The following is a 144,179-nucleotide window of genomic DNA, read 5'->3' as shown; positions in this document are numbered from 1 at the left end:
TTTCATGAAAATGACCTTGTATTTATCATCCTTAGCTGGAGTGCACCTCAAAATGAAAATGACCAAAGTTTTAATGGAAGAATAAACAAAAAAACCATTACTTCTAAACACTATGTTGTCAACCCAAATTAGTGTGCACCTCAACCTAGTGTGCACCTCAATATTAATTAGAAGGCATCACTAATCTAAAAAATCACTTGGTTACAAGCTCCATTATCATTGCCCACTTTTTCCTTCCCACAATAAACCCAAATTTGCTCTCTTGCTCACAGAAAATGATAATGTAGACCAATTCACTAAGGTACTACATGAATAAAGCTTACTCATGGAATTGAGAGTGTTGTAGTTTTTCATAAAACTTGAGAGCTAAACATGAAAGAAAGACAAGTCCTGAATGAGAATCCTAGATGTAAGATTGTGGTTTTCAGCTTTGATGTTTAACATGTATGTGAACAATGAAGGATTAGATAAATTTTTATTATAGTTTGATATTATATTACTTCCACTTAGATCATAAGGGCTTTATGAGTGGAGCATACATTGGAATTTGATGTTTTACTACTGCTATATATCTTGTCTTATTAGTGAAACATATGTTGGAATTTGATGTGAGTGTTGCTGCAATATATCTTATTTAAGATTGACATCCATTTAATACTTTTTTGCTTGATTCTCATAATCATCTGTCACTCTTAATAAACTATGGCTGAAAACAATAGTAAATTTTCCTAAGTACAATTGGAATTTTTTTTTTCTTGGATAAATACAATTGGAATTTGTCGTTAATTCTCACTTTATCTGGTTTTAATCTTGATAACTACCATTTTAGTATAAAGTTGTGTTATTTTAAGCTTCTCTAGTAAAGGATAGTTGCTAATTTGGGTTGGGTGATTTGGCTTCTATACTTTTGTTTTTTTGTTTTTTGGCTGCAAGTAAATGTGATATGCAGGCACTTGGGTATTTGTTTTTGCTTTTTTTAACAGAATGAATTGTTCCTCCCACATTGACTTCTTGTAATAGCATTAGATCAGTATTAAGTTATGTCAAAGCATGCCATTGTTAGAATAGTAGAGCATCAATTTATGTTTTAACATTTTGTTTGTTTTTATTTAGATATATGTTTATGGAAAATATTTTTAATATGTACTTTTACATTGAATAGGCATGGGTTAGCCCAATGCAAATAGTGGACAATATGAGAAGTCAAAGTTCCACAATGGCTTCAAATCAATCTTATGGAGTGGGGTTGTCAAATTTTGTTGACTTGAAAATAGATGTGGATCCAAATAACAAAATGGTTTTTTAGTTTTGTACTAGTAATTTTATCACTTTGGTTTGTAAACTTTGGATAGTTTGGTTTGTAAACTATGGTTTCATTTGACTTTGGATAATTTGATTTCTTATCTTTGCTTGATTGTGTTGATAATGAGTAGAAGCAGGTTTTTGCTTTGTTTCCTTCTAACTCCGGATGGCATTTGCTTTTTTCCTTGTAACTCTATTTTCTTATTTATCACTTGGATTAAATCATCAGGTACATTGGATGGAATCTTGAATTATTAAGAGCATTATTGATTGTGTTAAGATTAATTTGTTTAATCTCATTGTTCCATGTTGTTTTCATCAGTAATGGCGATATGACTTTATGGTTATTTGCCCCAAAATAGTCCTCATTTGTTAGTCATTGCTCTGCTAAGGTGTTGCCATTCTAAATGGTTGTTGAACCTTGTATTGTTGAGATATTGAAACTGTTTCCATTTTAATGGTCTTTTTTCTTTTTTTTTTTTTTGGTGAATCCATTTTAATGGTCAATGATGTCTGATTCTCAGTTGGGGAAGACAAATACATGTCTTGAAATCTTGGTGTTTTTGCTGCCTTCATACAAAAAATATGCCCATGTTTACTATACATTGATATATCCTTTCTAAAATTTTCTAACTTACCACACACACCCAAAAATCTGAAAAAGCAAAACAAGTAATGGCCTTGAAATATAAATTCGAACTATTGATTCCAGATGTCCTCAAGAATAGATGTAGGTGGTGGGAACATAAAGCAAAGGAGAAGACAAAAGTTGCATCAACCCACTTTAGATCAAGCCAATAGCACACCAAAAAAAAAAAAAAGTAGGACAACAAACTCCATTCAACAAAACAAACCCTATTCTAAATTTTCACAATATTAACCAAAACACAATCCAATCAATAAATTCTCTCAATGCCAGCCAAAACACAATCAATTACATAATTAATAGACACAAAATGTATTACAAAATGCAATACAGTTGCTGATGGGCATGGCCCAGAAGGGCCAACCCATGGTTGCTATGGGTTCCTCAAACAATTATTTGATTAGTTGTCATCATAGAGCCCAGTAGAACAGGCCCAACATCAAGCCTAATAGAGAATCCAAAATAGTCAAGCCCAAGCACCAGCTAGACATGTGTCAAGCAGGAGTCCAGCCACATGGAAGACAAAGATTTTGCAAAGTTATTGAACCCATGCGCTAAGCATTAAATGAGACTACCACGGTATTAAATGCGATAAGACCTCGCACTCTAAAGCACGCTGAAATGGCCATGGCCGATGGCAAATAGGTGGTAAACTTTCGGCCAATGGGACAACATGAATGGACAAGAAAATGATTAACAAGAGATATAAAGAAGCTTCTAAGGAATGTTCCAAGGTAAAATACTCTCTCTCTCCCTCTCCCTCTCTCTCTCTCTCTCTCTCTCTCTCTCTCTCTCTCCATTTCTCTACGCTTAAATTTCTCTAAGTTCTTACACTCACCATCTTTTTCATGTAATTGGACCATCGGATGGTCCATAGGAAGGAACCATCTTCATTTCAGAATGTTCCTACTGGACTTGTTGCATGTGTGATCATGAAGACAGATAAAAGCCAACCCATGGAGTGCTTGGATTAGTCTGACCCATACCCTGTCGACCAGACTGCATTATCAATTGGCGCCATCTGTGGGAATCTATTATGGTTAACAATTGTGTTCATTGTTACCAGAAACGATTCCATCTTCACCCACCTTCTACGTCGGATTGAATAGTTACAACACGATCCATGGCTTTATAACATAATATCAAAAACTCTCAAGTTGAACCCTCCAATCCAAACAACCCACCTCCATACTTCGCAAAGATCACTAACAGCATCAACTGCTTGACTCAATAGAACCAAACCCTGATTAACGCTTTACTCTAGCGTGATCTACCTGTTCCTTCTCCTTCACCCCCACTAAACATTCCTTCAAACCAAGAACAAGCCCACCATCTTCACCCCTTCCAACCACATGTGTCCCAAGGGTTGCTTCTCCCACCCTTCCCCCCGCAAGCTCAACCATCAAATCTTGAAGGTCTACATGCCCCTCTTCAGGGCTCGCAGCTTAACCAGGAAGAGCCTCTACTTTTCCACAATCACCATCCACAACATTAAGCCGCCGTCTATAAAGAAGAAGCCAGTAGTGTTCAACCCCCACCTCGTGCGATAGGAGATAACATTCCTATTTGGGATGAAGAAATGTGGGCCATGAAACTTCAGCTTCAGGAGGTTATGTAGAATATGCAAAACAAACCTTCCTCTACCGTCAACTCCCTTTTTGCTGCCTCCATCAAAGACAAACCTTTATCCCCCAAATTCAAGATGTTGTCAATTGACACCTTTGACGGTACCACTAACCCTGTTGATCATTTAAAGGCTTACAAACCGCTCATGATCCTCTACGTTTTCCCTGACGAGATCACGCGTCATGCCTTTCCAGTCATGCTGAAGGGATCAGCACTACTATGGTTTAGCCAGCCTAAGCCTAACTTTGTAACTTCTTTTGATCAGCTAAGTGAGTCCTTTTTGAGCTATTTCATTGGCGCACAACGTCAACAACACCCGGCGACCCAGCTGCTGAACATTTGACAAAGAGAAGGGGAGTCTTTACGCAACTTTGTCACTCGTTTCAACACAGAAGCTTAACAAGTTGAGGAGAATGATGACAAGGCCATTTTGACAACCTTTATTGCTAATTTACACCCGTCTAATTTCCTTTTCTCCCTCTCCAAAAACCCCTCATCCACCATGGCTACCCTCCTCGCCAAATCCCAGAAGTACATGAACGCTGAAGATTTTTTGATAACTCACCAAGATTCTACATCTATGCCCCCACAATCCAAAAAAAAAAAAGAAAAGAACTCGAGCCTAGACACTGCCAATACACTCATCGACCCCTTCAATATTCTGACCCACCTCTACGCTTCGACCGATCGGCCCCTTCCCGTCCATCCTGTCGTTTCGAGCGGCATACCCCTCTCAACTCACCCATGGAGCAAGTCCTGAACCAAATCCAACATGACTATAACCTAAAATGGCCCCAAACTTTAAAATCCCCCACCATCCAACGAAACCAATCCAAATACTATCGCTTCCACCGTGACCATGGTCACAACATCGAAGAGTGCATCAATCTTAAAGATCAGGTTAAGGAACTAATCTGTCAAGGGTGTTTAAACCACTTCACCACAACTTGACCGCACCAAAGGGCCATAGTCGATCCCCTAAGACGGAAAGACAGACGTAATCCCCCAAGGCAAGCCGACTAGCCTACGCGGAATGACAGTAGAGCCCAACAACAACCCCGAGCTCAATGAGGACCTGCACTCCCACTAGAAGAAATCAAGGTCATTGTATGAGGACTCGTGTGCGGCGGATCATCTCGGTTTGCACAGCAAGCCGAGCTCTAAAGGATTAGACAAGGGTCAGACAAAGAAGTGACGACGGTCGACCGACCCTAAAAGCTGCCCAAACAGTGGTCGGAACCAAACACCTTCACAGATGCAGACAGCACAAGAGTCTGATACCCTCATAACGACCCTCTAATCATTTCCTCTCTGCTCTCAAACTACAAAGTCAGGCATGTACTCATCCACAATGGCAACTTATCAGATATTATCTTCCTCAATACCTTCAAGCAGCTCAAGATTTGGGAAGAAAAGTTGTCGCCCTTGCAAACCCCCTTAGTTAGTTTCACAGGTGACCGGGTGACCTCTATAGGATCCATTGATCTTCCAAACTTTTGTCATTAAAACTTGAACTTGACATCTATAATATGATGATAACAAATCAAATGTAGAAGTAAATATGCTATTATAACCATACAAGAACTGAAATGACATGGCTCTTTTCCTTCTTTTGTTTTTTTTTCTACAAATTTAAGATCTAAGGTATTGAAATTTGATAATTCTATAGTTAACGAGAACACATTGATAGATTTGAATAATTCTTAAGAAAATGGATGATTGAATCAAGAGTAAACAGAAGCTTAACAAAATTTCTTGCAATGGTAAGGCTCAAAAGAATTGGATGTGGTGTCATATGACATATGAATTCAAACATCACAAACAGGCAAACCAAAGAGAAGTATATTGCAAACATATGATGAGAGAGATACTGATATGATAGATTATCACTGTCTTGAATTGATATATGGTAGGAAATAAAAATCACCATTGTACACTAGTAAAACAAGGTGAGAAATCAAACGACACAAAAAAATGTGAGAAATACCCAGTGGTTTGTGAGAAAAACTACTAAAACAATGTTAGGTAAGAGATTAGACCCTTCACAGCTACCGAATTACACATAAAAACCCCAATCAAAACAGTAAAGACAATAGCAATAATACCCAAAGAATCCAACAAATTGAAACACAAATAGATCATAAGAAAGCAAAAGAAAGCATTTTTTAGAACTAGAAGAACATATCAAAAGCCCCAATTTTTTGTATAGAAACTGAAACACAAAAAGGTCATAAGAAAGCAAAGGAAAGCTCTTTTCAGAAAGAACAATGTGTACAAAAATTGTTCAGAAATTGAAGGCAAACCCTAACCCTAGTTTTTTTTTCTAAAACCCAAACCCTATTTCAATTTTTTCCCCAAAACCCAAACCCAAACTGAAATTGAAGAAATTGTAAAGAATAATCCGTAATCAATTTTTTCCCCAAAACCCAAACCCTAGGTTATCGTTATTGTACAGAAATCTGATAGCAAAACCGAAACCAAAATCAGAAATTCAAGGCAAAACCCATATAAAACTTCGCAATATCAGATCTTACCTCTTGCTCCGGTGAGTGAGGATGAAGACCAAATTCAAAGAGAGAAGAAGAGGGCCTATAATGAGTATGACGACGAGGCATTGCGCTACATCTTGCTCCAGCGAGTGAGGAGACAAAGCTGGTAAGGAAGAGGGAAGAGGGAAGAGGGAAGAGAGAAGAGAGAGGGTTTGCCTTTGAAATAGGAATGGCAACGGGGCGGGGTGGGGCCGAGGATCACCTTCCCCATCCCAGATCCCCAATGGTCAAATTTCCCCCGGCCCCAGGCCCGATCCCCGACGGCGAACGTATCACCGCCCCCACCCCTGACCCCCGACGGGGATCGGGTTTCCCCGACCCCGAACATTCCCCAGCTAAAAAAAATAAAAAAATGAGATCAGCGTCTGGACCAACGGTGGAAACAGATCTATAATCATCCAAGTAAACAGATTCAAACAACAGATCTATAATCATCATCATCCATTAAACAGATTCAAACAACAGATCTATAATCATCAACATCATCCAGTAAACAGATTCAAACAACAGATCTGTAGATCGGAGTCTGGACCAGCGGTGGTAGTGGTGTAGATCGGAGTTTGGACCAGCGGTGGTAGTGGTATAGATCGGAGTCTGGACCAACGATCAGCGGCTGAAGACGAGAGCTGAGAGAGCAAACGAGGTGTGAGAGAGAATGGTGGTGGTGTCACCGTGTCGGTGACTGAGAGTGAGAGAGAGGAGTCGGTGACTGTGTCGCCGTGTCAGTGAGAATGACGCCGTGTCGGTGAGAGTGAGAGAGAGAAGAACGAGCGAGACGAGAGAGTGAGAGAGAGAATGAGAGTTGAGAGAGTGAGTCAGTGAGAGTGTTGAGATCTAAGAGAGTTGAGATCAAAAGTACAACTAATATTTATATAATATTTGTATAATACAAAATATAATACAATTAATAATACTTATATAATACAAAGAGATACAGAGGCGTGGATGAATCGGGGAAATTCCGGGGCGGGGCCGGGCCGGGGCCGACGAGCCTATCCCCGTCCCCGGCCCGAAATTGATCGGGGAGTGATTTTTTAATACCATCCCCGTCCCCGCGGGGATATTTTTCGGGGAAAAACCACTTATTTCGGGGTCGGGGGATCGGGTCCCCATCGGGCCGGGTTTAAATTGCCATCCTTACTTTGAAGAGATGAGGTGGAGAGGGTTTTGGCATTTCCAAAATAGAGGAAAGAGGGAGGAGTGAAAGGGATGTTTGAGGAGATAGATAGATAGATAGAGAGAGAGAGAGAGATGGGTTGGACGAGTGGGCAATTTTTTAGACTGAAGCTCTCCACCTCACTTAGGCTAATTCGGGTGCCAACTATTGTGTGGATAAAACATTATTGCAAAAGGTCATAGGACAAAAAATAAATAAAAAATAAAAAATAAAAAAATTAGGTGTAAAGTACATAACTGTAAAGTATATCATGCCCTTTCTATTCAAAGCACCTACCATTATTGTCATGATAATTTTATAAATGTTATTGACACATCAATTTAGTTGTTTTTTTTTATAATAAAATTTCAATTGACAAATCACTTTCCAAGAAGATTATCACAAATTTGAAAACTAAACAAAAATATAATGATATTACTCATATATGTTAGAACTCAAAATCCATACTATTCAAACACTTAACAATATTGGAACATTTTGTTTACTTAGAAAAAAACAAAAAAGGCCTCAATACCGTGCCGATTAGTGCCACAGTAAGCACAGCAAACACCTCTCCTCCATTTCGATAAACCCATATTTTTGTCTTTAGATTTTTGCTCAAAATTAGTTGGTATGCTAGAGATTAAATTGAAGTGTGAGTCCATGTATAAGATAAATTTGAATATTGATGTAGGTCAAAACGTACCACATTGAGGCCGCTAAAGTTACACTTATGGTCTTCGAATTTTGTTTATTTGACAAAGATGATGTGTTTTGTGCACTTGTTTAGATTTGACAAGCAACACACAAATTCAGGCAAAAAGTGGCTCAAAAGTAAATTCTCCACGCAAGTAGTGAAAATTCTCGGCCTACCACCTCACCACACGTACGTCCCACCACTGCTCGAGCGGAAATCTTGAGCACTCAAGCGGCCCACCTAGGGACACGTCATTCTGCTGAGAATAAAAAGAAGAAAAAGAGGTTGCTCTAGGATACCGAAATATTTCAGAAGAGAGAAAGGGCTAGGGTTTGGAAATGAGGATTCTCAAGAACATCTTTCATGGGGGTTTCTTCTTCTTTTACCTCTTCACACTCCTCCATGAGTGGCTAGGCTTTTATTTCTAGGGTTTTAATGAAAGCCTAACCAAGTAAATAGGGTTTTCTGTTTAATTTTTGGTTATCTAATGGTTTGAACAAGTTGTATTGTATTCAAGAAGTTTTAAATATATTTTCCATTATTTATTTCAAGTATTCTACTTTTTATGATTATTGAATGATTTCCATGCAATGCTTTTCTGTGCTTTCATATTCAAGGTATGAGACGAGCCATACTTCAAGGGACGAGTAGTATTGCTACCTTAGTTTAGAGTGAACGACTCGTGCTACTTGAGATGGCTTGTGCCTATACATTGAACGTGATAATTCTCTTGATCAATGCTTCAGACTTGTAGTTGCGAAGTATTATTTAGCTCAAGCTGTAACATAATTGGTTTTCAAATTGAGACCTTATTTATGTAACTAGTGGTGAGTTCATTACCCTAGGTTTTTTCCAAAATCAGTAACTTCATTTTACTTTTAATTACTAGTTTAGTCGCTTAGTTATTTTAATTATCATTAATTTATGAACAATCATCTCTTTGATCAAAATTAATTTAAGAATTTAACAATTAAATTAGTTTAATTTCACATTTGTCCTTGTGAGTCGATACCTGGACTTACTGTTATTCTAAGGAATTTGGTACAGTTTAGTGTTTCATTTTTGTGTAAAACGACCCATCAAATTTTGGTGCCGTTACTGGGGACTTCTAGTGAAATTAATTAATTTAAAGTTATATGCTTACTTTAATTTTTAGTTTAGGATTTTATGTTTTCGTGTTGCTAAGTGTGTAGAGTTTTTGCAAGTGGAGTTATCACCGAAGTGCAAGTGGACCGCAACCGAGCTTTGAAAATAAATAAATAAAAACAACCGCAGTACTAACGTGCATAAAAAAAATAAATAAATAAAAGACAGAGCAAATACTCGTAAGCAAAGCACCAAAGTGCTAAAATAGAGAGCTCAAGTGGAGATTGGAGACAGCGGTCTACACGTCAAGCACCCGCAAGACGAGTAAAATGTTTTTATTAAACCGTTGTGAGTATTTTCTCCTTTGGTATTTTGTTTTCATAACTTAGCACACAAGAGTCGGAACTTAGTACGTGTGTGTGTGTGTGTGTGTGCACGAGCGCTGTTCTTGCCACCCTAAATTGTGGAGTTTAGACCTTGAACTAGAAAGGACTCTTAGGAACCTTAGAGCCTCTTCCTGTGTTCCTAGGCTTGAATATCCATATCCATACTTAGAACCATTAGAGATGGCGAACCAAAATTCTTTCCAAAATGGGCCCAACCGGACCCTTAAGGATTACTTCACACCCACTACATATATATCACCATCATGCATTCGGTTACCATACACCACTGCTTCTCATTATGAGATTAAATCCAGCACTATCCAAATACTCTCATCATTCCATGGACTAGGTCATGATAACCCTTACCAACATCTGCATGAATTTCTGGAAATTTTCTCTATAGTGAAGATACAAAATTTCACCAATGAGGCTCTAATGTTGTGACTATTCCCATTTTCACTGAAGGACAAAGCCAAACATTGGCTGAACTCTTTACTTGCTAATTCTATCACAACATGGGACCAATTACAGTAGAAGTTTTTAGAGAAGTACTTTCCCATATGTAAGACCAACCAGCTTAGGCGAGCCATCACCAATTTTGTTCACATTGATGGCGAGTAATTTCATGAAACATGGGAGAGACTTCGTGACCTTGTCCAACAGTGTCCCTACCACCAAGTGCCTGATTGGCAACTTGTCCAGACCTTTTATTATGGCTTAACGAAGCCTCATTGCCAAATGGTGGATTCTTCTTGTGGTGGGACATTCATGTCAAAAAATGATGTCAAGGCGTGGCAATTGTTTGAGGACCTAAGTGATAATTCCCTTCGCAGTGTCTTCACAGCCCGACAAGTCCAGCAACCTGTAGTTAGAACCCCAAAAAGAGAGGGCATTTATGAGGTGGGGCACAATAGAGTTAACTCAACAAGTAGAGGCATTGTCCCGTAAAATGGACCAATTATTAGCTTCAAGACATGCCCCTACACAGCAAGTTCAGCCTCAATTTCATGAGGCATGTGTTATTTGTGCGAGCCCTACTCATGACTTGAGTGAGTGCCCTTTGACATCCCAACTTCTAGAGTTAGTCCAAGAGCATGTAAATGCGGCTCAAGAATTCTCCAAACCGGATAATGACCCATATTTCAACACATATAACTCGGGATGGAGAAACCACCCTAATTTTTCATGGAGACCTCCTTTACAAGGCACTTCTTACAACCCTCTACCACCAAGACAGAATTTTAATAATTTTTCTAACCAATCTTGCTACCCTCACCACAACCATACCGACAACCACAACCCTCGCCTATTCGTCAAGGCAACTCAGCCTTTGATACTTAAGTGTTAGAAGTTCTTTCAAAGCTTAGGGGGTTTACACCAGTAGTTCACTCCCACACTCACTCCATTGCCAAGCTAGAGGCCCAATTAGGTCAAATGACTAATAACATGAGTAGGAGAGAGAAGGAAAAATTACCGAGTCAGACTGTGGCTAACCCTAAGGGTCAATATGGGACAAAGGGGTCAAATGGAAATGGAAAGCACCATGAACAGGTGCAAGCAGTTATTATTTTGAGAAGAGGGAAGAAGTTAAAGCCTCGGCCTATTGCGTCTGATGCAACTAGGGCTAAGAAGGGTGACCATGGTGGTAAACCCGATGAGAGCAAGGGTGACGGAGAAACACATAAGGGGGATGACTTAGTCCCTAGTACTTTACATGAGTCTAAGGCACCATATGTGCCAAAGGCACCTTTTTCCCAATGCCTTGATACACCATCCTCTTTTAATAAGAAGGCGGCATCCATGGAACAATGATAGAGGTCTTTAAACATGTTAAAATTAACCTCCCCTTATTGGAGGCGATTAAACAAATACCTTCCTATGCAAAAATTTTAAAGGACCTCTGTGCACAAAAGCGTAAATCTAGGACACACGTGTCCCAAAAGGTCATACTCACGGAGCAAGTAAGCTCTATTTTGTTGAGTGGCACACCCCCCAAGCTTAAAGACCCAGGTGCCCCAACCATTGCATGCATTATAGGGGATCATTTCATTGATAGGGCCTTGTTAAATTTAGGGGCTAGTGTCAATTTGTTGTCACACTCTATGTACCAAGAATTTGGACTTGGCGAGTTGAAGCCCACTACTGTCACACTCTAGTTGGCTGACTGGTCCCTTAAAGTGCCACGTGGCATGATTGAGGATGTGCTAGAAAAGGTTGATAGGTTTTATTTTCCTGTTAATTTTGTGATTTTAGATATGAAACCGGTAGCCAGCTCTAGGAAACAAATCCCAGTGATCTTTGGTCGACCTTTCTTGGCTATAGCTAATGTATGTATAAATTGTTGTACTAGAGTTATGGATGTTTCATTTGGGAATATGCAAGTGAAACTCAATGTTTTCCAAGCATCCTAACAACCCCCTAAAAGAGAGGAGTGCTTATTTATGGATGTTATGGGTGGGATAGTAGATGAGGCCTTGCCTTCCATTCTCGCAGAGGACCCTTTAGAGGCTTGTTTAGCTCATTTTGGGTTTAAAGATTTTGATGTTGACAGGTCAGTTGAGATTCTTTAACAACATCTGGCTGGTCACTGAGCCACCCCGTATTCTCTGTCGATCCATCCAAGTCGAACCAGTTGATGTTCACATCCCCTGAGTCCTGCTCTTCAAAGAACTGCAGATTTGCAATGTCCTCTTCCAACTTTGCTAGGTCATCTAGCCCCTGACCAGGTCCATCATCCTGAACCACGCTGATTTCTGCCCCAGCTGGCAACTCTACCCTCGGCTTGACCTGATCCGACGACACGATATAACCACTCGGGTTGTATGCTCCCTCGGTAAAGCTCCCAGATCCCTCAAGCTCTGAATCAACATTCTCATCTGCCTCCAAAATCATCCCGGTTCTGTCTTCGACAGTCACCACCACCGGTTCAGGTTGGGTTTGGGAGATGCTCAACATGCACAAGTTTGTGCTGTCTGGGATGAACACCTTGGGTAGGTGGAAGGGCGTGATGTACATGCTTGGGTCATATGGAATGGCCGCGGTTTGGATCAGGTTGATGTGCTTGGGTGGTGGAGCTTGGTAATGTGGTGAGAGTGGGTTGGTGGTGACATTTAGTTTGTCGGGAGGTGCAATCACCTTGTTGTCAATGAGATCTTGAATCTCATGACGCAGTCTGAAGTACTGGTCGATGTCGTGACCGTGCTGTTGGTGAAAGGCACAATATTTGGCTGGGTTATGGGTTGGTGGGAGGTTATTTGGTAATGGGCGCGGTTCCAGAGGCTTCAGATGCCCCTTTCTAATTAGAACCTCGAGAGCTTTGGACAAAGGCATATACAACGGGGTAAAAGTCCTCTGGCCCGGGGGTGGATATTTGGCTGTTTGTGAGCTGGTACTAGATGCACCGGTGAAAGGTGTAGTTGTAGCTATTTTTGGACTGGTGGTGGTGACCATGCCCACAACAGAAGTTCTGGCAGCTGCAACATTACTCGTGCCTACATTTGAACTGCGTATAAATGCCCTCTTGGGCTGTTCCCTGTCTTGGTCGATCAGACCCTGCTTCATAGCGTCCTCAATCTATACCCCAATCTCGTGTAAATCCGCAAAGGTAGAAAAGGGTAAGACAATCATTTTTTGCATCAGCTTGGGTTGAAGATTGTGTACAACCATCCTTATCTGATCCTTCTCCAATGGTCGAGTTATCATCATAGAGGCCTTGGCCCTCCATCGAGTGACAAAGTCAGAAAAGCCTTCTTTCGGCTCTTGCCTGGTCGCCTCAAGATCACGGGTCATGACCTCAATCTGGGTGTTGTATGAATATTGTGCGACGAAGGCCTCAGCCATGTCCTCCTAACTTCTTTTCACTGAGTCCTCCAGCTTAGCGTACCAGATGGCCGCAATACCCAACAAGGTTCGGCCGAAGAGTGAAAGTTTCTAGAGTCTTGTCAAGCTCATCGGGCGCAAAATATCTGAGAACCACCTCAGATGAACCATAGGGTCGCTCGAGCCATCAAAACGGTCTATGTGGGCATCTTGAATCTGTCCGGCAATGTTACCGCCGAATCAGTGTAACCATCATCTATATCTGGGATCAAGTTGACTCCCTGGGCCCGTTTAAACAGCTTTTCAAGCTTACTCATATTCAGAGTGGTTGGGTCCATCTTAGATTCAAATGGTGTATCTGTTGAGAAGGCCGGTGTCTTTGAAGTCTGTGGTAGAACTGGCGGCGGGACTGGCCCTGTTGGAGCGTCCGTATCTTTCTGGACGTTTGTAGTATCCCCGAGTGTTGGAACTCTAGATGGGGGCGGGGGTGGATGCGAAGCACATGCTCCGGCTTGTTGCGGTTGTTGCTGTTGCTGGAGCCTGGCAATCAATTCTGCCTGTTGAGCCACAACCTTTGCTTGGCGCGCGACAACCTCTGCCTGGCGAGCAGCATCGCGCTGTGTGGCTTGCATGGTCTCTTGGAGCTGACACATCATGTCCTCCACACTTTTCATAAAGTTCTGATCTAACTGAGCAGGTGTATCTCTCTCTGTGGTAGAAACGGAAACCTCAGCCCGACTACTCACTGGTGGGGTGGACAATGATCGCTGAACCAACGATTGCTATACCGATACGCTCTGCCTAACTGCCCTCCGTCTTATAACCGGGGGTAATGAAAAGAACACTGCTTGTCTGTCAACTAGATCCTCAGATCGATGAAGCCTTCTACCTCTAACCCAGAGTGCTTTGGGGGAAACTGCCTCTTCGGAAGCAATGATGCTATACTACCTTGCAAAAACATAAATAAAGCAAAATAAGGAAACAACAAGTAGAAAAACGGACAGCATTTCGGCTTTAAATAAACACAACACACAGTTGATAATCACAAGCTGAAAGAACTGTTCTCAAACACTGATCGCTGCCCCCAAATCACTGCCTCAAATCTGATACCCCCAAATACTGATGTCCTCAGACTAATACTCAGACTTTCAAACTGATACATGCATTCCTGTAGAGATACACTCTAAAAGCACATAGCAAGCAAGTGAGAGCCAAAACGCCCCTATGGAGGGGTAGGGTTTCCCTGCCCAATCTTGTTAGGAGCTAGGGTTTCACTACACACGCAGTGGTTTTCAAACAACCTGCAATCGGGTAAGCAACCTGTCCTAGTTTGGAATGGTCTTTATGGCTTTCGATATGCACTAGGTCGAATGGTCAAAAAGGATGCCTCGGTAAAAACCGAGGTTTGTGTTCCCATTATGACAGAGCTCGCAACCGGTCAACCTTATGGCACGCTTTTCCAAGCAAGCCTCCGGCAAACCGTTCAGGAATAATAGACGAAAAACACGGTGTCCTAGGCGCACCAATGCAAATGCAATGCAAAGAAGCACATAAGTGTAAACAAAACAACATATCATGAGTTCAAGTCACATTCTCTAAATCCCCAACAGAGTCGCCAGAAACTATAGATCGCCCAAACTCACTCCGCGTGCCCCCCTTTCAGAGAGGGTGCGGATGGTAGTTCTAGCTACTACAGTTTGGACTCCTGTCATGGTTCTGAATCTAATCTCACAAAGTGCAATGTAAGACTGATAAATCACCAAAGAGTCCAAATCCGGCAATTGGTTTTGAAAAATCAATTTTGAATCAAAAAGTGCCAAACATGGACTGCTTTGCCAGATTTTAGAGTCACCGCCTAAATATTTTGTTTTGGGAAATTTAAGAAACCCTAACTTGTGCCAAAGGCCACATGTCCGTCATCACCAAAGTTTCCTTGGCTTGGGAACTTAGGTATGAGAGGGGAAGGTCCTGAAATGAGCACCCCCACTCGCCCGATCAAAGATCGGCCTCTATTAATATGATATGTTGTTTTTGAAAACACATACGTTCTTATTCCGGTTTATTGGCTAACTTATTATGTGATGCGCACAGCATAAAAGTATAGACTCAATCGCAAGAATTGGAACAAAACATCTCATATTTGTTTTTCGAAAATGGTTTGAAAGTGCTACTCGCAAGTAGGCTAAGACGTGGATTTGCCACTCTCAAGTGGGCTTTAGAAAACAATATAATTTTGCCACTCCGCAAAGTGGGCTTAAAACGCACATTTTGATGAATTGTTCCAAGTCAAGCAATGAAGCCTTCATCCACAGGCATTCAAGCAGTTTAGCATTTAAGCAAATAGCCTCATGGCAACACTTACACTCATGCAAGTATGCTAAAGCGTAAACACTTACAGTGTACTCCAAGCCAAAACAAAAAGCTAATTAGAAATCATGCATGATCCTAGCTATGTTAAGATGCCTAATGCAACGCATGCAAAAATGTAACTAAAATAGGCTCGGCTATCTAAGATGGCATATGAATGCTACACTTGATACATGTATTCAAATAGGAATTGAAATACAATGCAGTTTGAATGATGTGCCGAGCTCGGTGCATGCAATACGAATGAATGATGCACGCATGCAAAGCATAAGTATGCTAATTGAAACATGCCCTTAAACTAACCATCAAAAGCTGGTAAATAAAAGGGAGAAAGACATGGGGTTGGAAGATATTCGCAAACTCACGCACACTTATTACAACATTGTGCCCTCTCAACGGAGGGTCCGAATGAATTTAGCTAACTAGAATTAAACTAATTATTACAAACCAACTAACTAACTATGATAAGCTAATTAATTATTACAAAACTTTGACTAATTAATCAAATTAATTAAGTTACAAAACCAACTAAATATGAAAAGCATCTAAATTAGGCTGCCACAGCTCCGCCTTGAACAATGAAGGATGTATGCTCGGTTTCTGCTCCGAAAAGCTCTCCGGTTTGCTCTTTAGAGGCTTTGTTTACAAGGTTTCTCCAAGAACTTGCTGTTGAACCTTACCAAATCATTGTTGGGGAATGCACCAGTGGCCTGCCGACCATGAATGGTGACTGTCGACCCTCCTGCCGACCAAGGATGTGCAGTGCCGACCACGGATAAAGAGGTGCCGGCCATCAATAAGGCACTGCCGGCCACTGATGTACTGAAACTCCATTCTGCAACAGAGCTCAAAAGAGAGGAAATAGAGGGTCTCCCGAGGACATGTATGTACCATACCCCTCCATATCACCTCAAAACATCAAGGGAGAGGCACCGTTGGATCCAAAACCATCAATCAAGCATCTCAATGCATGATGGCCAAAGATCAAACATGTACAAATTCAATAAATGCATGACAAACAAGACACTTCAACTATCTCCTTATCATAAGAGATCAAAGGCAATGGAGACCAAGGGAGATTGGCTCACTTCATCACTTCAAGTATGAAATGAACTAATCCACCTTGTGTTCAACACAACATCCAATTGAACACAATGCAAAGCCAGCAACATGACATACAAATAACATGCTAATCTTGGCATGAAATGCAAGACTCTAACATGCAAACACTCATGCACAACATACTAGAACACTTAAGCATTAAAATCTAGTGAAGGACACAACACTAGAATCATGCAAAGCAATGCTCGATGGACTAAACCAACACCAAATAGACCCTATGCATGCCAAAACAATGAAAAAATCCTGCTGGAAATGAAGCACCAAAAGCTACAACAACATGCTCATGCATTGGCTCGCAAGCTAGGCATTAAACACAACTCTCAAAAGCTCTCAAGGAATGAAAGAAGTAAGAACATGACATATGTATACGCTCTAAAATAACATGTTAAATGATGCCCAAACATGCAATCATCACAAACATAGCATATTACGGTGCTCAAAACTCAAGACTAGCTAAGGTTTTTGCACCATAGCCATATCAAGCAAGCCCCGAAAGACCAAGATTACTCAAAACAGTCCTAAGGCAGGCCAAAACAATGCTAGAAACATGATGAAGTGTAGCCAAAACAAGCTAGAATGGGAGGCATGAAACATGATGCATGCAAGGCCAATGAGTGGGATTACACTGCACATACCAAAACCAAGTAAGAGGTGACTCTACCAACAAAAATCAAAGTTGTAACATGGCAAAGTAACACCAAAAACATGCTGAGATGGTAGCCCCAAAGCTTAGGCAAGCATGCATACATATAGGTTTATAAGTGAAGCATAAGGCTCAACCCTAAAGCATAACAAAAGGGCGATAAATGCAAGAATATAGCAGAGGTATATGATCTAAAATAACATGCCAAATGATGCCATGCCATGCAAAAAGCTCAAATATGACATGCTAGAGGTCTCAAAGCTTAAGGCTAGCAAGGCCAATCACACTAGAGCCATACAAAGCAAGGCATGCACGACCAAAACCACTCAAATCAGACCTAAAGCATGTTAAATCAAAGCCAAAAATGTGCTGGAGCAAAGCTAACACATGCAAGAATGATGAACCAAAGCATGAAGCATGTTAGGCCAAAGAGCATGATTGCACTACAAGTACCAAAAGCAAGCAACCAATGACCAAATCAACTAAAAAAAGAGTTATGACAGGTCCAAAAAGTCACAAAAACATGCTTGGACTCAGCTTAAAAGAAGTAGAAAAGCATGCTCAAGTATGAAGCCAACAAGGCAAGGAAGCAAGACAAGAGGAGAGGGGACCACCCCCTCTCATTTTGGACCTCAAAAACACCTTTCTACCACTGAAATTCCTCTGAGTTTCAGTGGTAGAAAGGCCATGCAAAGGCCACTACAAAAGCTTCAAGGAATGGCTCCAAAGCTTAAAAAATAAGGCATACAAGGGGGTGAAACACCCCCAACTCCCACAAGGCCTCAAACAAATATTTTAAACACTTAAAAAAAAAGCTTTTTGTAGTTGAAAGTCAAGCCTAAAATAGCATGCAAAGGTGGCTAAGATGGCATACAAAGATAATCTTAAAAGGAGAATACACTCACCCTTGAAGAACAGCAGCAAAGCAGGCCTTCCTCCAAGCCAAAACCAACCTTTTGAGTCCAAACAAGACCCTCAAGTACCTCAGCAACAAAGTGATGGTGCTTTACTAGGTGTTGTAGTGCAAAAGTGAAGAGAAAATACACTTTGAGACACTATTAAGCACAATATAGAGAGAGTGTCAGAATTCCAGAGAGAGAGATATATCTTGTCTCTAAAATTCTGTCAACTTCTGGAAAGGGGGAGGAGCCTCCCCTTATATAGAGCAATGCAATGCAAAGCTTGCTTGACAAGCTTGAAATGGCCTCCATCCGTCCATACACATATGGAGGATGGCTTAATGAAAAACAGCTAGCTCAAAAGATCTTAAATAATATCTGCTGAAACAAGGTGTCCTGCCGGCCATCAGTGATGGCCGGCAGTGCCTCATTGATGGCTGGCAGGGCCAAATCCATGGTCGGCAGCCCCTTCCCCATGGCCGGCAGGTGTAGACACCCTATTTTTGACCGTCCTCAAGACTTGGACGTCATCGTTTGAACACTAGATGATCCTTTATGTTCGTGTTCATTTTGAGTTCCCGGAGGTCTCGGCCGCGCGCCTTGCCTCAAGATCTCTCAACTTGTCTGTTTTGTGATTGGCTGTGGACCAAGCACTTACGTTTTGCTTCTAAGGGAAGAGGGTGGCTTGTTGGCCATCCCTTCAACCCATCGTCCAAGGCTTGAAACCATCGGCCTTGTTTTCTTGCCATTGGCCAAAAGTGTTGGCCGATCAGCACTCTTTTTAGTCGATCGACCCTTGTGTTGGTCGATCGGCCATGTTTTCTGGCCGAACCCTATTCATTTGCTTTATGCAGATATTTTATGCCAGCTCTCACAGCTGGCATGCACAATTCACACCCTCCATACACGTGTATGGAGGGATTTGCATCTTGTTCTAGCTTCTCCAAGAAGATTTGGAATTGGATTTGTATAAGAAAAGAGCTCCTCCTCTCTTCTCAGAGGTTTTGAAAAATAGGGTTAGAGAAGTTATATCTATCTATCTCTATATTTCCCTCTATTTACATCTTTGTGTGTGTTTTTGTGCTCTAAAGGGTGTTTTGTTCTCACTATTGCACACAAACACCTAGCAATACACCATTCTTGGTTGCTGAGGTGCTAGGGAGTTGGTGTTAGGGTTCTTGAGGTGATTTTGATCAGAGAAATTTGCTGGAGTGGTGTTCTTGAAGAGGTTCTTCATGGGTGAGCAAACTTGCTTTTAAACCCCCATTCTTGCTCAAGCTTTTAGACCTACTTGCTTATTGTTTTAAGCCCAGCTCTTAACTAATAAAAGTTCTATTTTTTGGTGCTTTAAATCTTTGGTTAAGGTCTCTTTTTGGTTTGGGGTTGTTTACCCCCTCCAAGGCCTTGTTAGGCCTTGTTTTAGGCCATCCCTTTTGGCCCTTGTTCTTAGCTTTGCATGACCTTTCTACCACTGAAATCCAAAGGATTTTCAGTGGTGGAAAGGTAGTTTGGAGGTCTTAAATAGGAGAGGGTCATCCCCTCTCCTTGTTGTCTTGTATACTAGTATAAATGGCTTATATTGGTAGCATGTTTGCTTAGCTTGCTTTAGCTCCATTTCAGTAAGTATTTGGTGTTATTTTGCCATGTTTTATCTCTATCTAAGGTTGGTTTAATGGCTTCTTGCGTGCACTGTGTACTTGTCTTGTAATCCTCTCTATTGCCTTAACATGCATCTTGTGTTTAGACCATCATGCTTGCATATTTTGGCTCAACTCGAAGGAGTTTTTAGTCATGTTTTACCATGCTCCAGCTCCGTTTCATGTTGTTTTGATCATATATGCCATGCTTTGTATAGCTACCATGCAACCTAGCTTGTTAGCTTTGTGCATCTAGTCCACTAGCATGTTTTACTCGGCTCATTTCAATGATTTGGCATCATTTGTAATGTTATTTCAGTCCATGTTTCATGCTCATGCACTTGCATTTGTCATTCATTCAATGCGTTGGAGGGTTGGCCCCTTTATGCCTTAACATGAACCATTGCGTATGCCTTCATGCCTTAGCTTGCAAGCAATCATTTCAATATGTTTTTAGGGTTATTTTGCCATGATATAACTCTGATTTTTATTTCTTAACTCATTCCATGTTTGGTTTTGATAGGTGTAGTGTAACACCCCTTTTGTAGCCTTGCATGCCTCATGCTTTTGGTCCTTCGTTCTAGCTTATTTTGGCTTTGGTCCTTGCATATTTTAGGCTCATTTTGACATGATTTAGGACTATTTTGGCTTATACTTGCCATTTGCTTCATGTTTTGCATAGCCATGGTTTGAACCCCTTGGCTAGCCTTGAGCCTTGAGTCTTCTTGCATGATTTGCTTGCTTTGTTTGATTGGTTTGGTACCTTTCCTAACATAATTTCAGAGCTTATCATGTTTGTCACATGCCCATATTTATCTCCTTTTAAGTGCTCTTGAAACTTGCCCTGTTATGCCTAGGTGATAGGCCATTACATGTGCATGTTTGTATATGCTTTTGTCCATTATTTCTTAGCATTTTGGCCACTGATTTGGGCATGGCCGAGGTCCTCCCATTTTGGTTTAAGTCCATCTTCGCATATTGTTGCATGCTTGCCTTGTATGTTGTCGTATGCTTGTTGCATACTAGTTCCATTGCATGTTGTTGCATGCTAGTCCTATTACATCATGCTTACATGCTCGTTGCATGCTTGTCAAATTGCATGTTGTCACATGCTTGCTAATTAACATGTGGTTACATACTTGCCCCTTTGCATATTGTTATATGCTAGTTGCATTACATGGCATTGTTGTTAACATGCTCATGTTGCATTAGCTTTGCTTGCATACTTAGGTTGCATTGCATTGTGTGTACATTCACTTGCCTCTTGATCAAGCATGATAGAGGTTGGAGCCCCTTGTGTGTTTTTGTGCATTTCATTCCATATTGAATTGCGCACTTGGCCTCTTTGGCCATCATGCATCGAAATGCGTGATTGATGGTCCGAGGGTCGAGAGCCACACATCTTTGAGTCTTAAACATGATAAGGGGTGTGGTTACAAACATTTTCTTGCAAATGTATTGCCATGCTCTGTTTGTCCTCTGTTGCAGCAAACGGAGTAGTCAGTAGGAATAAATGGCCGATCGACCATATTCAGTGCCGATCGGCTAACAATGTCTGGCCGAGAGCCTTATTTTTGGTCGATGACCTTCATATCTTGGCCGATGGCCTCTCAGCATGACCATGAAGTGGTTCTGGAGCATCACAGAGACTTGTGTATTTTTCAGAGGTGCAAAACAGTGCAAACAGAGGCAACGTGTGGCATGACAACGGATTTCCAAGCGAAGCCGATCGAGCATGCATTTGTCCCTCTTATCGAGGACGCTTTACTATTTTTGTAGCTTAATTAATTTCTTTAATTAGTTAAAAGTTGTGTAATAATTAATTAGCTTGTTAGTTAGTTAATTAGTTGGTTTGTATTATTCTTTCGGTCCCTCCGTCGAGAGGGCCAATTGGTGTAATAAGCATGCGTGCGTGTGATGCACGTCTTCCAACCTCCATTTCTTTCTCTCTTTTACTTAACCACTTACGATGGTTAGTCTTAGGGCATATTTCATTTAGCATACCTTATGCTCGCATGCGTGCATCCATTCATCTATATTGTATGCACCAGGCTCGGCGCATCATACTAACTGCATCGTATTTCAATTCTAAATTTGAATACATGTATCAAGTATTGTATCTCACATGCCATTTTAGAATAGCCGAGCCTATTTCTAGTTGCATTTTTCATGTGTTGCATTAGCCATCTTAACATGAGCTAGGATCATTCATTTGATTACTAACAAGTTTTTGTTTTGGCTCGGAGTACACTGTAAGTGTTTATGCTTTTGCATCTTGCATGTGTGTGAGTGTTAACATGATAGCATGCTTGCCATGAGGCTAATTGCTTATGTGATATAATTGCCTGAATGCCTGTGGGTGAAGGTTGGATTACTTGAATTAGAACGATTCATTGAAATCCGTGTTTTAGCCTACTTGCGAGTAGCAAACTTCAAACCATTTCCAAACAAACGGATATGCGATGCTTTGTTCCAAATTAGGCGATCTAATCTATACTTGTGTGTTGTGCGCATCACATAGTAACTCTAGCTAATTAACAGGAATAAGAACGCATGTGTTTTCAAGAACAAGATATCATGCTTAGTACAGGCCGATCTTTGATCGAGCGAGTGGGGGTGTAGACACCCCATTTTTGACCGTCCTCAAGACTCGGTTGTGCTTGCAGGTACATCCAACAATAAGTTCGATTGCTCGTTGGGTATTCGGCTTTCGCGGCGGAACGTCATAGGTTCGAGCATTCCAGACCCTGTATCCTTTCTGCCCCATTCTTGGACCATGACTTGGTCCTTTCAGAATGTGCTTCTTAGTGCACTGTCAGCTACCTTTTGGACCTGTCGGCCCCCACTTTGTTGCTGCCGGCCATCAATGAGCCACTGTCGGCCATCCCTGAGATGGCCGGCAGCACCCCTGTCTTAGCAGGTTTCACTCAGATCTTTTGAGCCAGCTAGAATCCTTTTATCTGCCCTTCATACACGTGTCTGGAGGGATGAAGCTCTTGCCAAGCTTCTTGAAGAAGCTTTGCATTGCTTTTCTTCTATATAAGGAGAGAGCCTCTCTCCTTAGCAGAGGTTCAGCATTTTTGAGAAGGAATATATCTCTCTCTCTATATATATATATATATTGTTGTTCATTTGTGCCTTGAAGTCCATTTTCCTTGCACTTTTACACTACAACACTTAGAGATACACCACCATCTCTGGGTTGAGGTTCTTGGGAGGACTTCTTGAGCTCTGAAAGTGAGGTTTGACCCCCTGAAGTTGCTGGTTTCGAAGTTGATCTTCAAGGGTGAGTTTCTTCCTCTTTTTAGCACTTTTTGGTACCTCATTTTGGCCATCCTTGCATATTGTTTTAGGTCTTGCTTTCAACTGAAAAAATTCTTATGTTTAAGTTTTTTTGAAGTTTGTTTAAGGTCTTTTTGCTGTTGAGGGTCTTCAACCCTCTTGTTGGCTTTGTTTGGCCTTGCTTTGAGCCATGTCTTAAGGCCTCCGAGCTAGCCTTGGTTTGGCCATCTAACCACTGAAATCTAATGGATTTTCAGTGGTAGGCATGTGGTTTGGAAACCTCAAATCAGAGGGGGTGGCCCCCTCTCTTTTGGTTTTTGTTTGCTTACATTTTTGGCCTTCCAAAGGAGCATGCCTCTCTGTACTTTTGAGGCTTGGTTCAGGCCTTTTTTTGTGCCTTTTAGGACCTACCTTGGCTCTTTCCATGGCTGGTTTGGTCACCTTTTGCATGCATCTTGTATGTGTAGTGTAATCCTATTTGTAGCTCATCAAAGTAGCATGTTTGCCTAGCTTGTGTTAAGTCCATTTCAGTAGGTTTTTGGTGATGTTTTACCATGCCTTAGATCTGTTTTGGGTTGGTTTTTTCACTCCATGCATGTGCAATACACTTGTAGTGTAAATCTCATAAACTAGTTTTATATGCTTCTTGCTTTAGAATGTTATCCTAGCTTATGTTGAGTCCATTTCAGCATGTATTTGGTCATCATTTAGCATGTCATGACTCTATCTCTTGCTGGTTTGGTCGTATTTCGCATGCTCCGTATACTTGTAGAATAAATCTTACTTACTAGCTTTATATGCATGATGCTTTGACTCATCATCCTAGCATATTTTGGCTTTGCTCCAACATGATTTTGTTCTTATTTTGAGGTGTTTTAACACTGTTTTGGGCTTCCATGGCCATATCACTCATGCTTTGTATAGCTATATTGTAAATGCTTAGGCTAATCTTGGGTTTTGAAGCCCCTACCATGCCATACATGTGATGTTTGCATGCTTTGCCATCATTCTAAGTGTTATTTCAGTCCATGAAATGTGGCTATACACTTGCATTTGACATGCTTTTAATGCCTTGGAGGCTTGGCTCTTTATGTCTCAAGGATAGACTTTTGTGCATGCCATTAAGTCTAAGCCTTTGGCTCATCATATCAGTGCATTTTTTATCTTGTTATACCATGATGTAACTCTATTTTATGCTATCCAAGCCATGCCATGTTTGGTTTCAATAGGTGTAGTGCGTTGCCTCTTTTGTAGCCTTGCATGGTCCTCGTTTTTGGCCTCTTGTTCTAGCCTGTGTTGGCTAGCTTCGAGCTTGTTTTTTATCTTGTTTGGACCTACCTTGGGACTATTTTAGGTTCCCTTAGCCCTTTGGGGCTTGCCTTGCATGGCCATGGCTTAAGTCCCTTTGTTAGTTTCGAGCTTTGAGCTTTCTAACATGCTATGCTTGCATTGTTTAGTTGATTTGGCATCAATTTACATGAGATTTTAGAGCTTACCTTGTTGTCACATATCCATGCTTTTCACTCCTTAAGTGTGCTTAAGAGTTGCATCTTTATGCCTTAATTCTTGGACCTATTGGCATGCATGCTTGTCTAGCATTTTGTACCACCAATTCAGCACCTTATGGCCACTGATTTAGGCATAGTTGAGGTCTGCCCATATTGGTTTAAGACCATCCTTGCATGTTGTTGCATGCTTGTCTTGCATATTCTTGTATGCTTGCTCCATCTTTGCATGTTGTTGCATGCCATTAGCCTTGTTAGGTTGTTCATATTGCATTGCATGTTTGCTTGCTTGAGTCGCATGTTTGCTATGCTTGTGTTGCATTGTTGTTTGGATTAAGTGTTAATTTGAGTATGAGAAACGAGAAACGTTTCATACTTCAAGTGATGAGACGTGTCTCAATTCTCGGTCGCCGACGCTCTTGATTATCCATGATAGAGTTCTAGGCTTTATGTGTTTATTTGTGCATTCATTTCATATTGATTTTCACAAGTTGGATCTTTGGCCATCATGCATCGGGATGCATGATTGATGGTCGTGGATCCGACTATGCCTCTCCCTTGATGTTTTGAGATGATATGGGGTGGCATGGTGCGTACGTACCCTTGAGAGACCCTCTCTTTTCTCTATTTTGTGCTCTGCTGCAGCTTGGTGTCCCAGCACATCAGTGGCCAGCAGTGCCTTGCAAATGGCCGATACCCCTTCATTTTTGGTCGGCAGTGGCTCCCCATGGCCGGCAGGCCATTGATGCATTCCCCAGCATGTTTTTGGTAAGGTTCAGCAAGAATTCCTTGAGGACACCCTGCAGACAGAGCCTCTAAAGAGCAATAGAAGAGCTTTTCGGGGCGGCATCCGAACATGCATCCTCTCCTTCTTCAAATAGCGCTGGAGCAGCTTGTTTTTAATTGCTTACTTGTTAGTTAGCATCAATTTGTAATAATTAGTTAATTTGTTAATTAATTAAGTTTTGTAATAATTAGTTGTAGCTAGTTCTTCATTTGGTTGTGTAATAATTAATTAGCTTGTTAGTTAGTTAATTAGCCAGCATGTATTATTTATTCGAACCCTCCGTCGAGAGGGCTAATTTTGTAATAAGTGTGCGTGCGTGTGTGCATGTCTTCTAGCCTCCATTTCTTTCTCCCTTTTACTTAACCGCTTTCAATGGTTAGTTCTAGGTCATGTTTCAATTAGCATACTTATGCTCGCATGTTTGCATCCATTCATCTGTCTAACATCCTTATGCTCGCATGTTTACATCATTCATCTACATTGCATGCACCGGGCTCGGTGCATCATACTAACTGCATTGTATTTCAATTCCAAGTTGAATACATGTATCAAATGTCGCATTTTCTATGTCATATTAGAATAGCCGAGCCTATTTCTAGTTGCATTTTGCATGTGTTGCATTAGCCATCTTAACATGAACTAGGATCATGCATTGATTACTAACTAGTTTCTGTTTTGGCTCGGAGTACACTGTGAGTGTTTATACTTTAGCATATTGCATGTGTGTGAATATTGCCATGAAAGCATGCTTGCCACGAGGCTAACTACTTATGTGATATAACTGCCTGAATGCCTGTGGGTGAAGGTTGGATTACTTGAATTGGAACAATTCATTGAAATCCGTGTTTTAGCCTACTTGCGAGTAGCAAACTTCAAATCATTTCCAAAACAAACAGATATGCGATGCTTTGTTCCAAATTAGGCAATCTAGTCTATACTTGTTTTGATGTGCGCATCACATAGTAATTCTAGCTAATTAACCGGAATAAGAACACATGTGTTTTCAAAAACTAGATATCATGTTTAGTAGTGGCCGATCTTTGATCGGGCGAGCGGGGGTGCTCATAGATGACCTTCCCCAATCGTACCCAAGTTTCCAAGCCGAGGCAACTTTGGTGATGACGGACATGTGGCCTTAGGCGCGAGTCAGGATTTCTTAAATTTCTCCAAAATAAAATATTTAGGTGGCAACTCTGTATCTGGCAAAGCAGTCCATGTTTGGCACTTCTTTCTTAAAAATCAGTTTTCCAAAACGATTTGCCAGATTTAGACTCTTTGGTGATTTATCAATCTCACATCGCACATTGTGAGATCAGATTAAGAACTGTGACAATTTGAGTCCGAACTGTAGCATGAGGCCCTCGAGGGCGCGTCTACAGGGGGTGCTCATTGCATGATCTTCCCCAATCGTACCCAAGTTCTCAAGCCGAGGCAACTTTAGTGATGACGGACACATGGCCATAGGCAACGAGTTAGGGTTTCCTAAATTTTCCTAAAAATAAAATATTTAGGTGGCGATTCTGTATCTGGCAAAGCAGTCCATGTTTGGCACTTCTTTCTTAAAAATCAGTTTTCCAAAACGATTTGCCGGATTTGGACTCTTTGGTGATTTATCGGTCTTGCATTGCACTTTGCGAGATTAGATTCAGAAACGTGACATTGGGTCCGAACTGTAGTATGCTAGAGAACAAAACGAGATTCTCTCGGGAGTTCTCCAGGTGCGTCTACTGCAGGCCATCACAAACATCAATATGGAGGGACCAAGGCATGGTCCAAAAATGAGACAGAATGGAAATAGGGTTTGGAAGGATCAAACTTGGAGCATTCCGTTGCGAAAGTTGAGCACTCGACGAGCGACCAAACTTGTCATCGGATGTACCTGCAAGCACATCCAAGTCTTGAGGATGGTCAAAAATGGGGTGTCTACAGTGTGATAGCATTTAAAACACTTCAGGTGGCCCTTACTTCCACCCCAATCATAAAATCACTGGATTGGTCACTCCCATTTGAAATCATGTGTGATGCCTCAAACTATGCGATCGAGGCAGGTTTGGGCCAAAGGGTAAATAAAGTACCCTATGTTTTTTATTATGCTAGTTGTGCTCTCTCTGGTGCACAACTGAACTACACTACCACCGAGAAAGAGTTGCTAGCTGTGGTGTTTGCCTTAGATAAATTTCGACCCTATCTCCTAGGTTCCAAGGTCATAGTCTTTACTGATCACGCCACTTTGCGGTACCTATTATTAAAGAAAGTGACCAAACCTAGGTTGATTAGATGAACTTTATTGCTTCAAGAATTTGACCTAGAGATCCAAAACAAGAAAAGATCTGAGAATGTGGTGGCAGATCACCTCTCCTGAGTCCTTGTTGAGCACACCACTGACCCTTTAACGTTCCATGATTCATTCCCGGATGAACAACTTCTTGTGGTGATACAAGCGAACCCCTCGTGGTTTGCTCATATTGTGAATTACTTGGCCATGGGGCAAATTCTAAAAAATTGGTCTAAGTAAGACAAAGACCGATTCTTTTCACAAGTCAAGTATTATTTTTGGGAGGATCCGGAATTGTTTAAATATTGTCCTAATCAAGTGATCCAACGGTCTGTGCTAGTGAGTGAGGTGCATAGAATTCTTACATTTTGCCATTCTTTTGCATTCTTAAAGCCACCATGGTTTTACAAAGCGGGATTTATTAGCCTGCCATTTTTAAGGATGCTCATCAATTGTGTAGAACTTGTTTGCGTTGTCAGCAAATGGGTTCGGTGTCTCGTCATGATATGATGACCATGTCTCCTATTTTAGTGGTAGAGATTTTTGATGTATGGGGTATTGATTTAATGGGCCCTTTCCCGTCATCATTCGGGTTTGAGTACATTCTCTTAGCAATAGATTATGTTTCTAAATGGGTGAAAACTATAACTATCTGAACAAACGGCCATAACATAGTGATAAAGTTTTTGAATGAAAACATCTTTAGTCATTTTAGGTTTCCTAGGGCCATGATAAGTGATCAAGGTACACATTATTATAATCAATTCTTTTAGTCAGTAGTCAAGAATTACGCAATTACTCATAAAGTTGGCACTCCATACCACCCTCAAATTTGTGGCCAAGTAGAGGTATACAATAAGGAGGTGAAGCACATTATAAAGAAAAAGGTTAGGCCAGATAGAAAAGATTGGTCAAAATGTTTGATTCATGCTTTATGCCTACCACACTGCTTATAAGAAACCCATTGGGATGTCCCCATATGGGTGGTGTATGGCAAAGCTTGTCACCTCCCGGTTGAACTTGAGCATCAAGCGTTGTGGGCTATAAAGAAGTTTAAATTCGATATGGCCGCAGCTGGATTTAATCGGAAATTGCAACTCGATGAGTTAGAGAAGATTAGAAATTATGCATATGAGAGTTCGAAAACTTTTAAGGCTTTGAATAAGGAATTTCGTGATAAGCACATCAATCGAAAATCATTTGAGCCCGACCAAAAAGTTTGGTTCTTTAATTCGAAATTGAGACTCTTTCTAGGTAAGCTTAGATCAAGATGGGATAGCCCCTTCGTGGTCATCGAGGCATTTATTCATGGCGCCATTAAGGTGCAAGATCCACAAAATGGTCACACCTTTAAAGTGAATGGCCAAAGATTGAAACCTTATATAGAGGGGATTAGGAATGGTGATATGATTAAGTCCATTCCTTTGATGGACACATTTTATTCTGATTGAGACATAGATTTCTTATTCTCTTTTCTTTCCTTTCTATTCTGATTTTTATTCTTGTTATTCTATACATGATGTCTAGGAGTCTTTAAATCCTCTAAAGGTGTGATTCCTTTGGTGTTAGTCGTACCCAAACGACATCTGGCGGTCTGGTATAGCCACCTAATTGTGTTTGTAGTGAGTTCTTAGGAGACCAACTAAGACAGTGGAAACTAGAGTTCGATGGCAAAGCCTAGAACATAAAGGTTTGGAATTTCCAAGACTAAAGTTTGGTTTAAATACCTAGGGGTATGGAGATTGCTTCAAAACCACCCCGGCTTGAACTCTGTATGGTAGACCCATAGGTCGAGTTAACTTTAGGCGCCTCGATTCTGGATACCAAATCAACCTAGTTTGTCACTTTGTTGGAGAATAGGGAAAGTTAAAAACATGGTTAGGAAGAAAAGTAGTACTAGTGGTTTTTGCGTGAAGATTATACTTTTGTTGAGCATTTAGATGTTTTTTCAAAGTGCTATTCTTATTTTGAATGTGAAATAAAGGTACAAGTTGGACTGGGGGAGTAAATGGCTATAGCAGTGTTATTTCTTCAAAAAAACAAAAATTGGACGCACATGCGGCTCACCTGGGCTCACGAGCGGCCAGTCCCTAATGGGCTACTACTAAACAGTCGCTGGAGTGGCCAAATTCCACAACTAGAGCGGCCTAATATTCACCACACGTGCAGTCCACCACGGCGCACGAGAGGTCTATTTATTTTTATTTTTTTTAAAAGACAAAAATTGGGCATTGTGGACTCGCCTTTTTCCGCGCCTCGCCTTTCAATAAGGGTTTGAAAAGAAAGCCTCACAGTTTGGACTCCCGTGGTTCTAAATCTAGTCTCACAAGTGCAATGTAAAACTAATAATCACCAAAGAGTCCAAATCCGACAAACCTTTTTGAAAAATCGATTTTAAATCAAATAATGCCAAAATTAGACTGCTTTACCAGATACAGAGTTGCCACCTAAATATTTAATTTTTGGGAAAATTTAGGAAACCCTGACTCGTGCCAAAGGCCACGTGTCCGTCATCACCAAAGTTGCCTCGACTTGGGAACTTAGGTACGAGAGGGGAAGGTCCTGAAATGAGCACCCCCGCTCACCCGATCAAAGATCGGCCTATACTAATCATGATATGATTTTTTATAAACATTATATGTTCTTATTCCGGTTAGTGAACTAACTTTACTATGTGACACACACAAGCAAGTATAGACTAGACGCAAGACTTGGAACAATTCAACTCATGTTTGTTTTAAAAAATGGTTTCAATTTGCCACCCTCAAGTTGGCTTAAAAATGCGGATTTGCCACCAAACATAGTGGGCTTAAACATGATTTGCCACAACAAAGTGGGCTTAAAACACACATTCGTTGAATTGTTCCAATTCAAACAAGCCTTCATCCACAGGCATTCATGCAGTTTAGCATTTAAGCACATAGCCTCATGGCAAGCATGTGAATCATGGCAACATGGCAATCACACTCATGCAAGTATGCTAAAGCATAAAAACTCACCGAGTACTTCAAGCCAAAATAGAAACTAATTAGAAAAATGCATGATCCTAACTATATAAAATGTCTAATGCAACACATGCAATAATGCAATTAATAGGCTCAGCTACTAATATGGCAAGTGAATCGATTTGAACAACATGCGATTAAACACATACTCAAATAAGATATTGAAATCACAATGTAGTTTGAATGATACGCTGAGCCTTGGTGCATGCAAGACAAATGAATAGATGCAAACATGCAAGCATAAGGTATGCTAATCGAAATATGATCCCTAATCTAACCATCAAAAGCGATTAAATAAAAGGGAGAAAGACGTGGGGTTGGAAGAAATACACGCACGCACACACACTTATTACAACATTATGCACTCATGAAGGAGGGTCCAAATGAATAAGCTAACTAGCTACGCTAATTATTACAACAGTTTTAACTAACTATTCTAAGCTAGTTAAATATTACAAATCAAAGTAATTAGCTAAATACTAAGCTAATTAAGTACAAAGCAGTTAAACTAATTAATTAGCTACCACTAATTAACTAAACAAAGTAATTAAATGGCCTCAGGAAGCGAGGGATGCATGCATGCTTGGTTCCTCTACCCGAAAAGTCACCATTTTGCTGCTGCAAGCCTCTGTTTGCACATTTGAACACCAATAGTGTTGTCCACTTTCAGAACATCTCCACTTCAACTTACCAACACACTGTGCAATTTTCATTGGTGGCCGACAGGGGGCCTGTCGGCTACCAATGGTGGCCGTTCGGCTATTGGTGGTGGCCGATCGGCCACTAACGACATGAACTCCTCTTTTTGCTACAACAGAGAGCAGACAGAGCAAAACAGTGTATTCTCACAGGTTTGTGTATACTGTTTACACTCTTTATCATCAAACAAGCTAAAATGAGTGAAACTCTTGGCTCTCAAACCATAAATCAAGCAATTTCCATGCATGATGGCCAAAGAACCAAGTTTGTACAAGTTTAATGAGTGCAAAATAAAACTCAAAAAGACCACCACCCTATCATGCATGATCAAGGGTGATGGTGACCAAGGAAAATGGCACATTTCATCACTTTAAGTATGAAATGTCCCATTTTCCTCGTGTTCAAATTAACGTCCGATTCGAACACATGCAATGCAATGCAACACAACACAACACAAAAGATGCTTATCTTGCTTCTTTTACTTGTCCAATTTGTTTACTCATTTTAAATTACCGATTTATTTTTTAATCGATTAAGTCCAAAGGTGAGTGTCCTCTAATGGAAAGATGGCTCAAACCACAAGTCACTTTGATCATGAAAGAGGCATTACACTGTTGGTAATGAACCCCCTAAGGGATTAAACCATTAGGTGCAACACCTCAATTTCACACTTAGGCAAACAAGTGGTTTGAAACGACTTTTAAAGCAAACAAAAGAGTAAAGAATAGAGGGAGGTTGCAGAGATTTTAAGTGTTAAAATGGAGTGCAAAACAACACTAAAACACTAAGCTAGTGAAAGAAATAACACTACAACTATGCAATACAAGCCTCAACTGAATTAACCAGCCCAAAATAGAGCCAAAATAGGTCAAAACAGCGGCAAAAAACATGTTGTACTAAAGCTAAGGTAAGCTAGAAAAACATGCTAACTCATGAAGCTAACTAGGCATGCAAATAAGACACAACAATGGGAGGCTAACCCCTCCAATTTTGGACTTCAAAACAAAGTTTTTACCACTGAAAAACCTATGAGATTCAATGGTTAAAAGGCCCAAAAAAGTTATTTTCAAAGTGATGAAAAGATGGCACAAAAGCTTCACAAGCTAAAATACAAAAGGGGTAGACAACCCCCTAACTCAAAATAGTTCAAACCACCACTTTTAGGTCTCAAAAATAGAACTTTTTACATGCCAAAACCAGCCAAAAAATAGTATAAAAAGATGGCACAACAAGTATTGAAAACAAGTCTAGGAAAGGTAAGTTCTATACCTTTGAAGCACAGCACAAAACAGCCACAAATTCAAGCTCAAACCTCCTTCTAGAGCTCAAACAAGGTCCCACGTTATCTCAGCCCAAAGGTGAGAGTGTTTGGTTAAGGGTTGATGTGCAAAAGCTAAGAGAAAGTAGGCAAGTGTATGCAAAATAACAAGAGAGACAGAAAATTCTAGAGAGAGAGATTTTTGTTCTAAAAATACTAACCCCCCCAAAATGGGGGAGGACACCCCCTATTTATAGAAATCCACCCCTTGAGCTTAGATATATCCTGCCATCCACGTGTATGAAGATGCAGCTCAGTGTACAACAGCTGGCACAGCTGTCAATAAATATCTGGAAAAAGAGACTGGTGGCCGTCGGCCACCACTGGTAGCCAACCGGCCATATCCATGGCCGACAGGAACAACCCATGGCCGACAGGCTTGGGGGGTGGCTGACAGGTCACTAATATGTCCAGACACCAAGTTTTAGTCCAAAACAAGGTAGAGAAAGAACAAGGTTCAAAGGCTCAAAGACAGGGCATTCCACCGAGGACTTCGGGTGCTCAAAACGAACACAAACAAGCACAATCATCGCGTGCGCAAACGATGACGTCTAAGTCTTGAGGACAGTCAAAAATGGATTGTCTACATACGTACGAGCGGTCCAAGCTCAAAATCATTCTTCTTAAGCGCCGCTAGAGCAGCCCAATTTCACTGCTGGAGTAGCTCATAATTCAGCGTACATGCGGCCTTGATGAGTGCATGTACATCTAGCCGAAAAGAAAAAAAAAATTCCCAGGAGTCAAAAGCCAAACCCTAGCCTTCTTTGACCATCCTTTTCTCAGCACTTTCTCTCTCTACCTCTCACCATCTTCTTTCCTCTCTCTCTCTCTCTAAACTCCACCAACCCATCAAACCCCACCATCACCAATCCTTCTTCGTTCTACCTCTACCTAACTTTTTCTCACCACCACCTTACTATCAGAGCATCACCATCTTCTCTGACCAACGACCTTCTGGTGGTCTTTTTTTTTTTTCCTGGCTGATCTTCAATCTTCTCTTTTTCATCATTTTTCTTTATATTTTTTTTAAGGTAAATCCTTCTTTTTGTTTAGGTTTCTTAGTCCTCACTTGTACTATAATACATTGGTAGTTTAATGGTAGTTTTGAACATTGTTCATCATCATTATTAAAATAAAAAAATAAATAAAATATGGACAGCAAAGGAGATGACCACCACACGTACGGCGATATCCAGAGCACGTGCGGCCCACCCAAAAAAAAAATCAAAAAAAAAAAAAGGGCTTATGGTTGCCTATATTTTAATGTAGTTGTTAGTGGTTTCTTATTTATTAACTTTAATTTAGTTGCTTAGTTTAGTTGGTTAGTGGTTTAGTTTTTATTTTTGTTTTCGTCTTCATTTTTATTTTTTTATTTACTTTTTTTTCTTCTTTACTAACTAGTTTATTTATTTCTTTTATTTCATTTTTTTATTTCTCTGTTTTTTGTTATTTATTTATTTTTTATTTCTTTTTTTTTTGTTTCCTTTAGTTCATTACATTATTTCATCTAATTTAACTCACTTGTCTCATGGGAATTTAGTCTAAGTTAATTTAGGGTAGTATTCACACATACATACACACACACACACACAAAAGAAGAGAAATTTGAAATAAAAGAAATTCGATAATGGGACGACAATGAGAAATTGAGTGATTTGCGCATACATGTGATATTTGATGAGTTCTAATATAATATTTCCACGTTTTTTGTTGTGTTGGTTGTGTTATTTTGTGCAGTTATGGTTTCATAGTCTAGCCGACCACCCAAACGCCCTTGCAATGCCAACATAGGAAGTAGGGATATGATAACCACCATCTGGGCCGACAAACAAATTGCATCTGACACACCCATTGCATCTGACACACCCTTTGACATCGCCTTCTTCCAGCGCCACCAACCCACTACGTGGAGCATGCAACAACTTGAAGATCGAGGCCTACTGGGTGTATACAATGTCATTGAACCAGTATATCCTCGCATTGTGCGAGTATTTTATCAAAACAAGTATATCAATGACGAGGCCTCAAGAACCCTTCTTTCCATTGTTGATAGGGTTCAGTTAGCAGTCACACCAGCCTCCATTCCTGAGACTCTTAATTGTTCAATGGACACTATCTATACAGAGCAATTCCCGATGTTCACTCGGGAACTCACAAACCTGGCACTAGTGACCGAATTCTATGAAGGGCGGCAGGACGATGATAACTGCACCAATATCTGCCATGCTAACTTACCATACCGGCTCCTCTCCCTTGATGTGGTTCTCAAAAAGAATGTAATACCTCTAGGCCACAAGAAGAATCGGCGAGGGGACTTCCTCCGCGCCTTGCATCGATTCGATTTTGGGTTTTGGGTCAACATCCCTACATTGATCTTTAACCAAATGGCCCGTATATTGACTGAAGTCAAACTGTACAACACCCGAGGATGTTCTACATGGGTCCTCCTCTTCGCTAACCTCATTACAGTACTCATCAAAAGACAAGAGAATACTCACTCGATCCGAATGAGGTTCAACTGCAATCACCACCGTTCTATGCTAAAACCCAATGGCACCAAACCACTGCTCGCCTACCACCTCCACTAGTCATCCTTGATGCACCGGCCAACCCCAATGATGTTTTGACAGAGCCCGTCGCAGCACCAGCGCCACCACCACCACCATTCTACATAGCGCACGTGCAATATCAGGCTATTTTGGATAATCAAGCCGCCATTCAGCAATTCGTGGTTGACCTCCGCATGGACTATCAAGCGTGTCGGGATTACTCACAAACGACATTTGACCAAATTAATGCGCGTCAGCTCAAGTATCAACAATCAGTTGCATTTATGCAAACTTATGCATATCGGGAATTGAGCCAGCAGCACTTTGATCAGCTTAGCACTACGGTTCATGATGAGGCATTCGAGACTTGGATGCATGCCTTATTTGAGCAGTACTTTCCACCACCGTCGGGTTCTAATTAGTGAAACACAATTTATTTTCTTTGTTTATATGTCTTTATTTATTTTTATTTTTTTCCTTTTTATACTATACAGTCAAAAAAATACAATAAATAAATAAATAAATAAATTGTGTGTGTGTGTGTTTGGTTTGTCTCTCTTTTGCTGGATGTGCACCTACACTGTCTGCTAATATCCTCTCTCTCTCTCTCTCTCTCTCTCTCTCTCTCTATCTCTCTCTCTCTCTCATATTACTATCTACTTCACAGTTGCTTACATTGAGGATAATGTTGTCTTCTAGTTTGGGGGGTGAAAGTGTATTTATACTTGTCATAATTCACAATTTATGTTTGTACTTGTTGCACTTGATTGCACCACTTCACTTGATGTTAGCTTTTTGCTAGTATGGTAGTGAGAGCATATGTCAATTGGGAAACATAGTAGACTTGTATGAAATCGGTTTATTGGGTAAATACTAGCATGTGATGTCTTCACTAGGATAAACGTTTGTGTTTGTGGTATTAGTACACTTGTCATGAGTATGTCTTGATTCACATGAACACTTTATCATAGCCGTGACTTCTCTATTATAATCCCTGGTGTACATCATTAATAATTTCTAGTGTTGTAGAAAAGAATAAATAAGTAGCCTTGATTCTCAAAATAAATAAAAATTAAAAAAAACTTGACTTGTTTGAGTTCGTAACCTCTTTAACTCGAGTTATTAAGCCCGTAGGGGTGTCTTTAAACCTAGTGCCCTAAACTCGTCTGGTTTAGGAGTCATTGGCTCAATAGTTGCTACATTGATTAATTATAAAGCTTAAGGGACCTAGACATTGCACAGTTAAGAAAAAATAATGAAAATAACTTGTTCGGATCCGTAGCATTTTCAGCTCGAGTTATTAAGCCCATAGGAGTGTCTTCACACCTAGTACCCTAAAACCATCTGGTTTGGAAGTCATTGGCCGAATGCTTGTTACATGGGTTGATTAGGAAACTTAATGGATTAAGACATTATACAGTCTATAAAAAGAATAAAAAATATATATTTGAGAATCTTGGTTGCAAAAGTTTAGACTTTTTTTCTATATGTGTTGGGTGTTATTATGAGTTACACTGGGCTATTATAGTGGACATTTAACTAGTTATGGGGATTACACTTTACACCAAGGGCACTGATGATGTGTTTACTAGCATTCACAAGTACAGCGGACTTAACTTTTGTAATACTGAATTGTGGTTCTTGCTCAATGGATTCCTTTATGCTTGTCCATTGTGCCTTCAATGACTCATCATGTCTTAATATCGAACTGTAGTTGGCATATAAGTTAATTGTTAGGTGCAGTAGTGTGGTAAATTGTTGTTGGGAAGATGTGAATATGTTGATGTTTGTGGGTATCATTTCTGGAAACCCTCACAAGACTATGGGGGTGTTTGGTGAGGCTTTTTTGAGCCAACTTATGACTTCTGGTTTTTAAAAAGTTATTTTGGACTATTTGGTTAAACTTATTTCAAATACCTTCTAATTTTGGACTGTTTGGTTAAACTTATTTCAAACACCTTCTGATTCTAACAACTTATTTTAAGTCAAAAAAACTTATTCTGAGAAGCTGTTCACACCTTACTTCTGATTATCAACTTCTACTGTGGACATGTTAATTCACGGTTATACTCTTAAATTTTTTTATTTTTTTATTTTTTTAAAATAGAAAAAGACACAAATGGACTATAAAATATTATTTTTTTTATGAGAAATGTAGACAAATAGTGAATAATAAAAAATAAAAGTTAATTGAAAAAATTATTTCACAGCTTATTTAACAAACACTACTCAGCAACTTAAATCTATAATCCAACTGTTATACCAAATAGATTAACAACTTCTGATTAAGTCATAATCTATAATCTGTTAAGGTATAATCTATAATCTGTTTTAACAGCTACACCAAACAGGACCTATATTCGTCAACTTGGGGTAATCTTATGGTTTAAAGACTTGTGGCATATACTAAATGCAATCGTGATCCCTACGAAAGTGGCTTAGAGTTATTTTATTTTTCTAATTTCTTTTGTTTTGCTCAAGGACTAGCAAAATATAAGTTGGGGGATGTGATGTAGGCCGAAAGGTACCACATTGAGACTACTTAAGTTACATTTATAGTATTTGAATTTTGTTTATTTGGTGAAGATGATGGCCTTGTTTGGTTTAACTCTCAAAACACAATTTTTGAAAAAAGAAAATCCAAAATTTTGTTTGATTAGAAATTTTTTGAAAAAAAAAAAATTCAAAATCACTTTCTCTCTCGTAAACATAATCAATCATTTTTTCTCTCTCCTCACTCCTTCTCAATTACTTTTTCGCTCACATACATCTACTCAACTATAACAAAATATCAAATCATCTCAAATTTCCATACTCTAAAACTATTTCAAAAATATACAACCAAACAATTTCAAAACTCTTTCTCCAAAAAAAAAAATTGAAAATTTATCTCCTAAAATCAAACCAAATACACCCGATGTGTTTTGTGCACTTATACAGATTTGGTAAGCAACACATAAATTCAAGCAACAAGTCACACAAAAGCAAATTTCTTGTGCAAGTAGTGAAAATTCTCGACTTACCACCTCACCGCACGTGCGTCCCACCACCACTCAAGCAGAAATTGTGGGTGCTCGAGCGGTCCACCTAGGGACACGTACCCAGAATTTTGAGCTCGTTCTGCTGAGAATAAAAAGAAGAAAAAGAGTTGCTTTAGGGTTCCGAAATATTTCAGAAGATGGGAGAGGTTGGGGTTTGGAAAGAAGGGTTCTCAAGCTTTAAGAACATCTTTTAGGGGGATTTCTTCTTCTTCTACCTCTTCTCACTCCTCCATGAGTGGCTAACCTTCTATTTCTAGGGTTTTGATGAAACTCCAACCAAGTAAATAGGGTTTTTTTTATTATTATTATGTAATGGTTTGAACAAGTTGAAGTTGTATAGTATTCAAGAAGTTTTAAATATATTTTCATTATTTCTTTCAAATATTCTACTTTCTATGATTGTTGAATGCTTTCCATGCAATGGTTTTCCATGCTTTCATATTCAAAGTATGAGACAAGTAATACTACAAGGGGCAAGTTGTATTGTTATCCTAGTTTAGAGTAAACAACTCGTGCTACTTGAGATGGTTCATGCCTTTACATTGAATGCGATAATTCTCTTGATCAATGCTTCGGACTTGTAGTTACGAAGTATTGTTTGATTCGAACTACAACATAATTAGTTTTCAAATTGAGATCTTATTTATGTAACTAGTGGTGAATTCATTATCTGAGGTTTTTCTCAAAATCAGTAACTTCATCTTTATTTTAATTGCTAATTTGATCTCTTAGTTATTTTAATTACCATTAGTTTATGAACAATTGTCTCTTTGATCAAAATTAAATTAGAAATTTAACAATTAAATTAGTTTAATTTCACATTTGTCCCTGTAGATGGATAGATGGACTTACCATTATTCAAAGAAATTTGATATAGTTTAGTGTTTATTTTTAGTGTGTCAAACAACCCATCAACTATAAATTTATATTTTTGAATAAAATTTTGGATAAAAATTATGAGTTTGTAGTCCTTTCTCAAATGAAAGCACTAGTGTCTGTTTGATTTGATTTTTCATAAACTATTTTTAGATGAATTTTCATTTGTTTTTAGTGATTTTTTTAAAATATTTTAATCATTATTTTGTACTTTTAGATGCAACTAATCAAGATGCATCTTAAAAAAATAAACAAATTATTATTAAAAAAATCACTAAAAACACACGAAAATTTGAAAAAATATATATATATTTTTGCATTTTTTCCTGGTTTTCGTTTTTTTTTTTAGTGAATTTTTTTTTATGTTTTAGCTAAACTTTTTTACTTTTTAAATAAATTTAATCTTGATATATCTAAAAAAAAAAGACTAAAATATAAAAATAGTTCAGCAATGACAAACGAAAACTCATCTAAAAATAATTTTTGAAATCTGTAACCAAACAAAGCCTTACACTTTGTTTGGATCGTGAGGTCATAAAATAAAAGGAATGATTGTGGTATCTTATTTAGATGAGAAAATGAATGAAATTATTGTATTTTCTCATTGTAATGTTTGGATAAGTAAAAAACACAAAAATATGTGAGAGAGTGATATGAATGAGATTTCTTTTTCCTTCATTTATGTTTTAAAGGGCAATCTCAATATAATAGCTATTTTATAAACAATCAATTTGTTTCTTATCAAAATTTTACTATTTTTGGAAAAAAAATAAAATAAAATAGATAAAACAAGTCAATCTTCTTTATCACACTTTTCGCCAAATCACTCAATCCAAACCAAATGTTATTATAATTGATAAATTACACTAACCTCTCTTGAAGTTTATGGTAATTACAGATACCTCTCCTTAGGTTTTTAAAATGACAATTACCTCCCTTAAACGTTGTCCTATGTGAAGATGCTGTTAATTTTTTAGTTGGTTTTACCATTTTAGCCTTAGTTGATTTGTTAAATGATTAAACTAACATTTTAATGTACAAATGAATTAATGAACTCTAAAATAATTGTAGTATCAAATTTGCAAAGGCTACCAACTTTTAGTTGGTTTAGTATGCGATTCATGTATTAAAAATATTAATATTGAAAAACAGTTTTATGAAGAAAATAAACCCGTTGCTTTTCCATTTTATAAATAAAAAATATTATGTTTGTAAAAAAAAAAATGAATTTTTGTTGTGTTTATAAAACAAAATAATAATAAGTTTGGTTTTCTTATAAAATATTAGCGTCATTAATTTTGGAATGTAGTCAAGAAAACTTTTAGAATTGTAGAGTAGGTATCAATTCATTGGAATGGATGAAGGGTAAAGTGGGAATTTTCAAAAGCAATTATCAATTCCAATTCTTTGGCTTCTATTTGCCCCCCTTACTTCTTTGAACCCCACCCAGTAAAATGAAACCCTTTCATTTTGTTTTTGAACCCCCACCTTAATATCAACTATACTCAAAACCCCAAAACAAAACCCAAACCCAAACCTTAAGCCTAACCCCAGCTCCACCTCCATCTCCAGTTCACTCCAGACGACAGCCTCCTTCAACAGCCATCCTAGTGTTTTCCACCAGCGACCACCCTCCGATCATCTCTCACCATTGCAACTCCCTTTCACTTCTCTCTCTAATTTGGGTTCTCTCTCTCTCTCTATTGTCTTTGCTTCCTTGCATTCCGATCAAATATGAGTGAGAAACAAAGCAAAAGGAAAGACCCATCAACAATGGCTACTATTAAAACCACTATCACAAGTTATGACGAGTGATTTCATAGTCATATGTCTTGTCGTCCTCCTTCTCCTTCTTTTTCTTCATCTTCTTTTGAAAACCCTAGGTACTCTCTCTCTCTCTCTCTCTCTCTCTCTCTCTCTCATACTTGATCTTTCTCGCAGTGGATAGGGAGGAAACAATGGCGGAGTGGGTTTGGCAACGCAATGCTGAATGAATTTTGAATGTTCAACAACACAATGCTAAACGAATCTTTTTGTTTGGTAACACAAAGTTGAATGGGTCAACTTTACAATCGCGATCTCTACCCTTGTTACAGCTGCGATCGCAGCATGCATGATGGAGATCTCTCTCTCTGATTCAAATCTACTGTAGGGGTTAGGGGTGCTTGTCGATGGAGGTAGTGGCAGATTACGATGGAGGGAGTGGTGGTTATGGAGGAGAGGGGTGGTCGAAGATGGAAATGATTAGGGATAGGGTTAGGATTTGAAAAATTAGGATTAAAATATTAAGAATGAAGGTAAAAGTGAAATTTTAGGTTGATCAAAATTGGAATTAACCAAAATTCAAGGAGGTGGGGGTGCTAAGAAGAAATGTAGGGGTTAATAGCAATGGTCAATTCTTTCGTTGACAAAAAAAAGTAGGAGAGGTAATTGTCATTTCACAAACTTGAGAAAAGGTGTCTGCAATTGTCATAAATCTCATGGAAGGTCAGTATAATTTACCCTCCCAAAATTTAGTAGTGATTTTCAAGCCCAAAACAAAAATAAATAAATAAAAATGCATCAGTCGATTTCTGTTTGGATTTTCGACTTACTAATCATTTTTCAGTGCCAAATAAGAAAAGATAGTTTGGAGAACAATTCTATAAGCTAGAATGAGAATCACATAAAATTATTAGTAGTAAAACACAGTTACTTACACAATGGCAAGGCGAAGAACGAAAAACACAATCACTTTTAGCAATCAGTACTAATACAGAAACAGTAGAGCACCCAAGCAGAGAGCAATTTGCTAAGACGAAGACGATGAGACTCCAACAAAAGAAACACTAGCTCCATCAGCTTCTTCATCCAAAAACAAGTCATCAATCTTCATCAAAGCAGCATGAATCAAAACAAGCACAACTCCAACAAAGACGGAGATGAGTATATTGGCGGTGGCGTGAGTGAACAAGAGGAGAAGGATAGTGAGGACCGAGAGTACAATCAGCACAACGCGATCGTCGATGGTGTGGTTAAAAATGAGTAGAGGATCGTCGCGGAGGAAGTAGAGGAAGAGCCAGGCGGCCATGGTGATGATAAAGACGATGAGAGAGATGGGTTGCCAGAGGAGGCTAAGGAAGAGGAGGAAGAGCACGAAAATGGCATAGTTGGTGCGGAAGAAGGTGAGGTTGGTTGTGATCCGTCCCAATGCTTCGTTGAGGGTAGCAGGAAGGGAAACGGAGTGGAGGTTCAACATGTCCTTCCATGGCAGAGGTGTGGCTAGGCCTGAGTTCAATCGCTCCTTTGCGCGGGAAATGAACTCTAGGTTTGGCACTGCTGCCGAGGATGACGTCAGGATTGTACCGTAAGTCGTCATTTTCCGGCGACTCTGCGGTGTGCTATAAAGTCGATGATCACTCACTCCCTCCCTTCACTGTCTGTGTTTGTGTCTCCGTTCCTCCTCTCTCTCCTCCTCTATTTCTGTTTTAAGAATGAGAATTAAAGAAGAAGAAAAGGCGGTGTAAAAGAGAGAACGTTGCGGGTGAAGAACCCAATAATTCCTCACTTTAAGATGGACTGATTGAGAACAATGAAGGGTTTAGATTGGTGGGGGTTCATGGGGCGTGATAGATGGTGGAAACATGGTGTTGTGCGGTGTGAATTAAATTAACAACGTTAACAAGTACTTCCTCTACTGGTTTAATGCTAGAAAATATGTGAAAGGTGTCTTAAAAATATATATTGATTTCAATAAAAACGTATAGAATTTAGTAAAAAATTTCTTTTGTTCTTCAAATATTTTGTCATTTACTTGTGTCATATAGATACTTGTTAGCATTTTATAGAATGAAGAATTCGGATAATAGAGTTTATTCAATTATTTTAATTCATTAGCTTGGTTTTGTGTTTAAAAATTATTAACAAGGTAGAATTGAATTGGCTGTCTGTTTAAAGGTTTATGTCAATTTTTTTTTTTTTGTTTTTTTTATCGACAAAGAAGGACATTCCGTAGGAATATCATAACATTCGTAAATTCTAATTTCAAAGTAACCGATCATTGGATTAGAGTTGAGTTGGGCTGAGGTGAATTAGTTTGGTTGGGTTCTAATGCATAATGATTCAATCTTATATTTAAAATTTAAAATAAATTATAATGAAGTCAATTTTACATTTATTAGTGTTAATGGGAACCGAACAAGTTATACGCGGAGAGACAGCGGAGCCAACATAACAACTATACGCTTTGTCGTCTCCGCCTTGAGAGGATGGATTGATTAGGTGGGGAAAAGACCACACTAAGCGTCGTGGGGACGGCGCTAATGCGAAGACGCCAAGGTAACAACGAAACCAGGGGGACTTGCCACTACATGGCGTGTTGCAAGCTGCCAAAACTTGTCAAATGCATTGCCTTACCATATTTGGGATTTTCATTTTTTATTTTTTGGGTGCAAGTTTCATTTTTTTTTTTTTTTTTTTTTTAAAGGTTGATACTCCATCTAAAAAAAAAAAAATCTTAATATTTGACCCTTATAACAAAATAAATTCTAAATTTTTAGTTGTATCAATTTAAATCTTAATCCTTTGATTTGTTATTAATTTAAACTATTTGTCTATTTTTGTTAAGAAAAAATTGATAAAAAGAGATATTTTAGTTATTAAACTCATTAAAAATAATATTTTAAACATTTTATATACAATTATATTGAGTTTAATAGTTAAAATATCCAGTTTTGTCGGTTTTACCTAACGAAAAAAGACAAATAATTTACATTAAAAACAAATCAAAATATTAGGATTTAAATTGATAGAATTAAAAATTCTGATTTTATTTTGTTATAAGGGTCAAATTGATGAGTTTTATTTTTCTTTTTCGTTTTTAATTATCTCCCAAAAAAGTATAAGGTTAATACCATTTTATGATATTATCAACTAATAAAAAATCTGAAATTATGACGACGGAAAATAAATGATGGGATTAATTAGGGATTAAAAAAAAATATGTTCACATCACCTTATTTACAGTATATTTTATTAGTTTAGTATTACTTTTGTACTTAATATTTATTTTACATTTAGATATTAAAATAACTTGTTTTTAATTTATTTAATAGATTGAACAGCATAGTTTGAGCCACGACAAGGCTACTTCAATGATCTATCATATTCACTTTAGGCATATGTATGTGTACATTATTTATAAAAAGTCAATTTGATTTAATAATATATTTTTTAAAAAAATAAAATAGACAATGAATATGATTTTAAATTAAATCATTCTTTTATATATATATATATATATAACATAAATTATGATGAAATCATGGGTTATACAAATGAACAATCATTTGAAACACAAAAAATATGATTTCGTTCATTCTTTTTGAAGATAAATGTGATGATATTATCTGGTTATAATTATTGAATCATGTTAATTTTATTATTATTATTATTATAAATAATCTATATATAAGGGTTCACAAAATGAATAGACCTCTAATTATCAAATTGAAATATGTATTGGGCCCACAAATCAAAACTATACGGGTCTTAATAGCTAAGCCACTAAAGCGAGGGCTTTAGGCCCAAATTGTGAAGAAGCCACTAAATTTAAAGAAATTACAATTATATATGTATATTCTTTTAAATGTTTATTTTGAAACATTATAATAAAATGACCTCAACCCATGAATATAATTCATGTTATACATTTTGCAAAAAAAGAAAAAAAAAAGGCCTCTACCTGTTTGTTATATGTCTATATAAAGTACCCAAACCAAACCTTAAGTTCCATTAAATGGAATTAGCAACATGAATCCTTCTTCTCTGCGTGGCCTTATCAAAAGTCATTTTGTTAGTCAAATTAAGTAGATTCATATCTCTATTTACAACGCTAGCCAACATTAATCTGGGCCTACCCCGTCCCCTGACACTTCTATCTACCGTTACAGCATCGTATCTCTTTATTACTGGCTCTGTTGGTCTCCATTGAATATGACCAAATCATCTCAATCGATTCTCTCTCAACTTATCTTCTATCAGTGCTATTCTTGCCCATTCTCGAATACACTCATTCCTAATTTTGTCTTGTCTAGTCTTGCCACACATTCAACTTAGCATCCTCATCTCAATCATACACATCTTATCTACATGTTGTTTCTTGGTTGCCCAACACTCCGTCCCATACAACATTGCTATTCTAGTAACCGTTCTGTAGAACTTACTTTTTAGTCTAGTGGGTATTCGTTTATTGCACAGTACCCTAGACGCACTTCTCCACTTGCAACATTCCGCCTTAATCTTATAGGTAGCATCCACATCAATCTCCCCCGTTGTTGTGATAATCGACTCTAAATAACAAAAATATTCATTCTTAAGTAGTTTTTTGTTCTCAATTTTCACTTCTCCTCTATTTTCATTATTGTTGTTATATAATAAATCCTCTTTATAAAGTACCCAATCTTTTTTTTTTTTGGAAGGTTCACACTAAAAAGAAGTTATACAAATTTTGAAATTATCCAATTTGATAATTTAAAAAGAGTTACCTTGAAAAAGGCCTCCATCAATTTAGAATATATTTTACAAGTTTATTTTCAATTTTCACATTTTTTTTCTTGACATGATCTTCACTTTGAATTTATAAATTATATTGATTTGATAGTTTTCATTTTTCAATTCTTTTCATTTCATAACCCTCATAAAGGCTTTAAATAACTCCCAAATTTTGTATTGTAAAACATTTAAATATGAAAAAAAAACCCTTTAATTGAGATTTCGTTTTAAACCTCATCCAAAGTTAAGCCTGCCTTGTAATACCAACACGTGGCAAGGTGACGCCGACGTGTCAGCTGAGGTGCCACGTGTCCTGGTCATGACGCCAAGGTGATCTCGACAAGGCCGAGGTTATTTCCGAAGATATCGGGATCCGAGATAAGCGAATAAAGGACAAGAGTCCTAGGATGAAGAGGGAACTCAACTTGGATATGGACAAGAGTCCTAGATTGGGAGAAGACTTCAGTTTGGGTAAAGATAAGACTCTTAGAGAGTTTATCCTGATCCCACTAGGAGTTCCAGATTAACAGTAATCCTAAGTCCATTAGGGCCAGACTCCTTTTGGGACTAGGATTGTATTGGCTATAAAAGAGAGGCACCCACATGGGTCTAAGGTATGCTATTGATACTCAAGCTTGTGAGTTTAGTACTTGATTTATCTTTGAGAGATATACTGACTTGATCGTCGGAGTGCCCCCGGGTGGTCGAAACCACCGCGGGATTCTTGTATTTCTGTTGCAGGTTAGTCAGGTGCCATCTATTCTGCCAGTGCTCTCCAGCTGGTTACTAAGCGGGCAGTGTGGTCGGAAAATCACCCACACAATTTTGGCGCCGTCTGTGGGAAAGAAAGAAGAATAGATGGCCAATGATGAACAGAAGGATCAGACTGGAGACAACGCTCCTACTGGGAATGAGAGATCTATCAACCTCGACGTTGAAGGGGACAAACGCAACACAGAAACTCGTGACCAGAGTCACGGAGTGAAAGACGCCGGCCAGGAAGGTGGCGCACCAAAAACAACAGATCGAAGCAACGAAGATGACCTTCAGGTATGGAAGGATAAATACCTGCGGAAGAACGAAGACCCTTCCAGAAGGGATGCAAAGACAGGGGGCATGAGCTCTCCCAAGGAGATAACATTCAAGTATAGAAGAACTCATCCTGAGTGAGCAGATCCCAGATTCCAGATCTTGGATCCCGGATCTGAGAAGACATGATCTCAGCCTAGACAAGTAGGCCCAAGAAGACGAAAGCTCAACCTGAGTGAACAAATCCTGGATCCCAGATCCCAGAAGACACGATCTCAGCCTAGATGAGTGGGTCCGAGAAAAGAAGAGCTCAACCTGAGTGAGCAGATCCAAGATTCCAGAAGATAAGATCTCGGCACCTGAGTCCGAGAAGAGAAGAGCACAATGAGCAGATCTCAGATCCCAGAAAATAAAAAAGAAACACACAAGATCAGACTAAAGCTGGCCAGAATTGAGAAGTATGTTAGGGCCGAGGAGGATATGCCGGGAACAAAGGTGTCGGAACAAGAAAAGAGAAACGGCTCGTCGATGCGAGGCCGAAAATCAAACTCAGGTTGGAACCAAGTAAGATCAATAGAGAAACCAAGGCCGACAACCTCGGCTTGAATTAAACCTCGGCGACAAGGTCGAAGCTACATGTATGATGAGAACCCAAGTGGATTTTAAGTTCACACTGGGAGGGTAGAGAGAAGAAGAATGCGTTTACCACTTGTTAAAATTTGTAGCAATTTACAAGTTGGTTAAACCAATATGATGCTTAACCGAAGTTAAGCCGAGATGATACTTAACCGAAGTTAAGCCGAAATGATGCTTAACTGAAGTTAAGCCCAGATGATGTTTAACCGAAGTTAAACCGAGACAATGCTTAACCGAAGTTAAGCCGAGATGATGCTTAACCGAAGTTAAGCCCAGATGATGTTTAACTGAAGTTAAACCAAGACAATGCTTAACCGAAGTTAAGCCGAGATGATGCTTGAAGTTAAGCTGAGATGGTTCCTTATCTTCACTTGTTGAAATTTGGAGCAATTTACAAGTCGAAGTTAAACCGAGATTATTCCTTAATTCACTTGTTGAAATTTGTAGCAATTTACAAGTCGAAGTTAAGCCGAGATTATTCTTTAATTCACTTGTTGAAATTTGTAGCAATTTACAAGTTGGAATTAAGCTGATTCCTTATCTTCACTTGTTGAAATTTGTAGCAATTTACAAGTCGAAGTTAAGCCGAGATTATTCCTTAATTCACTTGTTGAAATTTGTAGCAATTTACAAGTTAGAATTAAGCTGATTCCTTATCTTCACTTGTTGAAATTTGTAGCAATTTACAAGTTGAAGTTAAGCCGAGATTACTGTTTCTCTTCACTTGTTGAAATTTCTAACAATTTACAAGTCGAAGTGAAGCCGAGGTTATAGTTTGCACACCTATAGCAATCTACAGGTTGATCCAACCAAAGAAGATGCCTAACACTTGTTGAAATCTGTAGCAATTTACAAGATAATGTTAAGCCGACATATGATCATCTGTTGAAATTTGCAGCAATTTACAGGTTGAGGTAAAAGCTAAGTATATTGTTTAAACACTTGTTGAAATTTGTAGCAATTTACAAGTAGATCATTGTTATAACTTAAGAAAAATTTACGGTATATGATTAACACTTGTTGAAATTTGCAGCAATTTACAGGTTGAGGAAAAAGCTAAGTATATTGTTTAAACACTTGTTGAAATTTGTAGTAATTTACAAGTAGATCATTGTTATAACTTGAGAAAAATTTACGATATATGATTAACACTTGTTGAAATTTGCAGCAATTTACAGGTTGAGGAAAAAGCTAAGTATGTTGTTTAAACACTTGTTGAAATTCGTAGCAATTTACAAATAGATTATTGTTTAACACTTGTTTAACATCCTTGTTGAAATTTGTAGCAATTTACAAGTAGGCTAGACCGAGATCACCGTTTAAACACTTGTTGAAACTTGAGAAAAAGTTTGCAAAGTTAACATTGAGTAGTATATGTTTCACACTTGTTAGAAATTATGAAAAGTTTGCAGGTCAGTATCTTGCCAAAGTAAAAGTTTTTATACCCGAGGTATGTAACCCCGAGAAGATTGCACAAAGATGGAATCATGCAAGAGCAGTTAGAAGAAGATCAAAACAGAATTCATCGTGATTGACACGCCTTCACCTTACAACATCATCTTGGGAAGGCCATGGTTGCATGCAATGGGGGCAGTTCCCTCAACGTTGCATCAACTATTGCGGTTCCCCACAGAATATGGGATTGAAGAAGTCAGAGGAGACCAACTGTAGGTAAAGAATTGCTCCATGGCAGCAATGAAAACTACCTGCAACATTTGGGAACCAGGGAAGGCAGAGATTGAAGACGAGGACATGGAGGTCCTAGATGATGTCGACAAGGAGCCAGCCAAAAAGAGTGAAGAGACACTGAAGAAAATCCTCATCCATGAGGGCGACGAAGAGCGCTTCATTCAGAGAAGGAAAGTTGAATTAGAAATTCAAGAACAAAGAGGCACATCGGCCATATGCAGAGCTTACATTATCTAAAGAACAAAAAGGTACAAGAGTACAAGCGACAAAAAAAGGAAAAACTTCAAAAACTGAGATGATGCTTAACCGAAGTTAAGCCGAGATGATGTCTAACCGAAGTTAAACTGAGGTGATGTTTAACTGAAGTTAAACTGAGATGATACTTAACCGAAATTAAACCGAAATGATGTTTAACACTTGTGGAAATTCTGAGAGAATTTACAAGTTAAAGAGTGCACAAAGCTAAATGTCAGCAAAAGATTCGCCGGAGTCAAACGTCGTTTTGATTAGAACCACTAAGTGCACGCCAGAAGCGGTGACCAGAATTGTGAAAAGAATAAATGCTTCAAGAAACAGCGATGATAGTTTGCAAAGGCCAAGAGAAAGAGGGTCTAAAGGGGGTGAATTAAATACCAGAAGTTTTAATACATCGGCGAAAGAAAAACACATCAGGTCCGTGACTACAGCACGAAGCCCACTTCCCTAATGTGATCCTAACTATAACTTACGTTTACATTAGGGGGCAGGGAGAAGGTGTAGGGGGAAGGAATGATAATTAAGGAGCAAGGAATGTTAACACTTGTTGAAACTTTTGAGCAAATTACAAAATGAGTTGACCGAAGATTATGAAGTCTACCACTTGTTGAAATTTGTAGCAATTTACAAATTTGGTATAGCCGAGATAAACACTGAAAGACGTTTCCGAGATATGATCAACCGAGATGACCAACTAGCTTGTTAAGAGCTGAGAAGGTTGGCAAGTACAAAAATGAAGACCTTAAAGAACTAGGGACTGAAAGCAAGAACGTCGGACTAATCTACTTCGACGGACGACAATGGTTCGGCCTCGGCAGTCAGTTGGAGGAGCTTCTCTACCGCTACCTCAGCATCAATTTCAAGAAGGAAGCAAACTACTCGGCATCAGCGGTAAGTTGTGTCTCACCCCCAGAAGACAGTTGGAAAGAACTTCTCAGCAGCCTTCTCAGCCACGAGCTCAGCATCAACCTCCTGAAGAGTTTGATCAAAGCTCTTCTTGGCGATTGGCATCTCGGAGTTTTGAAAGCAATGATTGAAAGCAAAAATCTGGGAAAAGACACAGAAAACAGAAACAAGAATGTAATTCGTAATCAAGAATGGTGATGAAGCTATCAGGAAATCAAGACAAAAAGATTGCACAAGTGTGTCAAGCCAAGAACAGTGGTGGAAATCAACAGATGTGTGAACAGTGTGTATTCAAGAAGATGATTTGGAAATAACTGGTAAAACAACAATGGTGATTAAACAATGAAGCAGAGCTTCTTGGAAAGCAACAAGAAATAAAACCAGGAGGAACAGTGGCTTACCAGAAAGAGGGAAGCCGGAATGAGATTTGCCGAAGTCTGACAACAATGACAGAATGACGTAAAGCTTCACCGGAGGAGAGAAACGAAGACAGTTGCAGAAGCTTGAAAGCTTGGAACAAATGACGGATTTAAGCAAAAGAGCTAGAAAGAGAAGAAGCCAGAGGATTAAATGAGAAAAGAGAAATAGTCAAGAAGACAACAAAGTTCATGAATAAAGCCAAGTACACAGGCACTAAGTAAGTATGTGGAGAACAAGAAAGTAATGAACCAGACATCATGCTAGCAACAGAAAGTAGATATAGCGAGAACAGTGCCAGACATTCAAACAACTCAAAACTTGAAAACAGACGAAAATAAAAAACAACAGAGGGTAAGTAAACGGATTCAGAAGAGTTATGAAAGATCAAGCTTAATAGCAAGTAAAGAGTTTATGAACCTACCAAGTGAAATGAACGCCGATATGAAAATCGCCGGAGTCAAATAGATGATTGGAAATCAGGAACTCACCAGAGAGTGTGAGTAAAGCAGTTGCAAAGCTCTTGGAGTTTACGAATTAATGGAACCAAAATCTCGGCTAGGAGGTGCGATTTTAAGCAGCATGGAAAGCATGAAGCTTGATACTTGACACAAATGGACAGTAAGGTCCAGGGAACTTTGAGGTCGGCAAGTTTGATCTCGGACAAAGGGGCACAGATGAACGAACAATATAGGTTACATCACCTCAGAATGCCGAGGTAATAGAACCTAGGGGGCAGTTGTGGGGATGTATTTTCTGAATACCAACACGTGGCCAGGTGACGCCGACGTGTCAGCCGAGGTGCCACGTGTCCTGGTCATGACGCCGAAGTGATCTCGTCAAGGCCGAGGTTATTTCCGAAGATATCGGGATCCGAGATAAGCGGATAAAGGACAAGAGTCCTAGGATGAAGAGGGAACTCAACTTGGATATGGACAAGAGTCCTAGATTGGGAGAAGACTTCAGTTTGGGTAAAGATAAGACTCTTAGAGAGTTTTCCTGATCCCACTGGGAGTTCCAGATTAACAGTAATCCTAAGTCCATTAGGGCCAGACTCCTTTTGGGACTAGGATTGTATTGGTTATAAAAGAGAGGCACCCCCATGGGTCTAAGGTATACTTTTGATACTCAAGCTTGTGAGTTTAGTACTTGATTTATCTTTGAGAGATATACTGACTTGATCGTCGGAGCGCCCCCGGGTGGTCGAAACCACCGCGGGATTCTTGTATTTCTGTTGCAGGTTAGTCAGGTGTCATCTATTCTGTCAGTGCTCTCCAGCTGGTTACTAAGCGGGTAGTGTGGTCGAAAAATCACCCACACACTATTAGTATAGTGGCGCAACTACATCATTTGATAAAACTCACATGACTTGCGATTTATATTATGTAAAATGTCATATAAAATAATATTCAAATATAATCACCTTAATATTATTGTGTTCATAAAGTTTTTGTTGCTGATTTGTACATTAGTAATATCACAGTGGTCAACACGAGAGCAAGTTGGGAGTAGGGTGTTAGGGAGATGTGCATGCGCATGTGCATGAAATGATATATGGGAGTGGAGGGAGGAGTACTTGGGTGCTACAGGAGCACATTATGTATCATGTGGTTGTCGTCTTTCTTTTTTGGGTGAATGGTTGTCGTCTTTCTCATCATTGGACATTTGTTTATGTAGTGATTCGTGTCTTTATGAATATCCTGAGATAAATAATAATGTGACTAAAAGGTTGTCCGCGTTGCGAAAACATACCAACATGGAAAGGTTAGAAAAAGATGTGATGTGCTGCACACCTTTTTCTTATTGTATATTTATATTTTTTTTCGTATGTTTTATTTATTTTAAGTTATGTTACTTCAAGCAAATTTTTTTTTTTTTAATCAGCAAAGTAAAATTTTATTGATGAGATGAGCAAATACAAGGGTCAATATGCATTAATAAAAGAGGATAATGCAAAAAATATTATAACTGTCACTCCACAATCTCAACTAAGTTGGCACCAAGGAGGAAGCGCAAATATACTTTTTTTCATATGTTTTATTTATTTTGAGTTTAAGTTATGTTACTTCAAGCAATTTTTTATTATTTTTTTTAATCAGCAAAGTAAAAAGGAAACTTTATTGATGAGATGAGCAAATACAAGCGTCAATATACATCAATAAAAGAGGGTAATGCAAAAAACATTATAGCTATCACTCCACAATCCGAATTAGGTTGGCACCAAAGAGGAAGCGCACTCATCTGCAAGCACTAAATTCACAAATTGGCGAAATACCAATTCAAAACAGAGAAACAAAACGAAAAACAGAAATAAAAAACCACCCAACCACACAGCAAGGGCAACCTTCAAGCAATAATGACATTTTTCTGTAAGATCTACAAGATAACAAAGGAATTTCAGACTTTTAAAATGAAAGATCTTTCTTCAGGTGTGTTTTTAAGTTATATGTTAAGAAACTTTAAAAAATAAAATAATAGAAAGAAAATTATAAATAAATAAAAAAATCTCAAATGTTGACCCTTACAATAAATAAGCTCTTAATTTTTAATTTTATCAATTTTAATCCTAATTTTTTCATTTGTTTTCAATCTAAATTATTTGTTTATTTTTATTAGGTAAAATTTATTTGAAAATAATATTTTAATCATTAAAGTCAATGAAAAATATATTTTAAACATTTTATGTGTACCTACATTGAGTTAATGACTAAAGTACTCTTTTTCCATCGGTTTTACTTAATAAAAATAAATGAATGATTTAGATTGAAAATAAATCAAAATATTAGGATTTAAATTGATAAAATTGAAAACTTGGGGTTTGTTTTGTTAAATGGATCAAACCTTGGGGGGTTTTTTTTTCATAATTTTCCCCAAAAAAAATTGTACAATCTTTCCAAGTTTCTTAACATATGCCTTAAGAACACATACGAACAAAATCTTTAAGTAAAAATTAACCAAATTACTATTCATAACTAGTTCAATGGGTAAATAGCGATAACTATTTAGGCCTTAGAGCATTTCCAACCCACTAGGTATATAATACTTGTTAGTCAAAATGCCTAGTATAACTCATTTTTTTCAACTCCAACGCACTAGGCATAGGATTAGGCATTTTAGCTCAACTCACATTCACTAGCTACATGTAGCTAGCCTTCAAGGCTAGACAAAATGTATTTAATCATTAGGATCATTTCCCTCCATCTTTGTTGCTGATGTGGTATTTTATAAAATTAATAACATTTAGATAAATAGCTAAAATAAAGAGCATGGTTGAAGTAGAAACAAGAAATAGTTGATAGGCAAAATAAAATATATACTTTATAATAATGTTTAGATAGGTAAAATGCCTATTACCGTTGGAGATGCTCAACTAATGCACCATTAATTTTATCAAAATGTTATGTGTTATTGGATTTTTATTTCTACAGTATATTAGAGTTCACAAGAAAATGTAATTTAATGGCATTAATTTTAGGACAATTTATAAATAAATAAATGATTTAAAAATCATTTTAATGACATTTATCAAAAGATGTCCGTGATCGATCAAATACAAAATAGTGATTTTAATGTCATTATGTGAGAAGATGCCACTAAATTTTAGTAATAATGACAATTTTCAAAAATTATCAATAAACTAGATAGGTGTGAGCAACTTTTTATGACATTGTGAAAAATGTCATAACCAAATTAATTTTTATAACATTTTGAGAAATGCCACTAAGTCAAATCTTCTCATGCTACCTAATGGCTTTTTTAAAAAATAAATAAATAAATAAAAGACTAGAGATTTATCAACAAGAAAAAATTGCAAAGGTTAATGTCTCATAAATATTGTGTAGGCATTATAACATTTAGCATATTTTATTTTATGTAACATATTTCATTCAAAATATTTTTCACATTTTTTGACGTTAGGTCACATAAAAATTTGTAAAATAAATTGCAACAAATGATTTTATATTAAATCACATCAAATTAATTAGGAAATTATAGTCCATAAATTATAGCGATTCTGATTCTAGACCCAACCCATTTGATATTCTGGACTCGGGTTTCATGGTTCTGCATTGTTGATCTTGTCTTATTCCTCTTTTCCCTCCTTGAGTTTGGCTATTGGGCTGTATTGGCTGCATTTGGAACAGGTTGGTAGCTTGATTTTCAAACTTTTGTTTGCCCAGAATTTTATTCCACCGCACGAGTGTCACTTCTTGTGCTCGAGCAGGCTTTGTGAATTTTCAGTACTTTTGCAGGTCTGCAAAACTACTGGGAGAATATATTCTACGCTTGAGCGGTACTTCCTGCGCTTGAGCGGTACTTCCTGCGCTCGAGCGATCTCGGCTCAAGTGGTCTTTCTTGAGCTCAAGCATTAGTCTTATGTCTGGAAAACTACTAGAAGTATGTATTCTACGCTTGAGCGCCACTTCTGGCTCTCAAACAGACTTGTGGACTAGCCTTTTTCCGCGCCTCGGCCTTTTCGGAAAGGGTTTGAAAAGAAGGCCTCACAGTTCGGACTCCCGCGGTTCTAAATCTAGTTTCACAAGTGCAATGTGAAACTGATAAACACCAAAGAGTCCAATCCGGCAAATCATCTTGGAAAATCAATTTTAAATCAAATAATGCCAAAACTAGACTGCTTTGCCAGATACAGAGTCGCCACCTAAATATTTTATTTTTGCAAAAATTTAGGAAATCCTGTCTCGTGCCAAAGGCCACTTGTCCGTCATCACCAAAGTTGTCTCTGCTCGGGAACTTAGGTACGAGAGGGGAAGGTCCTGAAATGAGCACCCCCATTCGCCCGATCAAAGATCGGCCTCTACTAATCATGATATGATATTTTATAAACATTATGTGTTCTTATTTCGGTTTTTAGCTAACTTTATTATGTGACGCACACAAGCAAGTATTGACTATATCGCAAGAATTGGAACATTTCAAGTCATGTTTGTTTTCGAAAATGGTTTGAAGTCTCTACCATCAAGTGGGCTCAAAGATGCAGATTTGCCACCTCAAGTGGGCTTAAAACATGATTTTGCCACAACAAAGTAGGCTTAAAGCGCACATTCGTTGAATTGTTCCAATTCAAACAACAAGCCTTCATCCACAGGCATTCAAGTAGTTTAGCATTTAAGCATATAGCCTCATGGCAAGCATGCGAAACATGGCAATATGGCAATCATACTCATGTAAGTATTCTAAAGCATAAAACTCACCGAGTACTCCAAACCAAAGCAAAAACTAGTTAGAAAGAATGCATGATCCTAACTATACAAGATGCCTAATGCAACACATGCAATAAAGCAATTAATAGGCTCGGCTACTAATATGGCAATTGCAACACTTTGATAGCATGCTTTGAAACACGTATTCAAGGAAGTATTAAAATTGTAATGCAGTTTGAATGATGCGCTGAGCCTCGGTGCATGCAAGACAAATGAATGGATGCAAATATGCAAGCATAAGGTATGCTAATCGAAAATTATCCCTAATATAACCATCGAAAACGATTAAATAAAAGAGAGAAAGATGCAGGGTTGGAAGACATGCACACATACACGCACACTTATTACAACTTTATGCCCTCACGAATGAGGGTCCAAATGAATAAGCTAACTAGCTACGCTAATTAAGCTAACTATTACAAACCAAATTAATTAACTATTCTAGTTAACTAATTATTACAAACCAAGATTGAATAACGAGCTATGCTAAGTTAATTAAAACAATTAAACTAATTAACTATCTAAGCTAATTAAATAATTACAACACTTGTATGAATGAAATAGCTAACTTATTCTAAGTTAACAAAAGCGACTAAATGGCCTCAAGGGCGAGGGAAGCATGCATGCTCGGTTGCTCCATCCGAAAATGCCATTGCCTTGCCATTGAATGCCTCTGTTTGCACACGTTTTTATCACTGAAAATTGTACCAACTCCCAGAATGCCTCTGCTTCAACTCAGGAGCACATTTGTGTAATATTTCACTGGTGGCCGGTCGGCTACAAAATGTGGCTGTCGGCTACTTCAAGTGACCGGTCGGCCACTTCAAGTGGCCGTCGGCCACTAAAACTGGCCGGTTGGCCACCCCTTCCCTGGACTTCTCATTTTGCTGCAACAAAGAGCAAACAGAGGCAACGCAATGTATTTTCAAGGAATGTGTGTACTGCTACCCTCCTTATTATTGCACAAGCTCAAAGGAGGGTAACTCTCGGCCTTCGAACCATCAACCAAGCATTTTCAATGCATGATGGCTAGAGAGCCAAGTTTGTACAGGCTTAATGAGTACACAAACAAGACAAAAACAACCACCATCCAATCATGCATGATCAAGGGCAATGGAGACCAAGGAGATTGGCTCATATCATCACTTTGAGTATAAAATGCTCCAATCTTCCTTGTGTTCAATATAACGTCCGATTGAACACATACAATGCAACACAACATACTTACCTTGCTCAAGTTTTACTTATCACTTTTGTTTACTCATTTTACATTACCAAACCAGTCTTTAATCGATTTAGTCCAAGGTGAGTGTCCTCTAATGAGAGCGGTGTCAACCAAAGGATGATTTAAGGCATGAGAGAGATCATGCCGTTGGTTAGTAGAAACCCACAAAAGAGGATTAAAACCATTAAGCACAAATCTCAATCTCAAGCTTAAACACAATCCTAAGATCAACCACCCCTCAAAGCAAATGAAAAAGTGATGAAATGAGGGAGGTTGTAGATATTATATGTGTTGAAATTGCATGCAAAATGACACTACAACATGTAAGCAACTCATGCAAATCATGTTTAAAGGCCGAAAACACCAGACTAGTGAAGATCAATACATTATAGGCATGCAATACAAAGCTCACAAGGTACAAACACTTCAAAACAGTCCTAAAATAGCCTAACAGGAGTCCTAAAACATGTTTGAAGTAAGCTAAAAATAGCTAGAATAAGAGGCCAAAACATAGCACAAGTTAGACTACCAAGCACAATTGCATTACAAGTACACAAAGCAAGCCTCAAGTGCTCCAACCAGCCCAAAACAGAGTTGAAACATGCCAAAATAAGGCCTGAAACATGCCTGAATTAAGCTAAGTTAAGCTAGAAAATCAAGCTAACATGTGAAACAACCTAGGCATTGAAGCAAGACACAAGGAAGGAAGGCTAACCCCTCCTATTTTGGACTTCAAAAGTTGATTTTTACCACTGAAATAACTCTAAATTTCAGTGGTTAAAAGGGCCAAAAATTTTGGTTTAAGGGCGGCAAGAAATGGCACAAAAGGCTTCACAAGCCAAGGAACAAAAAGGGGAGACAATCCCCTAACTCACCAAGACTTAAACTACCATTTTCAAGCATAAAAAATGGATTTTTTTGTAGTTGAAAAACTGTCACGACCCAAACCCGCCCCTATGGGTTTAGCATCGTAACCGGCCAGTAATCCGTGATTACCGAAGGCCTACTTAACAGTAAAGACAGTAATACAAAGTAAAGGGGCTCGCGGAAGCCAAACAGTAAATAAAAGATGTCCAATGAGCTGTGACAATCTGAATGTGAAAAGACTTTAATGCACAAGCCATATTTATAGACAAAACATATACATACATACATCATACATACACCTGACATCTAGGTGAGGGTCCAAATCCCTCCAACACAACTGTACAGTTAAGTCTTAAACATTTATTACAGACTAGAAACAAAAGGGTGAAACTGAGACACCCCAAAATAGCCTTAACTTGAACAGACTCGGAACCTTGAGCTGAGGCACAGTGGTTGGCTTGACAAAACGGGAGCTTAACTTGACGCTCCTAGCATCGATCCAGTGCCTGGACACCTACATATAAATATAAGCAGTGAGCTAAAGCCCAGTGAATAACAAATGCGTAAAAAGGTTAAGAATGAATGTCCTTTCAGTAATTAAACAGTCATTTGTATCAGTAAATTAGTTATTCAATCAGTGGCTCATACTTAACGATTATTTAGAAACCATAGTAGTCATATGTGGTACATTCAATAGCAAAAAAGTACAGTAGGTCTTAACAGACCGAACAGTTAGTTGAAGGCCATCAATACAGTAACAGTAGTTCCAAGGATAGGAATTGACAGAGATCTCTGTAACAGTAGCAGTAACAGTACAGTAACAGTAAGTTGCCATGGATGCCACGACTACAGTTCACAAATAGGACAAACATTCATTCAGTAAATAATGTCATTTCAGGAAGCAATATAATCAATTGTTCAGAAATAATCATAATTGAACGTATCTTTACAACATTGTTACTCATAGAGTACTGGGCTACAGACAGGCTAATGAGCGTCCTCAGATGCCAACCCTACAGTTGCAGAACGAACACACACTCTGGATTAATAACTTAGCCCCTAACTATACTGGTGTGGTTCTATAACATTATCCTCTTTAAGATGCCTTAAACATGGCCTAGGAATGCCTAGGATGGAATAAGGATGCAAAAATGTACTTTAAAACACTTTTCAAATTTTTGCTGAAACAGGGGTCTCGCTCAAGCGTGGCTTTCTACGCTCGAGCGAGCTTTCCAAAACAGAGGGGTCGCTTGAGCGTAGACTTCCTCGCTCGAGTGGTCTGTAAAAATGCAAAAAGTGCTAGATGTTGAAAATCCCCGCTCGATGCTCGCTCGAGCGTGAGCCACAGCTCTTCGCTCAAGCATAGGTCTCGTCGCTCGAGCGTGCATCTGCATGCACCAAAAATCTGAGAGCTTGCAATCTACGCTCGAGCCAACATTCCTTCGCTCGAGCGGAGCTCTAAACAAAAGATGGTCACTCGAGCATGGAAGCCAAAATCTGGAATTTCCATATTTGTCTCCCAAGCTCAAACCAAGCATTCAACACATCAAAACTCAACCTTTTGGGCCCATTTCCTGGAAAACACTTGAAAACTCATACTACAACATGTTTTGAAGATCAATTTTGTAAAATCAAACCCAAAGATGAGACAATTGCACACAATTTCAAAGAAACTTTCATGAACAATGCAAGAACATCACATGCATGAGTTTCTAAGAACTCTAATGCTCCAAAACAAGATCAAATGCAAGATTAAGCTCAAAACCAAAATGAATTCATGGACTACAACCAAAATGTGAACTTACATGTAAGAATTTTCATGAAAACAACCTCAAAATGCAAGAACATGAACATGCATGCATGAATTAACTCTCAATTCAACACTTTAAGCCATATCTTGGCTCTAATCTCCAATACTTCCATGAACCATGCAAGAAATAACTTAAATTCACAAGTAAGAAGATGAATTCTCTACCTTATGTCTTGAATTCTAGGTATGGAAGCTCAATTTGGCAAAACTCTTCAATTCCTCTAAGTCTCCAAGCCAAGTCTTGTTAAAGAACTCAATTCTCCTAACTCCCTCTCTCACATGGTTTTTGGGGCAAGAAGATGAATGAAGAAATGATATGTCTAAGTGTATGAATTAGGCCTCAAGATGCTAATGAAAGTGGCCCACTAAATGGCATAACATGCAATTAATTTTGATTCAATAGTTTAACATTATTTAATCTAATTTAATTATTCCAAATCAAATTTTAATTAAACCTACCATAAAATCACATAAATCCTAATTAGCATATAACACTAATCAATTTCTGATTCAGTCGCCGATAAGACCTTCAATTTACACTTTGAAATTAAAAACATGAACAAATCGTTTAATAACAAACAGATAGAAATGCAACTAATACAACACACTCATACAAACAGATCAGGATTTCATTCTAATCAGTTACTTATCATGCTCAATCACAGTTTAACACTAATCAGAGGTGAGGGTTGTCATAAAAACCAGGCCAAAACAGTACAAAAGATAGTGACACAAGTTATGCAAGACAAGTTCTAAAGATGAATCTTATACCTCTTGAAGCACAAGACAATTTCAGGCACAAATTCAACCTCAAAACCCTTTCTAAAGCTCAAAGGAGGCTCTAAGAGGGCTTCAAGCAACCTCAGCCCAAAGATGAACCACTTTAGTTAAGGGTTGATAGGTTAAAGTTGGAAGTGTACTAGCTTCTAAGCATAAAAGCTCAAGAGAAAAAGAAATCTAGAGAGAGATGATTGTAGAGAGAGAGGCTCCCAAACTTTCTAACCTTGCAATATGAGAGATATGGCCTCTGTATATAGCAATATATGAGCTTCAGGTCGAAATATTTGAATTAGGACAGCTGGAGCAATGTGAAAACAACTGGAGGGAAAATATCTGCAAAATATCTGAGTTTTCGACACCAACGGTCGACTGGCCACTTAAAGTGGCCGGTCGGCTACTAAAAGTGGCCATTGGCTACTTAAAATGGCCATCAGCCACCTTAAGTGGCCGACAAGCACAACTAGTGGCCAACAGCAAAAATCTACTCTTCAAGTTTAACTTCAAATGGGCGTATCTCCTTCTTCTGGACTCCTTTGCAGGTCATTCTTGTGCCTAAATTGAAGCCCCAGACGTATTCTTTCTAATGGTGGAAGCCTCACATCAAAATTCCAAGTGTGCTAAAAGATATACCTCTTTTAGTAAAAACTGCTCAGTTTCAGTCCTAACCGGATTGATGCCTAACTTCAACCAGCCATATCTCCCTCATCTGGCCTCGGTTTGAGGAGATTCTTGAATGTAAAATGAATCCTTGGAAGTCCACTTTCCAACGATGGTGACCTCATAGTTGAAATCCAAGTGTACAAAAAGATAGGCCTGATTTAGCGAGGGCTGCTCGACTCTCTCTTAACAGTTCATGCCCAACTTCTTCCCTCAACTTGGTTTCTTCCCTCTCCTCCAATTTTATTCAACTAACCCCTAAACAAGATGTTTTGGAAGATTTTTCAAAAGGTTCACCTCTCCTTCATTTATTCCACTTTGTCCTTGCTCAGTTTACCGAAAAGCGCAACATTTAACGAAATGCGAGCCTCGGAACATCGTAGAAACCTTTTCAAAAATATTTTGAAAGAGTAGGTTTTAAGGTCTAAAGTAGTTTTGGTCCAAAAATGGGGTGTAAGGTTGGGATTTGAAGCTTTCCTTACCCAAGAAATCGAACCTTTGCACTACACAACTTTCATCACCAAGTAATCAATCAGTGGCGCCCCAATCTTAAGGGCGGTCAAAATGAAGTGTCTACAGGACTATGCATATATCAGTTCGTAAATGTCATTTTTTACATCATTTTTTCATCTCTCTCTCTTCAAAACACTTCAAAACCCTAAATCTAGAGCTCCTCTCTCTAGAACTTGCTCTATCTCTCTATAAATACACTAAGATATCTATCAATTTCTCCACCATACTCCCTTTGTTAAAAAGATAGAGCTCACCTAGAGTTTTGTTTTTATCCGAATAGAGTTGGATTTCGGCTTCCTTGAGGTTTCTCCACTCTCTCCTTGGTCTTTTAGCTTCAAGGTAGGTATTCTCTACACTCTTTTATGATTTTTTAACTTAGCTATTTATTTTTCATAAACAATATTGTGATTTTGGAGGATTTTAAACAAACCTAGGGTTTTGGTTTAAAATCAAAAGAGGGGTTTTCAAGTGGTTGTATGGAAAATGGTTGTGGGAGTGGAAATGAGTTTGAGTTGTTAACAAATCATTGATGTTGACCCTTGGGTTGAATTTTGGAAAAAATGGGTTTTGTCGTAAATGTTCCAAATATTTATTTTGTATAAATAAATGGAATTGATGATGGAAATGTGAAATTGGATAGATATTAATATGGATGATAGAGCTGGATACGTATTATCGCTCACACCTTGAATTTTGAAAAGTTTATCTGTGTTTAAGATTTTATATCTATTTAGAAATATCTATTTTGGGCTATCGGTAGAGGATAGTTATGATTGTTGTAGAAATTGCATAAGGATTAGGTGACTTGAAACTAATTTCTCATTCACGTACATTGAACATTTGTTGCTCATTTAATACATTGTAAATGTATATGATTTTGAGAAAAATGGGTGAATATTGGAAAGAGGTATGTATCACCAAATTAAGTTGGCCTATGTGTTCAGGGTAAAAGGCCCGAAAAACGCGCGTATACATGTGTGTCAATTCCCGCAGATGAAATATTCGTAAAATGGCTATAATAGTGCTTGTATAGACTACGTTTACATGGGTGTCATTTGACGATTTCCCGCAGACGAAATATCCGTGAAAGGTTGTACTAGTTTAAGAATTTCCCCATTTTTTCCTATGGTAAAGGACATGATTTGAAAATTGTGATATAATTTGAGCATGACGTGATTTTGAGAAAGAATTGTAAGCCGTTTTGACATGGGCATTGCATATGCATTTTACCCTTATACCTTTGTTAAGATTCATATATTGTGTTAGATTATTTCTACTGGGCTTTGACTTACCCTATTTGGGAAAAACCATTTTCAAGTGCTGGTTATATGTCTCTACCAGGGACTTAGCTTGGGAGAACCGTGGAGCTGAAGGCTCAGTTTTGTTATTTTGTATTCACTTTTATATAAGCCTAGGGCTTTATTTGTGTTAAGCTTATGACTCACTTTTGATGTAACCAAGCCTTGGCTTGGAAAGATCTAAGCCTTTAGGGCATATGATTATCTATTTAGCTTTTATCTCTTTTTTTTTTATTTTTTTTTTATTTTTTTTTACTAATTCGTAACACATGATGTAGATTTAGGATGCACTATTTATGAATGTATATCGCATGTATCACCCTTTTGTATAATTGAATCTTATGTAATGAAAGAACATTATACTCTGATTCATATTGTTATTTACTTATCATTTTGGATGGTACATTGCAATTATTTCAGGGCGTTACAACTTAGTATCAGAGCGTACCGGGTTTGAATACTTTGGATATGTGGAACATAGTTATTACCACAATGGGTTTGTCCCTTTTGATAGAAACATTAGTATGTATGGTATGCTATGTGATAACATGTTTATGTGATTATATGGGTATGAGATTTAATTCCTAAGATAGTGATTGAGTCTACGAGTTTCTAGAAGTCTTGTTAGAAGAGCACTTGATCGCTACTGTTTCTAATTGGAACTTTGGCAACGTCGTGGAACGGTCATTATCTAGGAATGAAATCCGTATGTGTTTGTGTGACTATGTGCTTATGTGGAGTGAATTATTGTTGTCCACCGCATTATGACACGAGTGAGTTAATTTCGGCACATTTGTAAATGTGCTAATCTCTTTTGTTGCCTTTATTAAGATGTCAGGACGTGGACGTGGTGATTGTAGGCGTGGTAGGCCTAGGAGACATGAGGTGCCTCTATCGAATGAGATTCTGCCACAAGAAGGAAGGGTTGGTCAAGCCAATGTGGCCGAACCAGTTGGTCAGCAGGCCATGGACACCTTAGCCCGCGAAATGGCCGGAGCACTGCAAGAATCCATGGACATTCTTAGAGTTGAGAATCAAGTCCAAGCCCAAACCCAAGCCTAAGTAGCTGAGGCAAGGCCATCATTCTTGAAACGAGAGTTTTTCTGGTCAAATTCGAACGAGTTTTTGGGTGATCCTAAGGAGCCACTAAAGGCAGATGAGTGGCTAGAATAGATACTGAAGACATTTGAGATACGTGGAGACGAGGATGACGGACTGAGAATGACCCTGACATCCTTCCAGCTGAAGGGAGATATGGGTCAACGGTGGAAGTATGTGCGTAGGCTCATTGGAGTGACTTGGGAGGCCTTTGTCATCGCCTTCCAGGATAAGTTCTTACCTCCCACTGTTAGGGGAAGTTGAGGGACCAGTTTTCTTAGCTCAAGCAGTTAAGCACACCAGTGGCCAAATTTGAGGCGGCATTTACTAGTTTGTCAAGGTTTGCACCAGAACTTGTGGCAACTAAGGAGCGCCATTATTTAGAGTTCGAGAAGAGGTTGAGGATCGGGCTTATGTTCAAAGTGGCCGGCTCAATGATTAGAGATTACGGACGCCTTATGGAGACGGCGGCTCATCTTGAGACCGTGATACAAATGGAGGAAGAGCGGATGAAGGGCTCTAGGAGGAGTCAGGATGTTCAGGGGGATAATAAGAAACAGAGGGATTTTAACCCACAACAGTCCCTGGGAGCACAGTCAAGGTCCACTTTTCCAGTGCCAAGTTCAAGTTCTGGAAGAGATGGCCAAGGAGATTTCACTTGCTTTAAGTGTGGTCAATCGCGCCACAAGTCTTCATCTTGCCCGCAGAATGGAGGAAGGCAGCGGTCTACATCATCTTTGGCTCGTTCTTAGAGCCAGAGCCAGATGAGAGGGCAGCCGCTCAGTTGTTATAAGTGTAGGTAGGTAGGGCACATGAAGAGGTTTTTTCCTCAGTTGGATGGCACACCTGGTGCATCTGGTTCGAGACAGACACAAAGTCATTAGCCTGCACAGTCAACACAGGCCTCAAAGGCCAATCAGGGAACCTTTTCGGCTCAGTCAGTACATCAAGTTTATACTGCGATGGGTGAGCAAGTTGAACAGAGATCTTTAGGACGTGTGTATGTTGTTACTGTGCCAAACCTACTACCAGCGCCTTCGGTAGTGAGAGGTACTTTCTTGTTATGCAATTTCATTGCTAATGTGTTGATTAATACAGGTACATCCCATTCATTTATCTCGTTTGCATTTGCATCGGCTTTAGGGTTAGAGTTGGCTCGATTAGCATCTCTTTTCAATGTAGAGTCACCTATTGGTGGTGAGATTGACTTGGAGCAGGGGTGTCAGGGCTGTGACATAGAGGTTGCCGATTACCGACTTCCTTTTGCATTTGTGTTGATTAACATGTCTAGTTTTGATGCTATTTTGGATATAAATTGGTTGTCATCATATCGGGCTGTCATAAATTATTACCGTCAAAGGGTTACTGTATATACCTTGAGCGGTGATTGCTTTTATTTCTTGGGAGACCGGATTGATAAAGTCTTATTATCGGTGTATGATCCGCATGGATAGAGTGAACTTAGTTGTCCTCTTGCCAACTTCTTCACTATTACAAACACAGATAAAGATTACACTTTTTTTTGTGTGATGTGTATTTTTTAATCACACCTTTTAAGTTTTATTAAAGTGCGGTCTTTGGGAGTGTGATTAAAAGGGGTCATTTTTAATCACACTTTTTAAGTATCATTAAAAAATGATTTCATCACATCTTTTAAGTGTGATTAAAAACATTTAGATCACATCTTTTAAGTATGATTAAAAACATTTAGATCACATCAAATGTGATTAATAACATTTAGATCACATCCTTTAGGTGTGATTAATAACTAATAAAACCTGTGATAAAACAAAGATTTCGACATATTTGAAGAATAATTAATCTTATTTTTGTACGTGCATTTGAAGAATATAATACGCACTACGTACTATATTTTGAATCACAACCATATATTGAATGGAATAACATCATATATTTCATAAATGAAAGTTAAATGTTCAAAAGTATATACAAATGAATTAATAAAAAAAATTTAACTGTGATTACATATATTAAAAAATGAAAAAAACTTGCAAAAATTAAATTCTTGAATTCTTTGACCATATTTTGTATCTCTCCGGAAAATTTGTAACCTGAAAAATAAAAACACAAATTAATTCATAAACTGCTAGAAGCATATGAATAAACTTATTATTTTTGTAGTGACTGTTCTTGTTTTACAAAAGACAAAATCAGACATTTTCTCATCACACTAACTCTTCATTCCCTTCATCAATAGAAAATGAATAACGACTTTAATTGTTACTAGTATAAAATATTTGCATTACCATATACAAATATGACATATACATATAATCAATAAATTTAAAATATTCTGTAAAATATTATAGAATTTTATGTTGTTTTCGAGGAAAAAAAATGGTGGAGCTCAAGTAGTGAAGGACTTTAACTATCTACACCGTCGATTTCCCAAGAATCATTGTTATTATTAGTCATTGCCAATTGCATTGAAAATTTAAAAGAAAGAGAAGAAAAAAAAAGTACTTATTTAACTTGAATAAATTAATAAATTTTCTACTTTTGTCCTAATTAATCTCATGTGCATACAGAGATAGAAATCAAATTTTTTTAATTAAATTCATTTGGCTGTGGGTTTGAGAGAAAGATGAAAATTTCACACACCCACTTACTACTAACGATCACACAGGCCACACAAAATTATTTTTCATATATATTACATAATCTATAAATAATATATATATATATATATATATAAAGAGCCAAGAAAAGTGTACCCCACAATAAAAGATAAATTCATCAAAAGTACTCTGCTTTGATTAATCAAAAGTTTCTAAAACTTAAATATTTTCAACTTCTCTCATAATACAAAACAATTCAATTCAAAAACCCACTTTACATATAAAACTTCTATGGTTCTCTCTCTGCAATTCTCCACCATATGCTTATATATGAATAGATGAATGTATATGGGTCCTTCTCAGAAAAGAATAAATCGTGTGCATGATTCGCATAAAAGTATGCAATTGACAACTTCTAACACACAAAAATAAATGCATAGAAATAAAGCTAACAATTAATAAGTAAATGTAATAAGAAAGCAAATCACAGGAGTACGCATTATACACATCATATTTGTGGAGTTTTATCTTCCAATTTTAAAATTTTAAGTAGAAATATATAAATAATAAATCAGATTACATGATTTTCTTAAACAATATGCATAAAGGATAGATAAATGTATTCATATGTTTTGTATCCTTGCCGTGTAGTGCCCATACTTTCTCTAAAGATTTGTTGCGTCGACATTTCTGTATATGTTGTGTCGGTGTCCTACATCCATGTCCATTATACATAGTGGGGCACCAAGACAAATTCACTGAACTAATATTGGCTTTGTTTGGGAAGTGGCTATTTTAGTAGGCTATTTGGCTTTTTGACTATTTTAGTGGTTATTTTAGTTTTTGTGTTTGGGAAGATGAGATAATTTTTTAGTTGAGTTATTGTATTGAAAAGTGTGTTGAAATGATGTTTAAATTTAAAATGACAGATTTATCCCTAACTTTTTATTTTTTAAAATTGATATAAAGGGGCAAAATGGTAATTTCGCCCTTGGGGGCAACACTGTCCGGCTGTGACAGTGTGTCCAACAGCAGCCTATTTTCTTTTTTTTCTTTTTTTTTTTTTGAAAATCCATGCACAGTGTTGCTTTTGGGCTAAAAAATCAAATGAGGCTATAATAGCCTAATTCTCGGAATCCCAAACAGCGCCATTATATGATGCAAAAACTAATGCAATAATACTCAAATTTAGAAGCCATCTACATCATTTCCCACTAAGGTAACACTATGTCTGTGGTTCCCAGACAAAACAAAATTTAGGCATTGGATTACCATGTCGAATTGTCCCTATATGGCCTTCTATAAATTCATGTATATGATCAACTACTTCTCAATTAAATGTGTAAACAAGAAATGCTTGAACCATAATGAATCTTCTGTATAAATTATTCAAAAAATATAGATTACTGAATCTTTTTCACATAAACAAATTGCATCATGCATAAAAGAGATGCTGTGTAAGGGAACAAAAGCAATTACTATAAGCTACAATCAGCAAGTAAACTAGCCGAAAACACCAAAATTAGCAAGAAATAACTTGATCGGCCTCTTGAGTCTGGGTTCTTTGGGGTTTCGTGTGGCGGTGCAGTAGCCAACGACTGCAGCAGGATAAGTGCTGCCAAATCCACAGCCTGCAGTTTGGATTTAACTCGGATTGCATCATTTTCCACTGTACAATATTCTTCGACTTTCTTCATTAAGGCCCAAACTGTCTTGGGGGGCCTTCAAGTTAGCGAACTCCTAAGCAGGCTATCGGGGTGCAGTCTCATCTTGAAGGTAGTGATTGTCATAAAATCGTTACAATCGTCAACTACTAATTAAAACATTCCCAATATTGTGCCGAGTACTCGCATAGAGTCTCGCTTGGCTTGATTTTCATTGCCAACAAAGAGGCTGCTTGTTTTGGCTAGGTCTCGTGATAATGAATCTAGCCTTGAAGGATTTTTGGAGTTGATGGAAACTCTCGATCAAAGCCGACTCAAGCATGTAATACCATCTGACAACAACTGGCCCTAAACTTTTAGAGAATATCCGGCAAATGAGTGCCTCGTCGTCTGCATGCAGTGCCATTGCTTGCTTATAATGATGAACGTGATACGTGGGGTCTGATTTTTCATCGTAGAGAGTGAACGATAGTGCTTTAAACTTCTTAGGCAAGGCGGCCTTGGCAATACGTCATATAAAAGGATCATGCTTGTCAGCTCTCTCTTTACTTCCACGTTGCTTAGAGGACTGTCCCTATCTGATGAGCTAGACGCGTATATCCAACCTCGCTTTCTGGGCTTTTCCTAAGAGGAATCTAACGTACTACTATCGTGCCCCCGATGCTGACGGCGTCGCCTCTTCTGCATTCCTGGCGATTGATCGTGCTCGCGGGGAGGTGGTAGTTGCTGGGATTTGACCAATTCTCGCCGCAAGCGCTCGTTCTCTGCTACTATGTCTTCAAGACACTACTCACTACATTGCATTTGACTCATTAAGGTTTGCATGGCATCCTCTACAGATGTTGATGGCTGAAATGGGGTTAGCGGATCAAAGTTTAGAGACCTCCTTGTGAGGGTTTCTTCTAGACCTGAAGTTGTCTCGGTTGTAGCATTATCAACTCCGGTGACTGGTGGATCTTGGCTTGGGTTTGCCATTGATGAGTTTGAGTATTTCCACAAACAACGCCAATTGTGAGGAAGTGGTTACGAAATGCTCCTTCTATCCAAGCAAGCCCTCGTAGGATCTTCGCAGCTGTCACCTGAAATGGAAATAAAACTTCGGACTGTGGTGCCAGAATTAAAGATTGGTGTTTTTTTTGGTTTCTTGAGGTTCAAGGTTCTTCTCACATACTTGTTTCTCTAGCCTCTCTTCTCCTTTTATAAAGTCACTGTCCTCGATTTTTACTTCATACAATTTAGCCCTTCATCATCATTCTGTCAGGGCATCCCCCTATTATACTTCCTTGAAAGGGACAGTCTGGTCCCACCTAATGCGGTGATGCCAGATCACCTGACACATTTGGCTCTATTGTCCAGCACAGGTACCTGTAATTCGGCGCTCCTTGATATTTTCATGCTTATTCAGACATCTATTCAGCAATGGCGTAGCTCAGTGGGCTTTGGCCTTATTTGGCCCATCTTAAACGGGTTTAGATGCTGTTGGCCATTTTCAAGTATATTCTTCTTTCGGCTCCCACATCTATCATCCTAGAGCAACCTTATCATGTGGAATAAGCATGAAGCCTAAACCAAAACTCATGTGTTTTGTTGGTAGGGCAAAATTCAGAATCATGGCTAGTGATTGAAATGAACTAACTATCTAGTTTATACTTTGAAAAAAAAAATTAAAAAAAAAATAAATAAATAAATCACCTAAAAGAATAGAAAACTAAGGTGTAACACATCCATTTCTTATTTTTTGTCTCCATTTTGTAAAAGTGAAATTGATTTTAAAATTTTTAATTAAAAAAAAAAACATTTTCACTTATTTTAAAAATAAATTTTGACTCTCTCTCTACCAACTGCCGCCACTAGTGTTGATGGCCACATGCAACCTTCGGCCACCTTGTAGTTGACTGTCGATGAGCTTTGGTCACCTTCTAAAGATTCTCTGATAGACTTTGGTGACCGCACTACAAAAAATAAGAAATTTAGGGACTAAAATGTTATCCCTAAAAGTAAAAGTTTTATTATAAAAACATTTGGAAAGAAATTATTGTCGTCACAAGAATAGTCGCTAAAATGTCGGCCTAAAAAATAAATAAATAAATAAACAAAGACTTTTAGTGACAAAATTTTAAAAATGTCTCTAATAAACACAATTTTAAGGACAAAATAATTTGGTCGCAAAATGTTTATTTTTTGAGATAAAAATTTGGTCCTAAAATGACAGTAATTCATTACTAAATATTTAATTTTGTCACTAAAAATACAATAATGACACTTGTAATAAAAATATGGGTGCTAGGGCAATAAATCCAATTTTTGATTTTCTTTGCCTAAAGGTCTAGGCGCTCAAACACTTTGTCCATAAAGACAAGCTTCTGTAAAATGACCAAACTACCTATGCGTGTATATATATACATATTATTTTCCAAACCAAACCCTAATCAAACCATACTCTCTCTCTCTCTCTCTCTCTCCACAGCTCCTCTCCCCCTTCATCTCTCATTACCATTAACCCTCACCCTTCGCCGCTCCACCACCACTACTATCGCGTTCGCCACCATCACGACATCTCTCTCTTCCTCTCTTTTCTCTCTCTTCATTACCTCCGTCAATGCCAACACCACCATATCAAAGCCATCACATTTGACTACATCTACCCTAACATTGTCGTCAACCTCTTCACTACCACTGCCTCAGCCACGGTTTCTCTCTTCCTCTCTCTTATCTCTCCTCACTACCTCCGTCAATGCCGACATCACCACAACAAACCTCAATCAGATCTTAGATCAAATCTCTCTCTACCCTCTCTAATCACATCATCATTGATCTCTCATCCCGTCCTATGTTTCTCTAATCTTGAAATCTCATCCTACTTCCACGAATCCCTCAAATATTTAACCTCGATTTGGCTAGACCTGGGTTTTGTTCTGTACCGACTCGGTCGTCGATCTTATGCTGAAATCGAGAATGAGTCAGTACATGGTCTTCTACAACTTAAGAACTTTGATCTAAGCTAGTTAATGGAAGTCAAAAATCAGTTTGGCGAACGAGTTGTTCTTAAGACTGAGTACGGGAAGCTAATTGAAACAAGTCAAGCTATCAGCGGCGAAGATGTCGTAAAGACAGATTGCCGGCAGTGGAGGCGAAGAAAAATGAGTGAGTGAGTGGGTTTGTGAAGAGAAAGACATCTCCAGATATTTTTTGAGAGGTTGTTTGATCTTTTCAACAAATCAAATGTCCAGATCATGGATCATTTGATCTTTTCAACAATTTTTTTTTTTTTATTTATTTATAACTGGACATGGAAATGTCCATATCCATGATATGATGTTGTTATTGATAATGATGATGTTAATGAAATAGATTGAAACAGATCTGTTCAAATTTTTAACAAATAATAGGTTTGATTTGTTCAAAATTTGAACAAATAGAGGCTTGGTATTGCAACAGATAAGGGTTGGTTGGCTTTGTATTTCAACAAGTAGAAAAAAAAATTAAAATGAACTAATAATAAAATTTAGACATATATTTGAACAGATAGGTATGTATGTATATAATTTGCACAAACAAGAAATAGACAGATAGAAAAAATTAGCTTGGTCAAAGAGAGGTGGAAAGGAATAGATAGAGAGAGAAAGTTTGAAATTGGTGTTAATTTGAACTAATAGAAAAAATAAGCTATAAAAGTTCAACAGATAAAAAAATATTTCAACACGTTTAAAAAAAAATTGAACAAATCATCACCTTGGTAAGGGGAAATTTCAACAAATATCAAAAATTTGAACAGGTAGATATAAATTCGAACAGATAGAAAAAAAAACTAAACAGATAGATATAAATTTGAATATATAGTCAACGAAAAGTCAACAGATAAGAAACAATCAACAAATAAATTAAGGAGTAAAATTGAAAACAAATGTCCTCCAAAATCAACAAAAGGATTTCTCACCAAACTATTTCACAAATGGTGGACTTCTCACTAACAAAAAATATCAACTGGACCTAATGCCTTATACCTTCCTTATCTTGGACTTTTTAACAATTTACTCTAAAAATATTTAATCCCTAAAAAATAATTTTATTATGAAATTTTTGTGTCTAAAATTTTAATTTATTATAGTGTTAGGCTGGCCCGATGCATCTATCTTGCATTGTTGGTCACCACGTCAACAACATCAACATAACAAACATGTTTATTTATTTATTTTATAAAAAAAAAAATGACAAAGTTATCAAAAGAAAGATTTGTTATTTGTCAATTGCCTGGCCGGTGAAAACCCTGTAAGTTCACAATTTCCTAATTAAACTTGTCATCATGTTTAATAGTTTCAGGCAAGAAAGTATTCTTCTTGTTGACTCAACATTGTGTCATCCTATAATCTAAAAAAAGGGATGATATATTTACTACTAGTCTAATGGTTTATAAGGAGAAGTGTGATTGGATGTTAATAAACTTAAACTTAAAGCAAAAAACTAACTTGGTAGACTTAGCTTGAGGGTTGCCTCTAAGACTAGTAATACAGATTTTCACAAGTTTTTCCAACTTGCCAAACATTCATTCATCAAATATACACAGATATATATTGCATTCCAAGTCTGTACACAATAGAAGACTGGCCATGCCTTTATATATCAATCATGATGACACTTCCTCCTAATCATATATATGTCAAAATACACAAGAAGTCAATTCATAACCTCTCTCTCTCTCTCTCTCTCTCTCTCTCTCTCTCTCTGAAGCTGACCAAAGGTAAGGTTAGAGCGATGGAGGGAAAGCAGCAGCAGCAGAGGTTCCTACATGGAACACTTGAAGTTAGTATCTTCCATGCCACACCTTACACACCACATTTCCCCTTAAATGTAAGTACCCCTCCAATCCAATAGTAATTAATGTTTATGTTCAATGCAACGCATGGGTATATATATATATATATATATCATTTTCTTTTCTCAAATGTAGTTAGAATAACTAAGGAAAGTGAAAAAAGCGAAAGACAGCCAAATGCTATATTTTTCTCTATTTTTTATATAAATTCATGATCCAAACACGATTTTAGTGTACAAAAATCTTTTCATACCTGTAATTGTGTGAATGAATTATTTTTCTTATATTTTCCTTTCATTTTTTTTTAGTAACAAATGTAATTTGATCATTTGGCGAAGTTTATCTGATTAATTGAATTTCTTACATAAATGATCTTTTTAGAATATCTTATAAGATGAACAATTCAAATTAATGGGACGTGTTTGTGATAGACCCACCGAGACCTAACAATATGCTTTGGTTACCCTTTCCAACCGTAGACAATTCCGTCCTATTTGATAAAAATGCATTTGCATGCGGGGAAAGCAAGAAAATAGTTGTCCACCAAAAGAACATTACCGAACTTTTCCCTTCCTCAGTTGGTTCTAATGGAATACCAGTTTTTAGGTAACGGGGAAATGTTCAATTTTTACTCTGAATGAAAAAAAATAAAGCAGTATATAAAATTTATCAAGGGACAAAAATAAGTAACTAGTGCTCTTGTATAGTGTAGAGTCAATATTTTAGTTTAGAGGGGTAATAACAAAATAAAATATTATGTCTATAATTGTATTTTCTACCCTTAGGCCATGTTTGTTTGGGTGGACATGAGTTTGGGATTGGACTAATAGTCTAATAAAATTATTAATCCGATGTTTGGTTAAACAATTGAAGTACGGAGTAATTATTTTAAACTTTACTATTAGTTAAGATAGGATACATAATCCAACGGATTTGTAGTCTTAAGACTATTAGTCATGGGAATGTTAATCCAATCCGCCCAAACAAACATAGCCTTACAGTGTTCAACCCTAACGTCAGGGACGGAGGGAAGAAGGGGCATGTGCCCCTGCCCAATTTTTTATAATTACTCTACTACATATATATATATTTGTAATGTATTTTTGTTTTGTTCCTAAAAAATTATAATTGTGCCCATTCTAGTTTATTTAATATACTTTAAAAATTAATATTTAAAAGCCCTTCTTAATTGGAAAAATATTGAGATTCACAATTTAAGTCTCATAATTTATTCACAATGATATGTCAAGTTATATATCAACTTTTAATTTGTTACAATTGCATAAGAACTTCGAATTCAAAAATGATTTTTTTTTTTCTCTTCTCTCTTTTCTCTTATTTTTCTTGTTGGGTAAATTACACACATGGTCCTTATAGTTTGTCCATTTTTGTCAATTTGAGTATATACTTCCAACTATATCAATTTTATTCTTTAGTTTTCAACAATGATTTAGACCACTAAAAAATACATCACTAATAGCACTAATACATTGGAAATGACAAATAAAAATAATAAAAAAATAAAAACAAGGCATAGAAAGTGGACGGGGCCCACTGCCACATCATTAGTGCTCCCTTTAGTGATCTCCTTTTAGTGCTCCCAAGCATTTTTCTTTAGTTTTTCACATTATGTCAATTTAATACAATTAGTAATGACTATTAATAAATTGAACATAAATTAAGAAAAACAAATATCCATTCACTCTACTCAAAGTGATTAAGGAATTGACATTCAATTTAAAATATGTAAACCATGTGTGTGATTTGCATATCAATAACAGTCATTATTTTTTATTGGAAGGATTAGAACATGGGATTGGGATTATTAATCCGTGGGCCCAATTATCCCATGTTTGTTTTGACAATTTGTTTTAGGATTATTAATCCAATGGATAATTAATCCAACAAATTTGTAGGATTATTAATAATGAAGTAGGGGTGGGATTGTGAATACCACACTAATTTAATAGGATTATTTATACCTCACTATTAGTCTTGTGGAATCAAACAAGGCCTATGTGTATTGTCACCGCTAAATTAATAGAATGGGTCTCATCTTATGTTTGTCTTCAATGTAGAGTTGAAACCTTGGTGATAAAGTAAATATAATATAAAAATGTAGTTATTATAATATATTATTGTTTGCACTTTCATATTTTTGTAATTTTTTTTTTCTTTCCATAAGAAATATTTATGTTTTGCGTTCACTATTAATTTTAAAAAATTAGATTATATATTATTGTTAATTATTGAATTTTTGTCATTTCAAATTTGTGATTAACAAGTTCCTCCCTAAAATAATTTGTTGACTCCGCTACTGCCTAACGCACTTAACCCCAAACCTACAACACAACATTGACTTGACAATAATAATCATCTCTTGACTAAACCAAGTATTTTATTGACCGATTTTATCAAATTACAAGTAAACATGTATACTTGCGCATTTATTTATAACACAAGAAAAATGGGAAAAAAAATTACTAACAAGAATAAATTAGCAAGGATTATTACATATTTTTTTTTTAAGAAATAAAAATTAACATTTAAAAGTACATTTTACAACATAATAGAGGAGATTTCATCATTAAATAAAATTTAAGGGAAGCAAATTATAATAATTTTTTTTAAAAAAAATAGGAGTATATACTAAAATCTAGAGGGGCAAATTGAATGACTATTTGATAAATATATACTAAACATAAATTATGTAAGGTTGAGGAGGGGTGTGTGCCTCCACCAAGGATCCTCTAGAGTGAAATTTTCCTAAAGTTTCCTAAAGTCCTACATTGTGTGGTTGAGATTTACTGGCAAGTCACATCAGAAAAATTGATGTGACTTGCCAGTAAATCTCAACCACACAATGTAGCACTTTAGGAAACTTTAGGAAAAAATCACTCTAGAGGATCCTTGCTCGTGTGCCTCTCCTGATTAATGCAGTAAGTACTAACCTAGCATGGTAATATAATACTCCTATACCAAGGCATGTTTGATTGACAAGATTAGAGTATCAGATTGAAATTATTAACCCGTAGGCCAAATAATGCTGTATTTGTTTTGAAAATTTGTTTCAGGATTATTAATCCAAAGGATAATTAATCCAACAAATTTGTAGGATTATTAGTAATGGGGTTGGGATGAGATTATATATCCTAAGTTGAGAAATAAAATAAAAAGACCATTTTACCTACTAATCCAATGCATATCAAACAATGGACAAGGGGATAATTTATCCTACTAATCCAATTGGATAGTGAATACCACACTAATTTGATGGGATTATTAATCCCTTCACTATTAATCTTGTGAATCAAACATGGCCTAAGTGCAATAACAAAAATGATTGAGAGTTCTAATTTTGGAATTCTAGAAGAAACTTTAATGATGGGACCCAATGCGATATTTATGCTTGCTTGTTTGTGTTTGTTTATTTTTTTTATTTTTTCTATGCCACATCACTAGAGCTCTAGTTTTAGAACTCTTTATCACTACCTATGCAATAATCATAGGATTGATTGACCAGGAGAAAAACAAGATCAACCTCATCCACCTCGTTTTGTTCAACTTCATTAGCCGGAAGCATCATGCATATATATCAAGATATACTTCCAAACTATTGAATCATTTTCTGTCTCCACATATACTACTAACACTGAAGTAAAAGGTCAAGGCTTGCTCACTATTTGTTGTCCTAATAGCACCTAATAAGTTTTGGAATCCAACTTTGCAGTGTATAATTGCAAATGGAAAGCTCACCTATGTGACTATCAAGATAGACAACAAGAAGGTAGCAACAACCACCCTGGAAAGTGACCGTGTTTGGAACCAAACATTTCAAATCCTCTGTGCACATCCATCTGATTCCACAATCACCCTTACAATGAAAACAAAGTGTTGTGTTTTGGGGAAAATACAAATCCAGGCCAATCAGATAATGAGTGAAGTAAGTTTGATGAATGGTTTCTTCCCACTCAACATGGAAAATGGAAAGCCAAACACACAACTCAGACTCAGGTTCATGTTATGGTTCAAACCGGCAGAGTTGGAACCGTCCTGGGGAAAATTACTAGCCAATGGCGGATTCGAGGGTATGAAGAATGCTACGTTTCCTCAGCGATCCAATTGCGGTGTTAGGTTGTATCAAGATGCTCACCATCGACCTACATTCCGGCCACCATTTGATCTCTGTAGGGGTCCCAAAAAACTTTGGGAGGATGTATACAAAGCCATTGAGGATGCAAAACATTTCATCTACATTGCAGGATGGTCTTTCAATCCAAAGATGGTGCTGGTAAATGGAACTATATCACAAATAGTATTCTAAATAGCTGTATTAGGAGGCAAACCAATATTGGTTGCGGTGTAACACTATTGAAAGTATTGAGCGATATGTATTAAGAATCGGGTGACACGAACATAAATTTGTCAAAATTATCAGCAAAACCTCTAATTTTTTTTTAAAAAAAATTACTGAATCTTAGGGCCAGTACGAGTTCCAATCGGTTGAAAAATACATGATTTGGACCAACATCAATACATATTGGCTGATAGAGCTTGTGAAATCAGTTCACAATGATATATGGTCAAGTAACTGACTGGGAGGCTCAAAATTCTGATACCATACATAGTGACCGATATTTAGAAATAGCAGTTTCTTCTATCCCTTGATTTTTCTAAGAAAATGAGGTGTTTTTGAGCAGGTTCGCGACCCTCAAACAGACATTCCACATGCCCGAGGAGTAAAGCTTGGAGAACTGTTGAAGAGAAAGGCAGAGGAAGGTGTAGCTGTGAGGCTTATGATTTGGGATGATGAAACTTCTTTACCAATCATCAATAACAAAGGACTGATGGGAACTAATGATGAAGATGCCTTTGCCTACTTCAAACACACCAAAGCAATCTGCAGATTGTGCCCCCGATTACACCACAAGTTCCCCACAATCTTCAGTCATCACCAGAAAACCATAGTTGTCGACACTCAAGGACACTCCTCCTCGTCAAGCAACCGTGAAATCATGAGCTTTGTTGGTGGATTAGACCTCTGTGATGGCCGATACGATACAGAGGAACACTCGCTCTTTCGAACGCTTAACACAGAATCACATTGCCACGACTTCTACCAAACAAGCCTTGCCGGAGCTAGCCTTCACAAAGGCGGGCCTAGAGAGCCGTGGCACGACACTCATGCTTGTATTGTTGGTGAAGCTGCTTGGGATGTTCTCAAGAATTTCGAGCAAAGGTGGACAAAGCAATGTGATCCTTTATTACTAGTCCCTATCAGCACCATCTCAGAACTCCGTCGTCAGTCTATTCCAACAAGCATTGCTAATGAAAGGGATTGGAAAGTTCAAGTCTTTCGATCAATCGACCACATGTCAGCAACCCAAATGCCGAAAAACTTTACTATTGAAAGGAGCATCCACGAAGCTTATGTCGAAGCAATAAGGTGTGCCGAGAGGTTCATATATATTGAAAACCAGTATTTTATAGGAGGATGCCATATGTGGGAAAAAGATCGAAATTGTGGGTGCAGAAACTTGATTCCAGTTGAGATTGCACTTAAGGTTGCAAATAAAATCAGAGCAAAAGAGAGGTTTGCAGTATATATTTTGATCCCAATGTGGCCAGAAGGAGTGCCAGAGAGTGAACCTGTTCAGGAAATATTGCATTGGACTAGAGAAACAATGGTGATGATGTATAAATTGATTGGAGAAGCAATAAGACAAAGTGGCAAAAAGGGACACCCGAGAGATTACTTGAACTTCTTTTGCATTGCTAACAGGGAAGAGAAGGGTAAAGGGGAGTTCATTCCTCCATATTGTCCTCATCCCACAACACAATATTTGAATGCTCAAAAGCACAGGAGATTCATGGTTTATGTTCATTCCAAGCTCATGATTGGTAAGAATATACTCACCTGAATGCTCTGTTTCCAGCTTCCAGTTTAAAGAAAGACATGAAATTTAACTGTTCTATTTTTGATCTTTTGCCTTTCTGTTCTTCAGTGGACGACACATACATGTTGATAGGATCTGCAAATGTGAACCAACGATCCATGGATGGGCAACGAGACACTGAAATTGCAATAGGATGCTACCAATTCAGAGATGGGGAGAAACAGATTGATCGCGGAGATATTCATGCATACCGGATGTCACTGTGGTATGAGCATACGGGAGGAAGAGCTGAAAAACTGTTCCAAGAGCCTCACACCTTGGAATGCGTTCGAAGAGTACGTTCCATAGGAGATCAGATGTGGAAAATTTACCTTGGAGAGGAAGTTATAGATATGGAAGGTGTCCATTTAGTTGCTTACCCTGTCAGTGTGACCAGTGATGGTTCTGTTGAAGGTCCAGCGGAGGGTAGCAGTTACTTTCCGGATACAAAAGCTCTAGTTAAGGGGAAGCGATCGAAATTTCTACCTCCTGTAGTCACCACATAGTTACAAAGATTGTTTAGTTTCAAATTCATACACATTATCAGAGAGCATTTACATTTGACACCTTTTATCTGCATGGGACGCCTAACAAATCACAAGATTGTACATACTACTGTTCTTGTATACACGTAATTAAAAAGACAAATGTAAGTCATCCATTTTCATTCTCAATTATATTCCTCCAAATCTTTTTTCCACAGTACATCCATAATAAGAGTAACAAAGAATTCTAAAAGAAAATGACTGAAGCCAACTTCCTTTGCGAAGAAAATCTGAATATTTTACAAGAAACTATTTTGAGAAGAATAAATTAAAAATTAAAAAGCTTTACTACACGACCACGAAGAGCACATCACAGGCAGAGCAAATATAAATTACACAGAAAAGTAGCAGATGGATGAACAAGGTGAGGTCATCATGAAGTAGATTCAGCAGAATTGCCATCCGACGCTGGATATATTCCAGGAAGGTTGAGACCTCCATCACCCATGGTGAGTGAACAACCATCATGACAAGTGCTGTTACTAGTTGCGATTGCATCCTTTAGTACATCCTTTAGTTTTTGTATCTGCATATTGTTTTGAGAACATTTGTCAATAAAATATATAACTAAATAAAAGAATGGAAACATATAAGAATGAGTCCGATGAGAGTTTCTTCCTCTCCCCGCCCGACAACCCCCCCCCCCCCCCCTCCCCTTTCCCCCTTTTGGGTTTTGGTGGACAGTGGACACCATGAATTTTTGTCCAGAAAATCAACTTAATATATGGCACTATTAATTGGTCTTGTAGATTCCAATATCCAATAAATGTGACAAAATAATGATCTTCAGTACTAGGGTGGCACTTGTAAAATTCAATGTATAAAAAAAAGTAGAGAATTGTATTATTGATTATATTGAATATGTTTACAATGATTTCTATATATAGAAGAGTAGAGTAGGTAGGTGTGTAGTAGGTGGAGTAGGTGGTAGTGGTAGTGGTAGTAGGTGGAGTAGGTGGAATTTTAACAGCCCCCCTCAAACTCAAGGAGGATAAGCAGAAACTAACTTGAGTTTGGAGAGAGTAACAAATAGGAAAATAAAAGGACAATAAAATAAAATAAGATAGGAGACACTGTATGGTTGTGTCAAATCGTTGTGGAAGACACGGAATGGTCGTGTCACACCGTTGGAGAAGACACTGTATGGTCGTGTCGGACCGTTGTAGCAGATAATGTCTAGACAGTTCACGAGGTCACACCGGACCGATGTAGAAGCTAACCGGAATCAATGTCGGGACAGTTTATGGGGTCATGCCGGACCGTTGGAAAAGCTAACCGGAATCAATGTCGGGACAGTTTTATGGGGTCATGCCGGACCGCTGTAAAAGCTAACCGGAATCAATGTCGGGACAGTTTACAGAGTCTTGTCGGACCCCTAAAAAGTCGCACCCTCAAAAGGTGTGCTCAATCTGTCAAAAGGCGTGCCATCAAAAGGCGTGCCCAATCCATAAAAAGGTGTGCCGGACATTATGGCGAAGCGCGTGACTACCTTGGCTTGCGCGCCCATGTTGTCGGCTAGCGCCGAGCAGCGCACGATGCGCGTGTCTGCCTTGGCTATTTAACCAAGATGGAGGCTGAGGCTGAGGCAGAAAACTGCTAAAAACCTCTGAAAAACTCTTCGTTTTCTGAGAGAGATACTCTGTAACACTCTGTTGCCCAGAAAATGGCCTCTTCTTTCCGTGGTCTGCTCACTCTCTTTCCCGACCTCAATGAGTCCACAAGAGAGACAACTGGTGCGGTTGCCTTTGAACCTCAACCAAGCGCCTCTGGTTTTGCTCCGTTGAACTTTCCTATGCGGTCTGTGGAGCAAAGAATGGCAGTGCAATCGGATGTTGAGGCCAATCAGTATACATTGAAGTCATGTGTGGAGACCATGACTGTGGTCACAAACTTGTCGCACCGGCTGCAGAGTAGGACAAATGAGGTGCAGCAGTTAAACGCCCAACTGGCTCTGCTCCAGCGCATGTATAAGGATGCGCGAGCAGAGATATGTGTGCTAAAAGCGGAAAACAAGGAGCTGAAGCGGAAGGCCACCGTGATGTTCCGATTTGGAGGTTCGCCATATGCTGCAGTGGAGGAGCAGAGGGGAGTGAACGTGCTCGGCGGCGTGGGAAACACGGAGGCAGCACCGGCAAGGGCCGACCAGGACGGAGGCAAGAAGAAGAGACAGGCGGCAGAGTAGAGAAGGGAAAATCCCACTGTGGGTGTGGTTGTTTTGTTGTGGTTTGGTTGTTTGTTTGTTTGATTTTTTTTTTTTTTTTTTTTTTTGGGAGAATGGTGAGCGGGGTGAATCCCTGATATGAATAAAGCAAGTGTGTTGTGCAAACTCGAATGGTAGGTGTGGTAATGCAGAAAAATCAACTGGAATGAAAGTAGTTTTGTGTGTGTGCTTTCTTTTTTTTTTTTTTTTGAAAATAATAATAATAATAATATATAAAATGAAGTGTTGGAATCCAGTGGAATCAATGAAGGCTAGTATAATATATTTTAGTGGGGAAAAGAATGATGGATATGTTGATTATATAATAAAATAAAAGTGGGTATTTAAAAAAGATTAAAAGTGATTTGAAAAAAAAATAAATAAAAATAATTGATTTTGAAATCAAACGGAGGAGAGAGAGGAACAAACCCATGTGATAAAATGGAGAGAGAGAAGGTGAGAGTAGAGGGCATAATAATGAGTCTGGGGTCTGTCAGGTCCATGAGAGGTGGAGTATTATTTTATGAGAGAGTGAGAGGAAGTGATAATAAAAACAATGGGTTTATCTTGTTGAATTCACCCATGTGTGAAAGGGGTGATCATCCAAGTCAAGTTTGGTTGGCAACAATGGGAAGGCAACCAACCAAAGTCCACCTTGGCGGCCACCAACCATCTTCAAGAGTCAAGAATGGAGGCTGCCCAAAGGCTCTCCCACCTACTCCCTCACCTATAAATGGAGGTTGAGAGGAGAGAGCAAAATGTGAGCAAACCGTGAGACAACAAAGAGAGTGAGAGATGTGAGACGGAGAGACCGTCTCTCTCGGTGTGAGCGAGGGAGACGGGTGAGTGTGTGAGTGAGGAGAGTGTGAGCTCCTCCTTTATTGTAATCTCTCTGTAATATCTCCATTGTTATAGTGATAATCGGCTACTCTCCCGTGAACGTAGGCATTGAGGCCGAACCACGTTAAATATTGTGTCTCCTTGAGTGTGGGTGTGTTTTTCTGCTTGCAATGATTTCTATAAGGTCTTGGGCGGGATCCCAGATCCCAACATATCTGTGTATGATAGGAGAGAGAGAGTGGGTATTCAATTCTGCCAAGAGGAAGAGACAAAGAGATTGGGTGTCTTGATTGCCTCAGATCAGTTCATGGATTAAAATGAGGTCCAGTGGAATTGCAGCCGTTGGTGGTATCACCGAGGGAGTGAGAGGGGCCGCGGATGGAGAGAGAGTTGAGGGCGACTTTGAGCTTTAAGAGTTGTGAGAGAAGAGAAACTAGATGGGATTGTGATGTTTGCAGATGATAGTAATATGCATAGTATGGAGCTTTTTTTTGATGAGATCCAAAAGGTGAAATTCATCAAAGAATGCATCAATCCAGTAAGATGAAGAGTCTGGAAAGTTCGAACATAGGTGGGAGTGATAGCAATCACAGTTCTAGGGTCTTTGATTCCGTACTGAAGCCTCTGTTCTCTCTGAACCCTCTCGATTATCCGATGAGCTTTCATGACCTCCACTGGATTTGGATGCGGCCATGGCCGAATCAAGATCCCGTGCCTCCCAACCACTACTCTGCTACTCGAAACCACGACGGCTCCATTCGGCGGCGACGAAGATGATGAAGAAGAAGAGAGTGTGGTCTGAAGAGTTAGGGCATCGGCGGAGAAGAGATTGTTGTTGCTGGTAGTGGTGGTGGTGGAGAAGAGGAGGAAGAAGATGAGGCGAGAGAATCTGAACCCTAGGACGAGGCTGATGAGACAGCAGAGGCCGTGGAGGACTAGCCAGAATACCGCTGCCGGAGATTTGGATCCGCCGTCGATTGAAGGCTCCAACGGCGGTGATCCTCTGAAGCTGTTGCTCCGGCGGTTGGTGTAGCTCTGCTGGAGCGCCGACAGCTTCATTTTCTTTCTCTCCTCCGACAAAGGGTTGAGGAATCCGCGCAGATGGTGTGAACTGGTTTGAAATTGGGATCTGAATTGGGTGTTTGGAGAGAGAGAAAGTGAGGTGCCGACAGGGAGAGGGAGGTTTGAATGGGTTGAGATCCGGCGGGCGGTCAAGGCAAGGTTGCCGCCCGTCGGAAGGCGAAGAACACCAAGATCTTTAACCTATAACTTTGATACCATGTAAAATTCAATAGCTCTGATACCATGTAAAATTCAATGTATAAAAAGAAGTAGAGAATTGTATTATTGATTATATTGAATATGTTTACAGTGATTCCTATATATAGAAGAGTAGAATAGGTAGGTGTGTAGTAGGTGGAGTAGGTGGTAGTGGTAGTAGGTGGAGTAGGTGGAATTTTAACAGCACTAGTGTTGCCAGAAAACGTTAATACCTTAACGATTTACATTTTGGAACACATGTTCCAAAATATAGTACACTTTAGTTCCATAATGGTGAATTTAGCAATCCAAAGCTATCCTAATAATTTTCCCACATTAAACAATTTTCCTTTAAGAAAAAAATCAAATATAATGAACCAAAATCTAGAAAAAAAAAAAAAAAAGAGTTTTAGGATGACAAAATGCAAAACACAAGCCGTACCACATTCTTGTTCCCGTTTCTCATACCATAATGACCCGCATTCCATGTAACATAGGGCGAAAACATAGCCATCGCACCAATACTAATTACTAAGAGGGTCCAAAGTTTGTAAACAATGATAAAAAATGGTGTTCACACACTAGCATGACAGTTCCTGTCTATTTATCTAGATGCTTTCTTACAAACTTATTTTCCAGAAAGTTTCTAAACAACATGTATATTTAACAATCTGGTCATATATTATACTTTCATTTCAACTTTTTTTTAAAATATTTACAAATTACAAATGGAAAGAAAAGTTATTAATTTTTTTCGTTTCCCCCATCAGTTAAGTCAACATGTAAGCTGAGGAGCAACTCAAAGCTGGATTTGAATACATCCAGCTCGAGCTATTCATGCCTCAACTCTTTTTTAATATAACAATTTAGTTTCGTTCCAATCTATAGAGAAATATATGAACTTTTCCTATTCTGGTCATATTTATAAACTTGGTGCGACTTTTACAGACAAATCAAGGAGCACTGAAAAGGAAATGGTTAGACTGGAAATAATCCTACCTTTGCAAGTGAGCAGGGAAAGGACTCTATTAGCCCATCTGCTCCCCGATAGAATTGGAAATATGGAAGCACCTTTACATTCAAACTTTTGCACAGATTCTTGTTCTCATCAAAGTTCACCTTAAGAAATAAAATTTCTGGGTGCTCTTCAGCAATTTTGCACAGCTGGAGGTGTCCAGTAGAAGACACATCAGGACAGGAGAAAAAGACATGCATCCCACAAGAAATTACATCCAAGTAAAATTAAACCACAACATCAGGCAGACAGAAACTAACAATATTTCCAATTATAGGAAATCGGACCCATCAATACCAATCTTGTCAATACCAATCTTCAAATAAGTTATAAGACATGAAATTCATTATTTATCAACAAAAAAAAAAAAATCATGAAATTCATCATTCGCAACAATAAACAAGAGTAATCTTAGTATTAATTCCAATAGGGTAATTTCTTATAAAATAATATTATGGTCAGCCACACCATGTAATACAATATTTGGGGTGGTCAATAAACAAGTCAGATGGGAGATTGGCAAGACGAGTGTATATAATTAAAATGAATACATTCATGCAAAACTATTGGCAACACCACTTGTGGAAAAGATGAGAAACAATCGTCTAAGAGAGTTCACTCATTTGCAATAAGCAAACAACTGAACCACAAGTGTTTTAGCTCAAGGTGATGTAGTTACAAGGGCAACAACAGGCAGGACAAAAAGATCTAGGGTAAAAATATTCAATACGACTTAATGGCCCATGTGTTTGGTGCAATAAATTTGCCAGGAGAGAGCCAAAGGACCAAGAGGGATTTATGTGTTGCAATGAGTAGTTTTCTTCTTTCATAATGAAAATGCAAAAATAGGTATGCTACCAACTGCTTTATACAGATGGTTGTATTCTCCTTTCTCAGTATCTACGGGGATGTTTTGGGGAGGAACTGAGCAGGGGCAGCCCATCCACTAGGCCAATAAGGCAACCGCCTAGTGTGTTATTTATTTGGATCCAAAAAAAGTAAGTCAAGTATATCATATGATTAAACCAAAAAAAATAAAAAATAAAAAAAGTCAAGTGTCTTGTTTTCTTTTTTGAACTAGTACTAATTAAAAAAGTCCATGTACTAGAATCTTTTAAATAAAATAACAGAAAAAAATAACATCTTTTTGTTGACTTTTAAATGAATATGGTTTTGGTCATTCTCAGATTGAAACATGTGTTGAAGCTTCAAAATTAAAGAAATAAATAGTTCAACGAAAATACTAATGGTGAGATAACATAATCTACTGAAACATCATTTAGAATTAATTATTTATTATATATAGTAGATCAAGGTATTTCTTTAATGGAGAGTAGGTTTGAACGATTTCAATAGTATGAGAAAAATGATGATAGTTTTGAAAAAGTCTTAATCTTGAGGTGACATTTTTGGTGATATTGATGGTTTAAAATATTTGAAGAACTTTAAATTTAAAAAGAATTTATACAAACAGGGGGAAAAAAAAAAAAAAACTCCAATTGACATATTAAATTACAGTACAATTTGAAAAACTAAGTAATGATAATTTAAATGTCAATAATTTGTCAATATAGATCAAGACATCTTGCCTAGAGCTCCAGAAACAATTAGACCGCCCTTGGAAATGAGTTAGATTTAATAATAGGCACATTTAACCAAAGATATCAACTCACCTTGGGAAATAATGCTCGACAAGAGGCACACGATGTACCATAAAATTCAACAATGACAAGTCTGTCTTTTGCTTGACTTAACGCAGATAGAAATTCTTGTGTGGAATGAATATCAATCATATTTGGGCTTACATTCTTCTCCCACCATTTTGGCTGATCAGCATCAGCTGCAGATGCATGTACCTGAAGTAAAACATCCAATACTGAAAAAGTTTGCTACCCATAAAAGCTAGATCAATAACAATGAAAACAAGATCAAAGAAACAAATTAAGATATGAGAGATAGCATTTAGCACCCAATTATTTGTTTTAAAGAAGCTAATAGAAAATTATTTCTCCTAGTTATTTGAAAAGAATTTTAAAAAAATATTATTTACTAATACTACATTGGGTTCTCGACAATTCTGCAGGATTAGTTAGCAAATGGGCTCTACATTCTGCTGAGAACAAGGTCCAAGATAAAGCACACCATAATCTATAAATCTTCCCATAATTTATTATATTAATTTTCCCAAAAAATAGTCTATCTTAATTTATAGCACTCTAGCTGGTAAACCATATTCAGAATGACAAATGGTGAAATTCAGGTTTTCATTCGATTTGGAGTTATTTAACTTATTTGTTCAGATACGAGTGTAATGGCCAGAAATTTGTGTTGACAAAATAAATTCTTAATGCAGGGAAGAACTTATTCCTTTGCATGATTGGTGTAAAATAACTGATGTATTATTATTGATTGATTTTGTATATATATTGATTGATGTATTGACACAAGATTGTAGTCTTTGATTTGTATGTTACAAGCTATTATATAGGAGAGGTGTGAGGTAAGTGAGTGGTGGTAGTGGATGGTAGTGGAGGTGGTGGGTGGTAGTGGAGATGGTAAGTGTGTTAGGTTTAGTGGGGTGGATGTAGTGGGTTAGGTTAGTGGGTTAGGTTTAGTGTACATTAACAGCCCCCCTCAAACTCAAGGAGGATAGGAACTAACCAACTTGAGTTTGAAGAGAGTAACAAAACAGAAAAGTAAACTGATAAATAAAAAACAAAACAGGATAGGAGACACGGTATGGTCGTGTCGGACCGTTGTAGCAGACAGTTTACGGGGTCATGTCGGACCGTTGTAGCAGACAGTTTACGGGGTCATGTCGGACCGTTGTAGAAGACACTGTGTGGTCGTGTCAGACCGATGTAGAAGACAGTTTATGGGGTCATGTCGGACCGTTGGAGCAGACAGTTTACGGGGTCATGTCGGACCGATGTAGAAGACAGTTTACAGGGTCATGTCGGACCGTTGTAGAAGACAGTTTATGGGGTCATGTCAGACCGATGTAGAAGCTGACCGGAATCAATGTCGGGACAGTTTATGGGGTCATGTCGGACCGATGTAGAAGCTGACCGAAATCAATGTCGGGACAGTTTATGGGGTCATGTCGGACCGTTGTAGAAGACAGTTTACGGGGTCATGTCGGACCGTTGTAGCAGGTTGTGATGATGTACCAAGGGGGCGACTTAGGGAGTGCGCCATGAGTTGTAGAAGACAGTTTACGGGGTCATGTCGGACCGATGTAGCAGGACAGTTTACGAGGTCATGTCGGACCGTTGTAGCAGACACTGTGTGGTCGTGTCAGACCGTTGTAGAAGACAGTTTATGGGGTCATGTCGGACCGTTGGAGAAGACAGTTTATGGGGTCATGTCGGACCGATGTAGCAGAGGTTGTGGTGGTGCACAGTGCGCCATGAGCGACTTATACATGATACTGTGTATAACCCCCCCTCAAACTCAAATAGGTGTGAAGATAGAAACCTATTTGAGGTTGAAACAAAGGGTTTGATAAAGCTGACCGGTGTAGAAGACACTGTATGAGTGTGTATATAGGCTGCCCAAAAGATAGACATGGATATAGATATCGAGCCCTCAAAAGTCGTGCCCTCAAAAGGTGTGCCCGCACCCTCAAAAGGCGTGTCATCAAAAGGAGTGCCCGAATGCATCAAAAGGCGTGCCATGAAAAGGCGTGCCAGTTTGTCGGCGAGAAGAGGCGCGCGATGCGCGTGGCTGCCTCGACTATTTAACCAAGACAGAGCTGAGGCAGAGGCGAAGACAAACAATTGGCGAAAATCCTCTGAAAAACTCTTCGTTTTGCTGAGAAGGTTTTGCTGAGAAGATACTCTGTAACACTCTCTATAACACTCTGTTGCCCAGAAAAAATGGCTTCGTCTTCCCGCGGGCTGCTTACCCTCTTTCCCGACCTCAACGAGTCCACAGGAGAGAGAACTGGTGCGGTGGCCAGTGAACCTCAACCAAACACCGCTGGGTTTGCTCCGCTGAACTTTCCGATGCGGTCTGTGGAGCAAAAAATGGCGGTGCAGACGGATGTGGAGGCCAATCAGTATACTTTGAAGGCATGTGTGGAGTCCATGACGGCGGTCACAAACTTGTCGCACCGGCTGCAGAGTAGGACAAATGAGGTGCAGCAATTAAACTCCCAGCTGGCTCTGCTCCAACGCATGTATAAGGATGCGCGAGCAGAGATGAGCGTGCTAAGGGCAGAAAACAAGGAGCTGAAGCGGAAGGCCACCGTGATGTTCCGATTTGGAGGACCGCCATATGCTGCAGTGGAGGAGCAGGGAGTAGTGATCGTGCCCAGTGGAGTGGGAAACACGGAGGCAACACCGGCAAGAGCCGCCCAGGACGGAGGCAAAAAGAAGAGACCTGCAGTAGAGTAGAGAAGAAAAATCCCACTGTGGGTGTGGGTGTTTGTTGATTTTTTGTTTTTTTTTTTTTTTGTTTTTTTGTTTTTTTTTTTTTTGTTTTTTTTTGTTTTTTTTTGTTTTTTTTTGTTTTTGTTTTTGTAATTGTGATCGGGGTGGATCCCCTAAAATGAATAAAATGAGTGTATTGTGCAAATTTTGTTTTTTTTTTTTTTTTTTTTTTTTTTTTTTTTGGTGGAAGATAGGGTGATGCTCACGAGTTGTAGAATAAGAAAAATGGATTGAAAAAGAAAGATAGAAAAAATAAAATAAAATAAAATAAAATAAAAGTAGGAGTAGTGGAAATATATGGGTGCAAAAGTGTGAAAGAATGTGGATGCACAGGATTTTGGGTATATGATGTATTATTTTAATATATATATATATTGTTTGTTTTTGTTTGGGAAAGTGAATGTGTGAAACCGTGTGAATGGTTCGCATGGGCTGTCTCCCTTCTGTGATAAAATAATAAAAAGAAAGTTGGGTGTGTGTGTGTGAGCTGTTTGGTACTCCAACCCTCTGCCGAGAGAGAGAGAGTGGGGAATAATGAATATGAGAAAAAGAGAATCAATTATGACACGGTCTGGGGAGCTGAAATCGGTGACTGGCTCCTTTCCTTTTGACTCTGGTGAGGGAGAAAATTTCTCATCAAGGGAGTGTAGGTATGATGTCGGTGTTGGGGTGTCGGTGTTGGGGCAGAGCCCCTCTCCTGAACAGAAGAAATGGGAATAGAGTGAGTGAGGTATGTATGTGTGTGGTCTGTCAATGGTGAAAGACAGAGATCAGCCGGAGAGATGGGTTGCAGCCGTGGGTCTCCAGTGTGTGTATGGTGTGTCTCTGTCTGATCGTCTTGACTCTGATTGTCTTTGGGGTTGTCGGTCCGATCACCACTGTCCGATTTATTATCGGGCATTTGAGAAGCAGAACTGTTGCTTCCGAAAGAGGAAGCTCTGCTGGAGATGGGTGTGGCCAAGAACGTTGCGCCGAGCTCGACGTCTCTGTCGTCGGAGTTGGCGTCGTCGTTGTCGCGGTCGAGGTAGCCTGAGAGCTTCCAGTAGGAGCAAGCGAGGATGAGAAGGGCGAAAGCAATGAGACCCAGCATCGCCGCCAGCCCCCCGAACAGGTACGGTACCGGTGAGTGCCACGGCGACCGCTGTACTGCCGACACCATTGGTGCCTCAGAAACCATCTCTGTACTCATCATTTTCCCTTGCTGTTTAGATTCAAAAAAAAAAAAAATGTTGCTCAAGAGAGAGAGAATGATGTATGCGGAAGAAAGAGGTGGTGGGGAAGTGGAATGATTGAGAATGATGATCATGGGTCTGTGAATTGATTGAGTGATGTGGTGCTTCCCGTGGCTGCTGCTACTGTGGTGTGGTGATGGCAGCAGTGGTGTCTGTGGCAGTGAGGTGCCGAGAGGGAGAGGGAGGTTTGAATTGGTTGAGATCCGGCGGGCGGTCAAGGCAAGGTTGCCGCCCGCCGGAAGGCGAAGAACACCAAGATCTTTAACCTATAGCTCTGATACCATGTAAAATAACTGATGTATTATTATTGATTGATTTTGTATATATATTGATTGATGTATTGACACAAGATTGTAGTCTTTGATTTGTATGTTACAAGCTATTATATAGGAGAGGTGTGAGGTAAGTGAGTGGTGGTAGTGGATGGTAGTGGAGGTGGTGGGTGGTAGTGGAGATGGTAAGTGTGTTAGGTTTAGTGGGGTGGATGTAGTGGGTTAGGTTAGTGGGTTAGGTTTAGTGTACATTTGTATGTTACAAGCTATTATATAGGAGAGGTGTGAGGTAAGTGAGTGGTGGTAGTGGATGGTAGTGGAGGTGGTGGGTGGTAGTGGAGATGGTAAGTGTGTTAGGTTTAGTGGGGTGGATGTAGTGGGTTAGGTTAGTGGGTTAGGTTTAGTGTACATTAACAATTGGATTGCAGAATTATGGCTGCAACCCAATTTATCTCTGCCAAAGATTAATTAATTCTATCCAAAGAATCATTCAAGTGCTTGCACAAATACCAAATCAGCATATAAGATTGAACTCTACAATTGGAGAGAAATATAGCAGGGATCCAAGTTAGCTAGCTTCAACAATTTAGCAAAACCATAGTTAGTCACAAAGCATAGTGGCATTATAACTGGCAAAGAAACACAATTAGCAACAACAACTAGCTATAAATCTAATCAGTAAAGTTTGAAAGAAGTCACAAAGTCATCAAAACCACCCACAAACAAAGACAATGGGAGATTCACTATAACAGGCAAAGAACCAAACACATGGTGGTGAAAAAAGAAAATAATAAACAAGCAAATCAAACAAAATGGGTATTGAAGAAAATAGCTAATGAGAGGGAATGCAATGCAATGCAATGCAAATACCTTGAAAGAAACAGAACTTCTTGGGTGAATGGAAAGAAGATTATGGGCAATAAAACCTGCATTATTAGAAAAAGAAATCTTGAAGTTGGGTGGTGGCTTTGAAACACTCCATTTTGTTGAATTTAACGAGGATGATGAGGTTGATGAGAATAGCAGGGGACAACTGACGTGAGGATGTGAATGAAGAAGAGACAACCCAAAACAATCAGCCCATTTATGAGAGAATACAGAGCTTCCTTGCATTTTTGGGTTGGCTCACACACACACATTCTCTCTCTCTCTCTCTCGCTCGCTCGATCAAACTATATATATTGGCTAGTTTACAAGTGTCCCTTTCACGCCCCTACTTTCTCTCCCTCTCGAGAGGGGTTATTCTCTTCGAGTGATATTGACTCGTGGCATGTCTAGGGAGGTCGTGATTGGAGAAATGGTTGAGACCATACGAGGCTGTATTCGGTCATACGTTGTGCTAGGCTTGGACAATCGTCACGTCAGGCTGGCCGAGCCGGCACCACATAATGTCGCTGTTTGGTAAAACTTATTTTCAGTTTATTTTAATTTTTAGTTTAATTTAAGTTATTTTGATGTGTTTAGTTCAACTTAACAGCTTATAACTTTTTGTAAGTCAAAAATCAAGTTAACTTATTCTTTGAGTGGGGGAGGAGAAGTTTAATTTATAAGTCAAAAATCAACTTATATTCACAATTATAAGCTATAAGCTGTTAACTTATAAGTTATAATCGTTTTCCCACAGCTCTACCAAACGGGACCAAGCTATAAGCTGTTAACTTATAAGTTATAATCGTTTTTCCACAACTCTACCAAACGGGACCAATAAAAGATTTTATATTTGCTCAAGTTGAGTCCATTCTAATACCAGACCTCTATCCCTGTCTACGTGCACTTCAAAAAATAATTTTAAATTCATTCTTTGAGTTTTATGTTAAAAAAATTAAAATATTTTATAATTAAATTTAATCACATTATATTTCTTAAATAAATATATTCACATCATTATAAATTTTAAAAAAATTGTATATAAATTAATATTTTTTTAAATAAATTCAATCACACCACTACAAATGTGAATTTTAATAAAATCAACAAAAATAAAGTTTAGATCCCAATAAAAATATATTTTTTAATATATATAATTAATTAATTTAATAGTGAGTCGTGTTGGGTCCAATCGGATCGGATTGAAAATATAAATTACAAACCTAACTCATTAATATTTTAGGTTAAAAATATTGGCTCACCCTAACCCTATGAATTAAAACAACCTTCCCAAGTTCTAAAAAATAAGGTCGGGCTGGACAGGCTAACAGGTCGATGTCCACCACTACATGGTGCCCTGAAATACCCAACATGTTTTTGGAAAAATTATAAATATTTATAAATTCGTAAAAATTTTATAACTTTGATTATTAAAATTGATAAAGTTTATTATTAATTTGATTTTTTTTTTTTTTAAACGGATCTACTGAATTGCAATTTTCCTTAATTTTTTTCCTCTCTTCATAGACATGAAAAATAATAAGTAAATTACAATGGTACGCAAGGATAACGTTAGAGATAATACAGTAAGTCTCACAAGTTTGACATAATTATGTTATTATTAAATAATGTTTGATTCATTAAATATAATGAAATAGAATGATTATTACATTAAAATAAAATACTCATTCCTATGTTTATTTGATTTAAAAAATACATTCCAAATAAAATTATCATTTACCATTGACCCAATTTAGTATTACTTATAAGTTCCCTTTTATAACATAACCTTTTAGATTATTAGCTTAAAAGATTTAAAATAAGAAAAATGATTCATTCACATAATTTTTTGCTCTCTAAATCCTTCCAAATGATGTGGCAAACAAAATTTAAAAAGTTAACTCACACTCTGATATTCTCTCAAAACTCTCCTTATATACATTATGTCTTGTCACCTCATTCAACGAATTGTGAAAAATCTCATTCAACGAATTGTGAAAAATAGAAATTGTGCGAATGTAGCAATGTTGTTACATAACTTTTTGTTGTGCAAATACCCAAGATACCCTCAAGTTATAATTAAGGTCAAAGAGATAAAGCTCTTTTGTCCATACATATTTAAAGATTTTAAATAAGTTTAAAAAGTTACAAATTGGAACTTAAGAAAATCTCACTTTTCAGTGCTAAATACTCTGAAAATGTCAAATACACTATAATTTAAAATTGCAATCGAACAGCATTGATCAACTTTGTTTAATCAAATAAATAAAATTATTCTTTCCTAATCCCTCTGTTTTAAATTATTTTTGACTAGTAGCCCTTTATTATCGTATCAACCAGTCATTTTAAAAAACATTATTCAAAAAATAATGCTACAAATTACTTAATTTTTTCACCCTCTAATATCACCAAAATATTTGGCAAGTTATTATTTACTACTATCGTTAATGGCTTAATAATTATCTTCAAACGAAAAACCAATCATGTATATCCATGTAGAACATGATGCAAAATAGTGACAAAAAAATAAATAATACATAACATTTGTCTTAATAACATGCAATTCAACATCACAATCCATTATAAGTTCAATATTTCAATTTTTCATTTTAAAGTAATCTGAAACAAAAATAATAAGAGTTCCTAGGCACCCATAACTCACAAACAATTAGCTCCTGTACTGCTCTTTGTATAATGAGAATGGAATGAAGTTCCTAGGGACCTATATCCCTTTTTGCTCCTGTACTGCTCTTTTATCTTGTTCTATTTCTTTATATGATGAGAATGGAATGAAGTTCTTTTTTTTGCCCAATGAAGAAAAAAATAAGGGTCCTTTCCCTTGTAGCCACTCAACCCAAACAAAAAGGGTTGCAAAGAAGGCATATTGATTAAATTTAACAGACTGTAATCTAATCAGCAAAGAAATGTTCTTCATGACCTTATTTCCCAATTGAAGTGAAGAGAAGGGGAAGGTATAAAGTGTACAACTTAGCTTAATTGATTCCCATATTCTAGTGTAAACAAGAACAAATTCTTTGCCATGGAAAAAGAAAATTATCAAACACTGCTGAAACTGACAGTCTTCCATCCATCAAACAGTTCATTTTAAAAAGCGAAAGGAAAAGAATGAAGAGCTATAAGATAGAATGCAACAACATATTCCTTCATGGTGCATACATGAGCAAGAAAGCACGTATGCCCGCAATATCCAATCCAGCTGATCAGCAGCGGCAAGCATTATTGAGAAAATAGTATGGAAATCTCCTCATCTAATCAGTCCGCAGTAGAGGGTTCAAAGTAATATCAATGGACAGAAAAATGTCTCTTGGCACTATAAACATGTTTTAGATTCTGAAATTAAGAATGAATAAAAGTGATATAAAAAACAAAAAGGTTTTTTCCCCCTAAGTGGAATAGAGGAAGAGAGAGAAGGGAAAACCATTAGAAATATATACCTTTTAGTTATGCAGAGGGCTGTGAAATGGTTGTCAGAGGAGATGCAAAATGTACATCGATAACCTAAACTGAGCATCTTCCATATGAGACCTTTTGAGCTATGAAAATGAATAGTTGTCGGGGCAAGTTTTCAGCTTGCCTCTCCAACAGCCTAAATAATCTCTTCAATGGCTATTTTGACCAATATAAATTCCACTTGCTCTAATTCTTGCAAAATCTCAAGCCAATGGAAACCCTCCCATGACAACCACCGGTTTAATTCAATCCACCCAGTGGTTTCACGAATCTTACCTTGTTCAATTCTTGATTGAAGGGATAGTGGCTAAACCCCTATTCACCTTTCATGAATCTCAACTCATCAATCCCTTGAGACAGCAGATACCAGCTTTCGACCTGCAAAATATCGAAAAAAAAGTTCAGAGAAATGATTCACAAGAAATTATCACTCTTCTGAAATAAATAAACTAAAAATTATGGCAAACATGGGAAAAAAAAAAAGAATATTGAGAATTTCATACAGTTACTCAAGCGGTTATAGAGAAAATAAAAGCAAGCACAATGCATCTGACTCAGTGGAACTACATGCCTCTGCTGCCTCTTCCATTTCCAATATCACATTAACTGAACCTCAATAAAAGAAAGGGTTTACATCAATTAACCATGTTAGCAGACCAGACTGACATCTTCAGTACTGCATGTTCTGTTAAAAGAAGCCACTGAGAACTCTTTACCATTTCAGCATTCCAGGGCACTCATTCAAACAAAACTCTATAATCTGTATCTCCTTCACTCATAACTTTCACTCTTTGACTTTCCAGAAAATTTCAAGAAAGTTTGACGTTCATTAGGCATCTTGGCAAGACTACGATAATACAAATGGTAAATGGGAGAAAATGATCTGTTGCAGCCTAGAGCTTTAATTCCTTCACATTTTTCTCCCCATATAACTCCATAGTGAATGATATAGAACTAATTGTACCTCGATATACCAATAAAACAGTGTAACCAATCAACATGTAGAACCTTAATATGATGGGGCAAAAGCAAGCAACCTTAATCCGGAGCCACTAAGTTCTAATCAAAAGATGAGAACTCCAAGTCTCCAACCTTCAAACTGACTTTAAACATATCGGCCATAGCAAAGCGAATAAGCCAACTAGAAGTTCAAATTTGGGTTCCACCTGTCAATCTACTCAGGTGTGTGAGGCAGGCATCTTATGAAATAAGTATTTTCTCTTGTCCAAGTAACTTATTTAATGTAAAAGATGTAACATATAAAGATTAAGGAAATTGATCTCATTTAACCATTTCATTCAAGGCTAACAATTATATTCATGTTGCAACCAAAACAAACTTCATCCATTTTCCCAAAACTAGAGTTTCCCCATACTCCACTGAAACAATAAGAACCATTATTAACTTCTGTGATACCTAACAACTGTGATATACATGCCCCCACCAGTGTTACTGTACATGGTTTCTGATATCCCACAGCATGGTTGTCTCTATACAAAAATCGCTCCAAATATAACAAATAGTAAAAGATGGTGAAAAATTAGATGAGGCATCTAAAGTACACAAGTCCTACATCAATAGCCACATCAACAGGTTTTTACGAACACTATTATTCCCTTCCAATTTTTCTCTCATTAAACACACCTTACTCAGCAAAAATCACACGTATCTCTGATTATCTAAACATCCAAAAGTTACACGACTCGGATACAACATTCTAAAGGACTGCACTATCCTCCATTACAGGGCCTATCTTTATCAGCTCTATTATGAAACTAACTACTGTATGAACTCTCACTAAAGAAATAAGGTTATAAGAATTTGTCAAAAAAAGAAAGAAAAAAAATAAATAGAAAGGAAGAAAGAAACCCCCATAAACCAGCTTAGAGTGGGTAAATGTAATTGTTGATGATACTAAGTCATCAAAACAATTTGATTATTGAGGGTACAGAGTGAGAACATATCAGTACAAAGTCTAAATTGAAAAAACAAACATTAAAATCTACAAATTTGTAGCAATCCTCAGATATGAAGCACGGACACCTCTCCACGGGTCATGCACCAATGTTCGACATGTGTCAGATACAGACATGTGTCAGACATGCTGGAGGGAGTTGGACACGTTGGGAACACTTGGGACATGCTGAGGACACAGGAAACACAAGAATAGCATACCCAAGATTGATGAATTTGATGAGATTAAATATTTAAATAAAATAAATATATAATATTACAAAATATGACATATAATGAATATATAAAACCATATGTTTCGCATGTGACCCCGGCGTGTCATATCCTGCATTTTTTGAAAATTTGCATGTCCGTGTCATGTCATGTGTCCGCGTCCATGTCCGTTCTTCTTAAATTCTCAAGTAAATGGAGAGAGACAGAGAGAGAGAGAGGAATTTTAACATTGAATAAATGACTGCTAGTTTTTATCAATACTTGAATGAAGTCCTAGAATAAACCAAATTCTATAAATTTTCAACTACAAATTCTACTTTAAAACACACAGATGACATTCAGGACCAATTAAATCCACAGAACAGACACTGGAGTACTTACCTATGAAGTTTTCGTCACATGGCACGTGCACCATCCTTTCATCAGATATTCCAGGCTCATTTTAACGCATAAAGGAGCAAACTTTCTACCCTGAGGGTGTCCAGAATATCTCGAACATTGAAAGATATTGCAGAACTACACATAAGATGAACAATTAAAAAGACTACACTGAAACAAGAGATGCAGGGATACTGCATAACCAGAGTCTGAACAGTGCAGTTTGGTCAGATATGACAAGGTGAACTCTTCAAGTTTTGGGGATGCCATTATTTGATCTCTGTACATATTAATTATTGTATGAAAGCTCATCCAGGGGCTGTCCCAGAAATGGGTTGCACGCTACATGCGTATATTGCTAATGTGTGGCTCCAACCAATTCCACAAATGAAGAAAAAGAGCAAGCTTATCGGTCAAGCTTCTGACAAATTAAACAATATATCATACATCCCAAAGGTCCACTCATGCAATACACTAGCTATTTCAAGGATTCCAATAACTAATTCAAATGGTGTACTTAACTAAATTGACTTCTATTGGTCTTACTACTACACAAAAGGAGTCTCCTATCTCATCCAAACTTCTACACATTTTTTACACTTCCAAAGTTGGCAACAACAGCACCATTCACTCTTCAAGTGCCACCTCAAAGCAACAGGAAGTATGCTAGTTGATAATGAGATATTCTACATGCATTAATGCAACTCCATTGTTCTAATGTACAAAAAGTGCTCACTGTACTACTTTCAAAATCAATTAGAATCAGGTGTAGTCTCCTAACTTAAGATGCCGCTACTGTACCGCTGATCCAACAGAAACCATGTAGAAAACTATTGCAGACATCCTGTCATGGAAATTTCAAACAACTATAGAAGCCTGACACTTGAAAACTCCACTAGACAGCTTTTGACTTGTCAAGACTGCAGTTGATTATGCTAAGGAGACCAATTTTATCAACGTACTAGGACAAAGGTCTCATTCTCAAATGTCTACTGTTCCTGTCTTTATGATAAGACTGCATGGTGTCTATACCTCCTAGACCACATGTTTCCACTACACATAATGATATTAAGTTGAATACTTAAAAATGTCAACACTTCGAGAGGAAGAAATATTTCAAGACATCTGATCCTAAAGGTAAAAAGGTTTCTCCCATCCGTATTCAAGAATTAACATCAATGGCCTTCTCACATGTACCCTATTGTTTTCTCATAATTTCAAATCAGAAGGCAAAACCCTAAAAATTTGAAAAGTGCTCACTCATAGAACTGAATTTCCATATCAACTAATCACAGCACACCTCATACACTAGCATACGGGTTAGCATAGCACACAACAAACCATAATTTTCACCATTGCAACATTTTCTATAACAAGATGCATCAATAGCAGCAGTACAAACTTCACTGTCGAAGAACACTGTTTCCAAACAATCCAATACCATTCAGAGATACTCTCAGCATCCATAGAACTTGGTCAAGGAGAAGATAAATCACAACGGTGGTTAGAGGAGGATTCCTAGAAAGCACAACTAATTAAGATAAAGAAACAGGGTATTTGCTTTAGCTTCTTGAAAAAGGTTGTAAATATATCAAGCAAATATATCCAAAACAATTTTAGTCTGAAAACAAAAAGGAAAAGCCAAATCATATGATCCACAAAGGAAGGATGCATAAAGCTGGATTTTAAACTCCTAATATGTTATAATATCAGGCAATGAACCGGCAGCTCAATTAGTCAAAATAAAGTAACCTTAAATCCCCTATAAATTGCTTATCATAACCAACAATGTTCAGATAGAAAACTACTGACTTGATATACGCACACAATATAAGAAGTAAACACTTCTAGCCCATTTATATACTGGATAGCAGACTACTACAAGGTGCTCTTGTTTTGCAATGCAAGCTCAAAACGATCCAGCTCTCTCAGCGCCGAGTCATCCAAGGTTTCTCAAGTCCTCCCCATGATGCAGAACCCGGACCATACAAAGGACCCTTGTCAGCAGCACCCTGAGAAACAATATGGCACATATTAGTCCAACAGACTAAAACTGCACTGATACAAAAACTCATGTTATCAAGATTGTGCGTCTGTACCAGATGAACCCCATATCCATTGTTAAAACCTATCACCTACTTCACCCACTTAAACCTACTCCACTAAACCTAACCCACTACACCACTACCACCTCACCTACTCCACTAAACCTAACCCACTACACCACTACCACCTCCACTTCACCTACTCCTTACCTACTACACACTCACCCTCTTCTATATATAGGAATCATGAATCATTGTAATATATAGAACATTATATCAATCAATAATACAATTCTCTATTTCTCTTTATACATTAAATTTTCTACATGGTATCAGAGCAAGGTTAAGCACTTAGTATTTTTCGCTTCACCGGCGGGCGGCAACCTCGCCTTGGCCGCCCGCCGGACCTCAACCTAATCTGCTAGAATTTTCTACACATACCTTGAAATTTCTTCGAGTCCACCACCACTGCCTCTCCTCTCACTGTTGTCCTCCCATACACCACCGTCTCGATTGTCTTCATCTACAATGTTGCAGTGAAGGATCTCAAGCGTGGTTTTGTTGCATCCAACTCAAAGGATGATCCAGCCAAGGAAGCTGCAAATTTCACCTCCCAGGTTATTATTATGAATCACCCGGGTCAGATTGGTAATGGGTATGCTCCAGTTCTTGACTGCCACACCTCCCACATTGCTGTCAAGTTTGCTGAGATTGATCGTCGATCTGGCAAGGAGATTGAGAAGGAGCCCAAGTTCTTCCGTGAACATGCTCTCCTTCCTTTTACTCTTGGAGTGAGGCAGATGATTTGCTGCTGTAACAAGATGGATGCTACCACTCCTAAGTACTCAAAAGCAAGGTATGATGAAATTGTGCAGGAAGTCTCTTCCTATCTGAAGAAGGTTGGTTACAACCCTGACAAAATTCCTTTTGTCCCCATCTCTGGTTTTGAGGGTGACAACATGATTGAGAGGTCCACCAACCTCGATATGATTACACAGCCCAAGAGGCCATCAGACAAGCCTCCTCTTCTCCACATTCTTGATAACACCAACAGCAACAGTTTGACGCATTTATTAGAGAAAAGGTCCAAAGGCAGCTCCTGTCAAAGCTGATGCTCAGCAGGCTGTACCACCTATTGAAGTGCCAGCACTATCCTTGCACATGGGGGGCACCCACTCATTTCTTTATTGTTTTCTTTTACTCACCCATGTGACCCACGATGCAACCTATACTTTTTCTTTTCTTTACACTCTTGTTCCCCACTTTCTTTATTATATATATATATATATATATATATATCTCTTTTTATTATATTATATTAAAAAAAAAAAAAAAAATCTTCATCTCTCCTCCGTTTGATTTCCAACTCCATTATTTTTATTTTTATTTATTTTCTCCAAACCACTTTCCTTATTTTCTCCATCTTTCATTTTTTGATTTCAAATATATTTTTATTATTTTTTCTTTATTTTTCTTTCACATTCTTTTTAATCTTTTTCCAATTCCCTTCATACCATATAGCTTTGCACACCAAATCATATTTTATTCATCTCAGGGATCAACCCCGATCACAAAAAAAAAAAAAAAACCAACAAACAAACAAACCACCACAACACACCCGCACCCACAGTGGGATTTTTCTTCTCTACTCTGCTGCAGGTCTCTTCTTCTTGCTTTTCTCTTGGGTGTCCCTTACCGGCGCTGCCTCCATACTACCCACTCCACCGAGCACGTTCACTCCCCCCTGCTCCTCCACTACAGCATATGGTGGACCTCCAAATCGGAACATCACGGTAGCCTTCCGCTTCAGCTCCTTGTTTTCCGCCTTCAGCACACTTATCTCTGCTCGCGCATCCTTATACATGCGCTGGAGCAGAGCCAATTGGCCGTTTAAATGCTGCACCTCATTTGTCCTACTCTGCAGCCGGTGCGACAAGTTTGTGACTGCCGTCATCGTCTCCACACAGGACTTCAAAGTATACTGATTGGCTTCAATGTCAGTTTGCACTGCCATTTTTTGCTCCACAGACCGCATAGGAAAGTTCAACGGAGCAAACCCTGGGGCGCTTGGTTGAGGTTCACTGGCCCCCGCACCAGTTATCTCTCTTGTTGACTCGTTAAGGTCTGGAAAGAGAGTGAGCAGACAACGGGAAGACGAGGCCATGTTATGGGTTGCTGAGTGTTTCAGAGAAAGGTTGGTTACAGAATGGCAACAGAGTGTTCCAGAATCTCTTTCTCAGAAATGGAAGAGTTTTTTCAAAGGATTTTCGGCGGTTTCAGACTGGTTTGCACAGCCTCCGCCTCAACCTTGGTTAAATAGCCGAGGCCGACACGCCACTCTGTCGCTCACGTGCCTCGCCGCGTCTCCAGCTCACCTTTTGATGGCTCGACGCTTTCTGTCGGGCACGCCTTTTGATGAAGAGGGCGCGCCTTTTGAGGGCTCACTATATATATCCATATATATATATATTTGGGCAGCCTATATACACCATCATACAGTGTATTTTTTAGGGGTCCGACACGACTCTGTAAACTGTCCAAGTTGGCTAGTTCCTATCCCCCTTGAGTTTGCGGGGGGCTGTTAAAACCTATCACCTACTTCACCCACTTAAACCTACTCCACTAAACCTAACCCACTACACCACTACCACCTCACCTACTCCACTAAACCTAACCCACTACACCACTACCACCTCCACTTCACCTACTCCTTACCTACTACACACTCACCCTCTTCTATATATAGGAATCATGAATCATTGTAATATATAGAACATTATATCAATCAATAATACAATTCTCTATTTCTCTTTATACATTAAATTTTCTACATCCATCTCCATAAGGTGCTGGAAAACCTCCCTCAGGGCTGCTGAATTTCATCCCATAGGGCCCACCTTTAGCAACCAGCATGAAAATAACAGTTAGAAGGCACTAGAATAGCCACCAAAGTTTTTAAAGGCACATGCGTAACGTAAGACATTGTTTTACCCCTCATGAGGCGAGGTGTAAAGCTTAAGGCGTCAAGACTTAAGCATTTCATATTTCAAATTTTTATATTTAGTAAGTAATTTAAATATTTTAAAATAATAAATAAATACATCAAAATTCAAGATAAAGGTGTAAATACTTTTCTTCACTGCAGAGAAGTAAGCTTTGCTTTATTGAAAGTGAAATTGGTATTTTTAGCTATAGTGATTGAGCTTCTCACTGAGCATTGACCTTTTCTTTCTTTTTTTCTTGATTGGTCATTTACTTAATTTTTCCTTGTAAAATATAGTTGCAAAATGAGTTCTTTTTTTATTTTTTACTTTTTTATGTTTAAACCATCTACTAGACTAAGTTTAACAAAAGCCTAAGGTAAACTCTTCACATGCTTATGCATAAAAGGCATACAAGATGCACCTAAGGCACATGTATCAAGACTCTGTGCACAAGTCTTTGGGGAGTAAAGTCTAAAAATCAAAGCCTTGAGGCGTTTTGCCTTAGCCTGGCCTTAAGGCGAGCATCAATGCAAGAATCAGTAAAGCCTTTTAAACTTTGGTAACCACAGAAAGAAATAAAACAGACAAGCTATTCCAGTTGTGCTGCATTGCATGATAGCTATAGAGTTGAATTTGAAATAGAGACGAGTAAAAAAATTGCCAGCATTTGGTTGCAAAGGACAGAATGATATAGGAAAAAAGAAAGAAGCGCTGGAATACAAAAAAGCACTCCAGTATCAGACTAGTGTACAAACCATACTTCGCTTTTTATACTCTGTTTCTCAGCAAAAATAAAATAAAATAAAATAAAAATAGAGATAATGGATTTGGCAAAAGCAGCACAAGTCCTTTGGGTGGGGATTCACCATGGATTGTATGAAGTCTCATAATTGCTTAATTCATTTGATGGATTGATTTGTCTGCCTTCGGACCATAGTTTTTAACTTGGATTGGATGGAAATTATATCTCACTTTGGATTGACTACTAACTGTTTTAGATCTAGACAATTGTATCGTGATTAAATTGACTTCCAAGTGTTTGGGAGATTGACTAGTATATCTATAAATAGTGAATCAACCAAATAGTTATTTTTCTATTGGTATCAAAGTAGGTTGCTCAAACTTCATTTTCAAAAGCTCTACAAGCGAGATTCATTGCTATGTATACAACTATAGAAAGGAGTTCAAAATGAAACCACCCTCCTTGATGGATCCAATTTTTTTTTTTAAAAAAAAAGCAATTGATGAACAAATTGCTTTCTGTTATGTTGTGAATGGTTGGAAGCAACCAACAGCCACCAAGCATGGCATGAGTGTGCCTAAACCCATTGAGCAACAAGACAACTCCAACATATTGTATGCCTACTTTTATGGCAGATATTGGTGTGCAGACTCCCTCCTATATTTTTCGAGAAAAAGGACTACTATATGACCTATTCAAAGCCGCCACTAGTATGCGAATGATGAATAATTATTCTCGTATCGGAGGAATAGTTGTTGATCTACCTCCCGGTTGGATAGATAAATGTTTAGATTTTTGAAATTATTTTTTAAGAGAAGTTGAATATCAAAAAACTATTAAACAGAATCTTTTTTTAGGACGAGTTGAGGGAATCTGCATTATTGGTGGAGAGGAAGCAATAAATTGGGGTTTATAGTCTATCAATGCTAATCTTTTGTTGTGCCACACCCAAAGAAATTGTCGTATTTGTATTGCAAAAGAGGCATGGCATCTCTTGCAAGTCACTTGTGAAAGAACCTTTTAAGCATTCAAAACTTCAAAGACTCGCTACAAAATTTGAAAGCTTGAGACTAGAAGAGAATGAGTCATTTGATGAATTTTATGCCAAATTGAGTAACATTGTAAATTCTAGTTTCAAACTTGGAAAGAATATTCTGGAGTCCAAAGTCGTGAAAAAACAATTTAGGTCATTTTTGAAAAGGTTTACTGCTATTAAAGAAGTACAAGACATAGATAAACTTTGTGTGGAACAATAGCTTGGTAACATACAAACCTACAGGCTGATTTGTGTCAACCTAAAAAATCAAATAGTGTTGCTTTCAATAGCTTTCATGTTGATCAAATGAGTCCGATGATGACATTGGCTTTGATTCCGAGATGATGGTACAAGAAGCCTAGTTTCAAGAAATCAAATCAAAAGAACAAAGACAATGAAAAACTCAAAATTGGTTCTAAGGCCTAGAAGAAAAATGGAAAGGTATAAAGGATAAATTGCTTTGAATGTCAAAGTTATGGTTACATTGATCAAGAGTGTCCTAATCCTAACAAGAAAAATAAGAAAGACAAAGTCTATATTGTCACTCGCGATGATGAGATAGTAATGATGAGGAAGACACAAATGAGAACAATGATAGTAATTTTGTTGCTTTCTCGACCTCCACTTTCTAGCGAAAAAGGAGTTAAAGCCGATAATGTGAGTGTTCAATGAAGTTCAACCACAATGATTGAGCCATATCATGAAAGTGAAGAAAGTGAAAAGGATGAGTCAGACTACAAATGTGATGAAAGTGTTGAGGATGAGACTTTACAACAAGCCTATGACAAGGTCCGTGGAAAGAGCTATAAATTAACCAAACAAAATGTGAAACTTACCACCAAACTTATGATGTGTGACAAGGAGAGAGTACAACTGAAGCAAGAGCCTTCGAAAGCTTAAGCTAGTGTGAGTCAATTAAAAAATCTTATGGTCACCATGTCTAAAAAAATCGTTGTGCGTCAAAAGGAGAAGATGAACTTGTAACTGCTTGTTAATTAAGAGCACCAAAATAAATAGTGTTCACTTGAAAAACAATTGCATGAAGAAAGATCTTAAGTCTAAGGTTGGTAAGTTGGACCATAGTTTAAATTGTGCTAATAGTACTCTCAAGACAATAAATACAAGTTGCAGGGCTTTGGATGAGATGTTAAGTGCTCAACAGCCTCTTGGGATAGAACCGAACTTGGGTATGACTTTCAAGCATCTACTTCAAAAATCCAAAGGAAGGACTATTTATCAAATTGAAGGAAATGTCCCCGCTGCTCCAAAGGCTAATGATGCAAGCACATCTACCAAGAAGAGCAACACCACACTAATTGAGGTAAAAGCTTTGAAGTTTACTCCTACTTGTCATCATTGTGGGGTTAAAGAACACATAAGATCGCATTGTTTCAAGTAAATTTGTAATTATGTTAATGGTCAAAACCAATCTAGAAAATTTAGGAAGCAAAATGAATCAAAGAAAGTTTCCAATAAAGGGAAAGGGAACCAACGTGCTAAGATAATACCCAAAATCAAGAAAAGTCAAAAAAGGTCAAAACTAGAGTGGCTTGGATAAAAAAGTCAGACTTGGTGTTAGTTGGACATCACCCCATTACTCTTGATTACATTGAGACCAAACATCACAAAGCGAACTTGTTCACAAAACTCTAAGATGCCCTTAGGTTTGAGTACCTCAAGAAATCGAGTAAGGGTTTCTTGTTGAGTGATTCGGGTCAAATTATTCCTTGTCGGATATATTTTTATTTGTTTTGGTTTGTTTTACTTGGTTCTGTTTTGGTTCATATATCTTTTTTAAAAAATTCCAAAAAAAATGTATATGATATTGTAGGGTTAACATTTCTTGAAGATCATGTAGTTATTCATGTGATGAAGAAAATGTCACTTGAGATTTCGTATGCATAGACTGTGATTCATGAAATTCACAAATTTCATCCTTGTGTTATTTTCGCATACACTTCAACTTGTTAATGGAAAATTCTTCTGTGCATGTGATCAAACAATTCTATGGACCTTTCTCAATGTTTCTTGTTTTGTCAGATTTTAGATTGACCATTGTGCATAGTATGTCAATGTTGATTTTAATGCTCTACACCACCCCCACCTATTGTACTTTCATTGCTTCTCCCTCCATAGTGACATCATCCATGGTTTGAGGAAAGGACTACCAATGAGTACGAGTGAAAGCTTCTATTTGATATGTTCTCATTAGATATCTTAATAAATTATTGGACACGACTACCATACTTAATAGTGTGAAAGCCACCTACGAAAGAACAACACAAGAAACCTGAAAGAAAAATTTGTGGGGTTGTATTGAAGGGGAGCATCTGCCATTTTATCAACAAATATACATAAGGGATCTAACCTTTTTAACTTCTCGTATGAGATGACTTGACACTATTGAATGTGGTTCAGCAATGATTTTAGTATCTTAGTGAAATTCAGGAGCCACACATATAACACTGATGAAATCCATGAGATTCATAAACTTGTGTCATAGTATCTAGGATTTTACTCTAGATTATGTTCATTTAGTCTTCAAGTAAATGTGTTCTTTGAATTCGTATGCATCTCTACATGATTTGATAGAAATTGCTCACTTGCTTTATATACTTTATGTATTAAAGTTGTTTTTCCTTATTTTTTTGCCTAGAAGTTGTTGCAGTAGTGATTGTTCAGTTTCAACCTTAAGGGTTGCAAGGTTGTCTTGACCGCTCAAGTGATCATAGAGCAATTATCAAGGGGTGTGTGCAAGGTCTGTTAGCATTATATCTTTATTATTATCTTTTATTAATTGTCATTAGCTGTCATTAGCTGTAGGTTTTCTTATTTTGCCCAAAGGCTTCTAATGTAAGTTTCTGTTTATTAATATAAAAGGGGGCAATTACCTAATCACATCCTATGTTTTGATTTCTTCTAAACAAACTTGGAATCAGAGCCATAAGGCTTCTATCTCATCTCCTACTCTCACCCTACAGCCACCCGACACCTACCCAGACCCAGCCGAGCCTACCATAACCTTTTTCGGAACCCTCCCTAGCCTCTCTACGGCTAGCGACAGTCACCCATCATCAGCAACATCAGCTGGAGGCCACCCAGCGACAACAGTAACACCACTCTTGGTTTTGGCACTCCCTGATGCCTCTTGTGGGTGATAGAGATTAGAGGCGATCGGTTGTTGATCTCTGGAAAGATGGTAGGCACTTCAATGACTTAAGATCATCGGAAGTGGAGGAGTAGAAGACCAAGGCAAGCTTAGAGAGGGAAGAGGTGGCAGTGAGAGACCTTGAACACTTAATGTATGTTATGTGATTCTTGTTGCTCTTGCTGTGTGTTTTTGGCTGCACTTATGATGTCGTTATATAGACTCCAGGAGTATTGGAACCCAAGCAACCTCCAGACAGGTGGCAAGTTCTCTTCAACTCGACAGGAGGGTGATATCAGCCCTACTAGCTGTGTCCTATGATTCAGGTCCTCGAGGAGGTTGCATCATAGGAACTGCAGGGGTAGGTGCGATATCTTGAGAGGCGTGTCATATGTGCATCAGATGTAAGTGTAAGGTCAACGCCTCTTTCTCTAAGCCACGTCAAAGGGGGAGCTATCACTGCAGTGAGATAGCTACACAACCTTGACGATCCCGAGGTCTTATCCTCCAATCCACAATCCTCCAATGATCCCAAGCGGGAGTGCCTAGGTCCTACTCCCGACCTAGGCAGCCAAGAGGGTGAATGTATGGGTGAGCCAAGGGCTCACCTCAGTAGCTAAGTAAACATAGGTGAGCCAAGAGTCTGGTTATGTTGCCATGGAGTTGGATAAGTGGGTAGAGAATACATTTCTTGAGTTATGAAGGACCATGAAGAGCTCTAAGTGAGCCAGCTCCATGTGCCCTTTTTTCATTCTTAGTGATGTGCATGCCCCCGCTTAGGCTAGGCATACAATCTCGACTCATCGTGGTGCCTCAGGAGTCTGCCACGTGAATGCGTAACGGTGATGACATACTCATCATGGTGCCTCAGGGGTCTGCCACGTGGATGTGTAGTGGTGCTGACGTGACGCCCGTTGGGCTCGCTACGTGCCAAGTATAGTATAGATGCCCACACCTCTCTAGGTGTCACATATCACCCAAATCTCTCTGCCCTATTTCGCTGCTTACAGGAGATCACCCAACCTCGTCCGATCTTCCTCCCGTCATCATCTTAGGCCGATAACTACACTCGGTCAGACATATGACCTGATTGAACCACCTACAATTCAGTTTCTTCTCTTGCGGCAAGTTTTTCTCTTCTCTAAGATTAGTTCGGCCCCTGTTTTGATTGAAGCTTCTTATTCTCTATTGTTCATTTATTTTTTGGGTCAATATATGGCCCTATTACTCAGCTTTTACTGATTGTCCTGCTCCCTTAATGGTCCGTGGTTGATATTGCTTGTGCCTTGATTCCAGTTGATTTCATTCCCTATTCCAGTAGTTGTGATTAGTGCAGGTTATTGTTTGGATACTAGAATATAAAAAATGGCGGACATTACAAGTAAATCCCGAAAAGGGAATTTCTCACCAGACATTTGAGTTGTGCTGCTCCTGCTCCATTGAGCTTCAGTACAAGGGAAGATGACTGTCCTTCAGTACTTCACTTTGCCCAACTGATTTTGTGAGTTATCACAAATTTATTCAACAGGAACGGGTCTTTAAATTTCTGGATGGTCTCAATTTGGAGTTTAATCCAATTCAGAGTCGTGCTCTTAGCATGGATGTTCTACCTTCCCTTCAGGACGCATTTGCTTGCGTGCAGAATGAGGAAAGTTGTTGTTCTGCCATGCTCTCACCTACCTCCACAGAGCGTTTTAATTTCTGCTCCTATGAGAGATGGGGATCGTCTGTCCCACAGTACACACAATCCTTCTAAGAAGGATAATTTGTTCTGTGATTACTGTCACCGGTCGAGACACACTCATGAGACATGTTGGAAACTTCATGGTGCTCCATCTGGTGGCCATGGTGACTGCTCTGGTAATTGAGGTGACCGATCAAAACAACCTAGAGGACGTGGTTTTAACCCACGTGCCCATCATACTAGTGTAGTTGATACACGACTCCGCTCCAGTTGTTCAGCCTAGTGGTGATGTATCTGGTATGTTCTCTTCGAGTTTGAGGATGCTCTGGGTCAGTTGCTAGACCGCCATTCTTCCACCACTCCTAAAGGCATCCTCTAATGAAATTAGAGAGAGAGAGAGAGAGAGAGAGAATGAAAAAGATATTATATGATAAAACTGAATCCATCATATCTTCTTTACAAGTCATTGTATATATACATGTTGAAATGAATCTCTAACAAACTAATATCTGTAACTAACTAACTATGTATAACCAACTGAGTTTGTTACAAGTACATTTAATTGCATACAACCATTCCACGGTACACCCTCAGCTATGATGCTAGCCTTACAACTGATCACTCTTGCAACTTTAGCTTTGGTGGACTTGGTGAACTGTGCCTGTGTGGTCTTTGCAGCCTTGACTGCAACTGTGGCTGCAGGTGCTCTGTTCTCACTCTCTTGATTTGTATTGGTTGAAGTATTGTAGGCTGCAGCTATAGCATTAGATGCTATTGATCCATTACACTTATCAGCCCCCCTCAAGCTGAAAGGTGGGAGACCAAGTAAAAGCTTGGATTGCAAAAAGAGAAATCGAGAAATAGGTAAGGCTTTAGTAAAAATATCAGCCACCTGATCAAAAGAGGCAACATGTCTAATAAGCAATTGTTTGGCAGAAACCTTCACTCCAACAAAATGATAATCGATCTCAATATGTTTTGTTCTAGCACGAAAAACAGGGTTAGATGCTAGAGATAGAGCAGTCAGGTTATCACACCAAAGAACTGGGACAGAGGATGAAGTGACATGCAGATCATGAAAGCAACCTCAGCACTGGCTTGAGCCATGGACCTATATTCTGCCTCAGTGGAGGACCTAGCAACAGTAGGTTGCTTTTTGGCTGTCCAAGAAATCAAATTTGAGGCCAGAAAATAACAAAACCAGAAGTAGACCTTCTATCACAACGGCTATCAGCCCAGTCTGCATCTGAAAAAACATGAAGATCAAAGGCACTTGGAGAAAAAGACCGACCACGATGCATAGTACCCTTGACAAATCTCAGAATGTGTTTGACCATAACAAAATTAGCCTGTGTTGGATGCTGCATATGTTGGCATGCCTGATTAACTGCAAAGGCCAAGTCTGGCCTAGTGATGGTCAAGTATTGAAGACCTCCAGCAAGACTTTGATAAAGAGCTGGATTAGAAAATGCTTCAGAAGAAGAGGAAGAAAGTTTGACAGACAAAGAGAGGAAGCTGGTTTACAATCAGTCATGCCAGCTTTGTGAAGAGAGAGGAAGCATACCCAGAAAATAAGAAAGGGCACCCAGTTCTTTGAGAGAGAACACAGAATGCATTTGAGAGACTAAATGATGAATATGAGAAGAAGAGTTACCAGTGACAAGAATATCATCAACGTAGACTAAAAGATAGGTGAGAGAAGCAGTAGCCTCAACAAAAAGAGAATTATCACAATGACTTTTGACAAAGCCAAGACTGAGCAAGAAGTCCGAAAAAAGTGGAGAACAAAGCTCTTGGAGCTTGTTTGAGGCCATATAGAACTTTATGTAATTTGCAGACATGAGTAGGAAATTGAGAGCTGTCAAAACTAGGAGGTTGAGCCATGTAGACATCCTCCTCCAGTTTGCCATGTAAAAATGCATTAGAAACATCCAACTGTTTAATGGGCCAAATATAATGAAGAGCAATACACAGAAATACCCTTCTAGTTGGCTTCTTTGCCACTGGACTGAAGGTGTCTAGAAAATCCACACCTGCTTCTTGAAGATAGCCTTTAGCTACAAGCCTAGATTTGTACCTTGCAATAGAACCATCTGAATTCTTTTCGATCCTAAAAACCCACTTGCATCAGACAACATTTTGGTGAGTAGGAGGAGGAACAAGAGACCAGGTGTGTTGACATTGAAGAACCTGATATTCCTCAAGCATAGATTTGTACCAATGAGAACTCTGAAGAGCATCTTTATGGGACTTAGGCTCAGAAGTAAGTAGAGAAGCAGAAAGACACATAGTAAAGAGTTGAGCAGCTTTGGGATGAGTAATCATAGAATGAGAGTTACGAGGAGGAGGAAGAATAGGAATAGAAAGTTTGATAGCTGGTGGAGAAAAAGAAACTGGAGAAGAAATGAAACCAGGACTAGGAATAGTAGAAGCAGAATTAGAAGTAGAACTAGAAGTCGAATGAGAATAAGAATAAGGATAAGAATTGATTGGACAAGTAGAAGGAAGATCAGGAGTAGGCTAAGCAATAGGACTAGAAGTAGTAGGATTGCCCCAAAAGAAAGACAGAATAGCAGGTTTAGCAGGGAGAAGAGGAGGCAAAGCAGTGCTAGAGCTAGCAAATAGAAAAGAGAACTCATCAAAAACAACATGCCTTGAAATGTAAATAGTGCCAGTACAAAGATTCAAACATAGCCTTTATAACTAGGATGATAACCAATGAACACACATTCTTGAGATCTAGGTTGAAGCTTGTGAAAGGTGTAGTGTCAAAGCCAGGGATAGCATTTGCAACCAAACACTTTAAGGAATGCATAATCAGGAGCAGTGTGAAATAAGGTCTCAAAAGGACTGATATGACCTAATTTAGGACTAGGCATTCTGTTAATCAAGTATGTTGCAATAGCAAGAGCTCCAAACCAGAATTTCAGAGGCATAGAGGACTTAGTAATAAGTGTAATGGATAAATAGCATCTAATGGTACAGCTGCAGCCTACAATACTTCAATCAATACAAATCAAAGAGCACCTGCAGCTGCAGTCCAGGCTGCAAAGACAACACAGGCACAGTCCACCAAAGCCAACGCAGCAAGAGTGATCAGTTGTAAGGCTAGCATCAAAGCTGAGGGTATACCACAAGATTGTGGAATGGTTGTATGCAATTAAATGTACTTGTAACAAACTCAGTTGGTTATACATAGTTAGTTAGTTACAGATATTAGTTTGTTAGAGATTCATTTCAACATGTATATATACAATGACCTGTAAAGAAGATATGATGGATTCAATTTTATCAAATAATATCTTTTTCATTCCCTCTCTCTAATTTCATCATGGTATCAGAGCGGTTAAGCTCAGATGAGCATCTATGGTGATCCAAGACTAAGGCCTCGTTTGAGAACTCTTCCATTTAGCCAAAAAGCCAAAAAGTTACTAAAAAAGCCAAAAAGCCAACAACCCATACCAAAAAGTCAAAGATTCTCTATTCTCTCTACTTTTTGCACGTCTTTTCGTAAAAAGCCAAAAAGTGATCCCAAATATTTTTTTAGCTCATATTTTAGACAAATAACCAAAAAGTTACTAGGCCTCGTTTGGGAACAGACTAATTTAGTAACTTTTTGGCTATTTGGCTAAAAAGGTAGGTAAAAAAAACTTGTATGTTTGGGATGACTTTTTGGCTAATTACGAAAAGATGTGCAAAAAGTAGAGAGAAAAGAGAATCTTTGACTTTTTTGTATGGGTTGTTGGCTTTTTGGCTAATTTAGTAACGTTTTGGCTAATTGGCTAAAATAGCCTCTTGCCAAACGAGGCCTAAATTAGCCTGTTCCCAAACGAGGCCTAAAGATCTGCAATGGCAGCACAATCTGAGAAATCTTTGCCGCCTTCTAATGTGTTGTTAGTCTCTAATCTCAGTTCTCTGATTACAGTGAAGCTTGAAACTTCAAATTACTCAATCTGGAGGAGTCAGATCCAAAATTTCTTTGAAGCTACTGACTGAGCTTTTTGGTTTCCTTGATGGTTCAGCACCTTGTCCACCGTCGACAATTCTTGATAAAAACAATCAAATCTATTTCCAATCCTGACTTTCTGAAATGGAAATTGATTAATTCATGTATTCTTAGTTGCATTATTGCAACTCTTACACCTTCAATCCTTTTGTGAAATCTGGCGAACAACTTGTGGATATTCTTACCAAGGAAGTTGGAAATAAACCATTTCATGATGCTCTTAGCAAGCAAGAATGAGAGATATTCTTGTACCAGCTGGAGGGAAAGTGTTAGCATTATATATTAATTATTATCTTTTATTAATTGTCATTAGCAATAGGTTTCCTTATTTTTCCTAAAGACTTGTAATGTAAGTTTATGGTTATTAATACAAAAGGGCGTGTTAACCAAATCACATCCTAAGTTTTGATTTCTTCTAAGCAAACAAGGTCTTAGTTTTTGTATTTGTTTGATGTACAAATCCTACATGCTTTGTTAGCATTATATATTTATCATTATCTTTTATTAATTGTCATTAGCTATAGGTTTCCTTATTTTGCCTAAAGACTTCTAATGTAAGTTTCTGGTTAATAATATAAAAGGGGGTCTTAACCTAATCACATCCTAAGTTTTGATTTCTTCTAAACAAAAAAGGTCTCTCTCTCTCTCGCGAGAAAGGAAAGAAATGATTATGGTTTCTCATCTCTTATTTGGATGAACAATTAATATAAAAGGATATATCTGTCTTTTTATTTTATTTGCTTTGTATTTAGAGAGATAATTTAGGTATTATAAATTTTTTGTAAAGAGTAAATTTTTGTTTTTCAACAAATCTCACCACTTTTGGTGAGAAACAAAACAGAAGTTTATAATCTCTTTTTGACCATTTCTTTTCATTTCTCACATTTTTAATCATCCAAACAAGTTATGAAAATCTTAGGTAATGTTTGGTAAAGTTTTCTAAATATGATTTGAGAATAGAAGTTGTATTTTGAGTTTGTGAGTTTTGGAATTATGATTTGAGTGTGGAAAATTTGTTTGTTGAATGAGTTTTAAAAAGAGTTTTGAATTGAGTGGGGAATTTTTGATGTGACATATGATATTTGATACAAAAACTTACAACTCATAACCAAACACACAGCTCAAAATTTTATTCAAAACTCATAAAAAAAATTTAAAAATTCAGAAAATATTTTTTATTGAATATATAAAAATTAACATGTGTCAATTGCAAAAAAAAAAAAAAAAATTAATTTACTGTTCCGGTCAACCGGCTGGACAACCGGTGGGATGTCCGGTGGGACAACCAGTGGGCCCAAATTTTCTTGCCTTAGGCAGAGTTTTCAAAATTGAATGTGGAATTAACTTTTGAAAACCGTAAACAAACGTCAAATGCAAATTAAGGGGTAGAAATATATTTAGAAAATACAACCAAACCCAACCTTATTCTCACCATTTCTTTTCTTTTCTCACCAAACCACTAAATCCAAACAAACTATAAGGCTGGTCAAGGTGGGGCTACCCTAAGGAGGCAAACCGAACAACATTGGCGATCCCTTAACTCTATCCTCCAAGCCACATATCCCAACATTGGCGTCCCCTACTTCCAGCCTAGCTGGTTGTCATCAAGATACTCTTCCTAGAACTATAAGTGTGTAGGAGATTAGGATGTTGCCCAGTTGTGTCATCTAAGTGAAGCAAGGAGACCAAGCAAGCATAATGGACAGGGGCTGCTCAGCTGAGGAACAAGCCCACAATTCTGGAGAAGTTAGAACATGCTCGGTCAAGCTGCCCAACTAGATTGAGGGGGACATCAAGCATGTCAACCAAGAGGGAGAGACAGTGTGCTCAAGCAGAGCATCCTCAACCAAGTCAATGGGTGCTACAAGCCATTCAATGGATATCTTGTCTCTTTAATCCCAAAGTTAGGGCATTGTGTACACTAGCCCACGCTAAGGCGGTTCAACCCCAGAGGGGGAAAATGAAAGTGCCTCATTAGTGTACATGTCATCTCATGAGGGTGACATGTGGCACCATTTTCATGTGAGATGTCAATGTGAAGGCACCATGGCAATGCCACATAATGTACTTACAAGTTACAACAATATTTAAACAAGCCCAAAAAACAATAAAATAAATAAGGTTTAGCGCCTAAGATAGCCTATATGGAAAATATGATCATAGGTAGATAAGAAGCTGCAAGAAAGACTTTGTATAGTCAACCCCAAACAACTTGGATTACAATTCAATAATTTCAATTGATGGTTTATGATAAACTTGCTGCAGGAAAAGAAAACGTGGAAGGGATGGAGAAATTGTTTACAACCGTGCCATCATTTGTGATCAAATGGATCAAGAATGGCCCATCAATGTGAAGTTATAAATTGACATGACGTATAAACCATGCTTCATAAGACTTTTAAGAATGAAACAATCAGATACTGCTACATTATGGTCAAAATCAAACACAATCAAAGGTTAAATTGTCACAAACAGGTAAAGAAAGCGGGAGGGAAAAAACGAAAAACAAAAAACAAAAAAAAGTAAAGAAAGGCATAAAATACCAGAAACCCATGGTCTGCCATCAGTATTTGCAAGTTCTGCACGTAGCTTTTCAACTTCACGTGCCATGGAAACCAAGTTCTTCTCCATCGCTTGTCTCTGTTCCATCAGCTCAATATTTGCCTTCTTTTCATAATCAATAGCATTTCTACAAGGCATTTTTTTTTGTGTTAGGGACTTACAGAACTGATCCTCTATTACTACAACAGCGGTGGTTGAAGCTAAAAACCAGGCAGTATATATGGGCTTTATACAGAATAGATTAATCAAAAGCACAAACCTAGCACGCATAAGCTCCTGGTGCAGTCCGTCAATGTCAGCCCTCAAAAGTGGAATCTGCAGATTATCAGCTTTCAATTTTGCAAGGTCTTGTGTGAGGTTCTGAACTTGCCCCGCCAGATCCTGCCTAATAGTATTCAGCTTTTGAACTTCAGCACGAAGCTGTACTGCCTCATTTTTCAAAGGTTCAGTAGCACGAAGATCAGCTTCCAGCTTCAACCCTCTCTCAATTAGCTCCCTTGAATGCATTTCTTGTTCTCCACGGATATCAGCTATGGCAAGATTCATGTGATGAAGTTCCTCCTTAGCAGCACCAAGCTCGCGCTGCAGAGCCATCCGATCTTCAACCAGCCTCCGATTTTCACCCAAAAGCCTCCGAATTTCAACATGTTGCATCTGAAGCTCATCCTCCAACATGGCAGGATGAGGCATAGGACCCCGAAAAAGAGGTCCTTCTAGGGGATACCCACGCCGACTGTCAAATGCATCACTAGGAATGCGATTTCTCCCCGCCATTGTAAGCTACCCTGACAAGAGAAACAGGAGGTGAAACAATAAAACTATGATACAACATGGCTATTAACTTCTCCTAACAAATTAGAATCAAAGTCATCACCAAAAAGTACTATGAAATGCCATCTAACATCTTCCGAAGACTATCTACAACTGAACATCAATGATTATGAATTGCTGCATTTTTATGCATTCAAAATCTCTTTAAAGGTCCAGATTTATTTATATAAAAAAAATAATAATAAAAACAGTATCCATAAAAATCAGCATCATTAAATAGGGGTGCAACTCGGGCGGGCTCAACCCGAGCAACCCGAGCCCAGCCCGAGTTTTTTTAGGGCTTGGGCAACTATATCTTGTAATCTGGACGGGCTTGGGCAGATTTTTGATGCCCGAATTGCAATTCGGGCCGGGCTTGGGCAGAACCAATGGCCAACCCGAGCAACCCGAACCCGAATTCAATTTAATATATTATATAAATTATATAATATATAATATATATATAATTTAATAAATTATGTAATATATATAAATTAAGTAAAAGAGTTAGTCTTAATTTTTATTTTTATTTTTTTTTTTGGTTAGTCTTCTATTAAGTAAAAGAGTTAGTCTTAATTTTTATTTTTTTATTTTTTTTGGTTAGTTTTCTACCATTAGATTAGCATCTTTTATGTCTACCCTTAGATCTACCTACAGGTTTCTGAACTCGGGCAATTCGGGCAACCCGAGTTCAAAATACAAAGCTTGGGCCGGGCTTGGGCAACAATGTTCGGGTTCATGGTCGGGCTTGGGCGGGCTTGGGCAGTGCCAAATACAATTCGGGTCGGGCTTGGGCAGACCCCCAACCCGACCGAACCCGCCCGAGTTGCACCCCTATCATTAAATCAAGAGAACAAGCTACACCATCAACTACAATAATGGTTACCAATTTTAACCCAACTGTAACATTGCATGTGTAGAAAAACCAAATAAAATACTCCATATAAAGGGATGGTGAAAGAGATATTAAAAACATACTCAAATTTTCCATGCCAATTATACAGAATTGAAATATATGACAACAAGCTAATACATAATCAAAAACAAGTAAGTACTTAGTAGTATTTGATTAGAAAATTCATAGTTTTAGACATTTGTGTTGTGTTTGGTTGGGGGATTTGGAGAGAGATTTGGAAAGGGAATAGGAAAAGGTGTGTAAAATTTAATTATATTTTATTCACATTCCACGTACGTTTTCCATTTTTCTTTTCAAATCCCTCCTCAAATCCCAAGCATTGGTAAAACACAAATTACAACTTTTATGCTGTATTTGGTTGGGGGATTTGGGGAGGGATTTGGAAAGAAAAATGAAAAAAGTAAATGAAATGTGAATAAATCATGCCTATATTTCACATAATTTCACACACCTATTCCCTTTCATTTTCCAAATCCCTCCACAAATCTCTCCACAAATCTCCCAACCAAACACAACATTAGTATTTGTTTTTCATTGCATATGCAAATCTATACTCTTGATGTCTAATAGTGTTGTGCTTCTTCTTCTACAAATTTTCCTATCCTAAAATAAAAAATTTATGCAAAAGTTTGAACAAGATTTGAACCTTGCTTTCATTAAGAACACTCTTATATATTATGATATTAATTTTTTTATTATTTATTTTTATATTATGTATGCCACTAGTACACATATACATATCCAAAGAACAAATTGTATCTGGGGGAAATGAGGAGTAACACAGTGAACATGAGATCGAAAACTTTGTTCCGCTTTTATAAGCCTCGTGGATTTTCTGGGAAACCAAACGGTGTTAAGGTGTTCAGAAAGAGCAAACCCATGAGTTGTAAAACAGAAACCCTAAATTTCAAAGATAGAAATATGACAAGTCTAAACTCTGACCTTTTTTAAGGAAATTCAGATCCAAGACTCTGATCTGTTTTTCTTTCTTCGATTGGGATGTTCAGAATGGAAAGCCTGCCAGGGTTTTTCTCTGTGGAGACGCAGGCGAGTGGTCTTTGGAGAAGAAAGACGATGAGATCATATCATACGGCAAACGTGTACGACGCCGTTTCATCCAGTACCCAGTCTCCTATTCGGAATAGGACGGCCCAATCTGGAGCCTCGTGCCTCACCTGTTGTTAAGAAGTAGAGTAGGATTGGATTTCATCAACTATTTTATGGAAGAGTTCTTTTTGTTTGATTGATGGGTGATTACGGATTGGGTGAGATTGGCTGACATCTCATTTATTATCTGTCTAAAATTCAGTAGGTTGAAAAAAATCAACTTACATCTGTTATTGTTATCGATTTGGTGAATGTAGATTGAGTGAGTAATGTCAATTAGCGAATGAATGTAATCGGTTTGGTAATTTAAACTTTACAAATTTTGAGTATTTTTTCAAATTATAATTAAGTATTTTTACAATCTCCAATAACTAGTACTCTAGGAAATATATATATTATTTGTTTATAATAGACCATGATACTATGCACACATATTTTTAAAGTATTGTTTTGGAAGACTTACGTATAGGTCTTAATAGATAGATTTATTATCTAATAGGTCTTATGAGAATTAATGGCATTTTTCATTAAACACTATTAAAAAATACTACTAATTGTTAACTTTCAATGACAATTTAAAAATTTTATCACAAAAAATGTCCATAATTATAAGTTTTAATGACAATTTAAAAAATCATCACAAAAAAAGTCACAAATAACTTTCAGTGATAGTTTGAAAATTTTGTCACAGAAAAACATCACTAATTGTAAGTTTTAGCGACAATTTATAAAAATAGTGACAAAAAAAATTTCTAATTGTCAAATTTTAACAACATATGTAAAAAGTCGTCACAAAAATTATTTTTAATAACAATTTTACTAGAACTTATTTTTAATAGAACTTGATGAGAATTAACTCCAACTATTATGACATATTGATAGTTTACCTTATTGGGTTTCATTTTCACATAAAAAAATTTTTTCTACTCTATGTTGTTACTTGTTAGCAATTTTTTTTTTATTTTATAATTTCATCCAGAAGTGGATTGGGTTCATACGAGTGTGGAATGATTGATCTGCCATCTAAACAGTATTTGTGGATTTTAAAATATTTCATCCATATTCATCCGTTGAAAGACACACATCTACCCAAAATCAATAGGTTGGATCGGGTTGGGCGAGTGAGGCGAATTGGACAGATCCATAATTACTCCTAGTTTGGTTAAAAATTGATAAGTCGGATTAGAAATTCAATCATACTCCATATCCTTCATATGTGGAATTGTTGTGTCATAGAGGAAGTAAGATACAAATGTTCCAATCAACTATTATGTTCATTAGGATAATTCTTTTCAAACATCTAATCTCATGAGAAAATAAATATGAAATATATATAATTTCTAATCAAATAGTCTAAGGACTACGTATTTCAAAATTAACAGTTCAATGAATTACAATCCTCTCTTATTCAGTCTGTCCAAACAAATTACCTAGTGTTAATTTGGTATATTTTTTAACTTGGTCTAGTTTGAAATTTAGTTTTTTTTTAATTATTTTTTATGAGATTTTTTTAAAAGGGAAAAATACATATTATAATATTTTTATGTATTTTTCTTTTTTTTAAAAAATTATATGAAAAAACCTAAATGATTGTGGTGTATTTTTTTTTTTTTAGATTTATTAGAAAATTCTTTTGCCAGTGTTTGTATGTCAATTAGTCTATAAGATATTTTTGTATTCCAATGAGTCCTATTATTTGAACATTTGATCTACCAAATCCCATTTTTCATATTTAAAGTATTTTATGGACGTTTCTACCTTTACAAATATTTTTTGAACAATTAGCAATTTGGTATTGTAAATATTCATATTTTACAATGTGAATATTCACATTGACATGTTAACATTTACATTGACGGTGTGAATATTCACATCATGAAACATTCACATTGTAAATGTGAATATTATTAAGGGTATTTTGGTAACTATGTCACTCATAGAACTTATTAAAATATAAGAAAATAATGTGAACTAAATAGAATATAAGTAGATAAAAAAAAATTATGAAAAAGTATCTTCTTTTTTTTCATAGCGAATTTTAACTTATTTTTGAGTTTTTATTTTTTATTTTTCCAAAAAACTAACTTCCCACCAAAACTTAGGCACAAATTTAAAAGTCTGACTTTAATTTGAGTTGGATTTGGACATACACGTGCAGTTCGAGAACCCAAAATCTAAATTATACAAAAAAAAAAAAATTATTTAAGGTAAATTACATTGATCTTTATTGATGGAAAAAATTACAGTAAATCTCATAAATTTAGCATAATTATACTAATTTTTCATTAAGTTTTGATTCATATAACATTTAATCTCTTTTTTTTTAGAAACTCATTAGTCACATAAATGAAAAAATAATATTGTCATCTTTTTCATATTAAAATATAAATTTATCTGTATCTTTGTGTTTTCATACCATTTACATTAGTTTTGATTTTTTTAATCTTATTAAAATGAAAGTAAGTGTTGTTGTTTATTTTCCAATGTATCAAAAAAAAAAATGAAATTATATCAAAACTATGTAACTTATTGTATTTTCTTCAAATTTGAATGGAGGTCAATGTAATTTAGCCAAATATTAAATATTAGTCCTTCAATTTTTTTGCTAAACATACCTCAACCATTAAAATAAAGGATAATTGGTGAAAAGTCTAATTATAAAGGTATTAGATTCAGAAAAATAAAATAAATTAAAAAAGAAACATCTTATTTAGAAGCCCATTAACGCTTATCTGTTGAAATTTTTATATATAACCGATATGTTCAAAAAATCAATTTGTTGAAATTCTATATGTTGAATCTTTATTTTTATGTGTGTGAGAGCGAGACTTAGGCTGCCTAGTGCTCTTCAGCATCTTGATCTGTTGAAGACGGGGAGAGCGAGAATGTGGGAGATGCTGTGGATATCGATGAACTGCTTGGCGTAGACGGAGTGGTGCAGGAGGAAGCTAGGGAACTCGAGGTTGACGCCAACGGAGATCTGATTATTGGAGCCTAATCCCACGGCACTGACGTGGTAGTTAGAAATTTGAGGGCAAGCTAAGGTTTGAGTTGATTAGACGATAGTAAGGAAGAGTTGGAGAAGAGAGAGAGTTGAATTAATCGTTATTGATGAGGGCTCTAATGCTTCAATCACAAATCTGGGTCCATCCATTTTGGTGAATCAATGGTGATATATGTATGTGTGTGTGTATGTATGTGTGTGCGTGGATATATGTATGTAGATTTGTCTTCCCTGTGTGAATATGGAGAATGAGAGAATGATGAGTGGGAATGGTGACTAGTTTGATTTGTAAGTAAGAGAGAGAGAGAGAGAGAGAGAGAGAGAGAGACTACCATGGATGTCCGCTATGCTTTGATGGAGCTGAAAACTGAAGACAGAGAGAGAGTATGTGTGTGTGTGTCTGTGTGAGTGAAAGAGAAAGAGAGAGAGAGGTAGAAAGAGAAAGATGGAAGAGAGAGGAAAATGAGTTTGATCTCAACAGATAACACGCGTGGATTCAAACAAATTCAAGGGAACGTCCTTATGGACCCAAACAAAAAGGGTCATTGGATCTATGTCATTAAAAGTTTATAAAATGGACCTATGACCTAAGCACTCTAAAAATAACATATATACTTATGTTTCACGTAAACAACCCTCTCAACTCTTCATCTCTATTATTGTTGTAAGTAAATATTTTGGCGTTATATTTTTATGTTCAATTTCTTCAGTAAATTTTTTTATTTTATTTTATGTTATTGCGTCAAGTAATTTGTTTTGATGTTATTTATGCTTTTGTCACAAAAAATATATATATATATATACATATATTTTAGTAGGACTCCATTTCAAAATTTTAAATAGCATAACTTAAAAAAAAAAAAAAAAGGCCTCAACTCAAAGTTATGGTTAATTAGAGCCAAGCTTGACGTGAATTTATTAAACTCGAACTAGTCTTTGATAGACAAACTTGGGTTGGAGGTCAAATTTGAGCGAGTCAAGGCAACTCTCCATACAACTTGAGTTGATCTTGAAGAACCCTTGAAGCCAATATGAGCTAGACATAGTTGTACCACCACTAACATAATGAAATGGCAACGAGGCGAATGAGAGTTCAGTTTTGTAGTATCCTATCCAACCCTATTTCTTATTGGGATAGGGACAATTGAAGTAGTACTAAAGGCAAGGTCGGGGCAGAGAATGTCACGCCTCAACTTTTATTACCAGAAAGCATGACCAAATTCATAACTAAAAAGTTCATTTCAACATTAATACAAACGCGGAAGCAATAAAGACATAATAAATTACAATTGTTCTCTCTAGTTCATATATAATGGATTACAATGAGTGCCCTTAGGCTTACATCAGCAAATATGAATCTAAGCAAAATAAATAGAAATGTTTAACCTTGTTTACATAATGTGGCATTCCGCCTAACAAACAATGGCCCCGAGGCCTACAAGTAAAGGAGACTTCAAGTCCCGAACAATCCTCTTAACCTTGTACCTGAAAAATTATTAGCAACGTGGGATGAATATAAAGTCCAATAGAGATCCCAAATGACCCTAAACAATAACAACATACAAATAACTATGATTATGAATGCTCCACATTATACTATATAAATAATGTGATCGTTTCATATCCAAAATATACTTACATAAGTACATTTTCTCAAAAGATCCTCTTCAACACACTGAAGGATAAAGTCATTCATTCTTGTTTTCCCTTTTTTCATTTTAATTCAAAAGAGCCTCATGTCAACACTTCTTTTCAAAAATAAGTTTATACATTTTAGTCATACACTCGTCGTGCATTCCAACTCACCACACTCATTGGGACAACCCCCATGTCTTATGGCCTTAAGCACAAAGGCAAATGGAGCACCCACAAATATATATACATCTAAACGTGAATAATAGAAAATATTGCATACTTTCATTTTTACCCCAAGGCATTGAGGGCTAATGTACAACCCACATACAAAATTAGAAGGGTGGTGAACCTCTATCAATGCGCTACGCTTTATCAACCTTACCGAGAGGGAAACAGACGCCAAATTCACACTTTACTGAGCGCAAACCAGAAGGAAAAAGAACCTATGTCGATGCGCCACACTTTACCGGGTGTAATTGAAAGGAAACAGACCCTAGATATATAGCACTTCCATAATCCAACTCATTAAAATTCCACATAAGTTCTAAATTACACAGTTATCTTATACAACACAACATGCGTATTTTAGTCAACAACAATCAATACCATCCTCTACCGATGGCCAAGGACAAACCTCTAAACAATAACGCCAACCCTCATAACGTAATATTATGATCCTCATACATATGCTTAACTAACCCATAGTTTCCCAAGTCAACCACAAATACAAGTTGAAATCCACAAAGCTTAAACCCTAACCCCCTATCTTCATGCTTTTAGAAACATCTCAATACAAAACAAGTTTTCATGTAATAAAAGTGCCACATGTCCATCTATGGAGTAGTATTGTAGATAATCAAAGAGATCACTACCTCAAAGCAAGGAGAAGAAGAAGAGAAGCCAAAAATATCAAAAGTCAAACAGCGACGAAAACACAATTCGCTTAGATTAAAACGAAGCCCTCGATGCACTCATCAATCTAACTCAAAGGAGTAAGGTGAGAGGATTACCCGATGTGAGTAAATCTGAGGATCTACGTGAAAAAGCAAGAGTTGAGAGAGAAATGGTGGGTTACAGGTATAACAAAAGAAAAACATAGAGAAAGAAAAGGAAAAGTGAGGAAAGAATAAGTCAAAAATCCCAAAAAGTAGGGCCCAAAAGGCAACATGAAAATTTAAATTTTCTGTCAAGTGTTAACACTTATAGGAGGGGTGTCAACCCTAAAAAGCTGTGGTGAAACACCAACATTTACAACGGACACGGTGTCGACACCAGAAGGCCATGGTGTCGACTATAGAAACTAGTGGTGTTTCACGCAATGGTGTCGACACCCAGAAACAAAATGAGTAAGTGTCAAACCAGGAACCTTATGACCTCTAGAATAGAATTTCAAAGTCAGAACTCCTAATTTGACAAGATTAATCGAAAAAAAACAACCTAATCAAGTTTAGATCGAACTTCAACAACCCAAAACAATGATACACCTACCCGAAAAGATCATAATAGCGATATAAAAGGAATCCAAAGCACTTTCCAAAGGCTTAAAGAGCACAAATGTTACAAACTCCCCACCTTAGGAAATTTCATCTTCGAAATTAGGAATACGCCCAAAACCTAAGGCATAATAACCAAAAAGGATTATAACCACCAACCCAAAGTTTAAAGCTATATCTAGGTTAAATTCTCAGATCCTTGGATCTACACCTTGGCACCCCAAAGACGCCAGAGTAACAAATTAAAAGAAAGAGGCCACGAATGCCTCAACAACCCATACGAACTTGTTAAGGTCCAAGAAGTAGAATATAAACAACAGGTTCCACTCACACCCAACTCCAACCACATCCTAACCACATATGAACACTGAAACAATGATCGAGCATTCAATCCTGCAAAAACCAAGGATCAATCCACACTTGCAATAAGAAATTCTTTGTCAACTCTCACAAAAAAAGAAAACTACACTTACAAAATATGGTCCTTAAAACAACCCTCCGATACAACAAATTTCAACAATACAATCCCCCAAGACAAAACACGTAACACACAACTAGCAATCTGTGCTAAAAACATTACACAACCCAACCACATAAGGTTAAAGAAATAGCTACGTGAAAAAAGAAAAACAAAATTCTCATTTTCTCTTCTCTTCTCTTTGAAAACTTTTTTTTTGTCTTGAGTATAAAATTTTCTTAAAAGATGCCCAAACTAGCACCATATACAATAAAAGACGTTCCAATTTCCATATAAAACTCAAAAGTTTTGGTAAACATTTTTCCGAAAGTAAACATGTATTGCTTATAACACAAAGCCAAGCACATTGGTTCACAACCATTTCTCTTTTCACAAGAAAGTGTGTTTACAACAAAAATGTTTTCAATATCAACAATGCCTTCCAAGGCCACAAAATTAGGAAAGTTCATTTCCAAATCTTTATTTCAACAATACATTCAGTGATCTTCAATCGTCACCCAACACTACCTATCTCTCTTACAGTGATACCACCACCCACACATAACATTTTTATAATTACAATTATAGTAATAAAAACCATGCCAATAAGGCGTTAAAGCACAACAGCGATAAAATACAAACAACTTCACAGCTTTTGGGAGTCTCATCCCATCACAATTACTAACACAACTAATTAACTAAACAATGGTGCAAAAGCACTCACAAAAATCAAGATTCCACTACGTTATTCCATCTCGAGGAATTTTCATAGCTCACTCAAGGTATTTCACTCACACTCACAAGTGTGCTCTAAGGCACCTCCTAACCTTACAACTTCTTGCTAAAAACTAAAGCGACTCCTAAGGTGACTACTTGTCGAAAAATTTCCAATACCAACAACAAACTCAAAATTTTTCTACCTTCAACTCTAAACACCGACATTCACCCCTACATGGAGTTCAACACCCATTCTTGTATACCTTATGAATCCATGTCGGACTCCTCAAAACCAAACACTCTATGGCCCACCGTGCCGAACTTTCCCTACTTTGAAACTCAATCTCACAACTCTCATTCCTAAGTTGACTTACTATAACAATCATGTCTATATGGCAATTCAAACACCTCACCCCACTTTTAAAAGACCGATAGAGTTAATGACAACTTTACTAATCATACACAAGAATACTGATAGGGTCAACGCCAAACTCACTAATCACACAATTCAAACACACAGAACCACAGGCATAAACATCACCCTCATCACCAAGAGACACGAGTCTCAGGCTTTCTCAAAGAACATCCTTAACACTTCACCAAGTAAATCTTACCAACTCCATAAAATTCTAAAAAATCATACTACCCCAATTCATACACACTTAGAATAATACAACTCCACCCTCACCGCATTCAAAACTAGTCACAACAACACACAAACATCTAATTCTCAACAAACAACTCTGAATCGAAAGAGGCTCACAAGCCAACCCATGCTCAACTTAAGAAGTAGTAACATTTCCACAGCAATTCTAAGATTACCAATCTTAACAAAGATTTATCAAAGTATATATAGAATCACAATTCATTACAATCAAATTCCTGGGAATAAATAAACAACATATGTATATAATATCACTATCATGAAGCCCCTAGTACAACAATAGTAGATTACAATTCTCAAAACACAAAAACTCTCTCACTTACTAATATCAACTCCGTCCCTGCCTGGACTTACTGAAATTGGGTCTACCCATGCAGAGGACAATGGCACCTAACATAGTTCGACTGATTACATCTAGAACAAGTAGGTGTTCCTCTATTTCGCAATTGACTCAAAGAAGTTTGAGTCTGATTAGAGCAAAAGTAGATTGAGGTGAAAAATGCACTTGCGATTGAGACCTCGCTCGTCTTTAACTCTTACTAACCCTAGTACCTTTCTAAAGAGTAGGAATTACCGATATGGCCTCCTTCTCTCCATCTTGACCAACATCAAGAATAGTGACTTCAAGATGAGTCGTTGCTTCTACAAGTATGTGATAACTTCGATGCATAGCTCCAACAACCGTTCTTTGAACATCATCACACAACATCCTCTCAAACTCAATACAACAATGCTCCTTCATTGCTACTAACTCCAAAGCGAACCTCGATAAGCTAGTAAACTTCACCTCAAACTATGTCAAAGGAGTAGCATCCTGATGCAACTCAACAAATTGTTTCCTCAATCTTTCCCATACGGAAGGAGGAAAATACTTGGCCAGAAAGGCCTCAATGAAAGCAACTCAAGTGGTGCCTATAGTGTTCTTTGCATAGCTTCACCAATAACAGACATCTCCATTCAGTTGGAAACCCGCTAAAGAAATCCTTAACCTCTTATCCTCGACTCTGAACATCTTAAGAGTCTTGGTAGTCTATTCTAACCAATCATCTACCTCTAACGGTTTAGGCTTTCTTGTGAACTCAGGTGGATTAGAACAGAGAAACTCCTTGGTAAGCTTGATGGTAGGAATATTGTCTCCTTCATTGCAAACTAGAGCATCTCTCACTGCTCTTATAATCTCGCGTGCAACTTTCTCGTCTACAATCGATACTGTAAGGGCAAGTGCTAACGGAACTATTATGCCTCTACCAACACTTTTATTCCTAGCACGTCCTCTATTTCCTCGTGTAGACATCCTAACAAAACAAAACCCAATCATTAAACAAACTCTAGCCTCCCCCGAGGCACTCACTCAAAACCATCCACCATATAATTACCTAATCACATTGCCTGCAAATAGTTTAAAAACTTAGTCACATAATCGAGCCAAGTCCACAAGAATAACTACCCGTCCTGGAATTCCCAACGAATTCTCATCAGAAAACATGTTGATCAAGCATGTTTCTAAAATGACCTCAAAGTAAGTTAATCGACTACAAGCACTATTCATGAAACTTAACCCCATGCTTACATAAATGCAACACATAAGGTCCTAACACTTAACCTCTCTATATGTAAATGTCCTCATTACAACTGAAAGAAAAAATCGAAAAACCAATTGGACTGACCAAACCAAATTGAAAAGCCCGATTTTGATCTTCTTTTTTTTATTTTTATTTTTGTTATTTCGATCTGTTTGGTTATGATAGAATAAAAAATTTAAGTTCAGATCAGTTTTTGGTAATCATAATTTAGAAACCATATAAATTGAATTGCACCGAAAAAATGCTTCATCCCTTTCTTTTTAATTGTTCTTATTTATTGTCCATCTATTATTTATTTATTTATTTAAAAGCCATTTGTCCATTTATCTATCCCAACTCCCAATAACCAAACACACTTTCACTTGACCCAATATTTCACATTGGCCAATATTTCACATAATTCAAAACCAAAAAAAAAAAAATTCACTCTCTCTTTCTCTCTCTATCCAAAATCTAACGTCTATGACCAAGGCTCTTGGCATATTTTTGAGGATGATTTCCCTCTTTACAAAACCAAAAAAATCAACAACCCACTGTGTGTGTGTGTGTGTTTGCCATTGGAAGGTTAGATCTTCTTCATCTTCTTCTTGCGAACGATTATGTGGGTCTTCCATCTTCAAGTAGAGATTTTGTTGGATCTTTGGGTCTTTCATCTTCCATCTTCGTTCATCTTTATTTACTTCCTATTAAGGTTAGATCTCTCTCTTTCTCTCTCTTAAAGCTTTCTCTGGGTCTTTCATCTTCAAGCAGAATTTTTGTTAAAAATCTAAGAACCGATGTGTTCCGACTGAACCGCATTGCCCCAATGTAAAACTACATGGTGTGTTTCTTACAAATAGTTTGGTTTGTTTGGTGTAGTTCATTAGAAAACCAAAGGCTACGGTTCGGCGCAAAATGCCTCAAAACTAGACCACACGGCACTGATTACCTCACTGATTGCACCCCTAGTCCTCACCAAGCATGATAAATTCGTTGTAGTAAAGACCACCTTCCACGAGCCTAAAGTATTCAAACCCGACTCGCTCTAATACTAAATTGTCACACCCTGACTTTTATTACGCGAAACCATTACCAAATTCATAATTAAAATTTCATTTCAACATTAATACAAATGCGGAAGCAATAAAGATGGAATAAATTACAGTTGTTCTCTCTCATTCATAAAGAATGAATTACAATGAGTGCCCTTAGGTTTACGTCAACAAATATGAATCTAAGTGGAATAAACAAAAGGGATTAACCCTATTTACATAATGTGGCATTCCGCCTAACAAACAATGGCCCCGTGGCCTATAAGTAAAGGAGACTTCAAGTCCCGAACAATCCTCCCAACCTTGTTGTCACGACCCCATTCTGCCCCTAGTAGAATGGTGCTGTGATGGCCAGTAATCCGAGATTACCAAAGGCCAACTTACAAAGATTCACACACAATCAGAGTAGACATATGGGGCTTACATGTGCGGAAGCAATAAATTTAAATCTAAGTAGTCTATAAGAGTTGTGCATAGATCAAATGAAATGACATACATCTTAACATGGTTTTACAATTTGGATACAAATAAAATAAAGTACATATTACATCTTGATTAAAATGCTTCTCAAGCCAACATATACAAAAGAAGTGAATTAAAACTAAGAAACATAATCTTCAAGATGATACAAAACATGAATCAAAACATCTTGCACATAACATCTTAGGCGTCACCGCCTTCTTGCTCGCCACCTACATATATATAAAGGGGAGGGTGAGCTTGGATACTCAGTGAATGATATAATTAATAAAGGTTTGAATGAATGATATCCGAGATCTTTATCAAAACAATACATATCATAGCTTGTAACAAAACATGGGATGAATCGAGTTCATCAATCAAATCTTTCAAATCTTCTTGGGATGTTTAATAACATCTACATAATACATGGGGGATGACATTCCGGACAAAACAAGGGAATAATCGACCCGGAATCGATTAGACAAATCCACCCGCACAAGGCCGTCGGTGGGGCCATCCGTACAAGACCATCGATGGCAGAGATCTCTCAAACATGGTGCTACATGGGCTTATAGTCCCCTAGCATGAAAGGACTTTCCAAGAATGTCATCAAAACAAGATAATACTTGATACAAAACTAGGGATAATCATTCTTACTTGAACAAATACTTTTCCAAAACGAAGCAAAGCTTTATCAAAACTTTATAACATAGCTTTATTAAAAATACCACGCACATAGGTCTTCGGGTGTAGGGATTAAGGCAAGGATCCAAGACCTACAAATACATAATAAAGTCTACTAAATGCATTTCAAGAAGACAAGAACGAATGCTCAAAGATGGTTGTGCAATGCATCCTTAAAACAAACTTTACAAGAATGAAAATGATCCTGGCATTTCTTTCCAAAACCAAGTCAAGACAAAGTAAAACATGCTGGGAGTTAAATCACTGTTTTTCATCTAGGGAAAACATGCTGGGTACCAACCAGGTCTTGGAATGGATGTACAGAAATGATCTAGGCAAAAATAACCTAGCTGGGTGAACTCAAGAGGTCTTGGCCGAGGTCCCACACCTCTTGGCCGAGGTGTGGTTACCTAGGCTTCGGCGTACAGCTGCTTGCCGATGTGTTACAAGGTGTCGGCAAGGGTGTACCATGGTCAGCCTAGGTGTGTAGTGGTTAGCCTAGGTGTGCATGTAAGATAGACTAAGGTGCAAGTGATCATGCAAGGTAGGCCAAGGTAAGATACGATGCTTGGCCTAGGTGGGAGATCTAGGCAAAAGTGGTCTCGGTGAATACACCTAGGGAAAGGTGAAGTCTGGAAATCTGGGTTTCCTCCTTGAAGGACATAAAGAACATGAAGAACATGAATGCTAAAATCATAACTTCTTTATTCAAAACTTGAGATATCATGAGATGAGTTCGAAAACATGGACCTGGGCACCCATACTTGAAGATCTTATGAAAACAAACACAAAAACATGGATCTTGATACGAGCTTTCAAATCAAAACATGGTTTTTCTTCAAGAACACATGAACATCACTTTCTCTTTCTAAAACAAACTTTAAATCAATACATGCCTCATGAATCATGCTAGATCATGCAATATGATCGGATCAACATAAAGAATAACAAGAGTAGATCAAGAATTGAACCTCAAAACACGGATCTAACGGTTCAAGGTGTGAAGATCAAGCTTGGAATCTAGCTCTCTTCCTCCAAGAACTTCTTCCTCTTTCCTAGAGCTTCTCTCTCTTCAAAGGAAAAGATATGACAAATGATATGTTTTCTCTCTCTGTTGGCTGACTTAACCCTCTGCTGGAACACGTGGCACTACCGGATTGGGTTTCCTAAAAAAGGTGACTGAATGACAAGACAAGAGCATGACAAAGGGTGTACAACAAGCAAGGTGACATGGGCACTCCGGCAGGTAATGATCTCGGATTTGGACATAGGCTTCGGCAAGTAAGGTCTCAATGATCTCGGCTAGGAAGGATAACACTTGACCTAGCTGTGCCACACCTCGGCCTAGATGTGCCACACCTCGGTCTAGGTCATACCAGTTCAGGAACAAGATTACTAGGTGCAAGGATCAAAGATCTAGGACGCCTAGATGATAACATCTCAGCCTAGATGATACACACCTCGGCCTAGATGATGCACACCTTGGCCTAGATGATGACATCTCGGCCAATATGCCAGGGTGAAGGTAGAGGTCAACCAAAATGGTTCCAAGATGGTCCTAGGTGTTGGCACTCGACGACCTTGGTGTAAAAGGCTCAAAGGTGTGACCTAGGCTTGACATGACCTAGGCTTAACATGACCTAGGCTTGGCATGACCTAGGCTTAACATGACCTAAGCTTGGCATGACCTAAGCTTCACATGACCTAGGCTTGAGACAGCAAGGAAGGAGCAAAGCAGGCATACAACACTTAGTCAAATCACATAAACACAAAACAAGAAAGGGACCTTTACCTAGGCAAAACAAGTCTAAGTCTACAAATGCAAGCTTAACAAGACAAAATCATGCAAATGCACATGAACATGACTAAGACAAGAATGTAGGTTATTACACTTGTACCTGAAAAGTTATTAGCAACATAGGATGAATATAAAATCCAGTAAGGATCCCAAATGATTCTGAACAATAACAACATACATATAGCTATGATCATGAGCGCTCCAAATCATACTATATAAATAATGTGATTGTTTTGTATCCAAAATATACTTACATAAGTGCATTTTCTCAAAAGATCCTCTACAACACACTAAAAGATAAATCTATTCATTCTCATTTCCCCCTTTCATTTTAATTCAAAAGAACCTCATATCAACATTTCTTTTAAAAAAGAAGTTTACACATTTTAGTCATACACCCGTCGTGCATTCTAACTCACCACACTCATTGGGACATCCCCCATGTCTTGTGGTCTTAAGCATAAAAGGCAAATGGAGGACCCACAATAATATATATATATATATATATATGTATAAATGTGAATAATAAAAAACAATACATACTCCCAATTTTTATCGGCCCAAGGCACGGAGGGCTAATGGTGCAACCCACTTTTCCAAACACAAAATCGGAAGGGTAAAAAACCTATGTAAATGCTCCACACTTTGCCGGCCTCACCTGGAGGGAAACGAACTCTAAATTCAAACTTTACCGAACGCAAACCGAAAGGAAGAGGAACTTGTGTCAATGCGCCATACTTTATCGAGTGCTAACCATAAGGAAACAGACCCTGTATATAGCATTTCCATCATCCAACTCATTACAATTCCACAAAAGTTCTAAATTACACAGTTATCTTATATGACACAACATGCGTATTCTGGTTACACCAATCAATACCATCATCTACCGATGACCAAGGACAAACCTCTAAACACTAAGCGCCAACCCTTATTACGTAATATTATGATCCTCATACACATGCTTAACTAACTCATAGTTTCCCAACTCAACCATAAGGACAAGTTAAAACCCATAAAGCTTAAACTCTAACCCCCATCTTTTTGCTTTTAGAAAAATCTCAATACAAAACATGTTTTCATGCAATAAAAGTACCATATGTTTATCTATATAGTAGTATTGTAGATAATCAAAGAAATCACTACCTAAAAGCGAGGAGGAGAAGAAGAAGAAGTAGAAGAGAAGCCAAAAATCCCAAAAGTCTAATGGTGACAAAAACACGATTCATTCAGATTAAAACGAAGCCCTCAACGCGCTCAACAATCTAACTCAAAGGAGCAAGGTGAGGTGATTACTTGATATGAGTAAATCTGAGGATCTGTGCAAAAAAACAAGAGTTGAGAAAGAAATTGTGGGTTACAAGTATAAGACAAAAGAGAGAGAGAGAGAGAGAGAGAGAGAGAGAGAGAGAGAGAGAGAAAGAAAAGGAAATGTGAGGAAAGATAAAGAGTATGGGGACCTATTTATAGTGCTAGGGGAAAATAAAATATTAGCCCCAAAGTTAACAAAAAGAATAAGTCAAAAATCCCAAAAAGTAGGGCCTAAAAGGCAACATGAAAATTTAAATTTTTTATTAAGTGTCGACACCAATAGGAGGGGTGTCGACCTTAAAAAGCAGTGGTGAAACTATAGCGATCCCGGTTGTCCCTTTACTGTTCTGTTGTATTCCGGACTCGGTTCCGTGAAGTTGGTAGTTGTATCTATCTTGTTGTCATCCTTTAATTCCGCTTGATTGAGTTTTAGGATGTTTTGGGCAAGGTTGTTACAGGTTGGTTAGGCCTTGGTTTCAATTCCTTGTTGCCCAGTTTTTAGGCGGTCAGCTCGAGCGGGTCTTCTTGCGCTCGAACGGGTATTGCACACCCCCAGTATTTCGTGTCCCTGCAAAACTTCTGCAGGTGTGATTTTTTCGCTCGAGCGGGTTTCTTTACGCTCGAGCGGTAGCGCTCGAGCGGGTTTGTTGGCGCTCGAGCGTGTAGTACCTTCTCAGTGAAGTTCTGGGAGGGGGAAATCTACGCTCGAGCGGACTGGTTTTCGCGCTCGAGCGGATGTACTTTATTCTTGTGTCTTGGTGCTTGAGTGGGCCTTCTTGCGCTCGAGCGTGTCCAGATTTTTGTTCTTGGCGCTCGAGCGTTGTGTTCTCCGCTCGAGCGTGAATGTCGTATATCAGTTGGCAGCTGGGCATTTTAAAATCACTTTTTGCATTCTCTCTCTCTCTCTTACTTTTCCAAAATGCCATTTGAGAGCTTCTCTCTCTAAAACCATAACTTCTCTCTAAGTATTGATCTAGCTAGGGTGTTTTCCACACCTTTGGTCTTTACAAAAGTTGGGTTGATCGTCGAGGGCTTTACCTTAATCTGAAAATTTCAAGTTTTGGAGCACGTTGAGTTTCGACACCTTCTTTCCTTGAGCTCCGAATTTGAGGTAGGGATTCCTACTCACAACTATGGGTTTTGACCTAGATATTTGGGTATTTTGTTAAATGGTTGATTTTGGGAAGTTAGGGTTTGAAAATGTTGAAAAGGGGTTTTGTTATTTTGATTCAAAAATATGTATTTTGGGTTTCAAAATAATGATTTTTGTTGTTGGTTGTTGATATATAGGCCATTGGGTCAATATTGGGAAATGGGGTAGAAAACCCTAAATTGTGGAATAAATTAATTGGTATAATTGATTTGGGAAAATTGTAGTTATATGGAATTGAGTTGGAAATAATGAAATTGGTTCATTATATGGTTGAATTGTGGAGTTAGATTTATTAATCGCTCACTTTTGAAAACATTGATATTTTATCTGTTGGAGCTTTTATTATCTGTTTAGAAATAATTGCTTGGAGTACCAGTGGAGGGTAGTTTTGATTGTTGTAGACAATGCATGATGATTAGGCAAACTAAAACTAATCAATTGGATATGTCATAGAGTATGACGGTTGATAGAATACATTAACGTTATGTATTGATTGATTGTGTATATGACCTTTGTGTATATACGTTGTATGTGTGGGAGGAGCTAGGGGATGTACTCCACGGTTTAGGGGAAGATAGGGGATGGACCTCTAAACCGGATGTTGTTTGGGAGGAGATAGGGGATGGACTCCACTGATACAGCTCATATGCTTGTCAGATAATGTGTTGATATAGCTCATATGCTTATCTTTGGAAGTGTTGATACAGCTCATATGCTTATCTTTGGAAGTGTTGATACAACTCATATGCTTATCTTTGGAAGTGTTGATACAGCTCATATGCTTGTCATTGGAAGTGTTGATATAGCTAATATGCATATCTGTTGAAATGTGGATACAACTTGTATGCTTATCTGTTGAGATGTTGATACAACTAGTATGTTTATCTATTGTAAAAATGGGAAATGTTTAATATGAGTCATTGTTTCATATAAGTGGTTGGCCAGGTTCTGAGTCGTTGATGTAAATTGTGAAATTGATAAGAAATGGAAAGCGGAATGGAATGGAAATGGGTTATGAATCGGTTTATGAAAATTGAACATTTATCAATTGCTAATGTCTTAGTCATTGCTCATACTGTGTTTAGCATATCTCTACTGGGCTGTGGCTCACCCTTTATGGGACATCATTTTCAGGTACAGGTAGCATGCCACCTCCAAGGACATAGTTTGGGAGGCTAGATGCAGGCGGATTGTTTTGCTTATTTTCTTTTGGTGTATTACATGTAAATTCAAGCCAAGGGCTTTATGTGTATTGAGTTAGTACTCCTTTTTGTAACCAAGTGTTAACTTGGAAAGCTGTAAGCCCGTAGGGCATTTACTTTTGTTGTTAACATGTAATACAGTTGTAAGAATTACTCTGATGAATAGAAATGGTCGGTTTCTTTTATATCAATGCATGTCTAAAATGATAGATTTTATGTATTATTTTGAGGGCGTTACAACTTGGTATCAGAGCGTATCGGGTTCGAATACTTTGGGTACGTGGGAAGTGATTAGGATCACAATGGGTTTGTCTCGCTTGATAGAGACTTAGATGTAGTGTCATATGCTATGTGCTTAATTGATAACATGCTTATGTGACTATGTGGGTATGGAATGTAGTTTCTAGGATGTTGATTGGATCCTTGGGTTTCTGGGAGTCTTGTTGGAAAACCACTTGATCAATGCTGTTTCTAACCGGAACTCTAGTAACGCCTCGGGACTATCATTATCCGAAAATGGAATTCGTAAATGCTTATGTGTTTATGTGCTTACGTGGAGTGAATTACAGTTGTCCATGCATTAGGACGAGGGTGTTATAGCTTCGGCACATTTGTGAATGTGCTAATAGTCTTGGTTACCTTTATTAGAATGTCAGGACGAGGGCGTGGTAGGCGTGGTAGGCGTAGGCAGGAGGTACCTTTACCGGATGATGTTCCGGCAATGCAGGAGGGAGTTGGTCAGGCCAACGTGGCCGAGCCAGCGGGTCAGCAGGCTATGGACGCCTTGGCCCGAGAGATAGCGGGAGCTTTGGGTATTCTCAGAGCTGAGAATCAGGTTGCTGAGGCAGGGCCTTCTTTCTTGAAGAGGGAATTCTTCCGGTCTAACCCGGATGAGTTTGTCGGGGATCCGAAGGAGCCACTTAAAGCTGACGAGTGGTTGGAACAAATGGAGAAGACGTTCGAGATGCTGGGCATCGAGGACGGGGCTTTGAAGGTGACCATGGCATCTTTCCAGCTGAAGGGAGATGCGGGTCAATGGTGGAAGTACGAGAAGGGCAATGTGGGTGGTGCATGGGTGGCATTTGTGAATGCTTTCCAGGAGAAATTTTTATCTTCAGCTGCAAGGGAAAAGCTGAGGGAGCAGTTTTGCCAGCTTAGACAGCAGGGCTTGTCTGTGGCCGAGTTTGAGGCTACTTTTACCAGTCTGTCCAGGTTTGCACCTGAACTGGTGGCGTCCGAGGAACGCCGTTGCTTTGAGTTTGAGCGGAAGTTGAGGCGAGGCCTCAAGTTGAGGGTTGGTGGATCTTTCATCCGGGAGTATAGACGTTTGGTGGATGCGACAGCTCATATGGAGCTCATGATGCAGGAGGAGGATGAGGGGCAGAGAGGCTCCAAGAGGTGCTAAGATGGTCAGGGTGACGGCAGGAGACAGAGGGGTTCTAACCCTCAGCAGTCTCAGGGTGGTGTGGCTAGATCGACCTTTCCAATGCCGAGTGCGGGCTCTGGGAGAGGTAGTCAGGGAGGCTTGACTTGTTTTGCGTGTGGCCAGCTAGGTCACAAGTCTTCGGTTTGCCCGCAGAAGGGAGGGGGTCAGCGAGCTGCTTTTTCTTCAGCTAGACCTCAGGGCCAGAGTCAGGGCAGGGTCCAGTCTTTGTCTTGCTATCAGTGTGGTCAGCCTGGGCACCTGAAGAGGTTTTGCCCACAGTTGAGTGCCACTTCGGGCGCGTCTGGTTCTAGGCAGACGCAGAGTTATCAGCCAGCTCAGTCTGTGCAGGCCTCGAGGGCCAATCCGGGAGCTTCGTCGTCCCAGTCTGTGCAGCAGTCCTTTGCTCCTAGAGGTGAGCAGGTGGATCAGGGGCCTACAGGGCGTGTGTATGCTGTTACCGCGCAAGACCTAGTACCGGTTCCATCAGTAGTGAGAGGTACCTTTCTGTTTTGCAACTCGGTTGCTAGTGTATTGATTGATACGGGTGCATCTCATTCTTTTGTGTCTGCTGCATTTGCATCTGTTTTGGAATTGGAGTTGGCACAGTTAGCATCTCCTATATGTGTAGTATCGCCTGTTGGTGGGGAGTTGATCTTGAAACAAGGTGTTAGAGGTTGTGATACAGAGGTCGCCGACCATAGGCTTCCTTTTCCTTTTGTTGTCATGCCCATGAAGGGTTTTGATGTTATTTTGGGTATGGATTGGCTATCGTCATACCGAGCTGTTATTGAATGCTACCGCCAGAGGGTCACCGTATGTACCTTGAGCGGGGAGTGTTTCCATTTCTTGGGAGATCGGGTTGGTAGTGTGTTGCCACCGATGTATGATCCGCGAGGGCGGAATGAGCTTAGTGGTCTACTTGCTAGCTTTATGAGTGGTGAGTGTGTTGAGACCCAGATTGTATTACCAAGGGTGGTTTGTGAGTATTCGGATGTTTTTCCCGAGGATCTCGTTAGTTTACCACCTCATCGAGAGATAGAGTTCTCTATTGATTTAGTGCCCGGCACAGCGCCGATTTCTATGGCACCTTATCGTTTTGCCCCAGCCGAGTTGAGTGAGTTGAAGATTCAGCTCCAGGAATTGCTAGATAAGGGTTTTGTTCGCCCTAGTGTTTCACCGTGGGGAGCACCGGCCCTCTTTGCTAAAAAGAAAGATGGTGCCTTGAGATTGTGTATAGACTACCGGAAGTTGAATCGGGCTACGGTCAAGAATAAGTACCCTATGCCCTGTATAGATGATCTGTTCGACCATTTGAAGGGTTCCCGTTGTTTCTCTAAGATAGACTTGAGATCGGGTTACCACCAGTTGAGGGTCAGGGAGGAGGATATTCCTAAGACGGCATTCCGTATGCGGTATGGCCATTATGAGTTTCTGGTGATGCCATTCGGGCTTACCAATGTACCGACAGTCTTTATGGATTTGATGAACCGGATCTTCCGGGAATTCTTGGATCGATTTGTAGTCGTTTTCGTGGACGACATTCTTATCTATTCACCTTCTGAGGAGGAGCACGAGGAACACTTGAGAGTGGTGCTTGAGTTGCTTAGAGCCCATAGGCTGTATGCCAAGTTTGGGAAGTGTGAGTTCTGGCTAGGAGAGGTGAAATTCTTAGGCCATGTGGTATCCGGGGAAGGGGTGTCTGTTGATATATCCAAGGTAGAGGCAGTGCAAGATTGGGCACAGCCTAAGAGTGTGTTTGAGATCCGCAGTTTTCTGGGATTAGCTGGGTATTACCATCGGTTTGTGAAAGATTTCTCCAAGCTAGCTTCGCCGTTGACTAGATTGACGCGGAAAGGGGTCAAGTTTGTGTGGAGTGAGACTTGTGAAAAGTCGTTCCAAGAGTTGAAGGTTAGATTGACCACTGCTCCGGTCTTGATTATTCTGGAGAGAGGGTTGGGTTATGCAGTCTATTGTGATGCCTCACGAGAGGGTTTGGGTTGTATGTTGATGCAAGAGGGGAAAGTGGTAGCTTATGGCTCACGTCAGTTGAAAATACACGAGAAGAACTACCCTACGCACGACCTAGAGTTAGCAGCAGTGATCTTTGCCTTGAAGATTTGGAGGCACTACCTTTATGGTGAGAGGTTCGAGGTGTTCTCGGACCACAAAAGTTTGAAATATCTGTTTACACAGAGGGACTTGAATTTGAGGCAGAGGAGATGGATGGAGTTCATTGAGGACTATGATTTTGAGTTGCACTATCACCCGGGAAAGGCCAATGTTATGGCCGATGCCCTTAGTAGGAAATCCATTAGTGATGTAGCTTGTATAGCCATCTGGGAATGGAAGATGTTGGGTGCGCTTGGCGAGTTTGATTTGCTTCTGGACGAATCTGTTGAGGTTGCAGCCTTGTTTTCTGTTGTTGCGCAACCTACACTTGTGACCCGAGTGTTAGAGGCACAGAGAGGTGACCTTGAGGTAGAATCCCTCCAAGAGAATATCTCAAATGGAAAGGTTGAGAAGGGTTTGACGGTGTATCCCGACCTGAGTGTGAGATACCGAGACCGTTTGTTTGTGCCGGAGTCTTGCCGAGAGGAAGTACTCCGAGAGTTCCATTATTCACGCCTTGCGGTGCATCCGGGAGGCACTAAGATGTATCGAGATTTGGGTCGCCAGTTTTGGTGGCGAGGTATGAAGAGAGATGTGGCTGTTTTCGTATCGAAGTGCCTTACTTGCCAGCAAGTGAAGGCCGAGAATCAGAGGCCAGCGGGTTTGTTGCAACCCTTGCCTATTGCCGAGTGGAAGTGGGAGCATGTCACTATGGACTTCGTTGTAGGTCTTCTGAGGACTCAGCGGGGTAGTGATGCCATTTGGGTGGTTGTAGACCGGTTGACTAAGTCGGCGCACTTCATTCCTATGCGCGTGAGAGATTCGGTAGATCATCTCGCCGACTTGTACATTCGGGACATAGTGAGATTGCACGGGGTCCCAGTGACGATCGTCTCAGATAGAGATCCTCATTTTACTGCTAGGTTGTGGCAGAGTTTACAGAGTGCCTTGGGCACTAGGTTGACCTTTAGTATGGCTTATCATCCTCAGACTGACGGGCAGTCCGAGCATACTATTCAGATCCTTGAGGATATGCTTCGAGGTTGTGTCCTTGACTTTAGTGGGACGTGGGAGAGGCATTTGCCCTTGGTGGAGTTTGCCTACAACAACAGTTTTTAGTCTAGCATCGGTATGGCACCGTTTGAGGCCTTGTATGGCCGATCGTGTAGGTCTCCAACATGTTGGGCCGAGGTGGGTGATGCACCTTTGTTTGGTCCAGAGTTGGTTAGGGAGACGACGGAGAAAGTTGAGCTTATCCATAGGAGGCTTGTTACAGCCCAGAGTCGCCAAAAGAGTTATGCCGACCGTAGGAGGAGACCTTTGGCGTTTGAGGTAGGTGATCATGTCTTCTTGAAAATATCACCTAGGCGAGGTTTGATGAGGTTTGGGAAGAGTGGGAAGTTATCCCCTCGGTTTATTGGTCCCTTCGAGATCCTTGAGAGGATTGGCGAGGTTGCTTATCGTTTAGCCTTACCGCCGCAGTTGTCCGGAGTGCATGACGTGTTTCATGTGAGTATGCTTCGGAAGTATGAGCCAGATCCATCCCACGTGTTGGATTGGACCGACTTGAAGGTAGATGAGGATGCCTCGTATGAGGAGAGGCCGGTTCGGGTCTTGGATAGGCGGGATCAAGTCCTGCATGGCAAGATCATTCCCTCAGTAAAGGTTTTGTGGAAACATCACGGAGTGGAGGAAGCCACTTGGGAACATGAGGCGGATGTCCGTGAGAATTATCCGGACTTGTTTGTTGATGTGTAATTTTGTAATGAAATTCTGTAATATTGTTGAACTTTAAGAGCATTGTATATGTCTTAAGTTGTAAAACATTGTGAATGTTTTGGTTAATGGAAGTTTGTTTTAACATTGCGTATGTTAAGTATATTGTGGAAATGCAAGCATAATATTAATGTTGCATGTGTTAAGAAATTGTGAGAAACAGGTTGAAATTGGTAGATTTCAAAGGAATGCATGTTGATAATGCAGGTTGTTACGTGTAATGTGAAATGCCTCTTGAAAAGAGATGGGATTGACCGGTAATAGGTCGTGTTGTTTAATATTATGTTGTAATATTGTTGAGAAAGGAGAAAACCTGTTTTTGAAAAACTTGTGTTTAATTTCGGGGATGAAATTCTTTAAGGGGGGAGGTTATAGCGATCCCGGTTGTCCCTTTACTGTTCTATTGTATTTCGGACTCGGTTCCGTGAAGTTGGTAGTTGTATCTATCTTGTTGTCATCCTTTAATTCCGCTTGATTGAGTTTTAGGATGTTTTGGGCAGGGTTGCTACAGGTTGGTTAGGCCTTGGTTTCAATTCCTTGTTGCCCAGTTTTTAGGCGGTCCGCTCGAGCGGGTCTTCTTGCGCTCAAGCGGGTATTGCACACCCCTAGTATTTCGTGTCCCTGCAAAACTTCTGCAGGTGTGATTTTTTCGCTCGAGCGGGTTTCTTTACGCTCGAGCGGTAGCGCTCGAGCGGGTTTGTTGGCGCTCGAGCGTGTAGTACCTTCTCGGTGAAGTTCTGGGAGGGGGAAATCTACGCTCGAGCGGACTGGTTTTCACGCTCGAGCGGATGTACTTTATTCTTGTGTCTTGGTGCTCGAGTGGGCCTTCTTGCGCTCGAGCGTGTCCAGATTTTTGTTCTTGGCGCTCGAGCGTTGTGTTCTCCGCTCGAGCGTGAATGTCGTATATCAGTTGGCAGCTGGGCATTCTAAAATCACTTTTTGCATTCTCTCTCTCTCTCTCTTACTCTTCCAAAAAGCCATTTGAGAGCTTCTCTCTCTAAAACCATAACTTCTCTCTAAGTATTGATGTAGCTAAGGTGTTTTCCTCACCTTTGGTCTTTACGAAAGTTGGGTTGATCGTCGAGGGCTTTACCTTAATCCGAAAATTTCGAGTTTTGGAGCACGTTGAGTTTCGACACCTTCTTTACTTGAGCTCCGAATTTGAGGTAGGGATTCCTACTCACAACTATGGGTTTTGACCTAGATATTTGGGTATTTTGTTAAATGGTTGATTTTGGGAAGTTAGGGTTTGAAAATGTTGAAAAGGGGTTTTGTTATTTTGATTCAAAAATATGTATTTTGGGTTTCAAAATAATGATTTTTGTTGTTGGTTGTTGATATATAGGCCATTGGGTCAATATTGGGAAATGGGGTAGAAAACCCTAAATTGTGGAATAAATTAATTGGTATAATTGATTTGGGAAAATTGTAGCTATATGGAATTGAGTTGGAAATAATGAAATTGGTTCATTATATGGTTGAATTGTGGAGTTAGATTTATTAATCGCTTACTTTTAAAAACATTGATATTTTATCTGTTGGAGCTTTTATTATCTGTTTAGAAATAATTGCTTGGAGTACCGGTGGAGGGTAGTTTTGATTGTTGTAGACAATGCATGATGATTAGGCAAACTAAAACTAATCAATTGGATATGTCATAGAGTATGACGGTTGATAGAATACATTAACGTTATGTATTGATTGATTGTGTATATGACCTTTGTGTATATACGTTGTATGTATGGGAGGAGATAGAGGATGTACTCCACGGTTTAGGGGAAGATAGGGGATGGACCTCTAAACCGGATGTTGTTTGGGAGGAGATAGGGGATGGACTCCACTGATACAGCTCATATGCTTGTCAGATAATGTGTTGATATAGCTCATATGCTTATCTTTGGAAGTGTTGATACAGCTCATATGCTTATCTTTGGATGTGTTGATACAGCTCATATGCTTATCTTTGGAAGTGTTGATACAGCTCATATGCTTGTCATTGGAAGCGTTGATATAGCTAATATGCATATCTGTTGAAATGTGGATACAGCTTGTATGCTTATCTGTTGAGATGTTGATACAACTAGTATGTTTATCTATTGTAAAAATGGGAAATGTTTAATATGAGTCATTGTTTCATATAAGTGGTTGGCCAGGTTCTGAGCCGTTGATGTAAATTGTGAAATTGATAAGAAATGGAAAGCGGAATGGAATGGAAATGGGTTATGAATCGGTTTATGGAAATTGAACATTTATCAATTGCTAATGTCTTAGTCATTGCTCATACTGTGTTTAGCATATCTCTACTGGGCTGTGGCTCACCCTTTATGGGACATCATTTTCAGGTACAGGTAGCATGCCACCTCCAAGGACATAGCTTGGGAGGCTAGATGCAGGCGGATTGTTTTGCTTATTTTCTTTTGGTGTATTACATGTAAATTCAAGCCAAGGGCTCTATGTGTATTGAGTTAGTACTCCTTTTTGTAATCAAGTGTTAACTTGGAAAGCTGTAAGCCCGTAGGGTATTTGCTTTTGTTGTTAACATGTAATACAGTTGTAAGAATTACTCTGATGAATAGAAATGGTCGGTTTCTTTTATATCAATGCATGTCTAAAATGATGGATTTTATGTATTATTTTGAGGGCGTTACAGAAATACCAACGTTTACCACAAACAGGGTGTCGACACTAGAAGGCCATGGTGTTGACCCTAGAAACTAGTGGTGCCACACCCAACACA

General features: G+C 38.3%; 5 protein-coding genes and 1 long non-coding RNA gene across 22 annotated transcripts in view; 2 read left to right on the top strand and 4 right to left on the bottom strand.

Moving 5' to 3' along the window:
- LOC145824737 (uncharacterized) overlaps positions 1-6,265 on the bottom strand; it is a 6,929-nt gene extending 664 nt beyond the window's left edge. Inside the window, exons 1-2 of the long non-coding RNA XR_014366775.1 lie at positions 6,109-6,265; positions 1-5,096 (exon numbers count right to left, since the gene is read on the bottom strand). The exon at positions 1-5,096 is cut by the window's left edge and continues 664 nt beyond it. This is a non-coding gene — a long non-coding RNA (uncharacterized LOC145824737). The remainder of the gene's footprint in view (positions 5,097-6,108) is intronic.
- Positions 6,266-28,848: 22,583 nt separating this feature from the next.
- On the top strand, positions 28,849-29,235 carry LOC145823921 (uncharacterized). The gene has a single exon (XM_082923482.1). It carries the CDS (start codon positions 28,849-28,851, stop codon positions 29,233-29,235), a length of 387 nt encoding a protein of 128 aa, XP_082779608.1.
- Positions 29,236-41,900: 12,665 nt separating this feature from the next.
- LOC114309747 (PRA1 family protein F2) lies at positions 41,901-43,054 on the bottom strand. Its single transcript, XM_028255554.2, has one exon. It carries the CDS (start codon positions 42,628-42,630, stop codon positions 42,064-42,066), a length of 567 nt encoding a protein of 188 aa, XP_028111355.2. The 5' UTR covers positions 42,631-43,054; the 3' UTR covers positions 41,901-42,063.
- Positions 43,055-72,958: 29,904 nt separating this feature from the next.
- Positions 72,959-79,894, top strand: PLDEPSILON (phospholipase D alpha 4). Its single transcript, XM_028255556.2, has 4 exons — positions 72,959-73,296; positions 76,992-77,552; positions 77,962-79,162; positions 79,267-79,894. The coding sequence occupies exons 1-4, from the start codon at positions 73,075-73,077 to the stop codon at positions 79,701-79,703; spliced, it is 2,421 nt and encodes an 806-aa protein (XP_028111357.2). The 5' UTR covers positions 72,959-73,074; the 3' UTR covers positions 79,704-79,894.
- On the bottom strand, positions 79,833-92,376 carry LOC114309752 (thioredoxin-like 2-1, chloroplastic). Its single transcript, XM_028255559.2, has 4 exons — positions 91,865-92,376; positions 86,731-86,913; positions 85,042-85,206; positions 79,833-80,268 (listed from the first exon to the last, which is right to left on the bottom strand). The coding sequence occupies exons 1-4, from the start codon at positions 92,105-92,107 to the stop codon at positions 80,116-80,118; spliced, it is 744 nt and encodes a 247-aa protein (XP_028111360.2). The 5' UTR covers positions 92,108-92,376; the 3' UTR covers positions 79,833-80,115.
- Positions 92,377-94,836: 2,460 nt separating this feature from the next.
- Positions 94,837-119,183, bottom strand: LOC114309750 (protein FLX-like 3). 17 transcript variants are annotated; one of them, XR_014366768.1, is made up of 9 exons: positions 118,773-119,142; positions 116,364-116,889; positions 116,086-116,231; positions 102,780-102,839; positions 99,997-100,016; positions 99,710-99,909; positions 97,901-98,035; positions 95,317-95,710; positions 94,837-95,212 (listed from the first exon to the last, which is right to left on the bottom strand). XR_014366768.1 is itself a non-coding variant. In XM_028255557.2 (6 exons), the coding sequence occupies exons 2-6, from the start codon at positions 116,876-116,878 to the stop codon at positions 99,826-99,828; spliced, it is 825 nt and encodes a 274-aa protein (XP_028111358.2). In that variant the 5' UTR covers positions 116,879-116,889; positions 118,773-119,142; the 3' UTR covers positions 99,549-99,825. The 17 variants fall into 17 exon arrangements, 4 of the variants coding, with proteins under 4 accessions (XP_028111359.2, XP_082781527.1, XP_028111358.2 ...); XR_014366770.1 differs by having other exon boundaries at positions 95,006-95,192; positions 99,723-99,909; XR_014366766.1 differs by having other exon boundaries at positions 94,837-95,710.
- Between the last annotated feature and the right edge of the window lie 24,996 nt (positions 119,184-144,179).

This window comes from Camellia sinensis, chromosome 4 (assembly GCF_055761805.1).
Source record: "Camellia sinensis isolate YWXY chromosome 4, ASM5576180v1, whole genome shotgun sequence".
NCBI lineage: Eukaryota > Viridiplantae > Streptophyta > Magnoliopsida > Ericales > Theaceae > Camellia > Camellia sinensis.
The sequence above is the reverse complement of the archived record's forward strand: the minus strand, read 5'-3'. Positions and strand labels throughout refer to the sequence as shown.

Excerpts from the sequence above, each read along its gene's own strand:
- LOC145823921 (XM_082923482.1), top strand. The coding sequence starts at position 28,849 with ATGGCCGCAGCTGGATTTAATCGGAAATTGCAACTCGATGAGTTAGAG.
- LOC114309752 (XM_028255559.2), bottom strand. The coding sequence starts at position 92,107 with ATGCAAGGAAGCTCTGTATTCTCTCATAAATGGGCTGATTGTTTTGGG. Across the intron at positions 85,207-86,730 it reads GTCGAGCATTATTTCCCAAG|CTGTGCAAAATTGCTGAAGA; the intron begins GTGAGTTGATAT and ends GGACACCTCCAG. Across the intron at positions 80,269-85,041 it reads TTCCCTGCTCACTTGCAAAG|ATACAAAAACTAAAGGATGT; the intron begins GTAGGATTATTT and ends AACAATATGCAG.
- PLDEPSILON (XM_028255556.2), top strand. The coding sequence starts at position 73,075 with ATGATGACACTTCCTCCTAATCATATATATGTCAAAATACACAAGAAG. Across the intron at positions 73,297-76,991 it reads CACCACATTTCCCCTTAAAT|TGTATAATTGCAAATGGAAA; the intron begins GTAAGTACCCCT and ends CCAACTTTGCAG. Across the intron at positions 79,163-79,266 it reads TCATTCCAAGCTCATGATTG|TGGACGACACATACATGTTG; the intron begins GTAAGAATATAC and ends TCTGTTCTTCAG.
- LOC114309747 (XM_028255554.2), bottom strand. The coding sequence starts at position 42,630 with ATGACGACTTACGGTACAATCCTGACGTCATCCTCGGCAGCAGTGCCA.
- LOC114309750 (XM_028255557.2), bottom strand. The coding sequence starts at position 116,878 with ATGGCGGGGAGAAATCGCATTCCTAGTGATGCATTTGACAGTCGGCGT. Across the intron at positions 116,232-116,363 it reads CAGGAGCTTATGCGTGCTAG|AAATGCTATTGATTATGAAA; the intron begins GTTTGTGCTTTT and ends AATGCCTTGTAG. Across the intron at positions 99,910-99,996 it reads ATGGATATGGGGTTCATCTG|GGTGCTGCTGACAAGGGTCC; the intron begins GTACAGACGCAC and ends ATTGTTTCTCAG.